At 38.2% G+C, this 139,379-nt stretch overlaps 15 protein-coding genes, 4 non-coding genes and 1 pseudogene across 23 annotated transcripts in view; 10 read left to right on the top strand and 10 right to left on the bottom strand.

Annotated features, from left to right (window-relative positions):
* The first annotated feature begins 2,746 nt into the window (after positions 1–2,746).
* LOC148921484 (pentatricopeptide repeat-containing protein At1g09220, mitochondrial pseudogene) lies at positions 2,747–5,785 on the top strand (annotated as a pseudogene). The gene is made up of 3 exons (XR_016124935.1): positions 2,747–4,384; positions 4,484–4,775; positions 4,882–5,785. The product of XR_016124935.1 is annotated as a pentatricopeptide repeat-containing protein At1g09220, mitochondrial pseudogene (transcript).
* Positions 5,786–18,720: 12,935 nt separating this feature from the next.
* On the bottom strand, positions 18,721–23,840 carry LOC103325340 (ATP-dependent RNA helicase HAS1-like). Its single transcript, XM_089054278.1, has 12 exons — positions 23,373–23,840; positions 23,095–23,280; positions 22,498–22,683; positions 22,141–22,224; positions 21,899–21,940; positions 21,591–21,659; positions 21,121–21,420; positions 20,950–20,988; positions 20,695–20,799; positions 20,531–20,599; positions 20,315–20,440; positions 18,721–20,188 (listed from the first exon to the last, which is right to left on the bottom strand). The coding sequence occupies exons 1-12, from the start codon at positions 23,751–23,753 to the stop codon at positions 20,009–20,011; spliced, it is 1,767 nt and encodes a 588-aa protein (XP_088910404.1). The 5' UTR covers positions 23,754–23,840; the 3' UTR covers positions 18,721–20,008.
* A 2,030-nt stretch (positions 23,841–25,870) lies between these two features.
* Positions 25,871–29,158, bottom strand: LOC148921483 (F-box/kelch-repeat protein At3g23880-like). Its single transcript, XM_089048921.1, has 2 exons — positions 29,136–29,158; positions 25,871–27,077 (listed from the first exon to the last, which is right to left on the bottom strand). The coding sequence occupies exons 1-2, from the start codon at positions 29,156–29,158 to the stop codon at positions 25,871–25,873; spliced, it is 1,230 nt and encodes a 409-aa protein (XP_088905047.1).
* Positions 29,159–32,986: 3,828 nt separating this feature from the next.
* On the bottom strand, positions 32,987–36,486 carry LOC103324880 (DEAD-box ATP-dependent RNA helicase 27-like). The gene is made up of 8 exons (XM_089051332.1): positions 36,260–36,486; positions 36,112–36,180; positions 35,672–35,971; positions 35,025–35,063; positions 34,727–34,831; positions 34,473–34,541; positions 34,263–34,388; positions 32,987–33,393 (listed from the first exon to the last, which is right to left on the bottom strand). Exons 1-8 carry the CDS (start codon positions 36,383–36,385, stop codon positions 33,289–33,291), a joined length of 939 nt encoding a protein of 312 aa, XP_088907458.1. The 5' UTR covers positions 36,386–36,486; the 3' UTR covers positions 32,987–33,288.
* Positions 36,487–63,767: 27,281 nt separating this feature from the next.
* Positions 63,768–63,840, top strand: TRNAK-CUU (transfer RNA lysine (anticodon CUU)). The gene has a single exon. It is a non-coding gene; the product is annotated as a tRNA-Lys (tRNA).
* Positions 63,841–64,764: 924 nt separating this feature from the next.
* On the top strand, positions 64,765–65,485 carry LOC148921482 (uncharacterized). Its single transcript, XM_089041162.1, has 2 exons — positions 64,765–65,079; positions 65,177–65,485. The coding sequence occupies exons 1-2, from the start codon at positions 64,991–64,993 to the stop codon at positions 65,385–65,387; spliced, it is 300 nt and encodes a 99-aa protein (XP_088897288.1). The 5' UTR covers positions 64,765–64,990; the 3' UTR covers positions 65,388–65,485.
* Positions 65,486–68,866: 3,381 nt separating this feature from the next.
* Positions 68,867–71,707, bottom strand: LOC148921480 (elongation factor 1-alpha). Its single transcript, XM_089051107.1, has 3 exons — positions 71,573–71,707; positions 70,131–70,613; positions 68,867–70,025 (listed from the first exon to the last, which is right to left on the bottom strand). Exons 2-3 carry the CDS (start codon positions 70,590–70,592, stop codon positions 69,144–69,146), a joined length of 1,344 nt encoding a protein of 447 aa, XP_088907233.1. The 5' UTR covers positions 70,593–70,613; positions 71,573–71,707; the 3' UTR covers positions 68,867–69,143.
* Positions 70,799–70,882, bottom strand: LOC148921481 (small nucleolar RNA SNORD25). The gene has a single exon (XR_016123399.1). It is a non-coding gene; the product is annotated as a small nucleolar RNA SNORD25 (small nucleolar RNA).
* Positions 71,708–73,052: 1,345 nt separating the features above from the next.
* Positions 73,053–77,855, top strand: LOC103324240 (uncharacterized). Its single transcript, XM_089048908.1, has 5 exons — positions 73,053–73,232; positions 74,813–75,020; positions 75,817–75,904; positions 76,048–77,241; positions 77,717–77,855. Exons 1-5 carry the CDS (start codon positions 73,053–73,055, stop codon positions 77,718–77,720), a joined length of 1,674 nt encoding a protein of 557 aa, XP_088905034.1. The 3' UTR covers positions 77,721–77,855.
* A 58-nt stretch (positions 77,856–77,913) lies between these two features.
* LOC103324250 (biogenesis of lysosome-related organelles complex 1 subunit 1-like) lies at positions 77,914–79,222 on the top strand. Its single transcript, XM_016796728.2, has 3 exons — positions 77,914–78,061; positions 78,180–78,385; positions 78,687–79,222. Exons 1-3 carry the CDS (start codon positions 77,914–77,916, stop codon positions 78,774–78,776), a joined length of 444 nt encoding a protein of 147 aa, XP_016652214.2. The 3' UTR covers positions 78,777–79,222.
* Positions 79,150–84,661, bottom strand: AT-IE (histidine biosynthesis bifunctional protein (HISIE)). 3 transcript variants are annotated; one of them, XM_008226304.3, is made up of 8 exons: positions 84,279–84,648; positions 82,530–82,578; positions 82,337–82,411; positions 82,045–82,229; positions 80,202–80,447; positions 80,016–80,111; positions 79,763–79,914; positions 79,150–79,548 (listed from the first exon to the last, which is right to left on the bottom strand). In XM_008226304.3, the coding sequence occupies exons 4-8, from the start codon at positions 82,213–82,215 to the stop codon at positions 79,344–79,346; spliced, it is 870 nt and encodes a 289-aa protein (XP_008224526.2). In that variant the 5' UTR covers positions 82,216–82,229; positions 82,337–82,411; positions 82,530–82,578; positions 84,279–84,648; the 3' UTR covers positions 79,150–79,343. The 3 variants fall into 3 exon arrangements, with proteins under 3 accessions (XP_008224526.2, XP_008224533.2, XP_088907446.1); XM_008226311.3 differs by lacking the exon at positions 82,337–82,411 and having other exon boundaries at positions 84,279–84,661; XM_089051320.1 differs by lacking the exon at positions 82,337–82,411 and having other exon boundaries at positions 82,045–82,275.
* A 3,597-nt stretch (positions 84,662–88,258) lies between these two features.
* Positions 88,259–91,263, top strand: LOC103324277 (GTP binding Elongation factor Tu family protein). The gene is made up of 3 exons (XM_008226321.3): positions 88,259–88,486; positions 89,502–89,984; positions 90,094–91,263. Exons 2-3 carry the CDS (start codon positions 89,523–89,525, stop codon positions 90,973–90,975), a joined length of 1,344 nt encoding a protein of 447 aa, XP_008224543.1. The 5' UTR covers positions 88,259–88,486; positions 89,502–89,522; the 3' UTR covers positions 90,976–91,263.
* Positions 89,023–89,103, top strand: LOC148921479 (small nucleolar RNA SNORD25). The gene has a single exon (XR_016123400.1). It is a non-coding gene; the product is annotated as a small nucleolar RNA SNORD25 (small nucleolar RNA).
* On the top strand, positions 89,231–89,314 carry LOC148921478 (small nucleolar RNA SNORD25). Its single transcript, XR_016123397.1, has one exon. It is a non-coding gene; the product is annotated as a small nucleolar RNA SNORD25 (small nucleolar RNA).
* Positions 91,264–91,682: 419 nt separating the features above from the next.
* On the bottom strand, positions 91,683–94,738 carry PDIL5-1 (PDI-like 5-1). The gene is made up of 5 exons (XM_008226330.3): positions 94,486–94,738; positions 93,945–94,003; positions 93,683–93,858; positions 92,286–92,391; positions 91,683–92,056 (listed from the first exon to the last, which is right to left on the bottom strand). Exons 1-4 carry the CDS (start codon positions 94,603–94,605, stop codon positions 92,297–92,299), a joined length of 450 nt encoding a protein of 149 aa, XP_008224552.2. The 5' UTR covers positions 94,606–94,738; the 3' UTR covers positions 91,683–92,056; positions 92,286–92,296.
* Positions 94,739–95,670: 932 nt separating this feature from the next.
* Positions 95,671–98,104, bottom strand: LOC103324297 (RmlC-like cupins superfamily protein). The gene is made up of 4 exons (XM_008226342.2): positions 97,506–98,104; positions 97,165–97,346; positions 96,950–97,030; positions 95,671–96,803 (listed from the first exon to the last, which is right to left on the bottom strand). The coding sequence occupies exons 1-4, from the start codon at positions 97,903–97,905 to the stop codon at positions 95,871–95,873; spliced, it is 1,596 nt and encodes a 531-aa protein (XP_008224564.2). The 5' UTR covers positions 97,906–98,104; the 3' UTR covers positions 95,671–95,870.
* A 3,032-nt stretch (positions 98,105–101,136) lies between these two features.
* LOC103324308 (exonuclease V-like protein) lies at positions 101,137–105,056 on the top strand. 2 transcript variants are annotated; one of them, XM_089044193.1, is made up of 7 exons: positions 101,137–101,666; positions 102,261–102,365; positions 102,576–102,697; positions 103,394–103,543; positions 103,630–103,783; positions 104,037–104,113; positions 104,676–105,056. In XM_089044193.1, the coding sequence occupies exons 1-7, from the start codon at positions 101,283–101,285 to the stop codon at positions 104,695–104,697; spliced, it is 1,014 nt and encodes a 337-aa protein (XP_088900319.1). In that variant the 5' UTR covers positions 101,137–101,282; the 3' UTR covers positions 104,698–105,056. The 2 variants fall into 2 exon arrangements, with proteins under 2 accessions (XP_088900319.1, XP_008224574.2); XM_008226352.3 differs by having other exon boundaries at positions 101,146–101,666; positions 104,594–105,056.
* Positions 105,057–105,793: 737 nt separating this feature from the next.
* LOC103324318 (hydroxyacyl-thioester dehydratase type-like protein) lies at positions 105,794–107,804 on the top strand. The gene is made up of 4 exons (XM_008226372.3): positions 105,794–105,934; positions 106,397–106,788; positions 107,231–107,346; positions 107,449–107,804. The coding sequence occupies exons 2-4, from the start codon at positions 106,522–106,524 to the stop codon at positions 107,555–107,557; spliced, it is 492 nt and encodes a 163-aa protein (XP_008224594.2). The 5' UTR covers positions 105,794–105,934; positions 106,397–106,521; the 3' UTR covers positions 107,558–107,804.
* Positions 107,805–108,381: 577 nt separating this feature from the next.
* Positions 108,382–123,848, bottom strand: RNL (RNAligase). The gene is made up of 27 exons (XM_008226384.3): positions 123,509–123,848; positions 122,371–122,853; positions 122,049–122,099; positions 121,712–121,794; positions 121,149–121,248; positions 120,827–120,905; positions 120,214–120,337; positions 120,004–120,110; positions 119,176–119,304; positions 117,363–117,427; positions 117,078–117,245; positions 116,596–116,756; positions 116,446–116,477; positions 115,809–115,978; positions 115,162–115,241; positions 114,186–114,251; positions 113,800–114,089; positions 113,414–113,521; positions 112,543–112,640; positions 111,971–112,031; positions 111,741–111,817; positions 111,575–111,646; positions 111,399–111,475; positions 110,716–110,796; positions 110,209–110,311; positions 109,894–110,052; positions 108,382–109,008 (listed from the first exon to the last, which is right to left on the bottom strand). The coding sequence occupies exons 1-27, from the start codon at positions 123,707–123,709 to the stop codon at positions 108,619–108,621; spliced, it is 3,615 nt and encodes a 1,204-aa protein (XP_008224606.2). The 5' UTR covers positions 123,710–123,848; the 3' UTR covers positions 108,382–108,618.
* Positions 123,849–136,076: 12,228 nt separating this feature from the next.
* LOC103324341 (uncharacterized) overlaps positions 136,077–139,379 on the bottom strand; it is a 4,338-nt gene continuing 1,035 nt past the window's right edge. Inside the window, exons 2-6 of the mRNA XM_008226392.3 lie at positions 138,868–139,065; positions 138,531–138,770; positions 137,739–137,956; positions 137,034–137,288; positions 136,077–136,638 (exon numbers count right to left, since the gene is read on the bottom strand). Of these exons, the coding sequence (XP_008224614.2) occupies positions 136,363–136,638; positions 137,034–137,288; positions 137,739–137,956; positions 138,531–138,770; positions 138,868–139,065 (1,187 nt within the window). The 3' untranslated portion in view covers positions 136,077–136,362. The remainder of the gene's footprint in view (positions 136,639–137,033; positions 137,289–137,738; positions 137,957–138,530; positions 138,771–138,867; positions 139,066–139,379) is intronic.

Here is a 139,379-nt window from a genome sequence, read left to right as displayed (position 1 = left end):
TGTGAACTTGTAGAATGTTGTAGCTGCTTGGCTTTTTTTGTTGTTGCTGACTTTTCATTGCAGATCACTCATCAACTTGTTTCATTTATGATGATGCAGACCCATGAGAAGCTTTCGACCTCGCAGGTTTAAATATCTCATTATACATGCAATAAATAATAGAGCATCCGTGACCACTCTTTGGCCATTCTTCTGGTGCTAGCCTCCCTTAGTGGTTGGCCACAAAAATATGTACGGCAGCAGTGGCGAAGTCAGGATTTACATGTGTGTGGGGGCCTCTTACAAATTATAAAAAATCAAAAATTCGAACTCATAATACATACAAAAAATAGTGTATATATATCACATATATCAAGAATTATATTGCTTATTGGTTGTAATTATAATTGTTCTCAACAAAGGGATAGATAAATACATTCAAAGCAAGAAAAGTTGCAAGAGATAGACAAAGAGTAGCGATTTAACAAATATCTTTAAAGCTTTTTTCCCCATTAAACCCAATAGAAAGAAAAAAATCAAAATTTCCCAAATTAAAAACAACCTTAGGCCCCTTTATGCATTCATATCATACATGAAAAAATATTGACTAAGTATGAAAAATGGTTTTTCGGAATAATCATTTTCTCAAGATAATTTTTGGCGGCTTTTATTCCTTACACATGAAATAAGAAAACTTGATTTTATGGGACTTTAGTATGAAGTATATATTGACTTAATGAGCCATCATTTTTAGCCAAAATCGTATTTTACACTAAAACCGATTTTTCATATTTTGATTTGGTGGGAATTTTATTTTCTAGTATTTTTATTTGAATCCAAATAGGGGACACTTCCTTATTTACATTGTAAACTTAAGTAAATTGAGTAATATAAAAATAAATTAAAGTCAAAATGGAAATAAGGTAATTTGTACACCTGGAGTGCATCACCCCTAAGCTGAGCAAGGGCGCAATTTGAACTCCCTCCTTGTGCCTTAATAAGTCTGCCATAATACATATGGGTACATATCAAAACGTAAAGTCTTTGAAATAATATACATATACAAATACATAACAGTATATTACTTTTAAAATATAAAAAAATTTGAGTGGGGGCTCGAGACCACACTGGTCCCAGTGTGGCTCCACCCCTGCGGCATAAGACATTCCACTACTATAATTTGTACACACAAAACATATACATATTTATCAATGTGTATCTACACTACACCTGGCTGTATCTATCATGATCATGCTGCTACTCCTAATAAGTATAATTCTATATCAACGAGACAGGTTTTAAATATGAAAATCCTTTCAACATTGATAAGAAAAATATAACTAAATTAAGAGTAATGAAATTATGAAATGGAATTATTATAAACTTTCAAACGAGGAATGAGATTGTTGCTATTTCTTTGCACTTGTATCCCTCGTATTTATGTTTGGAAATCAAGAAATTAGTACAAACTGAAACCCCTTTGAATCTAATTCCAGTTTAAACCAATACAACCAGCTAGGCTTCAATTTGATTCACAAATTTGTAGACATCCGCTTTAGAAGTTTTTGAGAAAGAAGCTGACAAAGCTAATAAGAGTACTAGTCGAAAAGGGAAGAAATTTTGAATATAAGCGATAATCAAAGGAGAATAAATTTTAATTAATGTACTAGCCTTTTCGGCTAACGGTCTCTATGCCTGATCTATGAATGCAATATATCGCTGATTTAAAAAAAAAAAATAGAACAAGAAAAAAAAAAATTTCATTTTAGCATTTCCAAAATAGGAGTTTTCATTCTCATCCTCTAGGGACCAAGATTCATTCCGCAAACGAAATGAGGCCCTTAAGACTCCATTTGGTTCACAGAACGAATTTGAGAGAAAATCACTTTCCATGTCATTTTCCATTGGGACATGGAGATTCTTTTCTCATGTTTGGTAATCCTGCGAAAGTAATCAAGAAATATCACTTTATTTCCTTTCACATGTTTGGTTTGTGTAGGAATGTAAAAAAAGTTTGTTTAATTTTTCAATTATACCCATATAAAATCAAATAAAAAAAGAACACATTCAATGCTATATTGTAATTCTAAATTGTTAATGGGGACAATATGGTCATGAAAAATCTGTATTTAATGTTGGCTCATTTTCCCAAACTTTCTTATGAGGAGGAAAACAAAATTCAAGGGAGAGGAGGGCTTCACTTTCTCTCATACTTTCAAATATGCAAGGCAACGATGTCCCATGAATGGACTTACCAAATATGGAAAAACAATTGATTTCCTATCCCCAAGCCTCCATCTTCGTCCCCGCTCTCCATCCTCGCCCTTGTCCTCGAACCCAGAGGCAGATTAACTTAGGGTTAAATATTTATTTATTTATTTAAATATAAACATATATATTTTCGGGTCGGGTTCGGGAATGGAGATGCCAATACCATCCCCTCCCCATACCCATTGGGGATTTTTCAAGTTCGGGATCTTCGTACTTGATATCCGTCTGGCCGAAATCTCCCGTTAGGGTCGGGGACCCAACGAGGACCCTCCCCGTAGGGATTTTTGCCATCCCTATTTCCCATGAACCAAACGGGCCTAAGAGGTTGCAAGCTAAACTCATGGAGTCAGAAATTAGTTTTTTCTGTTTTTTTTTCCAATAGAAATTAGTTGACATCACCAAAACCTATGGGCTTTCCCGCCAAGTTCTCATTCTACCAGAACGGAACCCATCCTTCTGAATCATTGGTCGTGCCTGATGGTGAGGCTGAATTTGAGATCAAGCCCTTTGTTTTTCTTCACCTTCTTCATTGTCTTCAACACCAACCCAGATCAAGCAACCAGGGCACTTGGCCCCTATCTTGCTAATAAACCCAACTAGTCGCTTATCCACCCCAACAAATCCACTCTCACATTCTCACCTCTGGTTCTCCTCCATCACTCCATTTCAACTGCCCATCTTCTCCTCTTCAACACTTTGCTTCGTTGCTATTCCTTTGGCCCCTTCCCTCGTGAAGCTTTCACTTTCTACAAACACCACCAACATTTTTCCCTTTCCTTCGACTCCTTCACCTACTCCTTTCTTCTCCAATTACCTTAAAATCCAACAACCCAGGTACCCAAATCCATGCCCTCACTCACAAACTCGGTTTCCATTTCCATGTCTATGTTCAAACTGCCTTGCTTAATATGTATGTTGCTTGTGGCTCTTTGCTCCTTGCTCTCCACGTGTTCTACGAAATGCCCGATTGGAATTCTGTCACTTGGAATTTCGTGATAATTGGTTTGGCCAAACGGGGTGAGCTTAAATTGGCTCGGTCTCTCTACTGTTGTGTCCTGTACTGCTATTATTGATGCCTACTCCTGAAAGAATCAGCCCCATGAAGCTGTTGCTTTGTTTCGAAGAATGATTGTTGAAGATTGCGTTGAGTCTACTGAGGTTACACTTCTGGCCGTATTTCCAGCTGTTTCGGTTCTAGGGCTCTTAAATTTACCAATCACTTCATGCTTACGGTGTGAAGAGAGGATTTAATGCATCTGACATACGTGTCACCAATTCCCTTTTGGATTCTTATGCAAAATGTGGCTGCATAGAGAGTGCATTGAAATTATATGAGGAGATATCTGTTGAGAGGAAGAATTTGGTGTCATGTACATCTATAATCTCTGGGTTTGCAATGCGTGCGATGGGGAAAGAAGCTGTCGAGTATTTTAATAGTATGGAGCAAGTTGGTCTCAAATCAAATCAAGTGACGCTCTTGAGTATTTTCAATGCTTGTAGTCATGGAGGATTAATTGATGAGGGGCTGAACTTCTTTGGGAAGGTGGTCGACGAGTATGAAATTGCACTAGATATCAAGCACTATGGGTGCTTAATAGATATGCTAGGGAGGGCAGGGAGATTAGAAGAAGCAGAAAATATGGCTTTGGAGATTCCTTCCAATATCGTTAATGTTGTGATCTGGAGGACCCTGTTGGGTGCTTGTAGCTTTCATGGTAATGTGGAAATGGGTGAGAGGGTGACAAAGAAGATACTGGAGATGGAGAGAGGATATGGAGGGGACTACGTGCTTATGTCCAACATCTTTGCTGGGGTTGGAAGGTGCAGCGATGCCTAGAGAATGAGAAGCTTGCTGGATGAGAGGAATGCCTTCAAACTTCCAGGGCATAGTTTGGTCTAACTGGTGTTGAAGATGGGCAACTATGGTTGAGAGAGATTATGAATGTTGCTGGTGATTGCTAGATAATCACAAGTTCGAGAAAACAGGCCAATATCCGAAAAACAAGCTATTAATGTATTTGAGCGTTTGGGAATTTATCCTCAAGTTGAGCGGTGGTGTGATATCCTCAGACAATGGTTTTCTTCGGTTTTGCTTATTCCCTTACTTGGCAAGATTGAAACCAGTTATGTTCAGGTTCGTCTTCACCACTTCCACCTCCTAAGTCATCTTCTTTGTCTTCTTATGTTTAACAGGAGCTACGGTTGGTAAAAGAGCGTTATGTTTCAACTGCAGAACCAAAATCTGATGGCACGATGAATAGTAGTAATGCATGCTTCTGTATACAGACTATAGTGCATTCCACCAATACTAAATATGTATAAAAATCATAAATTTATAGGTAATCCAAGCACCTGCCAAGCTTGGGATGAAAATAACAATTGGAAGTGATTTACTAACTACTAGAACTACTACAGTGTCCTCAATTACAGGACTAAGGAATGCCAGCCAACATTAACTTTTGATGAAGACAGACTTAGGCATCAATTACGAGCTACTCTCGTCCAGGTTATTGATGCTTTGTCCCGTAAGTTGCTCTACTTATGAACATATTTCTTTTAAAACTTTTCTTGAATTATTTTAGCAAAAGGTATTTGCTGATGTTTTAATGCGATGCTTCTCATCAAATGCAGCCAAGCTGCCTCAAGCCAATCCAGAACAAACCCCACAGCAGAATCCATTGGTCCCCATTATTCAGGAGTGTGTGGTTGCCATCACTGAACACCAAGGCTTCATGCATTGATGAAGGGAGAGTTGGTTTCTTGATTTTTCACTTTGTACCTTAAGCGGGCATCTGATGCAGTCTTAGGGTTATGAATAAGGATCGAAAGAAGACCATTTAAGAAATTAGGATTTCACTATTTTGGATCACTCCTAGAGATAGAAAGAAGACCACACTTTCCATGAGTTATCCTTCGCCTCCGTAATCTAATGTAAACTCTGTTTCTTCCTGGGGAGTTTCACAGAGCTTGCTGAAGGACCCTATTTGAAGAATTATGAATACCTTGGAAGTGGAGAAGTATATGATAAAAAGCACAGTTGGACTCTTGAGCTGCCAACTGATGCTCACCTGCTCTTGTATTTGTTCTGTGATTTCCTGGAGCAGTCGAAGTGGATGCTGCATGTGGTGGATCCTGATCCTCTGCCAGAGCTCGTTCGAGCAAAAATCCTCCTATTCTTGGGTTAGGATCTTTTCTTCCTGATATGAGTACTGTTCAAAGCTTGTTTCATGATGCTTTGTGGATGTTGGATTATTCTGCCTCCTTCAGATTGACTTGGATGGGATAATTTAGAAGAAATGTTTTGGATTTTGACAATATGAATAGGATAGCTAACCTCTGAAAACACTAATTTGCAACTTAGATTACTAGTAAAACGTAATATTTTTGAGTTTGGAATAATTGATCAATCCAGTCCTTATAATACTCTCTTGGAAATAAAATAGTTTGGATTCGGCTATGCAAAGTGGCCCAATTGAGTGGCTTGTGAGTTTGGCCTTTGGGTCAATGGTTAATGAAGATAAATAACTTTTGGTCACTGAGCTTTTCATGAAAATTCAAGGGTCACTGAGAATTTTTTTTTAGCCAAATTAGTCACTGTGTTTCCCAAAGTTTACAATTTATAGACATTTCATTATCTCCTTCCCAAGATTTCCCCCAATTTGTTAAACCCTAATAGTACAATATATCATAACTTGTGGAGTTAGAGGAAGAAGACTGAAGGTGCTTCCTTAAAAAAAACAAAAACAAAAACAAAAACAAAAACTATCCTTAACTGAAGATAACAAAATGTCTATAAATTGCAAACATTGGAAAACACGGTTACCAATTTGACTAAATTTTTTACTGAGTGACCAAATTGAATTTTCATGTAAAATCCAGTTACTAAAAAAGTATTTAACTCTATATTTAATTAATCAAAAGATGGGCCTTGGGCTCTGTAATTTAAATTAAATCCGATGCATTAATTAATTAATTGAATTATTTTTAAAATTCAAATATCAGATAATGTTTTTGTTTGATTGGGTTTGTCTTTATTTGATACCTGTTGGAACATATATCAACTAGAGTTGGCATTCGTGTCGTTTTTTCAGTGTTCGTGTCAACCCGCTTTTCTTAACTGGTTGAAACGACAAGATAAGAAAATGGGTTGAAAAAGTCAAACACGAACATGACCTGTTACAATTCGCGAATCACACGACACGACACAATAATCCGTTAAGAATTAAAAAATAAATATATAAAAAAACAGAAATTTTAAACAATTAAAAAATTAACTAGTGCAAAAAAAAAAACAACAACAACAATAACAACAACACAGTCCATAGACGAGTTCAAAGGTGAGATTGGAGATGCCCTGTGAGTGGCCCTCAAAAGTTTGGGCAGCGGAGATAGTGGGAGTGGAGGAGGAAGAGTAATCGGAGAAGGTGAGGGAGGGAGACAGAAGGGGGATGTGGCTGGGATGGCTCATGGTGGTTGGGTGGTGTGGTGGCTGCTTAAGACTCTCAAGTTGAGAGAAGAAGAAAGCTCAAAGGTTGCTGGGTTTTGAAGAGAGAGAGAGAGAGAGAGAGAGAGAGAGAGAGAGAGAGAGAGATGGAGTACTGAGAGAATCGGGGGAATGTGGGAGGAAGAGATAAAAGAGATGAAAGAGGAGAAGGAAAAAAAAATAATTAAAAAAAAGATAAATGTACAAAATGCCCCTGAGCTTAACGGGTATTCGCAAATTGACACGACACGACACGATATCTTAATGGGTAGCTAACGGGTCAACACGATATCAACACGACACGATAACTCAAACCCACATGTTGAATTTTTCGTGCGAATTTGTGTCGTGTTAGCGGGTCGTACAATATTGCCACCTTTAGTATCAGCCACTATATTGGGCTCAATGATTTAAATTAAACCCGATTAGTTAATTAATTATTTAAAATTCAAATATCAAATAATGTTTTTGTCTGATTGGGTTTGTCCTTATTTGATACCTGTTCCAACATGTATCAACCACTTTATTTAAACACAAGCTTTGGGTTTGTACAATATCATCAAATTCGCAGAGAACTTTCATATCATCAAATTCGCAGAAAACTTTCATATCATCATTGTTGAGGCCCAAAAAATCCATGGTTGGGCCCGAATAAATTATCAACCCAAAACGATACTCTACTAAGGAAAAGCGTAAAGCGGAGTACACGAGAACCCACCACATGCGAGTTGTAGTTCACGTGCCATGCTAAATAAATTAGCCATGCTAGGGGTTGAGATAAAATATACCGGCTCTACAAGCCCATGCCAAACTTAAACATCGCAGTCCTTCCCAAGGACGATAAAATTAAAACATGCCAAGCAACATGCCATGCCAAGCACAAAATCGTTATCTCACACCTAACCACGCTACAAGCCTAAGTGGGCCCAAGCCACAAAATTAACCGGGGCTTACTGAGAAGGTTGTGGTATGGAAGGAAACAAGCAATTACGGGGCCTATTGAGGGTTCAAGGAACGTAAGTTTCAAGCCACTTGGGGGCTTTGAAACTCCAGCTCGTTCCTAGAACCCAAGCACATGGGTTAGCATGAGAGAGAAGAGAAAAATTGCCTCATGCTCTAGGAAGACACCAAAAAACCTACCAAAATATTTAGCCCAGCCCACATCAATAGAGTTAAAAACCCTTTCCAGCAATTTGACGAAAATTCACTAGAAATAATAAGCCAGCAGCCCAAAAGTCACGCACAAGCCCAGTTCAGCAGCTTGTACAAAAGCTGTCATCGTGTTCCACCTCTGATAAGACTCCAAACAAGTTAGACAAAGGGTCAAGGCAAGAACCAGCAGAAATTCATGGGTAAAGGGCAAATACCCATCGGACAAAAGGCTCCACCCATCTCTTTCCCCATTACAAGCTCTGTTTTGAAAACGCAGAGAGAAAGCAAAGTGGCGTCTCACCTTTGTAGGGAGGTCCAGCTGCGTCAAACTTGTTGGAACCACAATGGTTTCTTTCCCATACGCCTTGATAAGAGAATTGCACGAAAATAGGGCTAAGTAGGAGCTGCCAAGGAAAAAGGAAGAGGAAGACCATACAAAATTAGAGCTCTTAATGCCTATAAAAGGAGACTTTTGCTATCCAGAAAAATCAACCATCCAGAGCCTGACCAAGCTTTGTCAAGCAACCTGGAATCTACTCAAGCCACCCAAACTTTTCTTTCGTTCATCCTTATTCTCCCTTAGGATAGGAATCGTGCTAATATTTCCTCTGTAAGAAACCAGAGCCTGACCAAGCTTTGTCAAGCAACCTGGAATCTACTCAAGCCACCTAATCCTCTTTCTCTGTTGTTTTCTTCTTTCCCTGAGATAAAATCTTGCTAATTTTTCCTTCGATCTCAGTTTAGGTTTTATCCTCTGCAAGAAACTCATGTTGTCTCTCTCTCTCTCTCTCTCTCTCTCTCAAATTGCTAAACTCGTGAAAGCTTAGCTCCCATGCCACATGCTCCTCAGGCTAAGTCATTAGTGAAATCATCATGCTTATTTGGGTGTTAGTAAAGTGATCCTGAGAGTGTTCTTTTAAAATCTCATCAGATTTTCTAAAAACTCTCTTGGGAGCTTGGTTTCGAACTCAGGCATTTGGGGGATTTTGCTCGTTGTCTTCTTACAAGAGCCAGCCCATTCGTCATTTCTTTGGAACAAAAAACCCCATACAATCATATTCGCAGAGAACATTTATATCATCATTCTTGTATAGCCTAAGAGATAAACACACAAATTTTGTCAGAAATCAAAGTCCTAGTGCTAGGACTTTAATTTAGATAGTTGTATCCTGGTGGAGCAGACGCCTATAGAACTACAAGCATTGAGTAGGGGCAAAATTCTGTTTCAAGGTGATGTAGGGCAGCGACTATAAGCTGCTGTCCAGTGACCCAAGCATACCCAAAATACAGAGAATAGAAGGATTAAGCAATATAATTGAAGTTGGAAAGAAGATAATTAAGTTCTAGGGAAAAATCCCAACATAAACTCTATAGACTAACGTCTGAAATTATATTCATCAACAAAAACTTCCTACAAGAGTCTCTTAATAGCTTATTTATACTAGAATATAGAAAACCTAATTGACATAGGAAATTAAAAACCTATACAGAATATTGAAAGGGGTTTACCTCTTCTACAAAATCATCCTTACGACCGCCTTTTGGTCTGTCTAAAGGTTTGCTTTAGACGTAACCTTTGGAAAATTGGAGACGAAGATGAGGAGGAGACGAAGATGATGAGATTCAGACACGCCTATTTGGGAAGGAAAACTGAGAGGAGAGTGAAATATTTTATCGGGTTGCGAAAACGTAAAATTTTAGGACAGGTGACTCAAAAGTTTATATAGAAACACAATGTTTCATAATACGACGGTTTTGATAAAACGGCCCTAGTATGGATATTAATACGATGTTGTACATGTAGAAACCGACGTGGTTGTTAATAATGTCAAACAAATTTTAGTATTCCAAAACCGCCGTGGTTATTTACAATTTTACACAACAAAAGTGTATTTTCGCGGACGTGGTATATAAAGTTAATACGGCGCTCATTATGAATAAACCGTCGTAGTTATTTACAATTCTACATGATATAAGTGTATTTTTGCGGACGTGGTATATTAAGTTAATACGGCACTGATTATGAATAAACCGCCGTGGTTAGTTGGAACAACCTTGACGCTATATTCTACAATAACGAAGTTTGTGTAAAGACCAAGTGGTGTACTTACTTAATACGTCATGTAGTAGTAAAATTGCGACATTTAGACGATGGTAATTAGATTCCTAGCGACGTTGTAACGCTTTATTACGGCGTAAGAAAACCACCGACGTCTTACAAAATAAAATTATTAGGTGGGCTTTTCTTTTCCTGGATGTAAAGATAAATTGGGGCTTTTTTTTTTTTTTTTTCACTTTTGCTTTTCTATTAGGGTTCCAACTCTAACTCAAGTCACATACTGACAGGATCCACCCCGAAATCCTCGGAACCCAGGACTAATCCTATGGAAATTCCAACATCACACCGATGTCGGGCCCACTTACTAATACTATAGCCTCTTTTTCCAAATTAAGGAAAAAGGGCACAAGACTTTTTGTCAAAATTTCGGCAGAGTCTCCCTTGAAAAGTGGACATTTTCCAAAAATATTTTCAACTTGTTAAAACACAATCATAATCATCCCAACAGCTGCATACACAAGATAATAACATGCAATTTATGTAATAGGCTTCCAGCCTTCAAATACTCTTAAGTCAAATAATACATTAAACAATGCAAATAATGAACTCAAACAAATTTATGAATGGCCATTGTAATTAACATAAAAGAACTTCCCAATTTCCATCATGCGATGTTTAACATTCAAACAAAATCGCAAGTAGTTTAAGGCCTCGGCCCAAATCGTACAATAATCCAACACGGGTTTCATACCTATCTTGACCACAAACAAATTTTAACAACCCACCCTTAGTCAAATTGGAATATGCACAATCATTTAATCACTTCTTGGTTCCAATCGAGCTTCAGGACTACCAACAAAGCCAGAACCAAACTCATTAAAAACAAAAGAAGTAAGACTATATCCAAATGACCAAAATAAAGTTCCAGAAATAAAATTTAGTCCACGGCTGCACCTAGGTAAAACCCTAGGCTACCTATGTACCCCTTTGTAAGGGATCAAGCCACACGTAGTTCTTATATCAACTATCACGATTCAGTTAATATACGATTATTTAAAATAATGCTGACGATTGTATTTAGACTCAAATACATCATCAAATTTGACAAGGCAACCACTGAACACTTTAATAGTTAGTTTCCTTTTATCCGTTCATCTCCGTAACCATACCCTATCCAAGGCGTATGATGCCGAACAACACTTTCCAAACCATGATTTCAACACTCATGCCTGAGCAAAATACTCACGAGGCACAAATTCAAGAATCTCAACCGAAAATGAATCCACAAATATATATATATATAATATGTATGTATATATATATCGCACCTCACACCATCATCATGTACTAGGGAAAGACAATCCAATCCAGGGATTGCTTGAGTAGACCATATGGAGGAATCCTCAACAACCATGTGGCTAGGGACTAGCCGTCCATCTGGGGGACTGGGCTAACCAACATGCACAACAGAATCCTCAATACTCGTGCGCATGTGACAAGTCCTAAGCGCGCAGACTAACTAACTATCCATTTTCATGTATCCAAGTATCCAAGTCTACTGTTTCCAAGTATTAGTATTCAAGGGGAGGTACATATAATAGTACACATCATGTACCGGGGGAAAACAATCCAACGTGTGAATCGGTTGGCTGCAACACACGGAGGACTCCTCAACAACCATGTGGCTAGGGACGAGTCGTCCAACCGGGGAACTAGGCTCACTAGCATGCACAACAGAATCCTCAATACTTGTGCACCTATGACAAGTCCTACGCGTGTAGACTACCCCACTAAGGGTCTACGGAAACACATTTCAAGGGTGCTTGGGTTTCGACATATCCAAACCATATCCACAATTTCCAATTATCCAACAATCCCAGAATCTGTAACCAAGGAAGCCCACACGCCGGAAAATCCAATACCACGTGTGGGTATAGTGACTAGGGAAGGTACATATGATGGTGAAGTTCGCAACCCCTATATAACTATTATACAAATATCTATTCATAGTATAGAAAATAAACTCTCAAGCATATATTCCATAAAGACCTAAAAATAATTCAATTAAAAATCAAAATTAATTTACACATAATTTCTATAAAATACTAAATTCCACCATTAAAATAATAGACTTTCGTAAACAACCCTCTATCACCCAATCCATATACTTTAATAATAATCATAATAATATTGCATAATGATAAACAATACCCCTTAGAGATCCCATATCCACGTTAACCCACATTAAATGAATTTTCAATCAAAGCTTATTTAAGCAAGAAATTTCCATAATAGAAGAACGAGGTACACTTAAACACAAACGTCCACTCATTTCCTAATAATTATAGCCGAGCCCAAGGCTCACTTTCACAACCTACCAATCAAGTATCCTAAGCTAATCCATTCCATAACTTCAATTATCCAACTAATATCCAAGAATTTCATACGATAACATAAACAATCCCAAAATCCCTACATAATCAACATAGCTTAAAAACAGTCAAAACTTGTTAATAAGTTCGTTCTAGTACTTCATGAAGGGTGAAACTACCTCGGAACACCAACGATCAACCAAGGGGTCAAACTGTCCAAACTTGGTCAAACAGCCCGCGGGGCCTGCGACCTCTGATTTTTTTTATTCGAAAGTTCCTACGGGTTCAACAAGGTTTATTATACATGTCCTACAAGTTTGGTATGAATCGAACGGTTGGATCGCTCGTGATCGAACGATTGTTCGGTTATCGATTAACGCAAACTTTAAATTATTGAATCGGAGTATCCGAGACTCCGATTCATGATACCCGAATTCCTACCTGGCCCTAGAAATGCCTAGATTAACATATTTAAAATCGGAGTTGATCCAACTGTCTGAACATATCGAACCCGGATAACGTGTAATATGCGATATCCGATCAACAATCAAACGATAACCAAATTCAAATCCGAGCATACCATCATGCTCGGCACGATATAGGGATCATTTTTGTAACACCCCGACTCCAAATTTATCCCATGTTTTAATTAATTTGAGTGGAATTACGAATTTACCCTTGGGATAGGGGTAATTTGGTTATTTCTTATTAGGAAGGAATTTGAGAATTCCGGTTGTACCGTTGCGTAGAGCACGGTGAGATGAGTCCGTAGACACGAAGTGGGCTCGAATCGGAGTTGTAACGAGAGAGTTACGATCGAATGAAACTCAGTGGGGATTTTTGATAAAAGTCAAAATGCCCTCAAATCTCTTTCTTTCCTCCCCCGCGCAGCACCCTTCCTCCGGTTTTTCTGTCCAGCCGGTGGCTTTGAGAAGCCACAGGCTGCCACCACGATCAACGACCGCCTCGAGACCGTCGGGTTCGAACCGCCACCCAAAGAACCCGTCCCGACCATCACCGACGTTAGATACCACGGAAAAGCTCGAAATAGCGCCGGTTTGACAAAAATTTGCCGACTTCGTTCTCCGCCTTCCGGCAGCCATTTTTGGCGATCGAGGTATGGAAATTCATCCCTTATGCATGATCTAGCTGATGGTTGGGTAGGATTGCATCGATTTTGAGTGTAGGATGTCCGATCTTCGAATTGGATTTCGCGATTTCGGATGAGATTCCGCCACTTTGAGTTTTGGGGTAGGTCCAAGAACAAAAGTGACTCCAAATAGGGTGTTTCACTTAGGTAGGAGTCTGAGCCGTGATTTTGGGTTTTTCCGCGATGGGTTATCGCTTTGGACACCCTGCTACGGGCGTGTGTGGTGGCTCGTGGGCACTATAGCTGAGGGGCATTTTTGTCCCAATGGGATCCTCAGGTTGTCACGAGCGCAGAGGTGTGCTCGGATCCCAATTTGGATACCGTTAGAGTGCCGAACGGATATCGCATATTGTGCGTTATCCGGGTTCACTAGGTTTGGACCGTTGGATGGTCCTGAGTCTATAATATGTTAATTTAGACATCCTTAGGATCATGTAAGATTCGACGGATCGTAAAAAGGATTCCCGGATACTCCGAATATGCCAACCCTAGGGTTAGGATTTTAGTAACCGTTCGATCGTATGATCGTGAGCGAACCAACCGTTTGATCTGGACCAAACTTGTAGGGCGTGTGTCTTAAACCACGTAGCACTCTTAGAAGCTATCGAATTGGAATTTGGAGGTCGTGGGCCCCGCGGGTCCGTTTGACCAAGGTTGGGTAGTTTGACCATTGGTTGACCGCGAGACTTTCATTGTAGTTCTACCTTCCCAGGAGGGTTAGAATGACCGTAGTGATAAGTCTTGATGTTATGTGGGTTATGAGGGATTATCAGATGCTAGATGGTTGTTAAGGTGTTTACAATATTAGCAATTAATGTATATAATTATGTGTGTATACAAAGGTATAAAAGAGTATAGAATGTCAGTTTGAGTGCTACCCGCACTACCCTATGTACCTCCCTGTGTTGTGGACCTATCGTGGCGGGTGCGTCCCGACGTATGAGGGTGATATTGGGATATTGTGATGAGGTCACACGTGTCGTAGGAGTAGCGGCGTGTTTGACAGACCATATGAGGCCGGGTGCGTCCGTCGTATGGGGTGATATGTGATTGTGTTGAGGTCGACGTGTCGTTGGAGTAGCCGGCGTGTTGCGGACCCCATGTATGTGGCGGTGCGTCCCGACGTATGAGGGGAGATATGATTGTGTGCGGGTTGGTGAGAATATAGTCAGCCCAAAGTTGAGGTCGCATGTGTTGTAGGAGTAGCCAGATTGATGCAGAGACCTCATCGTGGCAGTGCGTCAGCACGTATGAGGAGATATGATTGTGTGCGGACTGCGAGAATGTAGCTTGCCCAAAGTTGAGGTCACACATGTCGAGGAGTAGCGGCATGTGGGATGCAGACTCCATCGTGGCTGGGTGCGTCCCGACGTATGAGGGTAGATATGATTGTGTGTGGGGTGGTGAGAATGTAGCCGCCCAAAGTTGAGGTCGCACGTGTTGTAGGAGTAGTCGTGTTGATGCAGACCCCATACGTGGTCGGGTGTCCCGACGTATGAGGGGAGATATGATCGTGTGTGGACGGGTGAGAATGTAGCAAGGCCCATAGCGGACAGTTAGATGGCTGGTGAGAATGTAGCCAGGCCCAAAGCAACCAGTGAGACATGATGATGAGGTCCCACGTATCGTAGGATTATTTTCGAGTGCGGACAGGCCCCATACGCGACTTTGGATGTTCTGGCGTATGGGGAGATTATGTGAGTTTTTAGGAGATAAATTAAGGTTTGTGATTGGTGAGTTGTGATCCCTTAGTATAGGGTGTTAGTGAAAGAACTACGTGTGGCTTGATCCCTCAATAAGGGTACGCAGGCAGCCTGAAGTTATTAGGTGCAACCACGGATTAGATTTAGATAGGTACTTTGTTGAGTTTGGTTCGGACCTTGTCATTGGTCCTGAGATTCAGGCAAGAACGAGAGGTGTGCATATTAGGAGGTTGGAGCCTCGTATGCTAAATTGGTTGGGAAAACTAAATGATATAAATTACTTTTGGCTTGCATAAGTGCATTTGATAAATTGCATGAGATTATATTGTGCGTGCTGCCGGTTGGGTTATAAAATATGTTTTATGCAGGTAGAAATTTTGGGAAATGTTAAATTTACAGGAGACTCTGCCAAAATTTGAGAAAGTCTCATGCCCTTAATCTTCTTTGGTAAAGAGGACATAGTTTTAAGGAGTGAACCGGCGTGGGTGTGATGCGGGTCTCCGCGAGGTTAAATCTCGAGTTTCGGGAAATTCGGGGTGGGTCTGTCAATTTTAGAACCAAGAAGGACACCTAAGCAGTGTCCACACTCCGCCACACACGCCGGGCTCGTGTGTGTCCAAAGCGATTTCGGCAATCAGAAAATCTCCAAACCGCCGGTCAAGACTTATACTTACATGATTAGAACAATGAATGGAGTAACCTTTGTTCTTGGACTATGGGCAAAAAGTGACCGAAAATTACCGAAAACACGAGCCAAAACTGGCTAAAACTTTAAGCGATAAATTTAGTTTCAAAACGTAGAAATTGATCCTAAACAACCCAACCAGCAGCTAGAACACATTAAAAGGATCAAGTTCGAAGAAATTGGTAGCCGGAATCACCAGAAAGAGCTTCGGGAAGTTATGTGTAAAACCGACGACTTGTTTGAATTTTCTGGCAAGATACGGCGGCGGCTGGGGTGGCGAAGGGTCGGGATGGGAAGGCAACGTCGCACTGGTTCTTTTGGTACCAACCTTGTCGAGTTTAGTGGTTGGAGGTGGCGGTGGTGGTGAGAAAATAGCTCGGACGAATAGTGTCGGGGGGGCTGTTTGCACGGGAGGGAGGGAGGGAGAGAGAGAGAGAGAGAAATGAAGGAATTTCAGATTTTTAATAAACCCATTTCGAATTATTTACGGTTTTGCCACTAAGTTTCTTTTAATCGTAACTTCTTCGTTACAACTTCAATTTGAGTCTGCTACATGTCTACGAACTCATCTCGGCACATCTGCATCATAGTACACTTATTTCCCCAAAATCATTTCGAATTATAAAGTGACCAAAATACCCCTACCCCCGAGGGCAAAATTGAAATTTCAAAATTTGTTAAATTAATTAAATTATCGCATCCTTTAAATTTGGGTCGAGATGTTACTCATACGCCCATGGCTCTCTCTACCTCTCTGAAGGTTCGTATTTGGGTGGGAGGCAATAATTTGGATGTTGGTATGTGTGTGTCTCTCTTACCTCTCTGAAGGTTCAAAATATTGATGACACACATCACCAACTTCCAAAATATTGCCTTTCTCATATTGTGGTTCTATTGTGATGAGGAACATAGCTCCCATTGGTAAGATTTCATATCTCTTGGGATCTTATTTGCATTTCTCTGCCGATTTTCTTTAGTAAATAAGCCTAAAATTATATCCCATATGACAGTTTTCTATATAAACCGTTGTATTTTTACTTCATACTTGTCATTTTGTTGATCTACCGTCATAGACTACTAAAATAAAAAAAATAAATCTTAAAAAGCAATACAAATTGCAGACAACGGTAGTCGCAGAACGACAGTTGTATAAAGGAAATAGAGACGATGGTAATTTTGCAATTAACGACGTGGATTCCTATAATATTATACGACGTTCATTGTGAAGTGAACAACCGACTCTATATTCTACAATAATGAAGTGATAAATTACATTTACCATGACCGTTTATTTATACAGACTGTCGTGGTGTACTGATTTAATATGTCTTGAAATCGTAAAAATACGACGTGGACATTTTTACATTTAGACGTCGTTATCTACTCTACTAGTGCCGTGGTTTGCTATTACTCTATACGACAGTAATGTTATAAATACTGTCGTAGTACATGAGGACGTAAGACGTCAAGATATTTATTTTTACCATCATGGTATATGAAATTATACAACGCTGATTCTGAAGAGTTTGTTGTGTTTAACTAGTAGTTAACACAAGATGCAGTTTTGGTAAAATGTCGTCTTTATTTTTTATGTTGGTAACTTCATACCTACTGTCATTGTTTTTGGGATTAAGAGTTTATGTATGGAGAAAACATGTTTAATAAGACGACGTTTTGTAAGTTTGAGGCTTCGTGTTTTAAAAATACCCAAGCGGATCTCGATTTTTGAGGTGTTTAAGTTACTTATCGACTATGATTTTCTATTACCGTCGTCTTTCTAAACACAACAACGGTATTTATTTATTCCGTCGTTGTTTTCTGGTTGTCTTTTTCCATTTTTGTAGTAATGCAACCGCATGTAGGTCCAAGTCCAACAACACTTTACAATTAATTGAGAGAATTTTAATAAAACCTAAGGGCCGTTTGATAATGATTTCAATTTTAGTTTTTAATAATTTTCATTTTTTGTGCTAAAGTGTAGAGAAACAAGAGGGAGAATGAAAGTGAGAATAAGAGTGGAGATGAGATTTAGAGGGAAGATGAAATAGTAGATGGGAGGGAGGAGTAAAAAAAGTGAAAACAAAAACAAAAAACTTATATATATTTGAAGTTGTTTTCACTTTCAAGTTTTTGTTTTTAATTTTGTTACTCCTCCCCCATCCTCCCCTCTCATCCTCTCTTTCAATCTCATACTCACTCTCATTTTCCTCTATACAGTAGCACAAAAAATGAAAATTAAAAACTAAAAACTAAAATTGAAATGGTTATCGAACGGGCCCTAAGGACTTCAAAGAAATTTAAATGCATGAAGAAATATATATAAAAAAATATTCAAACTGAGTGACACAGTAGAGAAGTACGAGTACACGGATCTCAAGCGGTCACCCAAAAGTAATAACGCCGTTATCCACATTGGAATCCACCAGAAAATCTCTAAATTTGATTAATAATAAGAATAAACTGACAAATGGAATGCCATGAGTTGGCCTAAATAAAAAACAAAGAAACCCTAGATTCCAGAATATTCATAAACTTAGCTAACAAGAAAATAATAAAAATCCTAGCTAAAATCATGTTAGGAAAATAATATTCTAATAGATAACTTCTACAAAGGGTGTCCCTCATATAAGTTTATTTGAGGGATTCCTCAACTGAAACTCACAGTATATATATATATATATATATATATATATATATATATATATGGAGGGAGAGAAACATAAATGAAGGGAAAGAGGGAGAGGGGGGCAACAAGTGGTAGAGGAATTGCAAACCTTGGGTACAGTCGTTTTCTTTCTTTTTCTTGAAATTTTGTTCAAAAGAGTAAAATTGAAACCCAATGTCTAGCTGGAAAAAAACATTTAAATTTCCTTTTTAAAAGACATGTTGCAATATCTGGGTGGAAACGTACCATTCTATAACACTAAACCTTGATCAATGGGGCAAAGTGAGCTACTTTAATTTCCGGGAGGCAATATAAGATTTTACCATACTTTAGTAAAGGCTTGTTCAGAGTGATTATGGATATGCCAATAATCACTTCTATGGAGAATTACTTTAAGTGGTTTTAAGTGAATTTAGAGAGAAACACCTCCCATGTGTTTCTCCCCATAATCACTTAAAATTGCTTAAAATGATTATATGGAGAATCACATGGGAGGTGCTTCTGACCTATCTAGAATCGCTAAAAAATGAGCACTAAATAAGCCTTAAAATGAGATGACTTTAGGCAGATATCTGGGTTAACAGAAAGGCCTAGAAACAATGTCACTTTTTTAAGGCCTATTTCCATCAATGACAGGAGCTCCTGGGTTTGATCGGCGAAGGTAAGCTGAATGCGGCAAAATACCAAACAGAGCCACCCACTTCAAACTACACGACCACAGCTCCTACAACGTCGAAATATTGTATCGGTTCCCTTTGGAAAATCTGGTTAATTTAGTACATATTGAAATTTATTGACAAACAATTAATTAAGATTAGATTGGTGGTTGTGTTTCAAATTGGTTCTCAAAGACAATGAGCACGAACCGACGTGGAGTCGCACTGTTCCAACTAAAAAACCCATTTATGTTTTATTTTCGATTTTGGGGAGAGAGAGAGAGAGAGTGGAGAAGAAAATGAGAATATTAAATGTTTAGAAAAAGAAAATAAATTAATATGTTAGATGTAATCTCAGCCTTTCAGCACTGTTCAATCAAATGGTTTAAAAAAAGTTATATATATAAATACGTTGCATTGCACGCAGGCTCCTCTAAGAGCATCCACAATGGGCTCCCTAAACCACCTCTTTAGACAAATTTTAGGGAGAAATTGTAAAAATACAACTCCAACCACACTCCCTATCCACCTCCTAAAATAGGGAATCCTCTAGGAGCTCCTAAATCTAAGGAGAGAGAAAGGACTCCTAGTGGCTTCCTATAATTTAATGCTGTTTTATTTAATGAGTATTTCAAACTTTTATTTAATACTAACTATTTTTTATTTTATTTATTAATAGGGATGGACCAATTAAAAAAGAGTTATAGCATTTATGACTCTCCAAATTAGGGAGTATGGTTGGAGTTGAAATTTTTTAGAGAGCTCCTAAAATAGCTTTCTTATATTCTTAGCCAAATTTTAGCTAAAAAATAGAGAACATCACTGTGGATGCTCTAATGCCTCACAAATTGTCGAATTTCATCTCTACCTTTTTGCATTCCATAAGGATTGCTCTCGCTGAATCCATTTCGACTTCCTCCTATGCGCATCTTCTTCCGGAATTTTGATGCACTGCTGTTTAAGTTCAAATTCACCTTGGGGGGACTACAAAAGCAAAATGAAGCTGCGACCGCCTGTAGGTATAATAAATGCTGATACAGTTAAAAGGGCAAATCTTCATATTTTGACATCCCAACAACAACAGCAGAGATTAAAAGATAAATAATTTCGTTTCCAATATCAAGGAAAAGTTTGGGTACCTGCAGATCGAGACGGTGAACGTTAAAGATGTCCTTCATAGAGTGTGAATTATATGCTAATAGATAAGATTTATATGCTTCTTTTGCCGCTTGGCGCAGATAGTAGTTGCCCTCAACCATCTTCTCCTGCATCAGTCACGGCAATACATAAGTTTCCTCGGAACCAGTTATTGTGTAGTAATAGGTAACAGCTGCAGCCTGAAGAAAGGAAATTACCAATTGAGACTGCACATTTTTCAGCTTATTCTTATTAATCTGTTGCTCTTCAACGGGGACCTTTTCAGCCTGAAAACAGAATAAAATAAAGAATTGAAATGGAGAACAAGCACCGCACATAGAAACCTTCAGAAAAGCGATTAGCGCTTGCTTTAAATACATACCGTCAAATAGCGAATAAACTGCATCTCTTCGGGAATGAGGAAAAGAAATGCCTTTCCTTTTCCACCTTCCCCTCGAGCTGTTCGACCGACCCTATGGATATATTCCTGCAAGCAGATATCCCAAAGCGTTTTAAGAAAGGGAAAAAGAAACGGAACTCAGGAATGGATATATTCACCATGCTACAAAATGGATAAAGAAGAACTTTATGATACAAAACTTAAGTGAAATCTTTTAGTAAAGAAGGAATTAGACACCTTGGGATCATCTGGAGGATCAAACTGCACAATCACGTCCTACAAGAAAAGAAAAAACAAGCATTAGATTTACCACGAGCATTCGCTTATTTTGATGTGACAGAGCGTATTGGCATAACATGATGTTCAAAAAAAGTGTAGGGAAAGTGCAAAAAGAAAGAGGAAGCATACCACAGCAGGAATATCTAGGCCACGAGCAGCAACATCAGTACAGAGTAAGATTCCTTTCTCTGCTTTGCAGAAGTCAAAAAACGTTTTGGTCCTCTTCTGTTGCTTTTGCTTTCCATGGATATCAAAGCAATCCACATTAACGTATCTAAGAAGGTCCGAGTGGAATTTGACTGAGTTACAAGAAGAGAAGAAGACCATCACTTTCTTAGACCGAGTCGCCACCAGAAATGAATATAGGAGAATAAATCTCTCCTCACTGGGCACAATAAAATAGCCTTGTTTCAGCCCTTCATTGGTGACCTGTATATATTGCACACAACGTCAGATTTTAGAGATTAGGGCTAAATCAAAACAAGAAGAAAAAACATATATTTAGTTACGAATACGAAGTAGATTTAATTTCAAAATAGACATGATGAACACAAAATAAATGTAAAAGGAGAAATACGTCAAACCAGCTGAATTCCTACCTTACTTCTCCCACCATCCACATCAATCAAGTGATATTCTTTCAACGACAATCTAACAAGATCTTGAACCTACAGGTTTAATGGGAAAAGTATTTTAAGAGCAAGGCAATCATGGGAACACACAAAGGCCCTTAGACTCAAGGCATCAAAAGTTAATGAACTATTAACTCTGCGTAGCGTATCAATTTATGCTAAAAATATTTAAAAACAATGTAGAAAGCAAGAGATTGACTATAACAATAAGGATATATATATATATATATATATATATATATATATATATATATATAGAAATATGATGCACAAACCTTCGTAGTTTGGGTTGCTGAAAATAAAGCTGTTTGCCTTTTCTGCACATCCATTAGCAACTCAATCAGCCAAAGGACATAACCACGTAAAATCCATTAAAATTAATGTATCTTGGCAGAATGCCGATTATAATCATACACAATTAACAAAACTCCAAGATATGTTGCGAGCTGGATGCATCTACTGTTCGCAGCCTAGAGTCTTCGTAACACAAGGTAGATTATTAAATCAAATACTGTACCTTGGGTAGAAGCTTAATAATCTGTTTCATTTCTTCCTCAAAGTTTGCTTCCATAATCCTGTCAGCTTCATCAATTATGAGGCACTGCAAGTCCAAGAGAACAATTAAGCTAAGGATCATCAAATGATAAATCTCGTCAAACAAAGAATATTCAAAGGATCGTCAACCAAGATAAATTTCGTCTCTAACACAACAATCGAAATTGCAAAAGGACTCCAGTATCTCGGCCAAAGGATTAATAACCACAAAGAATATTCAAATGTCAGAGAAACATTACGTAGAATTTTCTTCCAATAAGAAAATACAAATACTTTTGAAAAACTACAACAATATTGCCGAAGAATAGATGCGAATGACCTTCAAGTTCTTATATATGAATCCCTTGGTATTCTGGAGATGGTCAAGAAGTCGACCAGGGGTTGCAACCAATAGATTTACTCCTTTTACAAGACGTTCTGCTTCACCTCTCCTAGCTGCACCACCGATAACCAACTCAACAGTATGTGAGTGGTACTTCAGAAGGTTCTTTGCCACGGCATAGGTCTGAATTATTTGAAAGGAAAAGTAGTCAGGGTAGAAAGAAGGGGATCAAATGTTCAGAATACAACAACATAACAAGTAATAAAGCATAAATTTTTACACAAATATTTCCATTTTTGGCTTCATTCTTTCGTAGTCTTGTCAGCTTCATCAATTATTTAGAGAATTTCTTTCATTCTTTTTCGAGAATTTGTATATATATTATTGAGAATTTGTCATATTTTAAGCCCAGTAATAATGGGATCATTATTCGATGAGAAGTAGGCTTTAATGTTCAATGAAAAAAGTAAAGTGCTCGCGAGTACTTTAGAAGGCAAAAATTAAATCCAATTTGTTTAGGCATCAAAACGATGCGTTCTTGACTTGGAGCGAGATCAATATGAGAAGGATGACGAGAATATGTCAGTGTTTCACCTGAATTGCAAGTTCCCGTGTTGGACAAATAACAACAACACCCGTTCCATTACGAGGAGTAAACTTTATGTGATATAGCAACTCCACAGCTGGTATAAGAAAAGCAAGAGTCTTCCCGGATCCTGTCCTAGCAGCTCCCAGGACATCTTTTCCAATCAATAGTGATGGGATTGCTCTTGCTTGAATCTGCAGGTGTAAATCTTTTCCGATCAATACTATAAAAGGCCAAAGCCTTATTAATCAACTTATAACCAATCAAGTTCAGCCAGAAAATTTACCTCAGTCATATACTGAAAGTTTAGTTCCTGAATGGCCTTGAAAGTGTTGGCAGACAAATTCAATGAATCAAAAGAGTCTGTGCTCATAATCCCAGTTCCTCCACCTCTCTTGACATTCTTCTTCCTCTTATTCTCCTCCTCCACCCCCTCTGCTTCTTCTTCTTTGTTTTCCTCGTTGACCTCTTCCTTTCCCTTCAATATTTTCGTCTTCTTCTCCTTATTGTTATCATCACCTTCTCCTTTCTCTTCTTCTTCGTTTTGTTGGGCCTGATAAGGGTTTCGAGGCTCTGATTCTTCCGATGGTTTCTTCCCTCTCTTTCTCTTGCGCTTCTTGTTCTTCGTCTCGTCCTCCGTAGATGTGTGACGTATTGGGTCTGTCATGGCGACTAGTTCTCAGAAGAGCTCTCTCGCAGAAACTGTGAGAATGAGGTTTTAGGGTTTGGAGTTTTATGGTACCGGCATGGTACAAGACGTCATCTTACCCTTTTTTTTAAAAATCTAAATATATAATGTCAAGTGGGCCGTGGCCCACATATCAGATATTAAACTGATAAGGAATTTGGGTGGAGAAACTGCAGAGAAAGAAAGAAGGAAGAACGAAAATAGAAAAGAAGAATAAAGATTGCAGGAGTTAATTTCACGTTGTTATTCAATTAGGGCTTCTCCTTTTTTTTTTCTTTTTTTTTTCTTTTAAATTATTACGTTTGACAAAAAGAAAATAATAATTTAAGGATATTTTAGGAATAACAGTGGGTGGGAAGATAAGGTGGGTGAGGAAATATGATAGGGTAGTGGAAATAGTAGCGCTCTTTTCGGGTTGCTTGATTAAGTTTCACAATTTTCTGCTTTTTGCTTTATATATATAGATCTATTAGGATATTATTTTCCTAAAATGATTTTAGCTAGGATTTTTATTATTTTCTTGTTAGCTAAGTTTATAAATATTTTGGAAACTAGAGTTTCTTTGTTTTTTATTTAGGCCAACTCATGGCATTGCATTTGTCAGTTTATTATATTATTAATCAAATTTAGAGATTTTCTTTATTTTCTGGTGGACTCCAAATCACTTGTGGATTTCGGCATTATTACTTTAGGGTGACCGCTTGAGATCCCTGTGTAGCCGTACTTTAGTTTTGCTTTTTCTAGTCCCCCCCAAGGTGAATTTCAACTTAAAACAGCAGTGCATCAAAGTTCCGGAAGAAGATGCACAAACTAGGAGGAAGTCGAAATGGATTTAGCAAGAGCAAACCTTATGGAATGCAAAAAGGTAGAGATGAAATTCGACAATTTGTGAGGCATTAGAGGAGCCTGCGTGCAGCATGTGTATATACTGCTTATTTTTTTTCTTCCAGTGCAATAGTTTCTTGTTTGTTCATTTACTGCTGAAGTTTTGTAGCTGAAGCACGAAACTGAGACTGTAAAACCAATTTAAAGCAATTTTTATTGATGGCTAAGGCTTAAATGCATGTCTCCTCCCTAGTTACTGCAGAAATTAAAGTTTTTATTTTTTTGGTAGCTTTATTTGAATCCAACTGTTTTATAAGTATACCCAACCTGTATGAAGGACACTCCTTCCTGCAAACTCTCCAAAAGAGAGAGCCAAGTGTTGTCCTAAAATTAACGTTAAGTCGACTGTCGAACAGTTTCTCTTCCAGCGCGAAATAAGAAAGAACAAATCCATTTCTCTTAAATCGGATTATCACCTAGATTGCAGCAACCAACGTGCCATGATTTGAGCATCACTCCTCCCTCGTGGCCGCTGTGTAACTATGCCACGAGTTAAACATACAAAATTTGGACGTTTTTTATAATAACTTTGAATAGAAAAACTAACGAGAACCATAACTTTCACAGAAAGAAAAATTCAACATTTGCTCAATGGACAAATTTGTTTTTTGTCAAATACAATAGCAAAAAATAAAATAAAAAATCTTTAGGGCAGGGGACATAACCGAACCCAATTTCATCTCTATCTCTTTGCCTTTGCTCCAACTGAATCCATTTCGACTTCCTTCTACTTTGCGCTTCTTCTTCCTGAACTTTGATGTAAACACCAGCAGTTCATCTGAGTGTCTGGACTGATTGATTAAGTTGTTGATAGTCCTAGTAAGAATTATAAAAAGAAATTTCCTACGGTGGAAAACCACAACGTTAGCTAGTTTGCAGATGAAAGGCATTCGAAAAAGACATTCAATGCATGAGAACTATTTGACAATTCTATTACAGCAGCAAGACAGACCGTGTTTAATGTATTCCATAACAGGAATACACAAACTCACGACAGTAGCACCAATAGTTCCTAAGTCCACCATTTAAAATCATATAAAGTGGATATTATACAAGTCACAATTCTACAAGCACCCCACAGCAGTTCGACATGCAATGCTCTTTGCAGTTTTTTAATGAATATAAAGAAATACCCACGGAAACTTAATAAACAAACGGGCACTTAATGAGCGTAAAAATATCGTAAGAAATTGACAAGTAATGTCCTTGCCTCAGTGCAATAACATTACCTGTTCTTTCTCTTTGTTAGAAACTTTGTCCAGTAGGAGGAGACTCTCTGTGTAAGAGTCAACAACGCAATAGTCATATCCCGTAATTTCAGTACTTATATATTCTCTGCTCGCAGGGTCCAGTGAACCTAACTCGTTCGGGCTTCTGCCATCAACATGATTCCTTTCTCCACAGAGGGACAACAATACTTCCCCACTCTTCCTAAATCCTAATGCCCTGGGCAAACGTCTCTCTGGACCTTGTGGACCGAGACGAATCAATCTGGTCCAAGACTCATATATGCCATAGTCTTTCATCACCCATATATCAAGAAAATAGTTTTCATAGTTTGCACACCTGTGATCCATCACGAACAGGGCAATTGATTTTCTGTCTCCTGAAACAGACAATTGCAATCCCAATGAAGTATGCCATTGGAAACTCTCTGGCATTGGCATCTCACGAAATAACTCACTGCCCAAGTCAAATGCCAATATAAAATAGCAAAGATCATCAACTGTCTTCCGAGGGATGGCAGGCCAGTGAAGAGCACCATTAACAAAAGCCTGAAATGCGGCTCCATCTATTTCACATTCAGGAGTAACAGGACGAGGACTGGTCCATGAGCCATTGGCTAGTGAATAAACCTCAGCTATGGTAGGACTCCCAACTTGATCCACAATGAGTCTCACAACCTTGTAGTCATTGGTTGTAGCATCAAAACCAAACCCAATAGTAGCATCATATCCGCCATTCTTCCTAAAGGTAACACCAGGGGTGGGAAGGGTCACTGACTTTCTAATGCATGGGTTCCATATGATGAAGGTGCTACCATAACGGAAGATATCATCTGCAAGGCATACCAGCCCATCACAAACGCCAACCACACGCAGAAAAGAATTGTGGAGTTTTTTCTTGTGGGAAATTGGAAATTCTATCGGGCAGTAGAGGCCTAAATCTTCGGCATCATAACGCACAGAGTAAACCTCTTCTGTCAGTTCTTTTACTAGTGTTTTGTGGAGGACAGTCTTGCATTCCTCACCAGAAACAGTGTGGAGTAGAAGGAGGTCATCAGAGTTGAGTGCTCGGATGAGGTGGTTACGGATGAGGTCTTGGCTTTTGATTATTGGTATCCATGTCTTGCACACGGAGGTGCATCTGATCAAAGATTTAACAGGCAGCCTACTTAGTATATCTCGCAGGACGTCCCTATCTAAAGAGAGTAATCGAGCTACTGCAGGGAAAGCATTCCTTGTCTTGGCCACTTGATCTAGTTTCTCCATCTTGATAGGGTTCTCCTATAAAAGAAGGGGCTTGTGAGAAAAAAAGGGACACAAGGAGAAAACAAAAAATAAAAAGGAGCAGACACGCACGAATAGAGAAGAAGGAACCAACCGCCAGACACAGAAACAGAAAGAAACCAAACAAAAAATAAAAAAAGAGAAGCCCAAAGCAAGGTAAGAGAATAGTTGCCTTTGAATGCACTCTTTATTCTGGTTAGAGTTTTGCTGTCTCAAAATCTTACAAGTTACAGAGGACGAGAGCCAAATAAGAGGGGCTATTTATACTGGATACAATTCCCATGGAGTGAAGGAAAGAAAAAGGGGAATGTTGTGTAACCGACTTGGACAAGGGACTTGATACAACTTACCCAAAATCTGCATCTCTCTCCTACACGTTCAAGGAACTCCAATTCGATTCAACCAAAAAAAAAAAAAAAAACAAGAACAAAAAAAAAAGGGGAACTCCAATTCGATAGAAACATGGGCCCCAGTTGCCCTTGACTTGTTTGGAGTCGGCACTAGTTAACTCAATCCATCCCCATCAACTAAAATATTATTAAAGAAAAGTAAGAGTCAACTCAATTCGTCTAAATTAAGTAACCAATCTAATTTGTTGAATTATGTGCTGATTAACTTGGCTTATTGGTTTTCTGCACCGAAGGAGGAGCGCGCAAAAGTATTTTATTATAGCCTTATTTTTGCTCCTGATTCGTGGGGGGTCGTGGAAGAATTGGGTTCTAATTTCTTGAAAAGGTTCTACTAGAACAATAATAAAATGGCGAGATGATATGAAGGAAGTTTCGCTTAATGGCATAAGGGTTATTGTAAACCTGGTCATCTGTACTTTGTTTTTTAACAACCTTAATGATTTTAAGATGCTTTTTTGTTCCATTAATTGTAAGTGGCATTTACTTGAGTCCTAAAACCATCAGAAAGGGTTTATTTAGTGTTTTCTAGTTAGTTTTATGTTCATTATCATTGCTGTTAAAAGCTTGAGACTGATCATATTCGTCATGACACAAATGATAGAAAAGGATCTTATGGGGAAAGGTTAAATCATTAGGGTATTTCTATTTTAAAAATAATAATTGGTTCTATTGTTACAAAAGTTTAATTTACAGGAAGGAGTGTCCTTCATGCACGTTGGGTATACTTAAAAAGACAGCTGGATTCAAATAAAGCTACCCAAAAAAAAAAAATATATATATATATATATATATATCAAATTTAGCAGAGATAGTCTTAGCCAAGTTGGCTAGAGCAGATGTAAACATGGACTTAACCAAGTTGCCAAATTTACAAGTTTTCAATCTATATAAATCATCTTTCGCTCTTTCCCTTTTACGTAAAAGGATTTAAGTTTACTTTGAGTTTTTAAATGTTTCATTGTTTTCGGTTTCTCCCGGGGGATAATTTTAATGATTTGTTACCACTTGTTCTTGGAGAACCTTTTCAACAGGGAATGCGAACACTTCTCCTTCGGTGATCAGTCACCACCAGTGTAGAAGAGCAAGAACCATATAGTTCTTTAATAGTCCGCCAGCCTCTTTTTTCGCTGCATGCCCAGTTATCAATCAACATTCTCAAAGCTGCTTCGAACTTAGTGAAAATTACGTACTTTGAAAATTAATTTGTGATTTTTGCATTCATGTATATTCATTCTAATTCTGATTTCATAATCTCTTTTTTTTTTTTTTTTTTTATTGGAGAACTCCAGCTCTTTTACAAGTGAAGGGGTCTGATATAGGACAAAATTACGAAGGAAAATAAAGAAAATAAGTTGGTTTGAAATTTGCAAGAGAGCCCGCAAGAAGGAAGAATCGCAGTCAGATATCAATTATGAAGTTAAAAGTAGGAAAAAGTCACATACTACAGGAAAAACTACATATTAAAAAGTCACACTACATGAAAAGCTACAGTAATCTTCTCAAAAACACCAGAACTTCAAGCATCTCAAACACTTCACTTCAGAAATCTCCTCAACTCGGTCATTTCAGGCATTTCCATGCAAAGACATTGCTGCACTACAATTCTGCAACATATAAGGGAGCAAATGAAAACAAAAGAAACCGCTATGTTAGTTAATGAATACTATTCGAAAATTCTACTACAGAAGCAAGAAGACCGCGTTTAATATATTCTATAACATGAATACACAAACTCACTACCGTAGCAGCAATAGTTCCTAACTCCACTATTTAAAGTCATACCAACAAGTCACGGTTCTACAAGCACTATGCAATGCTTTTGGCAGCCTCTTAAGGCTCGATTGGGAGTAATTCTAGCCTGTCAAGAATCACTCTTAAACGAGCCCTTAATAAATATAAGGGCTTGTCCAATATAGATCCCTACATTTTCTATTTCCTAGACATATACCCATCACTCTATAAATCTATGTGTAAAACCCAATTTCAAATTTAAATGACCAGTAGGATATAAGAGGTCTTAGTATTTCTATGTTTTTACATCATTGCCACTAAACTTCATATTTTATTTATAATTTATTTCAAGCATTTCATTAACTGCCATAATTGTAATTAATATACTCCCTATTAATAGCATATCAATCACCCATTTCTTTTAGTTGTCATTCCCTCTCACATCTCGCCCCCTAAAATTGCAAACAAAAACAAAAAAACTGTAAATTACATATCCAATAATGTACCTATGAAAAATATAATATAAATATATACATATAAAATATAGGTATATTACCAAAAAAAAAAAAAACAAAGTCAGTTACTTTGTAATTGTATATTTTTCATAATTATAAATAGGTACACAATAATTTATATAAAATATAGGTACATTATTTACCCACAGGTAAATTATTTTACAATATACCTGTAAATATGTATAGGTACATTATTTGGAATAGATAATTATGTACACTTTTCATACTAGGTAAATTATGTTTTTCATAAAACAAACAAGGAATAGGTACATTATTTTTTCAACATAATTAGTATGTACAGTTTTATTCATAAACAATTGTAAAGTGGATTATTAGTCATGTATAATTCATAAAAAGAAAATAACATAAACATTTTATTAAACAAACCGATTACCTAAATTTGAATTTATTGTTAAATTTTTTAAAAAATGTTTCAAAATTAATTCATACATCCATTACAACCATTTGGAGATCTTTCCAAATTCAACATATGTCATTATATACAATCCAATTAAAAACTGTTTCCATATTGATTCATACATTAATAACAAAATGCAATAATGGCTTAGTTGGGGGTATTTTTGGAATCTAAAAAGTACAATAAATCAGATTTTATGCTTAATTAGGTAACTTGCTGAGTTGGATCCTAGTCATGGGTTTTTACTTATACAAATTGGGTATTATTTATAGGAACAAAAAGTGAAGGGTTTTAGATACGGCAAATTGAATTTGAAGGGTGTAAGCCAAATTTACTATAAATATAAAGAAGTACACGTGGAAACTTAATAGCCAAACAAGCTCTTAATGAACGTTAAATTCTCGCAAGCAATTAACAGCCCAGACAAAATGCTCCCGTAAAAGAATATCAATGTGTGGATCCGGAAATCATCATACACTACCTACACTAGGCACCATTAAGTCATATGGAGCGTAAAAAGTTGAGATAAATACATACCTAATAAACGGAGCAACCCACATTTTAGAATGTCAGAAACGACGTTTGCAATTCGACCGTACTCAACATCAGTAACATCCTCAGGCACCAAAAAGATTTTTGGTGGTTGTTCCAGTCCATACCCGTCCGGATACATGTGCAGGTCGTGGAATGACCGCACAATGATTTTATGAGCAGTGAGATACTTGTGCGATTCAACCTCGGCCAACCACTCGTCAATTTCGGTTTTCCAACCACGACGATTGCACACGAATTGACACCTTTGGTGCATCAGTTCGAAATCATCCTTGTTCTTGGCCACTTGAGCCATTTGATAGTGGCCAAGAACGTTAGCAAGCATCCTTCCCCACCGTGTGACACAGTACGTACGACGCCGGTTACGGATGAGGATTCTCGACCCACACTGGTTACGGATGACGATTCTCAACTTGCCCTTGCCACGGTAAGTCCACATAAATCCTCTCCATTGAGCAGCAGATTTTATCCACTCCCTAATTCTCTTGTCAATGGTGCATGGGATCAGTACTTCAACTTTCACGTTGCTATGAGGTGGAGTCCGGATGAGGAATACATGTCTGACGGTTGTTGCTGTGTAACGGAGGATACCAGCATTCTCGAAACTCTTTACTTGCTTCTTCATCCTCTCCTTGACAAAGAAAAAAGAAAGGCGGGAACTTTTTAGTTTCTTTCTTTTAAAAGGAATTGCAAGGGCACGCCAGAAAAAAAGAAAGAAAAAAAATAGACTGATCACCTTTTGTCTGTTTTACAAGTTACAGAGCACGAGAGACAAATAAGAGGGGCTATTTATACTGGATGTGACGATCCCCATGGAGTGAAAAAAAAGAGAAAAAGAAGAAAGGAATATTGTGTAACCGACTAGGACAAGGGACTTGATACAACTTACCCAAAATCTGCATCTCTCTCCTATACGTTCAAGGAACTCCAAAATTCAATAGAAACATGGCCCCAGTTGACCAAGCCCTTGACTTGTTTGGAGTTAGCACTAGTTAAAACTAACTCAGTCCACCCCCATAAAATAAATACAAATTTAGTTATATACCCAATCTTAGACATAATCTTATAAAGAAATACTATACCATTTAAAAACTATAAACACACTCAAAAAAACTCAAAAATTGACAGCTGTATATTTTTTAATTTAATTAATAAGATGAAATACATTTATTGCCCTTTTAACATAAAATTGGAATTCTAGTCTTTCATCTTCATCTTCATCTTCAACCCCAATTTTTCAGTTTTTGTTCTCCATTTCTTGTTCTGAAATCATATTTCTCTTTGGATTTTTTGGATTGTGCGGATGTCTATATCTCCTCTCCGCTCCATTGATGGCTTTGACACTTTTTCAAGGGACGAAGCCTCAGCTCACCAAATCGGATTACCTCGATCTCAATCTCGATCTTGATCTCTCCAAGTTCGTTCTCCTATACTGTCTTCTTCATCTTTTTGATTTTGCTTGTAGATTTGTGGACGAAGGTATTGAGATTATGGTGGAATTTAACAGTGATATCAAAGGAACCTCGATCTCCATCTCCATCTCGACAAGTCGTCTCGAAGGAAAAGACAGCCGAGGACCTCGCCGGTTGTTCCAGAGTACTGCACAACGACAGCGACTCGTCATCTTCAGTTGTGGAGGAAGATGGGGATTTCGCCGCATCGTCGTTGTTGTCGTTGTTTGGTTTGGACTTGGAATTTTTGATCTTTTGCTTCAATTATGTGTTTCTCTTCTGATTTTAGTTTATTTGAGGAATGTATTTTAAGCTTTGATAATCGATCTCATTTTTGTTACTATTTAAGTTATGGATCTCATTTGTATTTAACATTGTACTTTTATGAAAGAGTATTAACAAGATAGTTCTATGACACAATATTAACAATGTACTTCTATGACATAGTAGTATTAAAATAATAATTCTATGACATAGTATTTGCCTGGAAGTAGGAGCTCCTACTTTCATGCCAATCACAATTTGACATGTGTACATAGAGATTTTTCTTTTTATGTTTTTAATGCATTGTTTTTGCACATGTGTCAAATTGTGATTTGCAAGAAGTAGGAATGTTTCCTTACCGGAAAGGAGGGAAGCAGTGCCCAAATATTTATATATAAAAAAATAAAATTAAAAAACAAGAGTCAACTCAATTCGACTGCCTCTTTTGGTTCTTCCTTTAGTAGGATATAGTTTTATTCACATTGGCAAATTGGTGGCCCTTTCTCCAATATAAAAAGAAGAGAACATAAAATGAGAATTAGAATGAATACACATGAATCTAAAAATCACAAATTAATTTTCAAATCACTAAATTTGAAGCAGTTTTGAGAAAGTTGATTGATAACTGGCATGCATGATATGCATTTAAGCCTTAGCCATCAATAAAAATTGCTTTGGTTTTACAATCTCAATCTCTTGATTCAGCTACAAGAATTCAGCGGTTAGTGTTCTCTCCAACTTATTGCATTCCATAAGGATTGCTCTCGCTGAATCCGTTTCAACTTCCTCCCATGCGCATCTTCTTCCGGAACTTTGATGCACTGCTGCTTAAGTTCAAATTCACCTTGTGGGGACTACAAAAGCAAAATGAAGCTGCGACCGCCTGTAGGTCCAAGTCCAACAACATTTTGCAATTAATTGAGAGAAATTTAATAAAACCCAAGGACTTGAGAGAAATTAAATGCGGGAAGAAATATATAAATTATCAAACTGAGAGATGCTATACACTGAAACACAAGTATCAAGTATTTTTCTAAGTCATTGCATCCGGTGATCCTAAAACACATTCCGTGATGATGTTCTCCCTTTTCTTTTTCGCACCAATTAGAAGAGAAAATGTTGTTATGTTTCTCATATAATTCCTACATCGCTTCTCATAGATGAAGATACAATTCAGAAACACATTCAGTCATCATGCCACATTCCGGGATCGGTTCCGCCGTAGCACGATATTGTCTGTTTTGGGCCCCCCTCTCTGCCCTCATAGTTTTGTTTTTGGGAACTCACGAGCAACTTCCCAATGGGTCACTTATCCTGAGATTGCTCTAGCCCCAACTCGCTTAATTTTGGAGTTTTCATGACTCCGAAGCCAGTGAACTCTCAAAAAGCCTCGTGTTAGATAGAGGCAGGTATATATATATATATATATAAGGCAACCCTCTTCGTTGATCGATGTGGGATGTTACACATAAGGCTTACGCCTTCATTAAAATGCCAAACATTTAGATATCAGGATCGGCCACAATCCAAATTATTACAAATATCTTTTGCTATGTTCCCTACCAAAATATATCATATTTTTCTAGACAAGTCAGAGAATCGTCATCTCACAGTGAAACTAGGAAGGAAACTACATAACCATGATTTTGGCATACATAACGATGCTACACTTAAATTTTCATATTTTTACCACAACAGCAAAGATTAAAATATAAATAATATCCTTTGCAATATCAAGGAAAAGTTGGGTACCCGTAAATCGAGACTGTGAACGTTAAAGATGTCCTTCATAGAGTGTGAATTATATGCTAATAGATAAGATTTATATGCCTCTCTTGCTGATTGGTGCAGATAGTAGTTGCCCTCAACCATCTTCTCCTGCATCAGCACGGCAATACATAAGGTTCTTGGAACCAGTTAGTGTAGTCATAGGCAACAATTGAACAACAAACAGGAAATTACCAGTTTAGACTGCACATTTTTCAGCCTATTCTTCCTAATTTGTTGTTCTGCAACGGGGATTTTTTTTGCCTGAAAACAGAATATAATAAAGAATTGAAATGGAGAACATGCACCGCACGTAGCAACCTAAACAAAAGCGATTGACACTTGCTTTAAATACAGACACCCTTCTAGAAAGCCTAACACTTGTTGTGTGTGTGCGCATGTGGGGTTTGGTTGTTTCTGTTTTTTTCTTCTTCTTGACTATATCCTACCGTCAAATAGTGAATAAATTGCATCTCTTCGGGAATGAGGAAAATAAATGCCTTTCCTTTTCCACCTTCCCCTCGAGCTGTTCGACCGACCCTGTGGATATATTCCTGCAAGCAGATATGCCATTGTTGTGAAAGCGTTTAAGAATGGGAAAAAGAAACGGAACTCAGGAATGGATATATTCATCATTGGCTGGAAAACCCAACGCCCATGAGACACTGTATTCAAAATGGTTAAAGAAGAATTAAGTTGATACGAAAATTAATTGAAATATGTTAGTAAAGAAGGAAAATTAGACACCTTGGGATCATCTGGAGGATCAAACTGCACAATCACGTCCTACAAGCAAAGAAAAAACAAGCATTAGATTTACCACGAGAGTTTGCTTATTGTGATACTGCTAATGTGGCAAAGAAACGTATTGGCATAACATGATGTTCAAACAGGATAAACTAACGTCAGGATAGTTATTAATGGATAAAATAAAATTGAAAAAACCCTTTCGTTTTCAATTCAATGATACTATGCCTTCAAAATAACAGATTTCTTACAAAAGGGTAGTAAAACATACAAATTGGATTTTTTTTTTTTAACAGACTTCGAACAAAAAAAACTTATGAGAACCATAAATTTCATAAGTGCAGGGAAATATACAAAATCGGATAAATAAATGTCAGCAATCCAATTCTCTATACTCTTGCCATAGACTTGGCGGTAGTGAATATGTTTGTTTCTTCTGAGGGGAGTAGGGGCAAGATGCCCAGAAATGGGATGTTAGCTCAAGAATGCTGCCAATTTTTTGTTATTAAACAACTGTTGTCATTGTCGTCGAACGCATTGGGATACTTATTGCTCTCGATAAAATATTGAATTATAGACAAAATATTGAGAACAATAAATTTCAAAATTGTAGGCAAATTGCAAAAGGAAAAGGCAAATATATATACCACAGCAGGAATATCCAACCCACGAGCAGCAACATCAGTACAAAGTAAGATTCCTTTCTCTGCTGTGCAGAAGTCAAGGAAAGTAGTTGTCCTCTGCTGCTGCTTTTGCTCTCCATGGATATCAAAGCAATGCACATTAACACATCTAAGAAGGTCAGAGTGGAATTTGACTGACTTACAAGAAGAGTAGAAGACCACCACTTTCTTCGACTGATTCTTCATCAGAAAAGAATACAGGAGAATGAATCTCTTTTCACTAGGCACAATACAATAGCCATGTTGCAGCCCTGCATTGATGGCCTATAGTGCACACAATCTTGTCAGATTCTAAAGATGACGGCAAAATCATATGTATTTAGATACGAATACAGAGTAAATGATAGATATGAACATAAAACAAATGTAAAAGGAGGAACACATAAAACCAGCTGGACTCCTACCTTAGTTCTCCCATCATCCACATCAATAAAGATAGTTTCTTTCAATGACACGCTAGCAAGATCTATAACCTGCAGGTTTAACGGGAAAAGAATTATCAGGACAAGGCACGAAACTGACTATTATGAGATATGGTTTTAAAGAACAAACCTCCTTAGGGTTTTGAAGCTCAGATTCTTTTGCACCAGTCGATTCCGATGGTGTCTTCCCTCTCTTTCTCTTGCGTTTCTTCTTCGTCTCGTCCTCGAAAGATGCGTAAGGGATTGCGTCTGTCATAGCAACTGGTTCTAAAGAATTGGCACTTTAGGGTTTCTGGAACGAGACGAGCACTCACACACAAATTGTGAGTATGCGATTCTTTAGGGTTTTTGGAACGAGACGAGCACTCACATACAAACTGTGAGAATGCGAAGGTAGGGTTTGGTTGTTAAATAACGCGAAGGTGGTGTTTTTTTTTTTCGGTCGTTAAACTTCGGCAAAAATATACTTTTGGCCACTGTTGTTTGTTAATATTAACACTTTTATGCTCAGAATTTTTTGAAATACTACTTTGCAACTTTTCTCAATTCGCCCTCTGAGTTTTAAAATGACCACATACCCCCTGAACTTTTGTTTCGTGAACTATGTTACCCATTTTGTTAACATGGTGTTCGGCAAAGGTTGAGTTAGGGCTGCATGAAGGAGCCTCCAACCCATCAGGCTAAATTTAAAATATACTAAATTTTAGCCTAATTCCTCTCCTCAATCCAAGAAAAGTAAGGGGCTAAAATTTGGGAAAACCCAAAGTTGGGTGGAATACCAGTCCAGCTATTGCCTGGATTGGAATTTTTGTGTGGAGCCCACTTAGCCATGATGTAGCTCATGTGCAAGGAGGAAACAATGGGGCCTGGGTTGCTGGTGTTGCAGCACTTTTTTATATATAATTTCAACAGTAACCAAAATCAACGATCCATATTGTTCACCCGTTTTATGTTTGTTCCTGTGATGGTATGGTAAAGTTTCTCATTGCTTTGAAAACCATTGATTGGTCAACAAGTCAACTTTGTTTTAGTGTGCGAGTATGCCACTACTAGCAATGATAAATTATAGCAGACTTCTTAAAAATAGATAAATTGCACCCTAAGTTACAGATTTCTAAACAAGCAATTGTGAATTTGGGTGAGGAATATCTCCCAAGTAAGTTCTTTTCTTGCCTTAGACTAGTCAGGACTTCATAATTTTTCACAGTACAAAATTGGTACTTCTTGCCAGAATAAATGATAAGAAAGTGAACTGTTTTTAGGCGGAACTATCTTTTACAAACTCAAAAAGGAAAAAATCAACTCTAGAAAGACAAAAAGAAATTTGGACTTCCATTTTGCTGGATAGATGTTTCTAATTTGGGCTTGGACTATCAACAACTTCAACTGTTAAGTTTTGTAAATCGATACCAACGTTCGAGTTTAGCAAAGATTTAATCTATTTCAAGCCCTGGAAGGCTTTTGAAGCAAAATTGAGACCTCTTCGTTTGGAAGGGGCGAAGTGGTCGGGCTTGATGATTATTGAGTGAAATCGCAATGCGATACCTTTTCGCTTGCTTAGGGCTCTTCATAAATTTGTTGAGGTTTTCATATTTGTAAAAACCCGAACTCTGCTTGACTTGACTTATGCTGAACCAAATTTGTAACGAGAGAAATCTCGTTTTGAATGACTTGTTTCTCTAAGTCTAAACTGAAGTTGGAGATTTTTGATTTGTAGCTGGCTTCTTTCTTGTGGCTCAATGAGCTTTTGGTTGCTTCAGTGTTTTGAAGGCTTTTGAGATCAAGTGATCATTTTGAGTTTTTGTTTTTGATTTATTTTTTGGCTGTCCTTTGATCTGTTCACATCCTCTCATATTTACAGGAAATGCTGGATTTGGTTTTCTAATTTTTAAATAATGGGCGGCAGATTTTCTAAAAACAAGATTTTTCATTTTTTAAATGTCAAAGAAAATGGGAGTCTATCTGTTCTGGCAAAGATGAACCATCAATAATCAGTTTTCATGGAGGTATTTTCCTTGCTTTTTCTAAAAGAAAAACCAACTCTTCTTTGTTCCCTGTTGTTTTTTGTAGAGAGAAAGAACACAATCTGCCATGATGGTGGTTTGCTTTTCCGGATGAACAACTCCTGCACCCTACTTATCTTTTTAGAAAATATAGCCGCTTATCCCTTGAAATGGCACTGCTCTGGAGCAGAGTTTTTCTGAATATAGAAAAGGGATTTTGATCTTTTTTGACTGAAAAGACTAGAGATATTTGCTTATTGAGATCTGTCTTCATTAATTCCCTATCAACTCTCCTGTGATAGTTGAAATTATTGACTTTTCAAAGTCAGGTAGTAAAATAGAAAAAATCTACTGGCTTTATGCTCTGGGCTTGAGATCAAATGGTGAGAATTTAGAAGTTGGGCCCCATCCAAATCTTCTTTAGAATTTTTATCGATCTGCTTGGTGGTCAATTTGTCTTTACTTGGTGTTTTTATGATTCTGCCACTTTGCAAAAGACATGGGTCTCTGATGTGGTTGGGCTAGTCAGGGTCAAAGCCCAATCTTCTGTTCTTTCTGTTTTGTGGGCCTTTCTTTGTGTAGATGGGCTGGCACGCGTGGATCTTGTTTTAGGCTCAAACACATATTAAATCCAAGCTATTTTAATTGTTAAAAAAAAAAGAAAAAAAAAGATTCAACGGTTGAGATTTAAATCCAACGGTTAAAATAATATTTTAAATTAATATAAATCATATCTAACCCCAAAACTCACTCCAAACTCTATAAATACCCACCTATTTCTCAAATAAATTTATATTTATGGAATTTCAATTTTTTAAGGTCAAATTGTTCAAAAAATTAAATGAATTTGTTTAAAAATATTAAATGAATAAAAGTTATCCATAAAAAAATAAAAAAATTAAAAGACTTAAACTATTCTTAAATAATTTAATAAAGTTGCGGACTTAAAATTTGAGTATGAAGGGATAGCGGAAAAAACGGTTTGAGTTTGGGCAAAACCCAAATAGTTACTTTTTAGAGGGTGGAAATTTGGATTTAAGACCAAATGAGTTGGAGAAGTCCTTAGTGTGGAGAAATTATAAAGTGAGCCCAAACATCCATTGCTCTTACCCATTGTCCCCCTTGCTTGGCCCTTCCTCTAAGGGGTTGTTGTGTAACAAGTGCATAATGTCCACTGGAACGTTCATGTATTTTATCATCAACTTGATGAATTAATTTCAAGATATTAGGCTTTCCTATTATAACAGGTTATTCAAAAAGATCTCCCGTTCTTCCATCAAATATTCTGCCTTTTCCCGAATACGCAGGTTCAAATACCCACGGATTAGTTGTTTGCTTACTGGCTTCATATAATTCAGAAAACACTAGTTTTCTCGAAGCCTCTTGTTCATATCTCTCATCAAAAGGTGTTATTCGATAATGCTTATCTAGCAGACCCCCCATTAACCCGAGCGAGAATTCATATATATGTCCTACACATTCATTCGTGAGGGCACTCCTAATAGGTTGAAGACCATGTCAACAAGTCTTCCATCTTGCAAATAAGGCATATCGCATGTGATACTGGAAGCAGAGCAGAAATCATGGGTTCTCTCCCACCTTCTTCATACGACTTCATCAACCCACATTCTCCTCCTAATCCCAAAACAACAACAGCAACCCAATCTTTTTACTCCTCTGCCTGCTGCATTGATGAATTTATTTATTTATGTTTTAATTTTATAATATTTTTAAAGAATTTTTTATTATTTTTTTTCACAGCATCAAAATGGGTGTCATACTTGTCACGTCATTAATTTAATAGAAAATCTAATGATGAAGTTGACCGTGTGATACCAAGGTCTGACGTGGATAAGTTTACTGAGTTTTTGAATTTGAATTCATCTTGTTTAAATGACAGTTCTTTATCCTCTGGTTCTTTTGAATGAGGAGCTTTGTGTTGTATAGAACTCTATCGCCTACCATTATACAATCATTATAAATACATAGTTGTAGCCATATTGGTTTTGCAAGCTTTCACGCCATTTCAAAGTCTTATATGGTATCCAAAGCCTTTAGTCTAACGACACATTAATTTTTGTTTTTTTCTTTTCTCAGGGCTACTAACAACTCAGGTGTTGCTTCTACCAACACCAATTATGCAAACCCACCACCACCTCCAACCAATAATTATGCCACACCCACCCATGCTGCTCGACCCGCAGTTTCCACTATTGTTACCATCAAACTCGACAGAACCAACTATCCACCTTGGTTAGCTCAAATATTTCACATTCTTCGTAGTTGTGACCTTTTTTGCCATGTTGATGGCTCGGTGCCAAGTCCACCCAAGCATCTCCCAGCAATACGTACTTCTCTACTGAAACCTGCGTATCCTAATTGGGTGCAACAAGATCAGACCATTCTCAATTAGATCAACAACTCATTGAGCCTGGCAGTATTGGCTACTGTCGCTCTTTCCCCCACTTCTCGCCAAACTTGGCAATCGTTGGAGCGTCTTTATGCGTCACCTTACATAATCGGATTTTACACTTGCGAAATGGGTTGTTGCGTACTATTAAGGGAGATATGTCCATTTTTTATTTTTTGGACAAAATGAATTCGATTTCTAATAATTTGGCTCTTGCAGGAAGTCCCCTCATATATGATGATCTGGTCTCCATCATCACGAATAATGTCGGGGCTGCATTTGAAGTCACAGCCCGTGCCGCACAAGCCCATGATACTCGTTCCCCGACTGGAGAAGGTCATTTTTGGAGGATAAACTGTGCGCTTTTCAGGTCGGAAGAACGGGTTTAAAAAATATATATATATTAGCTTGATTTTTCTGGATAATCTGGAATGCGCCGTGGCATACCCGATAGCCCTAAGAAATGCATTGGAAAGAAGGTCAGATTAACCCCGGAAAAAAGTGATCCAAAAATGTATTTGCCCTAAAGTTTCAGGGTATATCCGACCAAAGATTTTACCCACCCAATAGTCCATTCAGGTATGAAGCCTTGGAGGCTCTTTTACTGAGTGTTGAACGATGTATGGGGGAGCAGTCACAGCATGTTCCTAATATGAACATGGGCGTCACTGCCTTTGCTGCTTCATGCAGCCATGGCAATCGAGGGCATTCTCCTGGTCGCGGTTTTTCATCCAACAGAAATTTTTCTGCTACTCCTGGGTGTGGTCAATTCTGGTCCAATTTCCCCAATCAACGATCCTTCAATACTCCATGGGAGTCTTCTTAGTCCATATCCATTTGCTAGATTTGCAACAATACTGGCCATCAAGCTTCGGATTGCTTTAACAAAATGAATACTGCATATGACGGCTGAATTCCAGCAAACCATCTCTCCGAAATAGCCACCCTGCCTAACATTATAAATCGATTCGGCTCAAATACTTGGCTCGTTGACACACCAATGCCTATATCACACCAAAAATTGGTAATCTCAATAATGCTCAAGAATATGTTGGTAATGAATAGGTTAGCGGTATAGGTACTGGCTCTGATTTACGAATAACTCATACTAGAAATGCTAAAATTGTCATGGCATCCACAAATTTTTCTCTTAAAGATGTCTTGCGATGTCGTAATGCTTCATCTAATTTGTTATCTGTTCATTCACTATTGATAACCATTGCTATTTTCTAATTTATCCTACCCTTTTTTTTTCTCGTCAAGGACCTTAAAACCCAGAGGACACTTTTCCAAGGGAGATGTGAGAATGTCCTATATCCATTGCAGTTTCGACCCCCTTCATCAATCCAGGCATTGGCTGCTTCCACAGGTTCTAGATCTAGAGTTTCTGCACAAACTTAGCACTCACGCTTAGGACATCCTATGTCTACCACAATACAATATTTAATTGTGAATAAGATTGTACCCGTTTGTGGTTATTCTAAATTTTCCTTTTGTCATTCTTGTCCGTTAGCTAAAAGTTCTAAATTTCCATTTAGTTTTTCATCATCTCAGTCACATTTTCCTTTACAACTTGTACACTATGATGTATGGTGTCCTCTAGTTAATTCAATCAATGGTTTTCGATATTATTTGTTGTTTGTTGATGATTTCTCACGCTATTCTTGGATCTTTCCTATGAAAAATAAATTTGATGTCCATCAAATTTTCATTCAATCTAAAACTTAGGTTGAAAATCTTTTATCCCATAAAATAAAAATATTGCAATGTGATGAAGGTGTAGAATACACCAAAAAGACATTTTCTCAATGTTTGTTATCTCAAGGTATTCATCAAAGATTCTCTTGTCCAAAACATCCAAAACAACATGGCTTGGTCGAACAAAAACACTGTCACATAGTTGAAACAGGTTTGGCTCTTATGACTCAGTCTCACGTGCCACAAAAATATTGGGTAGAATCTTTTCAAACCGCTATGTATATGATAAATAGGTTACCTATTAGAGTTCTTCAACAAAAGAATCCATATCAAGTTTTGTTCAATCGCAATCCAAATTATGAATTTCTTCGGGTTTTTGGGTGCACTTGCTTTCCTCTTCTTCATCCGTATAACCAAAACAAACTTCAACCACGGTCTCGTTCATGTGTATTCATGGGTTATTCTCTTAATCATCTTGGTTATCAATGTCTAAATTTAACAACAGGTAAAGTGTTTTTGTCCCACCATGTGTTGTTTGATGAAGGTACCTTCCCATTTGCACGTTTTGAACTTACATCTCTCAGGCAAGGTGTCCTCTCTGACTCATGTACAGATTTTAGTCTTTCCTTTAATTTTCCTATTACTAAACTTGGTCTTGTTTACCCTAAGCCCATTGCAGCACATAATGATCTTGTTCCAAGCCCAAGCCTACAAATAACACACCTTACACAATCACAGTCGTCATCTTCATCTTTTTTAAGCCAAGACAGTTGTCGTGACACTTCAACATCTTGTGCTCCAGTCCGAGATTTAGTTGTGGTGTGTGCATCTTCTTCATCTGCCGTACCGTTGAAAGCTTCCACTTCTTCTATTCCACCGCTCATCACCGACATACATGATGATACTACCACTACTTCGACTGAAGCTGCTCTGTCTACCCTACATGCTCGGCATTGGATGGTGAATCGATCTCAAACAGGGAGTTTAAAATTCTCTTCGAGGTATGCTTTGCATCTCCAGGTTGATCCTAAAGATGTTGAGCCTTCATGTTTTAGCAAAGCTATCAAACACACAGAAAGGAGGACTGTCATGGCCACAGATTTCAGTGCTTTGTAAAGGTGTGAGGCATGTACTTTGGTTCCTTTTCAACATCACATGAATGTTCTTCCCAACAAGTGGTTGTTTAAAATTAAAAGACACTCCGATGGATCCATTGAGCGTTATAAAGCGCGTTTGGTGGCTAATGGTATCCATCAACATGAGTGGCTCGATTATTCAAAGACATTCAGTCATGTGGTTAAGCATACCACAATTTGTATGGTTCTTGGGGAAACCTATATCTACACCATGTATTTCTGGTCGGCAACTAAGTCTTCACTGTAGTGAGCCTATTTTGGATCCTTCTAAATATCGCCAAGTTGTGGGTGCCTTACAATACCCCATTATTACTTCGCCTGACTTATCCTATGTTGTGAACCAAGTCTGCTAGTTCATGCGCTCATCTACAACAGTGCACTGGCATGCAGTGAAACACATTATGTGTTATTTGAAGGCCATATATGATCATGGGCTTCGGTATCAACCTGGCAAGCTTGAATTAAATGCTTATTCTGATGTTGACTACAGGGGATCATGATACAAGATATTCTACTGGTGGTTTTTGTGTCTATTTTAGTTCTAACTTAATTTCCTGGAGCTCAAAGAAGCAGAAGATTGTTTCATATTCTAGTATAGAGGTCAAGTACAGGCAATTAGCTTATACTGCTACTGAGTTATCTTGGTTACGCTCCTTATTCCGAGATCTATGTATTTTCTTATCTTCGCCTACCATATGGTGTGATAATGTTTCCTCTATTGCTCTTGCTTCCAATCCGGTTTTTCATTCTCAGACTAAGCATGTAGAAGTCGACTACCACTATATTGGGGAGAAAGTGGTTCGTGGTGAGTTGAATGTTAATTATATTTGCTCCCAAGATCAGGTCGCTAATTTGTTCACTATGTTAGAATTCTTAGTTTGTATATGTATTTTCCGATTAGGAAGAGATGTATTTTCTGGAGATTTCAGCTAGAGAGAATGACGAAAAAATGAGGAAGGCACTGTTCTATTGAATTCTTACAATCTGCACGCTTACATAGTGTGGTGACGTAGAGAGAAATGTGATTCTCTTCTAACAGAATTACAACTGTCACCCTATTAGGTGCTTACACGTGTCATACCAAATCTAAGCTAGAGAATCCACCTAGACTATGATCTAATGGTTCTCATTACATCATTTAAAATAAACAGAACATAAAATAGAAAATTACTTCGCTCTAAGAAATCAAACAAACAAATCAGTGAATCGAGAAATCGAGGCTCGAGAAATCAGGCAGATTATATTTCAACACTCCTTCTAATCCTTTAGCTGATTTCACTCCAAGCAAGCTTCTCAACCTCACAAACCGATCCTTAGGCGAGCCTTAGTCAAAATGTACGCTATCGATCTTCTGTCTTGCAGTACACCAGTTCAATTTCTTTTGCTTGAATGACTTCCCTTATAAAATGAAATTTCCTGCTGATGTGCCTTGTCTTTTGGTGATGAACTGGATTCCTTGCCATTGCAATTGCAGAGGTGTTGTCACATAGAATTGGAGTCCCTTCTACCTGTTCTTCACCAAAATCTTCAAGCACAAATCGAGCCACTTAGCTTGTGAAGTTGCTTTCGCTCACATACTCACTTCGGCTGTAGATAAAGCAACTGTGTTTTGCTTGATGGAAGCCCAAGAGAACATGCCTGAGCCTAGTGTGAAGGCATATCCTGAGGTGCTCCTCATATCATCCTCACTCCCAGCCCAGTCACTGTCACAATACCCAATTAGAGTAGCTGTTTTCCCCTTTGCAAACTCAATTCCAAAATCTAATGTGCCTTGTATGTATCTCAGCACCCTTTTAGCAGTTCCCATGTGTTTCTTTGAGGGATTGTGCATAAACCTAGCAAGCAAGCTAGATGCAAACATGACATCTGGTCTTGTGGCAGTCAGATAAAGCAGACTCCCTACAATCTGTCAATTCATTTTCATCTGCGCTTCACTTCCATCTTCTCTACACAATTTCTCATTCACCACTAATGGAATTGCCACTGACTTGCAGTATCTCATTCCAAACTTCTCAAGAATTTTCATGGCATATTTCTTTTGATGAATGAAAATATGCTTATCAGTTTGTTCCACTCCCATGCCAAGAAAATGGTGCAACATACCCAAGTCTGTCATCTCATAATGTTGCATCATATCTTGTTTAAACTCTTCAAGCATTTTAGGACAGCTTCCAGTATATATAATGTCATCTACATAGAGTGAGACAATGATAATACTTGAGGTGTCACTTGTTTTGATATAGAGAGTAGCTTCACTTAAGCTCTTCTTAAAACCTGCAGTGTTGAAATAGGCATCTATTTCATCATACCAGGCCCTTGGGGCTTGTTTCAGTCCATATAGAGCCTTGTTCAACCTGTACACCTTGGTTTCCTTGCTCTCTTGTACATATCCTTGAGGTTGTTCAACATAAACTTCCTCCTTTAGAATGCCATTGAGAAAGGCAGACTTCACATCCAGTTGAAATAGGTTCCATTCCTTTTGTGCTGCAAGAGCAATCAAAGTCCTAATGGTGTCTAGCCTTGCCACAGGGGCAAAAGTCTCATTGTAATCAATACCGGGCTTTTGTGAGTAGCCTTTAGCCACTAAACGAGCCTTGTTTTTCTGCACAGTACCATCTAGGTTCAGTTTAGTCTTGTAGACCCACTTAACACCAATCACGGGTTTAGCAAATGGTCTCTCGACAAGTTTCCAAGTGTCATTTTTTTCTATCATTTCCAATTCAGCTTCCATTGCCTTTCTCCATGACTCATCTTGAGCTGCATCTTTATAATTTTCAGGTTCCACAATACACACATTACACTTAGCCATGATTTCACTTACACTTCTCCATTTCTTTGGTGTGTGATCAAAGAAATGAGAACTTTCACCTATGCCTTCATCTTGCAGAGTGGTATCTTCAACTATTTGAGTTTGTGTATCCAAGCTTTGACTTGGTTCAGCTCGTAATGTGACTTCTTCATTCATTTGCAGTGATGTATCCAAGCTTTGACTTGGTTCACAGCTTTGATTCTCGAGTAGGCAAAGGGACTACCATCTCTTCTTCATTTGTATTTTCCCACTTCCATAAGCCATTTTCATCAAATTGCACATCTCTGGACAGAATTATCTTCCTAGTACTTGGATCAAACAGCCTATATCCCTTTTCACAGAGACCATAGCCTACAAAAATACACTTGTGACTGTTTTCTTCAAACTTATGCCTCAATGCTGAAGGAATAAGCACATGACAAGGTGATCCAAATATTTTTAAATGGGCAATTCCTGGTTTTCTGCTAGTATAAGCTTCAAGTGGTGTTATCTTGTTAAGAGCCTTGGTAGGACATCTATTTAGCAAATAGACTGCTGTATTTACAGCTTCTGCCCAAAACTCATAGGGAACACCTTTCTCATGCAACATGGACTTGGCCATTTCCACTACTGTCCTGTTCTTCCTCTCGGCCACTCCATTTTGCTGTGGAGAATATGCCATAGTTAGCTGCCTTTGAATACCAGATTCCTCACAAAACTTGTTGAATTCTCCAGATAGAAACTCTCCACCCCTGTCACTTCTCAAGCCTTTTATCTTATACCCACTTTGCAGCTCAGTCATAGCTTTGAATTTTCTAAAACATTCCAATGCACTTGACTTATTTCTGATGAAGTACACCCATGACATTCTAGTAAAATCATCTGTAAACAGTAGAAAGTACCTGTTTCAGATAATGATTCTGTTTTCATTGGTCCACAGATGTCTGTGTGAACCAATTCCAAAGGGTTTGAAGCTCTCCAAGTGGATTCCAAAGGGAAAGAATCCCTATGCTTGTTTTCCAAGCATACAACCATCACATACAACTGACTTCTGCTCCAAGTGAGGTAAGCCATGAACCATCCCTTGATTCTCAAGCAATTTTATACTTCTTTCATTTAAATGCCCTAGCCTTTTATGCCATGTCTGCAAGCAATGGGTGACACTTGCTTTTAGAACCAACTCACTCGCAGGCATCATTGTCAATGGAAAGCATCTGTTATTTGTCATCTGCACCTTCACAATCAGATTTTCTAGTGACTGATTGTCATAAACACTCACCTCATTTCCTCCAAACACAAGGTGATAGCCATGTTCCATCATTTGCCCAACACTAAGCAGATTTTCTTCAAGGCCAGGTACAAGCATTACTTCATGAATGTGCTTCTTGCCTAACTTAGTTTTTATCACCAAACTCCCTTTTCCAGCAACTGGGACCACTTCTCCAGTTCCCATCTTCACCTTAGAGCTCAAATTCCTTTGAATATTGACCAAAAGTCCCTCATCTCCTGTCATGTGGTTACTACAACCACTGTCAATATACCAAGAGTGATTTACCTTCACATCAGTTGCAGCATTACACACATAAAACAAAGTGCCACAATCTTCCTCCTGATTTGCATAATTCACTCTCTGCACATTCTTGTGTCCATAGCAATCTCTGATCATATGTCCAGGCTTCCCACAACCATGGCATTTAGGTTTTCCTTCATACCAACATTTTCCATAATGAAATCTGTCACAATGTTTGCAGGCCATTTTGTTTCCATCGTTGGATTTCCAATTTTTCTGAGATATTTGATCTGCAGAAGCAATTCCATTTTCAAGGTTTTTTCTACCAACATTCAGACTAGGGTCAAGGTTTTTTTACGAACATTCAGACTAGTGAAGGCCTTTTCTGTAGAATTCTCAGTGTGTCTATCCAATCTGAGCTCAAAGCTCTTCGGTGAAGCAACAACCTCTTGCACCTCAAGTGTTTCAAGGTCCTTAGAGTGTTCAATTACAGAGCAGATAGAATCATAAGATTTAGGTAAACTAAACAATAGTTTCTGGACAATTCTCTCTCTAGATAGTTCCTCACCATAACTCTTCATATGATTTACTATATCAAACAACCTAACCAGATATACAGATAAAGATTCACTATCCTTCATGCGGGTATATTCAAATTCCCTACGTAGCCCTTGCAATTTGACATTTCGTACTTGTTTATCTCCTCTGAATTCCAGCTTCAGAATATCCCACGCTCCCTTCGAAGTTTCCTCATTCACAATCCTTGGAAATAGCTGATCCGAAACAGCGCTTTGGATCAGTCCAAGTGCACGAGCATCCTTCATCATCACCATCATAGACTTCTCGGTGTCTACAACCTCCTCTTTCTCCTTCTTGGATCTAGGTCACTTAACCCATTCTCAACCAGATCCCATAAACCATGAGATTTCAGAATAGTTTTCATTCGATACTCCAGAACTCTTAATTTTCTCCATTGAAAATTGGAGTTCGCAGCTCAGAGGTACTCGATCCTGCCATATTAGATATTGGATTTGAGAAATCGCGATCTTCATATGAGCTCAAGTTTAGCTCAAACAAAACCCAATTTCTCCGATTCAATCACAGATTCACGCCCAGCTCAAGCAATCGAACTAGGCTCTGATACCATGTTAGAATTCTTAGTTTGTATATGTATTTTTCGATTAGGAAGAGATGTATTTTCTGGAGATTTCAGCTAGAGAGAATGACGAAAAAATGAGGAAGGCACTCGTTCTATTGAATTCTTACAATCTCACATAGTGTGGACGAGAGAGAAATGTGATTCTCTTCTAACAGAATTACAACTGTCACCCTATTAGGTGCTTACACGTGTCATACCAAATCTAAGCTAGAGAATCCACCTAGACTATGATCTAATGGTTCTCATTACATCATTTAAAATAGACAGAACATAAAATATAAAATTACTTCGCTCTAAGAAATCAGTGAATGTAACAAATCAAAGTAATGTAACAAATCAGTGAGCAGATTATATTTCAACACACTAAAGGTTTATTCCTCTCGGTTCAAGACATTTGTTTTCAAGCTTCGTGTTCTCTTAGGACCACTCGGCAGGGGGCTCTTAAGAGCATTTCCCAAGGGGCCTTGGGGAGGTGGCCGAGGCAAGCACAAAATGGTGTTTCAAAGAACAAAATCTGCAGTAGCAAGGTGTGGGCCCCAAGAACTGGCTAGCCCTTGGGAGGTTCGGCCCGAGGAGGAAAACTCGTTTGGCTTACGTCGGCGCTCACGGACGTCCACGCGACGTCGGCGTTCTATGTTAAATTTTTTAACGCGGCGTGTTAAAAAATTAGACGCACCCTGATTACCTCCCAACGGGTCTATTCCACGTGGCGCTCCAAGCAAATTGTCCGATCCACTTTATTCCAAATCCAACGGCAGCTATTTTTCGAGAATAAAAAAATGAAAAAAATCGAAACTCCCACCCAACGGCTCTCTTCCACGTGGCGATGATCCAGGCGCTCCAATTCATTTCTTCCAAAGAATCCAACAGCAGCCAATATTCTCCCCAAAAAACATGAAAAAAATCGAAATTTTTTAAAAAATACTGATTTTTTTTTCCTATAAATACCAACCAATACTCTTCACTTTTAATACTAACTCTTCATACGTGGAGGGTGAAAATCTTATCTGAAATTTGAAATTCACATGAAATTTGAAATTTATCTGGAATTTGAATTTCGAAATGTATCTGAAATTTGACATTTTGAATTTATCTGAAATTTGAATTTTGAAATGTATCTGAAATTTGAAACTGAAAATCTTATCTGATATGAATAGTATTGACATGTAGGATGACAGACCTTGAATTCCTCAACCCGAGGCGGATCTCGTCTTGGTGCCGACATCACACCGATGCCGCCCACTTACTAAAAATCCAAGACATCCTACCAAAATTTTGGCAGAGTCTCCTCTGTAAAATGCTCAAACCCAACAATGTTCAACCTGCATAATTTACAACATAGATATATTCCAACAGCCAGCATGCTTTTAACATACAACAATCCAACATAAAATGGCCTCCGGCCTCAAGTAGTAACCTAATATGGGCGATAACAGAGTATCTACAGAATTTGTTTACAACAAACAGTTGAGTAGAAAGAATTTACAGACCTAACAAGCGGCGAAAAGTTTGGAGCTCATGACTGCTCGAACGCTTCCAAAGCAACTCACACGGGGCGCAAAGAAATACGTGAGTGGACAAAAATAAAGTTTCACTTTAAATCAACATAGTAACCCCACCATGTAAAAATAATGCTCTAGCATGCAGTTTCACAATTCAGAAACCAAAACTCAAACACAAAATCCCAAAATCCAAAACGTCTCCACAACTCAAATCCACCACTCATTTCCCAATGATATACAACTCTCATCAACCCATAAATACTCATATATATAAATATATATATATATATATATAGCTAGGACTTTAATATAATATATACTTCTCTCCATACTAATGTACCGGGGAAACAATCCAACCGGGATTGTTATGGTATGCGGGATTTCAACACTAACCCGCGTCCTGGATGAGTAGTCCAACCGGGTGACGGAACTTCATAGCTCACACGCCGCACCGCCAACGACACGTGTAGGTCACAAATCTCATATCAAGTCCTACGCGCGAGCAGATATCATCACCCCACCGCACCGCCAACGACACGTATGGAAAGTGTCTCACACCGCACCGCCAAGCGACATGTGTGAGACCCGCATCTCATGGCCTTCCCACCCCACCGGCACTGCCAACGACGTGTGTGGGAAGCCTAGTGACTAGGGAATGGTACTCACCTACCATACTCATACATCTCACAACCATCCCTCAAACTCACATCTTTCCACAATCTCACCACAACAACCTCTCATACTCTATACATAAACAATATAGATAGCCATCCCAAAATTCATATCAACATATTCATCATACTCAAATATATATATGTCTATACTCAAAATATATAGCCAAGATGTATAAGAATATTCAAATCCATCAATCAAATGCTTATTAACTCAAAATCACCATTTAAAATATATGCACAAAACTTTCATCAATAAAACCATGCATATGCTTAAAACAAAGTCCACTCACAAATAATCCCAAGCTGCCCGGCCCCGAGAGGGTCCCGCCTGCTGCGAGTGGTCAACCGAAGTACCTATTTCGAGATACAATTCCTTGATTAATATAACGTACTTCCAAAATAGAAATTCACAAAAGGAAATACTCAAATCCCCAAGTTCTAGGTGCGTGTACGCGTCCAAGGAATATCCTAAGGTCCGTCACAGGTTTGGAAATCGCTTCCCGATCGCACGGTGATCGCGATTTCCTAAACTTCAAATTATTGAATCGGAACATCCGGGGCTCCGATTCATAATCCGCGAATTCCTATAGATTTCTAAGAGTACCTAGATCAACATATTTCAGTTTGGAAACGATCCAACGGTTAGAACTTATTGAACCCGGATAACGCACAATATGCGAAATCCGTTCGATAGTCAAACGACATCCAAATCGAGATCCGCAAAATCCTACGCACTCGTGACATCCTAAGGATCTCATCAAGATGAAAAACAACTTCACCAGCCTTGCCCACGCGCCGCCACACACGTCGGCAGCGCGCGGGTGTGTAGGGAAATTTCCGGCGACGGAAAATCTCAAAATTACGAACCACCCTTCCAATCCTAGATACTACTCGAAGAATGGAGCAACTTTTTCAACTACGGCAACGTCCAATTCGGACGGCAAGTGGCCGGAATTTCAGATTGAAAATCGGCCAAAACCTAGATTCCAAATTCACTTCCAAACTTCAAAATCGATCCAAACCTACCCCAAAATCAGCTAGAGCACGTAAAAAGGAGAAGAAACCTCACCTGGTTCACCGGGATTGGACGGCGGAGACGACGGCGCAACGCCGTGAAAAACCGACTTGAACCAATCGATATCGTGGCGGATTTCGAGTTTTCCGGTCGGGATAACCGTGGGTTGTGATTGGGGCTTCGAGGTGAGTCGAACGGACCTGCGCTCTTGTTTAACCGAGATTCAAGAGAGAGGAAGAGAGAATCGGGAGAGAAGAGAGAGAGAGAGAGAGAGAGTGTGTGTGTACGCGTGAGAGAGAGAGAGAGAGAGAGAGAGAGAGAGAGAGAGAGGGTGAGGTAAAAACGAAAAATCTGATTTTTACTAAACCCTTCAGAATATTTACGGTTTTGCCACCGAACAAGTTTTGATCGCCAAAACTTCGTTAAATCTCGATTCAAGCCTCATCGCATGTCTACGGTTTCGTCTCAGTACCACCTACGCAACCACACCACTCAAGGTCCCAAAATCTTCCCGGATACGAAATTGACCAAAATTACCCTTAACCCAAGAGTAAATTAATATTTTCTCTTAATTAAATTAAAATAGGAAATAATTGGAGTCGGGGTGTTACATAGGAACCGAAAAATCTTATCCGAAAATATTATCTAAATTAATTGTTTAAGTAAACAAAGTTGTGAAAAAAACAAAAACATGAATAGTATTTGTCATGGCAAGCCTAAACTCACAAACACACTTTGCGGGCTAGGCTGCCACTATTCACGTGAATAGTAGCTACCTTAGGGCTCTGCCCTTGCCATATCAATGGGCTAACTGGTAGAAATGCTCTAAAGCAAGGTCCTGTAGTGGATAAGTCTACTGAGTTTTTGAATTTAAATTCATCTTGTTTGAATAACAGTTCTTTATCCTTTGTTTCTTTTGATGAGGAGCTTTGTGTTGTATAGGACTTTATCGCTTAATAGTTGATATCCTGGTTTATAAAAACAGTTTTATGAACAATCATTATAAATACATAGCTACAACCATATTAGTTTTGCAAGCTTTCACGCCATTTCAAAGTCTTATAGACGGAATGTGTAATTTGGTCAAATATAAAAACGTGGGTATCAATTTGATGGAATTAAAACCTCATAGCCCATTTTGATACAACACCTAAATCTCGATGGACTAAAATGTCGTTAATAAATAAAATAAAAAAAACTTTCAATTATTGTACAAGCCAAACATTAGAATGAGAATAAAGTCTACTACATGGTTTTTATTTTCAAGCATTTCCAAACACCGGAATTAAAATCTTTTATTCCCGTTCTCTACAAATATGGACTCATTTCTAAGCAAATCCCATGAGCCAAACGGAACGCTAAGGAGGTTGCAAACTAAACTCACCGTTACCTTTCGCTCAGAAATTTGTTGGCATAATTGCCATCTGGGCTTCTAGGCTTAGAAACATACTTGCTGGACCTGACCTAACATACAAATTAGGCTTGCTTTAAACCCAAAAGCATGAAGCAAAAGCAAATCTTGTTGCCTTGTAATAAGACAACAAGAAATGAGAGCCCATATCCTTCACCATCTGGGATGCTTTCACAGTAAATGCCAAGACCCAAGATTGCATCTCTCCCTCCCATGGTCCTCTAACCTGTGTGTCAGATTTTCTCTCTACAATTAGATAGATCAGCCGCTTTTGCTTTAATTACTTTTTCAGAGCTACACCAACTCATTTCACAAAATAAATCCCGAAAAACCAACACTAGAAATAGATACATACATTATAGATACAATCTAAAATTCCCTCAATTATTTTTTCTCCACAGCCATCAAAAACCAGAGAAAAGAAAACAAAAATACAGTCTATGTTAGAAAGCAACTCCACTCATTTGTCATGGCAAAGGGCAAAGGGGATAAAGCAGTTACTATTCACATGAATAGAAGCTGCCCTTACAAAAACAATGTGTGTTTCCACCCATTGTCATAGTAAATGGCAAATACTATTCATTTTTCGTTTTTTTTAACCTAAACAATTAATTTGGATAAGATTTTTGGGTTCGTACGTGTCAATATTTATTATAAAATTTATATCTCATAATCAGATAAAATTTTTAGATAAGATTTTTGGTTTTAAAATTCAGATAAATTTCAAATTTCAAAAATTAGATAAATTTCAAATTTCAGATAAGATTTTCACCCTCTAAAATCGTGCCACGTGTCATCCCTATCTGCCAAAATTTTTCTATAAAACCATAGGCTCAACACATACCTCTCATAGCAGATCTTTTATATTTTTCATTTCTCAGATTTTAGAATTCATACTCCATTCTCAATATCAGACATGAGGAGATGCTTGGAGAGGCAAGAGCGAGAAACTAATGAAAGAAGGCGTAGACGAGCTGAAGGCAAAAGGGTGCAGAGATAACAAGATCAACAAGTTGCCATAGCAGTGGCTTTGCTTGATGAAGAAAACCAAAGCCGCCGCCGTGGTTCACAAGTTAGCCATAGCCCGAATGTGGACAAACATAGGCATTCTCAAGGTAAGAATTTTTCGGAAGATTATTTTATCCCAACTTCTTTGTACTCTGATGTTGATTTCCGAAGGCGATATAAAATGCAACCATATTTGTTCAATAAAGTCATGCATGATATTTGCAATTATGATGCATACTTTGTTACAAAGTGTGATGTTGCTGGGATTTGGGACTTCTTCCGGAGCAAAAGCTTACAATTGTTATACGAATGTTGACGTATGATTTATCTCTGATCGTGGATGAGATTACCTGGATAGGGAAATCCACTACTTTTGAGAGCTTGGTAAGATTTTGTGATGCAGTCGAAACTCTATACATTAGGGACTACTTGCGCAGACTTACACCTAGGGACCTCCAACGGCTTCTACAAAAAGCCGAAGCTCCAGGATTTCCAGGAATGATTGGTAGCATCGATTGCATACACTAGCAGTGCAAGAATTTCCCAATTGTCGACAAGGAGATTATGGAAATAGAAAGCAAAAAAGTATCATCCTTGAAGCCATTGCTAGATTTGATACATGGGTTTGACATGCCTTCTTTAGAGTTGTCGGATCTCAAAACGACTTGAACTTGCTGGGTCAATCCCCGGTGTTCAACGTTGTTTTGAGAGGTGAAGCCCCGAATATCACCTATGAAATCAACAATATCATCTACCATAATGGGTATTATCTAGCAGACGGCATCTACCTGAGGTGAACTACATTTGTGAAATCAATTCTGCATCCCCGATCGGATAAGCAAAAATTATTTGTTGTCTATCAAGAAGGTTACAGAAAATATGTGGAGAGGTGTTTTGGTATCTTCCAAGCCCGGTGGGCTATTATTAGGGGTGTGGTGCGACTGTTTGATGAGGAGGTGCTGAGGAGCATAATGATGATTTGCCTCATCCTCCATAACATGATTGTGGAGGATGAGTATAATTACGATGTTGCAGATGTGTACGAACCAGATCCTATGAACACGCCCTTGACAATAATTTATGAAAGGCCCATGGGGCCACATGGAGAAACATTGGAGCATGAATCGTTGGTTAGGGATGGTCGTGTCATGACCCATATGATTGATCGATATACGAAGATGCAATCGTCCTATATTCATGAACGACGTCAAGTTGACTTGATGGAGCATTTATGGGCGGTGAAACACAATGACGGTGAATGAAGTGAAGTGAAGAAGTTTTATTTTTAATTATGCTTAGGTTATGTTTTATTTTTATTTATGCTTTGGTTGTGGTTTTTTTTTAAATTTATGCTTTGGTTGTGTTTTTTTTTTTTTATAATTATATTTTGTTTGATGTATGTAATGTTTTGAATAAAAAGATATTTTATTGAATGCTTTCTTTATTCACTCAAAGAAAACCAATACAAGTAATTAAATAAAATACATGAATTACAACTATTTTTTAAAACAAAACATTAAAATACAAGAAACAAAAGGCAAGCTAACTAACTTAATGGTTTTGATCATTTAACCAATCCATGTTGCTAAGTCCATCGTCACGGAAAAGTCTTCTTCTCATAACATCCCTTCGTTCTATCTTCCAAAATTGTTTTGGTTCAAGGGCTCTATGGCCGTGGTTTCCCGATCCTTCTTGTCAATGTTTTCCTTGCGTACATACTCCCTTTCTTTTGCATATTCTACTTGAATTGCCCTCTCGTCTTCTTGGGTTTTAATGTCTATTTCAATTCTCATGGCACTGTGCCTTGCAATTTCCTCCAAATTTTTTGATGTATTATTGCTAGAATTACTCTCTCTTTCGCCTTCGCCGTCTTTCAGCCAATAGGCCGCTACTCATTTTCAATGGGTGAGTTTTGACTCATCGGGGAATCCATAGGCAAATCCAATGCCAGTGAATCATGGATAGGCGTCTCGTTCAACACAACGGTCAGACCCGTTAGAATAATTCGAAATCTCGAACAATTCTTCACCACCTCCCAACATTGGTCACGATTGAAAGTTTTTTTGCCTTACCCAATAGCACCAAACCACATTTGTGCTTGCATAATCTTTTTTTTTTAAAAACGGAAATGCAAGAAACATTAAAAAAATTGGAAATATAAGAAATTTTAGCAAAACATTGGAAATGCAAGAAATATTAACAAAATATTGAAAATGCAAGAAATATTAAAAAAATTGGAAATGCAAGAAATATTAACAAAAAATTGTTTATGCAAGAAATATTAACAAAATATTTTATTGCAACACCAAATATTGTTTGGGCTTGGGCTCCCCCCTTGCCCTGGCTTGGGCTCCTCGATGGAATGGCTCTTAAATCTCCATGGCACCTTTGGCCTTCCTCTATGTGTTTCAGGGATAACCCATCATCATCTCACCTTCTCTAAGAGCATCTCCACCCACAAGGGCTAAGTTTAAGGCAAGGGCAAGCAAGAGCTGCCACTATTCACGTGAATAATATCAGCCTTTACATTTGTGGTTCCACCTATGAGGGCAAAGTCTAGGGCAAGTCTAAGGTAATTACTATTTATTGTACTGTTACCTTCTTTTCGGCCGGGGCGGCCGAAGGAAGGAACTTTTGGTCCTTCTTCTTTTTTGAGTGCGGGGCGTGCCATCACCAAGCCCCGAATTTGGGCTTGAATGGAATGTGAGTAGATGGATGTGTTGCGTCCGAGATCTAACTTTAATCAAACGATTGTTCGGCCGAGCAAGGAACCTCCTCACGGCCTAGGCTCTTTCACTACCTCAGAGTCAAGGCTTTATGTGAGCAACCAAATGATGTGGAGTGGGTGGAGATGAAGATTGAAGGTGAAATGCAATGAAACGAATAACACGTGCATAAAGTAAAAGGTGCTTGAATTTAAATATAATTGAAAGACAAGTGCGGAAAGTAAAGTGCGTAAAATAAAGAATTTAAAAACGAGTGCGTAATGTAAATTGCGTAAATTAAATAATTGAAATGCGAGTGTGTAAAGTAAAGGGCGGAAAGTAAACTAGATTGCGAAGAACAGTAAAGAAACATGAATTGAAGTTACTGTAATTAAAATAGAATTGAAAAACAAGAACAAGAATGTAAAGGCATAATTGAAATCTACGGAAACTAGAACGGGAAAAATAAGAACTAGGCTATGGTTACATTATGCTACTCCTAGGATAGAAATTGAAGAGAATGTAAAATGACAAGTTGTGTGTTGTGTCGGGGGTTTGATGTCTTCATGGAGCAAGGTTTATATAGGGCACTCGTCAGCCTATGGGCTAGCCATTAAATGGCCAAATGTCAACTCTTCTTTAAAATCTTTCCTTTCAAAGCCCTCCTAAATCCGTGAGATTGCGTTGATATTCTGACAGGCTTGATTCTTCCTTGTTTTGGAACACTCGGAGTTACTATAAAAACTCCCTTGATTTCTTTCCTTGTGAGGCCCTCCGTCACGTGCACATTATCCTCCGAAAATTTGGGCGTGAAAAGATGGCTTAAAGTTGGGCATCTGATTCCTCTTATATTGCCATCCATATATTAGATTTCATATCATTCCATATTAATATATAATATATATATTAATATATACATATAATGTAAGACAAAAACCTTCAGCCCCAGTTTGCAAAACAATCAACTTCGGCCGCCACATTCATCTATATTATATATATAAATATATATATATATATATATATTAAGACCAAGTGGACTACAGGACCCATTCTACCCAATTTTCCGAAGAGACAAACTAGCCACACGAACCCTCCAATCTAAAAACACTCGGCCGCCAACCTTCCTTTTGAAAATAAACCCAGCTATATTTTCGGCCGCTCTCCAGCCCTTCTAGTTCCATCCGGCCGCAATCTTGAGAGGCCCGGACAGCTACGGCCTCCAAGCTTCAAAACCAAGTTAGGTTTTGAACTCCTAGCCAGCTGCACCTATTTTTCTTCTCCGGTCGCACCAAATCGTGCCCAGCTGCCTATTCACCACACCCGCCGCATATTCATCACACCCGCCGCAATCTTCCACCTGCCCGGCTGCAAACTTCCACTGCCCGGCTACGAACTTCCAGCCGGCTACGAACTTCCAATTCTACCCGGCTCACGAACTTCCACTCGCCGTGCCCCACGAACAACCCATATGCACTAGTCCACCGCAATTCTTCTCGTACAATCCAATATCCCGTGCCCGGATTAGGTGGGTTTCCACCACCCCCAAACACCCGGTTAAACTTCAACCAGGCTCAAACATGTACTTTATTTCCTATTTTTTTATACTTTAAACCATTAATTTTGATAATTTTTTGTAATTAAATTTTCAGATAAGATTTTCATCCTCTAAAATTGTGTCACGTGTCCCATGTCAAATACGATTTTAAGATATTTATAAATAAAAAAAATTATAATCTCATATTTCAGATAAAATTTTCACCCTCTAAAATTGTGTCACGTGTCCAATGTCAGATAAGATTTTCAGATATTTTTAAAAAATTATAATCTCATATTTCAGATAAGATTTTTACCCTCTAAAATTGTGCCACGTATCCCATGTCAGATAAGATTTTCATATATTTTAAAAAAATTATAATCTCATATTTTAGATAAGATTTTCATCCTCTAAAATTGTGCCACGTGTCATCTCTATCTTCTAAATCCCTCTATAAAACTACACCATCAACTCATACCTCTCACACTATCTCTTATCTATTCCTTCATTTCTCAGATTTTACAAAACACATTCTACTCTCAATGTCAAACTTGTCGAGGGTGTTGGAGAGGCAACAGAAACAAATGGAAGAAATCCGGCGTAGACGTGCTCAAGAAGATCGGGACGCCGATGAAGAAGAGGAACAAATGCTTGCAGCGTGTGTGTATGATGGATCAATCAAGGCAACACCGTCGTCGTCGTGCCCCGAATGTGGACAGACTTAGAAAGTCTCGGGGTAAGAATCTCAAGGAGGATTATTTTATCCCAAATTCGTTATATCCTGCTTCTAAGTTTCGAGAGAGATATAGAATGCAGCCACATTTGTTCCAAAAAATTATGCATGATATTTGTAATTACGACACATACTTCATTCAAAAGCATGATGCTGTTGGAGCTTTGGGTCTTATCCCAAGCAAAACTTCTGCTTTGCGGATGCTTGCTTATGAGGCATCTGCAGAGCAGGTGGATGAGATTGCAAGGATGGAAAAATCTACAATCCTAGAGTGCTTAGTGAGATTCTGTGATGCAGTGGAAAATTTGTATACGAGGAGTACCTTCGCAAACCCACGCCAAGAGACACTGCAACGGCTTCTACAAAAAGCGAGGCTCGAGGTTTCCAGGGAATGATTGGAAGCATCGATTGCATGCGGCGAGAAATGCAAAAGAAAAAAAAAGATTATGCAAGAAAAAGAAATAGAATATGCAATTAAAAAAAAAGTTACATTAAATTGATTAAAATGGCAATTATAAATAATTTACCTCATCGGATAGATTTTGACCGCTTCAAATGTTATCCCTTGCTTTTGTCAAAGCATTTCTCCATTTCCCTAACTCCTTATTCAAAAGTTTCCATCTACTAGATAAGGCCATTTCGGTCCGAATGGAACCCAATCTTTGACAAAATTCTCCATGAATTTTGCTCCATATATGATGGAACTTCATATCATTGCCTGTGATAGGGTCATGACTAACGTTCACCCAAGATTGACACAACGCAACATCTTAATGAGTTGACCACGAGCCTCCAACTTCGACAGAAGATGCCATTTGTTTTTTTTATACAAATGGAAAGTAGTAGAAAAATGTGAGTGGAGAGTAAACAATATTGGAAGGAGAAGAGTTTGTATGGAGAATTGGTGTGGAAAGTGAAAAATGTGAGTGAAGAGTAAAAAATATTGGAAGGAGAAGAGTTTGTATTGAGAATTGGTGTGGAAAGTGAATAATGTGAGTGGAGAGTAAAAAATATTGGATTGGAGAAGAAATTGTATGAAGATTTGGTGTGTAAAGTAAAAAAAAATGGTTAGGTATTTATAGGAAAAAAATACATAATTTTTTGGTATTTTCTAAAAAAAAATTCAAAATTTTCAAAAAATTTGAATTTTTTGCAATTTTAAGCCAAAAAATTAGGACCATCAGTTTCTAGAAAAAGATCGGAGAGTCCACTGTCGAGACACATGGCAAATGCCCGTTGGATTACATCGGATGTGGACGTCACGTGAAGTCAAATTTTTACCACTGGTTGGTGTGTAATTCAGCACCAACGGTAAAAATTTGACTTACCTTGTTGGCGTGACGCCGTGCATGACATCACAAAACTCGCTTTGGACCTCTGGAAGTTGCCCTTAGGCTCGCCCGGCTGGTGGGACCCACTCTTGCCCGCCTCTTCTCCCGCCCTTGTTGGATGTCGTTTGGGTCTCGGGGCCTTTGCCCGGGTCTTATGTAGCGGTGGAGCCGCTCTAAGGAGTATATTCCGGTGGGACCCGGCTCTTGCAGGGCCTCTTCTCACCCTTGGATGTCGTTTGGGTTGTCTCGGGGCCTTTGCGGGTCTTGTGTAGCGGTGGGAGCTGCTCTAAGGAGTATATTTTCATATCTTTCTCTCTCTCTCTCTCCCTCTCTCTCTCTCTCTCTCTCTATGCATTTTTTGTTTTTATTCTTTTTCCTTTTTGTTGGTGGTTTTGTTTTAGGATGGTGGATCATGATCGCAGAAGGGAGGCCATGAAAAGACAGAGATCACAAGCCAGAGTAGAGCTGCATACAAATCAAGAACTGGGTTTTGAGAGAAGCGGAAGCGTGGGACATGAGATCAGGGAAGGTGGGGTTGATGAAGATCTGTGTTGCGGTTATTTGGCTTATACTGCAAAAGTGCATAGCTTAATTAAGCTTAGCTTAGCTTATTAATTAATCAAGGCTTAAGTGCTAGGCCCTAGAACATTAGTCAATTCTCACTAAACCCCCTTAAAGTTAAAGTGACCCACTTTCCTCTTGACCGATGTTTTGTGTCTCACTTTGTCCCTCATCGTCAAGTCTGTTAAAATTGGCACCAATGAGACCCACTATTTTGCTAATCTAAATGCCATGTGTGAAGAAAAAAAAAATCCAAGTGTGAGCTCCAAATCATCAAATCCCACCTCATGAATCTTCTCTCCAATCCATGGCTTTACCTCTGGGATCTCACTGTCAGGCAAGTTTTGGTGAGCAACAACAGGCTTCACAAGATTGAAAGTGGAAGAGGCTGGCATTGTTGACAGAGAATGAGCAAATCTCTGGAAGTAAACCCATTGCCCAGAATCAACAGCGAAAGTACAGACTCGTCACATTCAGGAATGGTAGTTGGAAAATGGATTTGGTGACGGGTCGGGCCAGCTAGAGTAGAGATAGCATAAAACGCAGTGGCGGATCTGTGTGAAGGGCAGGGTGGGTGCCCGCCCATCCAAATATTTTTTTATTATTTAAAAACCTATACATGTTATATGGGCAGCCCAAGTTTAAAAGCTTAAAAGCTTACCCCATATACACACACGCCCATCCAACTTCAAAGTGGTCCCAACTTTTGTCTCTTTTCCTTTGGTACACCAACTTTTCTCCCTTTTCTCTCTTCTATTCTACAGACCCGCCGAGGACAACAACAGCATCCTTTTATCCCTCTTTATTTTCTGCATCTTTCTATTATACTGGCTGGGCAGTGGGCAACTTACTGGCTTGTCCTCTCCTTTCTATAACAAGTAGTAATTTCTAATTCTCTCATTTTCTATATATCTTTAATTATAGTTTTAATTTAAAACTTAATATTTTAGGGTTTTATTTATGTATAGATGTATTTGAGGGTAAGATTTATTACGTCCCCCTAACTAGGTGTATCTTTTTCTGATTATTAATGAAATTCACTCGTACCGTAGAGTTTAGTATGTAAATTCCGCCCAATTAGCTTTTCATTTCTGGATCCGCCACTGATAAAACGGGTATTCGAAAGAGGCCATGGATTGTTTAGCAATGGAGTCCCAGTTTGGAATTGGGTTGGGGTTTCTGGAGGTTGGGGATGAGAGCAGTGGGGTTACAGGGGCACTATTGGAAATTCGCAGAGGGAGAGACAAAGGAATTGCAGAGCGCAAATAGTGAATGGGATTGGATGAATTATGCTGGGATCGAAACGGCTCGGGTTTGGATAGGAAGACGACAAAGGACTGGCTTGGTAGGATGAGATTAGACTAGGATTTAGAGAAGAGTAAGGGCTAATCATGGTTGATGTGCTTGGTGTATCAATTTGGGTTGGCTTCAATCCCTGTACAACAACACCACCATCACATCATTAGAATTCATAAATAAATAAATTTTTAGGTGGATTTTTCCTTTGGATTTGAGCTATGACAATTATGGGAAAATAATTAAAAATTAAAAAAAATTGAAGAATTAGGACAATTAAAGTGAATTAAAGAAGAGAAGGGAAGTGGGACCTTGCGATAGGTAGTGCCGTCGTCTTCGATGGTCCAGCCAGCCTGGAGACAGAGAGCTTTTAACACCTTCTTGTTGTCACAGTGCTTGGGCAAATTGAAGTTGCCCTAAGCTCGGAGCCCTGCGAATATCTTCGCAGCTATGGCTCTCCTCCTCCTCTCTCTCCTTCCACGACTGCTTCCTCAGCGCTACCGTCGCCGCAGACGTGGCTCCATCCGACGTCATTCTCTGATCAATTATCTTCCCTCTCTTTTTTCTCTCCGTATCAAGCGCTGTGCAATTAAGTTTTTTATAGTATTATTAATTTTTTTAATAATTAAATTAAGTTTTTTAAAAGACATTTTAAATTTTTTTAAATTTTTTTTTCACACATGGCATTTAGTTTAATAAAATAACGGGTTCCATTGGTGTCACATCAGCATTTTTAACAGAATTAACGGTGATGGGAAGTGAGACACAAAACATCGTTGGTCAATGGGCCAAAGTAGATCACTTTAACTTTAAAGGAGTTTAGTAGAAATTGACCAATGTTTCAGGGGGTATTGTAGCAATTAAGCCATTAATCAAATATTTGTGTTTTTGGATCTAGCTAGACGTCAAATGTTTGCATTTCACTGCGAAACCATTATCATAGGACAGGCATAAAATCTATTAGCTCTTTTTCCAGGATAATTCCAACGTCTATTCTCAGAAACAAAAGCAAATTGCTGCATTATCCTATTATTTCTTCCATTTCAATTTTCAGGCTAACGACTGAATCATTTAGCCTTTTTTTTTTCATATTATAAAATATTTTCCTTCTACGATATGCCAATAGCCTTCTAATAACCATAAGTGTCCACAATATAACAAGCTGCCCGTCTAGCTCAGTTGGTAGAGCGCAAGGCTCTTAACCTTGTGGTCGTGGGTTCGAGCCCCACGGTGGGCGCTAGTGATTCCCTTTTTAACTTTTTGGTGGGCACATGCCTAAAAGTTCAGATAATATTTATACAAATTTCTCTTTTTTTAAAGTAAATTTTCTCGCAGAAAGACAATTCACCATTAACGAACACAGCCACAGGGACAGACTACAAGGCATGCAATTAATTCAAAAAGCATCTACAGATCAATAAGGCTGTTCAAAAACACCATGACTGGAAAAGTAAGAAAAAAATAATAATTTAATTTCAACTATTGTACAAGCCAAATATTAAAATGAGAATAAAGTCTATTTCATGGTTGCTATTTTCAAGCATTTCCAAACACGGGAATTAAAATCATTTATTCTAATTCTCTAGGAACGGGGACTCAATTAAGAAAATTATTCCGTGAACCAAATGAATTTTTAAGAGCATTTACAATCATGTTATCTATTTTTTAGTTAAAATTTAGCTAAAAATATATATAAACTATTTTAGGAGCTCTATATAAAAATTTAACTCCAATCAAACTCTCTAGTTTAGGAAGTCATAAATGCTATAACTCTTTTTTAATTGCTCTATCTCTCTCTTTCTAGATTTAGGAGCTCCTAGAAGTCTTCATATTTTATAAGGTGGATATCAGCATGGTTGAAGTTATATTTTTCTCATTCCTCCCTACAATTTATCTAAGAATGTGATTTAAGGAGCCCATTGTGGATACTCTAACAAAGTTGCAAACTAAACTCAGCGTTACTTTTCAGTCATAAATTTGTTGGCATCATCACCTTCTGGGCTTTTAGGCTTAGAAACACACTGGACTTGACTTAACATACAAATTGGGCTTGGTTTAGACCCAAATGCATGAAGCAAATCTTTTTGCCTTGTAATCATTCAGACAGCAAGAAATGAGAGCCCATGTCCTTTCCCTTACCATGTGGCAAGCTTTCACAGTATGCATCTTTCCCATGGTCCTATGACCTAGTGTGTCAGATTTTCTCTCTACAATTAGATAGATCAACCCCTTTTGCTTTAATTACCTTTTCAGGGCTTACACCAACTCATTTCCCAAAATAAATCCCCAAAAACCAACACCAGAAATAGATACATACTTACAATCTAAAATTCCCTCAATTATTTTTTCTCCACAGCCATCAAAAACCAGAGAAAAGAAAACAAAAAATGCAGTCCATGTTAAACCTCCATGGCACCTTTGGCCTTCCTCTGTGTGTTTCAGGGATAACCCATCATCATCTCACCTTCTATAAGGAGTATATTTTCATCTCTCTCTCTCTCTCTCTCTCTCTCTCTTGAATATGTGTTTTTGGTTTTTATTCTTTTTCCCTTTTGTGGGTGGTTTTGTTTTAGGATGGCAGATCATGATCGCAGAAGGGAGGCCATGAAAAGGCAGAGATCACAAGCTAGAGCAGAGCTGCATGCAAATCAAGAACTGGGTTTTGAGAGAAGCAGTGGAAGCGTGGGAGAAGAGATCAGGGAAGGCGGGGTTGATGAAGATCTAGCTAGTGTGCTACATGATCTGTGTTGCAGTTATTTGGCTTGTACTGCAAAAGCTGCATAGCTTAATTAGCTTCTCTTAGCTTATTAATTAATCAAATATTTATGTTTTTGGACCTACTTCTGCTTAATGTTTAATATTCTCTGTGGGGTTTGTTTTAATTTTTATGTTCATATCTTTTGAGTTTATCTTCGATCTGGTTTCCTCCTTGGCCGGTTTGGCTTTTTTTTGCCTTTTTGTAGTTTTGTGATCTTGCTTTGATGTCATTGTTCTTGTTTTGGACTGTTTCTCTGCACAAATTGTTCGTGTTCAAATTCTTGTTCACAGACAAATGAAAGTTTCTAGGCAATTCATCCTAAAAAGAAAAAGAAAAAGAAAAAGAATCTCTTGAGTAAGAAAAGGAAACAGAATCTTTTGGGAAGAAAAAGAAGCAGAAGACAGATCATTGAAATTACCTCACTAGTGCAGAAATTTGTAAAACAAGAAAACCAGCGAGTGGCATTATTATATGAATAATATATAAGCCACGTATTCTCTTCGTTGCTGTCCTCTCCTCTCACAGGCCATGGGCTTTTCAACCTTTTATTAGCCACGCATTCTTTCCTTCCTCTTCACCTTCAACGTCCACTTCAATTTTACTCAGCCACAACCCTAGAACTCATACATGTATAAACCTTTGGTTCAAGTTCAACAACCCTACATGCTTTTAAAAGGAAGAAAGGAAAATAAAGAAAATTTTCTGTTCCATTGATAAGTTTGTTAAATTGAAATTGGTAGGCGATTCAATGTAGTGGTTGGAAGTTCATCCATTGGTCCAATGTGGTTCCTACAATTTTGAAAAGGAAAGTGTGGAAAAGGCTGGAGCTGTGTTTCAATACTCTTTGATATTGTGTTCCATTGTCAGATATGTGCAGCACTCAAACAAGTGAGTTACCATAGAAGGTGGGCACCACCCATGACTGCAGCATTAGTCTCTCAGTTTTCGAAGAGACGTAAGAAAATAGGAATGGTAGATGGGAATAGCGTCACTCTTTATTTAAAGGGTAAAACTGTAAAGGATTTGTAACTCAAGTGGTTAAGAGTATTTATTCATGTACGAGGTCTTAAGTTTTGTTTATCCTTCCCCAATATCCCTTGTATCCAAAAAAAAAATAATAATAAATACAGGTGGCCGCGTTACTAAAATAAATGAAAGGGTTGGTCCGAACAAGCAAAATAAGGTGTATAGTGTAGTTAAATTTGGAGAAAGATGAAGTGATAATGTTGTGGTTTTCTTTCCTAGGGGGTTGGGTTGAAACAAACATGTGGAAGACATGAGCAAAACACCACATTAAAAGCAGTGGGTATAAATGGGACGTATGATGAAACAACTGACACTGTTGATAAATAAATACAAACACCCATCTTTATCAATTTGCACACTTTTTTGGTCACGCCATCGTTGACATATCTCTATCTTTTACCGTCGAATTAAGGCACCACTGATATGTACTCTTGTCCTGTCTTCGATGTCATGGACTGTAAACCAATTTTTACCATGGGGCAGCAATGAACGTGTCTCCGGCTAAAATTTGAATGGAGATTGTGATGGCTGAGATTCACTGTTTATATCAAGAAAAGAAGAATACAAGATTCACTGTAAGAGCCAAGTTGTTGCTGGCCCTTCGAGTAGGCTGAGAATTCTGCAGTCGCTCGCTGGCCCCTAAATTTTTACATTTGAATATGATATCAGCTTCTTATCGAGTAGTTCTTCAGAGTGATCGTCATATTACGTAATGTTACTAAAGAGTCAAAATATAAATAAAAAGATTCACAATCACACAAAAACACAAGTTATGAATATGTCAATGGTTTCCCCAATGTGGGGTTTTGTCCACAGAATTTGTATATATAGAGTGTTTTTACTAATAATCAATGAGTTTAGCATTTGACGCATATACAGAAGTCATAAGAAGAAGAAGAAAACCTTAATTTCTAAATGGGAAAGTGTTCCTTTTTATTGGGGGAAGAGAGAAAGAGAGGGAGAGAGAGAGAGAGAGAGAGAGAGAGGGGCATTGCCTCTACGCTGTTTCTTCAATATGGGACGAAAGAGTCCTTTTGTGGACCTCGCATGCGAAAGTTCCCTCCTTGTATCCATCTGAGATTCACATTTGTGATTCATCTAGTATTACAGAATATTTCATACTTGCCTCAAAATTTGAATATAAGATTTTTGAAATGCACACAAATAGTAAATACTATGTCGTACTCCACGGCAGCAACCAGAAAGAAGACAGGTCCTCATCACAAAATCATAGAAGAAAAACCCATAAGAAGAATAAGCTCTCCAATATTTCTCATTCATATAGTATTTCTTTGACAATATTCCCTAGAAAATAGTGGCCAACGGAAGATCAATATGTATGAGTTAAGTCTCCCACTGTGTCTATATGCGCTATAGAGTTGGAGCCAGTTTGGCGTTGTTGTCTGTAAAAATAATCACTATCAGATTTGCTGTGAGAGAAATCAGCTGTGAAATAAAGTTGTTTGGTATTTGGTAAACATTTTGTTAGAAGTGCAGTTGGTAAAAAAAAACATGGGGTTATTTTTGGAATTTTGAAAGTTTCATTAAACCTAGCGCCTCTTCAAAATTGATTCCTGCATAATCAAAAAATGAAAGCAGCTCATCACCTGCTTTCCCTAATTGCTTTCTCTCACAGCAATTATTCAAAATAAGTGATTTTATTATCTTTTACTAACAAGTTGGACTTTCAAAATTTTCAAAATAATCACTTATAGCCCCAAATAAACAATGTCAAACAAGCACTTGGTATTGTAGATAATCCTCTTTGGTAGGCTTTGTTGCCTTAAGATAACAGAAGGGAAAATAAGAGAGCAATGTATACGCACGCGTGATTAATCGTGGAGATGTGGGGACAAAATTACTTCCAAAATGCGATGCGAGGAATAGGGTTTGAGTGGATCCCTATAAGCTATGTATATTAGGTTTTCTACTTTCAAAGTTTCAATTATCAGCATTGTCCCCCGTGCTTTCCTATCCTTTATTTAAATGTCGGTTCTGGATCAGATTACTAATAGTAAAAATGAGTATTTATGCTCTTCATTTAAGTCTTACTCAAAAACACATATGGTTTGCTTAAGAATAGCTTTTTTAATGTATTCCGATTTTCTTCCGTTTACTAACACATGAATATTAAAATTACTTCAATTTTCCGTTTACTAACACATGAATATTGAAATTAATCGGAATCCAAATTTACCATGCTTTTACTAACCAGACTCCACAAGTCTAATCCTTTTTGTCAGGCAACACAGCACAAGTCCAATCCCACGACAAAACTAAACCAGTGTGAATAAACAAAGAACAAGAAGCCTCCGAAGGCCGAAAAGACAAGTAACCCATATCCACTATACACTCTAGTAAGATATCGCAGGATACGGTTAGATTTGGCATCAACAAACATGCTGCATCAAAATTCATACACCACAACAGGACAAAGCACATGAGAGGAAATGTGAAATACCAAAGGGATATAGAATCATTACGACAATAAAACATAGTTTTTTAAATTAAAATCCAGAGTAGCAGAACCAACCACAAAAATATTTAAAAGAAGGACAAGGACTCCGTATGCTATAACGTCGCCACCGCCTGTCAAGCACCCAATTCTGGGACTGAATGCCTAACAATGATGACCAAAAACTATATAAACAGTATGACCAACAAACCATAGTAATAGTGACAATAGGTAAGTTTTTACTACTATTATTATATTTATATAAGATTTCCCCTGCGGAAATCTGATGAGCCAGTCCGGTTCACTTCTTCTTAGCAGCGGCCTTAGTGATCTTGGCACCAGTTGGATCCTTCTTCTCAACACTCTTGATGACACCAACGGCAACAGTCTGTCGCATGTCCCTCACAGCAAATCGTCCAAGTGGGGGGTACTCAGAGAAGGTCTCAACAACCATGGGCTTGGTGGGAACCATCTTCACAAATCCAGCATCACCATTCTTCAAGAACTTGGGCTCCTTCTCCAGTTCCTTACCAGATCGTCTGTCAATCTTTGTCAACATCTCAGCAAATTTAACAGCAATGTGGGAGGTGTGACAGTCGAGAACAGGAGCATATCCTTGTCCAATCTGGCCAGGGTGGTTCATGATGATGACCTGAGCTGTAAAGTTTGCTGCTTCCTTTGCAGGATCATCCTTGGAGTTGGAAGCAACATAACCACGCTTGAGATCCTTAACAGCAACATTCTTCACGTTGAATCCAACATTGTCACCTGGAAGGGCCTCTACGAGAGATTCATGGTGCATCTCCACAGACTTAACTTCAGTAGTCAGCCCAGTGGGGGCAAAAGTAACAACCATACCAGGCTTCAGGGTACCAGTCTCAACTCGTCCAACAGGGACGGTACCAATACCACCAATCTTGTACACATCCTGAAGTGGAAGTCGAAGGGGCTTGTCTGATGGTCTCTTGGGCTCACTGATCAAGTCAAGGGCCTCAAGAAGGGTGGGACCCTTGTACCAGTCAAGGTTGGTGGACCTCTCAATCATGTTGTCACCCTCGAACCCAGAAATGGGGACAAAGGGGATCTTTTCTGGGTTGTACCCGACCTTCTTGAGATAGGATGAGACTTCCTTCACAATTTCATCGTACCTTGCCTTTGAGTACTTGGGAGTGGTGGCATCCATCTGTAAACAACAGTTGATGTCATGTGACAAGTTAGAACTGCTTCTGAATAACTACAACAATGGCTGATATCGAATACCAATTGAAATATAAAACATAAGGCTCACCTTGTTACAGCAGCAAATCATCTGCCTCACACCAAGAGTAAAAGCAAGTAAAGCATGCTCTCGGGTCTGACCATCCTTGGAAATACCGGCTTCAAAACCACCAGTGGTGGAGTCAATAATGAGGATGGCACAGTCAGCCTGGGAGGTGCCAGTAATCATGTTCTTGATAAAGTCACGATGTCCAGGAGCATCAATAACAGTGCAGTAGTACTTGGTGGTCTCAAACTTCCACAAGGCAATATCAATTGTAATACCACGTTCACGCTCAGCCTTGAGCTTGTCCAGCACCCAGGCATACTTGAATGACCTCTTGTTCATCTCAGCAGCTTCCTTCTCAAACCTCTCGATAACACGCTTGTCGATACCACCAAGCTTGTAGATCAAGTGACCAGTGGTAGTCGACTTACCAGAGTCGACATGGCCAATGACCACAATGTTGATGTGGAACTTCTCTTTACCCATTACAGGATTTCCGAAAGATAACTGAAATCACAAACGGATTACCAAAACTCAATCAGCATAGCTTGAATAGACTACAAGATCATCACAACATGGATATTCGTCAACAAACAATAAACACACTGCAGAGCCATGGGCATAACATAAGAATGAAAAAAACAACTAACTTCAAAGACTAATGAAAAATACAGGGAGATGCATTACTATGAAAGAACTCAGTCCCTTAGATGTTCTTAAAGATTTGCAATCATGTCTGCAAATCATTACAGGTCTGTAGGATCATCACTGTTTCCAACAAATAACAACTCACAACAATAATCTCAAAAAGAAATCTCTCATTTTTGTAATCTCAACAAAATACGTAATGGGAAAATATAGTTGCTCCTGAAATTCCCCAAATCAACAAGATTAAAAAAATTTAAGGGATATTTTCAAAAAGCAACACCTATTACTATGGTTTCAAGGGAACGAGTCACATGGAACTGATCAAATCCATAAACCAGAAAATGAAGCATAATAGCAAAAGGGATTAATATTTTACAAAAATATAGGGACAGAGTATATAATAATACCAAACCATCATTCAGATACATGATTGTACTTCATCAAAATATAACCAAATATCAAAACAAAATATTATCTTTTTTCCGAATCCTAATTAAAGAGGCATGAGAACGGATTGAACAGAACCATAATCCAAAAACAAAATCAGATGGAAAAAAAAATTCCCAAACATGATCAGAAAAACGAAACACCTAAAACCCACATGAAGTTTATACGAAAATCCTGATCTAATCACAAACACCAACAAAACCCAGTTCACAAATTCATCAGTTCAACAAACAACAAACAAAAGGAGAATTTTTCAAAAGCTTTCGAGACATGAACATCTAAAAAGAATTAGAGCTAAATCGGAGAAATAGAATCGCAACTGAATTTGTTAAATAAAAAATAAACGCTGTAACAAAGACAAAGATTTCAACCTGAAGAAACGGAGGAGAAGAAGTGGAAAAAAGATTCAGAGGTCTCTCTAGCCGACTTTGGTGTGATGAGCGAGACAGAGCAGAGGATGAGAAAAGTGAGAGGAGCTTGTGAATTTTTAAATAGAAGCCAATGGGCTTCACTGTGGTTAGGTTTTCATTCTCCGCCCTTGGATCTTGGGGGATTTGATCTAACGGCTGTAGTGTTTACTTGCTGCTTAGGCAGCTGATGTCGTCATCCATGCACGTGTGACGTGTCATAATGCGCTGCGCTGGCATATTATACTTTCGGGTAATTCCATTTCGCTCTTTTTACTGCTAACGACATTCATTGAATATTATAATTTTTTAACTAACTCTTAACGGGAATCAAATATACAATCCGCCAAAAAATGACACTCGCAAATTTATTAAATGCTATAAAGAATAACATCCATCAAATATTGTAATTTATCACTCGTTTCACTTTTCTTTATTTTCTGCCCAAAAATATCACTTGCAACAATTATAGAAATCTGTTAAAGGTCACGTAGAGAGCTTGTAGCTCAAGCGTTTAAAAAATTACTTCTTTTTCTCTTGACATCATTAAACAAATATATATATATATATATAAGTAGTACCAATTTATCGGGTAAAAAAGCAACAACACTCTTTGCATTTTTGCACTGCGGTGATATCTCACTCTCATTACTCTTTTGCATACTTTTGTGTTGCCCATTTGTATTCCTTCTTTTATTTTTTGTTATTTGATTCTCATTAATTTTTTGGAGTAATTATTTGATTCTCATTCTAATTACCCAATAAAACACAAGATTATTATAAAAGGAATAAGTACAAATGAATAAAATGGCAGTGTGAAACCGACACGTTACACCGACATATATCCAAATAATTTCTAGACCATACTACATTTTTCCCACAATGCCATTTTAGAGTATTTTTAACATGGGAAATGTTCAAATTTTATTTTAATTCCTACAAACCAGTTTATATATGCTATTAAGCGAAAATGGCATGTACTCGGCATTTGTACTAGAACATGAAACAATCTTCTGCTTCTTTGTAGCTCGAGGAAATTAAATTAGAACCAAAATAGACACAAAACCCACCAGTAGAATATCTTGCATGTACTCGGCACTGTTGTAGGTGAGTGCATGAATTGGCAGACTTGGTTCACAACATAAGACAAGTCCGACCGAGTAATAATGAAGTATTTGTAAGGCAAATTATCAGAAATTGAAATTGACATATCTCCCTTAATAATACGCAACAACTCATTTCGCAAGTGTAAAATCCGACTATGTGAGGCGGACACATAACGACACTCCAACGATTACTAAGTCGGGCGAGAAGTGGGGGAAAGATTGACAATAGCCAATGCTGCCAGACTCAATGAGTTGTTGATCCAACTGAGAATGGTCTGATCTTGTTGCTCCCCATTAAGATAAACAGGATTCAATAAAGAAGTATTTGTTGCTGGGAGATGCTTGGGTGGACATGGCACCGAGCCATCAACATAGCCAAAAAGGTCACGACTGCGAAGAATGGGAGATATTTGAGTTCTGTTGAGCTTGATGGTAACAATAGGGGAAATTGCGGGTGGAGTAGCATGGGTGGTGTGGCAGAATTGTTGGTTGGAGGTGATGGTGGGTTTGCATTATTGGTGTAGACAGGAGCAGCACTTGAGTTGTTGATAGCCATGAGAACGTAAAAAAAATTATACAAATTTATAAATAAACCCAATTCTAGACATGTATTTATAAAAAAAACCCAAACACTATTTAAATATAGAAACACACTCAAAATCAACCACAAAGTCAACTTTTTGGGTGTGTTTATAAATGGGTTTTGAGTGTGTGTAATGATGAGTTTTGGGTGTGTTTATAAAGTATTTTGGGTGTTGGGTTTTTTTATAATTTCAACCTCCATTTAAGGTGTTTTAGTGAAACTCCCAAAAAATTAATGCGTGAAAGCTTGCAAAACCAATATGGCTGCAGTTATGTATTTATAATGATTGTATAGATAAGTACAAGTTTGAAAAGCATAAAGTTGTTCCTACAAACCAGGATGTCAGCTATTAAGCGATATAGTCCTATGCAACACAAAGCTCCTCATTCAAAAGAACCAGAGGATAAATAATTGTCATTCAAATAAGATGAATTCAAATTCAAAAACTACTATCAAATTCAAAAACTTAGTAGACTTATCCACGTCAGACCTTGGTTTAATATTTACTCCATAAACATTTCACTTGAATAATGGCCCATTTCAACCAGGAATGGGTGACAAATAACCTTTTGTGACTAGCATGTCCTAACTTTATTTTTTTAATACAAACAATATTATATTTTAATCTAATCTAAATTATGGATAATGGGATTCGAACTCGGGTGTAAAGTGAGAAGCACATCCACTCTATCCAACTTGACTAAGCTCATTTATGTGCATGTGTTAACTCTTCTTTGCACATGGTTAACAATTTTTAATAGAAGTTTACCGATGTCAACAATGAAAAAGTCTAATTGCCACTCATTCATGATTTAAGAGTGACATTTTTCCAAATTAAAGTTGAGTGCTTAAATTGATTTGCATATTTAAGTTAAGAGATATTATTTTTAAGAAGAAAAAAAAAATTAAGAGAGTTTATTCGTAATTTATCTTATAAATTGCAAATTTAACAAAAATATTAATCATAAAGCCCCGTTTGGTTCATGGGAAAGGAGGCTTTGGGAATGAGAATTCAATTGCTTTCTCATGTTTGGTAAGTCAGGCATAGGAAATGGTTGTCTGGCACATGAGAAAGTAGGAGGGAAAGTGAAGCCCTCCTCTTATCTTAGGTTTTGTTTTTCCTCATAATGGGAAAGTTTGTGAAAATGAGTCAATATTTAATGCATAATTTTCATGACTATTTTGTCCATATGAATAATTTAGAATTACAACGTATCATTAAATGCATTCTTTTTTTATTTGATTTAATATGGGTATAATTGAAAATTATACAAATTTTGTTTTTCATTCCTACTCAAAATAAACATGGGAAAGGAAACAAAGTGAAATCTCCGATACTTTCCGACATTACCAAAGCGTGAGAAAGGAATATTTCATTCCCATTATTTAAAAAATGACATAGGAAAATGATTTCCCCTCAAATCCATTTCGTAAACCAAACGGGCCTAAGATTAATAAATATTTCCATAATTCAAGTTTGGTCGATGTACATTTTACTTTTCAACATAACTCCAGTACATAAAAATTCTTCTTTCTGCATTACACAAGAGGGAGCTTTTGCTAATTTTCAAATTTAGAAAGAAAAAAAACACACACACACACACAAAACCTCGTGGCATCACGTGTCTACTTCCTCGTCTCTCCAGCTCGAGCTCCCTATCGCTCTTCTTCACGAACGCTCAGGTCGAACAGCCCCCCCTTTCATTTTTCTGCTATAGCTCAGGTTCGTATCTCTCTATTATGGCTTTTGTTAATAAAAAGCACGCTATGTTCTCTATGTTTGATTCAGCTCTCAGCTTTCTCTATGTCTGGTTCTTTGTTTGAAAGCCCAACCTTTTGTTTGTTATTTGTCCGACTGAAATGAATTGATTTTAACACAATTTGCTCTGGGTTTCGCCAATGGGTTTAGGTGTTCCTGTCACTTCTCAGACGATGTTGGAGAAATTTGTTTTCTGGGTTTAGTTTTGAGATTTTGGATTCTGGGTCGGCCTGATTTTGTTCTCATGTTTACTTGGAGGCCATCTTTTATTAGTATCAGTAAAATCAAAACGTGTACTTTGATGTATGTGATTTTTGGCTGACTGAATACAATCGCGTATGTGATTATAGAAAGAAAAAAAAATGGTGCTTTGAATTTTATTTATGTTTCTTCTTTGTTTCAAAATTTAGGTGCTTTTGTTTTCATGCTTCGTTTTCTGGTCTTGATTGAATTAGTTTCATATGAGTCGTTCCCTTGAACCAATAGGAATAGGTGTTGCTCTTTGGAAATCCCTCTGAAATTTTATTTTTCATATTTGATTGGGAAGAAATTGCAGGAGCAACTGTATATTTTTGTTGTTGTTTACTTATTTATTTATTTATGGTTGAGCTTCTGTCTATGCTTTGTATTTATCTATCTGCTGATGAAACAGCCATGGTTTGATGAACTGAGAAAGTATTCCTTTTGTTGTGTATAAGTTTAATTATAATAAAACTAATTGTCTGATTGAGCTTTGACAATTTGTATGTTGTGATTTCAGTTTTCTTGGTGAAAGTCCATAATGGATTAGGAGGCCCAACCAAATTAACAAGTTCAGCAGTAAAAAACTTGGTGCTTCCCATCTTTCGGTAATCATTCAGTGAAATGATTTCTGTTTGTAGATATGGCTTTAGAATAGTTACATGAACAGAAACTTCAGTAGGCTCTGTTATGAACATTCGTTTCTTCAATACTTGTCTAACCCGCAAAGGATGGCTGTTCTTTCATATAGTTCGAATCCAATTTATAGCACTTTGAGGCCTATACAGTATTTGAGTCAAACCCAAATTGACCCAGTTCCCAAAATTGCTTCAAATGGATTTCTTGGTATATATGAGCGGTTTTTGTTGTATAACTTTTACTCAACCAAGCCCCCTTCGCGATCTTTTAGAAGGAGAGAAAGTAGAAGAGTCAAATCCAGTAAATCAACTCTTGATGAAGTCCAATTTCAAAGGGCCATATCCCAGTTGTTGCCTAGATTTACACCTGAAGAACTTTGCAATGTTATAACTCAGCAAGACGATCCTATTGTGTGTTTAGAGTTGTTCAATTGGGCATCGCAACAGCCACGGTTCAAACATGATGTTTCTACTTATCACATTACGGTCAAGAAAGTTGGGGTAGCTAAAATGTATGAAGAAATGGATGATGTTGTCAATCAAGTGCTTGCTATTTCCTACATTGGTTCTGAGGCACTTTACAATTCCATTATCTATTTTTTCACGGAAGCTCGGAAGTTGACTAGAGCTGTCAATATATTTAAACACATGCAGAATAGCAGAAACTTGAATTGTAGGCCTTCAATTAGGACGTATAATATTCTTTTTACGGCCTTTTTGAGTAGGGGATCTAATTCTTACATAAATCACATGTATATGGAGACCATTAGGTGCCTGTTTAGGCAAATGGTGGATGATGGGATTGAACCTGATATTTACTCTTTGAATTCTATGATTAAGGGGTATGTACTTTCCCTTCATGTCAATGATGCACTTAGAATATTCCATCAGATGGGTGTGGTCTATAATTGCTTGCCCAACTCATTTTCGTATGATTATCTCATCCATGGGTTATGTTCCCAAGGCCGAACAAACAATGCTAAGCAGCTGTGCAATGAAATGAAGAGTAAAGGGTTTATCCCAAGTAGTAAATCATACAACTCGCTTGTGAACGCTTTGGCTCTTAATGGAGAGGTTGAGGAGGCAGTGAAGTATTTGTGGGAGATGATTGAGAAGCAAAGATCAGCTGAATTCATTACTTATAGGACAGTGCTTGATGAAATCTGCAGACAAGGAAGGGTGGGAGAGGCAATGAGGTTGTTGAAGGAGTTCCAGGAGAAAGACCTTCTGAATGGGCATACTTACAGGAAGCTTCTATATGTGCTTGAAGATGACTATGGAGATTCGAGTGCCCACTCTCAATTCAGGTAGTGTCATTGATCATCTGTGAGCACATCTTTCCAATTACTTTGATGTTATCTTCCACAAATCTACCAGACTGCCAGTATTGTTAGTGCGGGATTGTGCCTATATGTAGTTGGCAGCTGGTGTATGGCAAAATTTTCTGATTAGGTTGTTGATAAGTGGATCTGGTAATTTGGATATGAAGAAGCAATAGTATAAATTTTGAATTCTTTTATATACCTGTCATATCAGTCACTTGTAGCCTAATTGGCTGTAAGATTTATACAATCTTTGTAACAAGTGTTTGGACGAAGCTTTTTATATACCTGTCATATCAGTCACTTGTAATAAGTTTTATCTATTGGAACAGGTTGAGTCTCCACCTGTTTGATTGGGAAGTATGTTATCTTGGAGTGATAGTTATTAGTTTGCAGCTTACTCAATTTGCTTAATTGGATGTGAATAAACTCTGATCCAGTGTTTCCTTCATTGTTGCAGATAACTGAGTTCTAAAAGTTGCTCTTCTTTTACTGTTGAAGTTAAGCCATTGCATCACTACATAGAGTTTGACAATCACGAAAAATGTTGCCATTTGGTTGAAAATCAGTTTAGGCAATAATAACATTTTAGCTCACCTCAAACAGTGCTGTTAAGAAATCAGCACAACCCTCTCTACGAGAGCTTGCTGCCAAAATATGTATTCACCGACATCTCTTCCACTGGCACATGCTCTTGTGGCATCCTCCTCCTCGTCCAGGGTAAATCCAAGTGATCTGGAAGACTCTTTACTCCAATTGGTCCAAGAGCACCACCATGCCTCCCTCAGAATCCACAAACTCACTGGTTAGTCCCCCCAACACTTGATCTTGGGTTTCTTCCTTTATATTGCAAAAGTTCTTAACTATTGTAATGAATTATTTACTAATTAATTAATTAAGCGTAATGTAGGTGATTATGGCAGAGAAGGCACAGAATGAAGCCACTAAAAAGGCAGTGTGTGTGGCAGAGCTTCTGGTGGAAGCAGTGAACGGTGGGGTAAAAGAGCTGTTTATAAAGGAGAAACAAACTGAGCTTGAAATACGGGCATCGACTGCCACCATTTCCTCCTTTATCCAACAGACTGATCAGTGGCTCTCACTCACTCGTTCTATTAACACTGCCATTAAGGTTTGTTTAACTTTAAAAAAATTAAAAAAGAATAATTAGCTTTTAAGAAATGTGGACTGGAGTCCCAACAGAATCCAGCTTGTGCATAACTTTCCAAAATATCCACATGTAATTTTCATGCATAGCATGTGTTGTTTGATTTTTTTTTTTTCTCTTTTTAGCCTATAGCTGTGCCAAAATTTCTTGTCATAGCTGAGTCAAACTAATCCTTTGTCATGCATTTTGGTCTTTTTATTCTGATGTTTACAAGAGTGGGATGTGCTTATAGTTTGACTCTTTTGTGGGTTTGTTTGTGTCATAGGAAATCGGAGACTTTGAGAACTGGATGAAGATAATGGAATTTGATTCTAAAAGCATCAATGCAGCTATCCACAATATTCACCAAGCATAATCTCACAGGTCACAGCAACTTGTTTCAACAGTCACCGTTCTATTTTTTGTTTCTCAGTGTAGTACCTTAATCATGGAGTGACTTAGTACTGCACTTCATAGGCCACCTTCTGTCCTGCCCGTTTTAATGCCCAAATTTGTTTTGCGGACACTCTGCACTTTGCCTTCACCAATCTCTCTACAACCAAGGGAAAAGGAAAAGGAAAAGGAGGGTTTAGCAACGAGGAAGGCACTACTTGTGTTTGAGTTTTTATCACTGTGCACTTTTCCTCTAACTTGCTAATTTGTTGGACGTTGTCTTGTGGAGTCTCCACCTTTACCTATTGTTTTGAGTGAGTTTCCCTACAAACATGAGAAGGATTTTTTGCCATGTGTTTTTAACTGCTGTATCTCATTAACAAGTTACTTGGAATACCATATCGAAAAATCAACTAGGAATTCAATGTAGTTTGATCTTGTCAAAAATTATTGTCTCTGCGTTGAATGGTAGTGCATATAATCCCCCAAAAAAATAATGAAAGAAAATTGATCAGAGCGTATCATTAAACTTGACAGACTTTGGCGCAATCTAGGCTTGCGAGTTGCGACTTCTCTTCTCCTCAATACCTGACTGAGAAAATCTACATCGAAGAATGTCTAGAACCTCTTCCATTTTCACATCTTTACGGGCTAGCAGAACCATGGCATGATAAAGCACATCTGCCATCTCTGAGGCAGCTCGTGGCTTATCTTCATTGTCCTCTAGTGTCCGGCATAGCTCATCTGCCTCTTCCCTGGAGCAACAAAGAAAACCACGAACAAAGGTGTACTGGTGAAAATTAGGATAGTTCATTTAGTAACATAGTTCTCTGGTAAGGATAAAATGCATATGAGTTCTCTAGTTCCTTTTGGTACCTTTGATTTCTTGAGAAGTTATCACACAAGGTAAGAGAAACTTATATCATTACAACTCAAATCTGACACAATTTGACAATTTGAACATCATACCTTATTTTTGAACACAACAACTTCTCATCAAGTAGTAGTCGTCGGGTCCATGAGGGCTTTCCACTCTGTGGGACTTCTAATTCTCCTTTTCGCTGGGCAATTGTAGACTCCAATGAGTACAAAGTGGTCAATGCTAATTTATCTTCTTTGTCCTGCCACAAATTATCTGAATCACTTACAATACACTGTAATTTGACTCATGAATGAATGATAAAAATATGTAAGCTCTTTTAGTTCATTAAATGCTGAAAACCTGTTGATTTTCTAACAAATCAAACACTGGGGTGTAATAGCAAGTCTCTGATCCTGTGTGGCAAGTAGGTCCATCAGGCTTCCCGAGGTAAATTATCTGAGAAATAAGTCTGAGTTAAAGTAATTAAATCAAGCACATAAACATAGATTAAAAAATATATTCCAATTAAACTAGCAAGCAACATACAGAGTCTCGATCACAATCAAGGAAGATGTCATGGACATTAATGAAATTATTGGAGGTCTCTCCCTTTGTCCACAACATTGAACGTGACCGACTGTAGAATGTTGCTTTCCGTGAGGAAACGGTTGTAGCCACTGCTTCCCTGTTCGCAAAGCCTTGCATCAAGATGGCTCCCGTGTCAACATTTTGAGCTATGGCTACCGCCAAACCTCTGTTATCCCATTTTACACTATCTAACACTGTTTCAACCTGAAATAATACTAACAGATATTACAGTCTCATCCATTAGCATATCCAAAATACTATCTTGATACTGCAGAAAAAGGAAAAACATGATGTACAGAATAAATTAAGACAAAACCTATAATATCTGTCACCAATATGAGATATGGCACTACAATAGCCATGCGCATAACTAATTTTACATGGAGCAGTTATGGCTGATAATCAGAAGACAAAACCTATGGGTTCAACAGAACTAAACAGCTGAATCAAACAAAGGTGGCAAGATAAAGTATATGCTAATATGGAAAAGATAAACCATACAAGTCTTATTGAAAGGTTCATTCAAGAGCAAGAATACAAAATATAATACAAGTGAAATTTAAAAACTTGGCATCTGTGGCAAATCACACAGATGAAGTGGCATCTGGTTTTCGTCTAGTTGTTATACCTGTGTTTTAGCTTTCTTTTGTGGTCATTTTGACCACTGCTGTATTTTCTTGCGTTATATGCAATAAAATTTGTTTCTTTAAAAAAAAGAGTTCTTAGAAAATGATAAATTAAAAAATGTTTAAACAGTAGCCAGATGAACATGATGAAGTTATTAAAAAGACAAGTATAAAAAATCAAGGATTACAAAGTTGAGACTGTTTGATTATCAGATAATCAATATGAAGAGAGAAAATAAATCCTTTTGGAATTATTGATAACACAACACTGGAATGATGAACACCGTTAAGACAAAAAACATTAGAGCAGCAGGAACACCGTTCTCAAGTTTTGTCCTATCTTTTGCCAATAGGTTTTATGGTCCTCCTATGTCCTATTTAATATATGGTAGACACTTACCAGCACTCTCCTAAGAATGCTTCGAAATTGTATGGAAATTTGAGTCTTTTTGAATGCACAGTCAGAGAAAGAAGTTTGTAAAACTAAGTTTTGATTTCTGACAATTGGCTGTTACCCACACACATATGTGACAAAATCTGGCTGAAGAAAAGGAAATTTGAGTCTTTTTGAATGCACTCTCAGAGAAAGAAGTTTGTAAAAGTAAGTTTTGATTTCTGACAATTGGCTGTTACCTACACACATATGTGACAATATCTGGCTGAAAAAAAGGAAAACTATAAGTATTTGTGAATAATATGAACAGTAAAGAAAGGGGGTCAGTATGTAGAGTTCACATGTGGCCAAATATAGCTACACTTATACGTAAACTATTGGGGAACATTGGGTACTTTTCTAGAAGATGAATCATGCTAAAGAAAAGGTATTGAAATGAACCAGTGTAACAAAATTTTATTTTATTTGAGAAACAGCTAAAGAACGGGTGTTATATGTAGTCAGTATTGATTCTATAAATGCTGATGGGTTTATCAAGATAAGATAAAAACAAAGAAGAATCCTTCTGTATCACTTATTAGAAATATTTCTATGTAATACTTTTTTTTGGAAGTGATGAGCGTACAGTCCAGATGGTATCGAACAACAATGGACAGCTTCAAGATATGCTAACAAGTAAAAACCATCCAGCATTATCATTCTCTATTTTCTCTGTTTAAGACCTGTAAGTCCGTACCACAACACAACAGTCCGGGTATGATCTGACTGCATAAATAGGTACCTTTGATTGAAGATGAAGGTCCCTGTCCAAGTTGTTGGTGGAGGCATAAACAAGGGAACTGCTCTTTCTCGTGAAATTGTCTCTACCATGATAATAATTGTTAGAAACAGAAGGACGGCAGGGGAAAGAAACTCTCACAGATTGCAGACAGTGTAAATGTGAAATCGCCATTCATGTCAAGCTTCCTGTGACAACATATACAGGATGAAGCCATTTCTCACCAAAAAGGAACTAAAAAGGGAAAGAAACAAAAAACACAACGCATTCATGAAAAAAGTCCACAATGATATACCTAGGAATCAAAGAAATATGTGTGAGGTACTCAAGATTAAAATATTCAGAGGAAATGAGACAAAGGAAATGATATCTGCAATAATAAGATAGATAAATCGTGAGAGTAATGACAGTACTATGGGCGTCTCTCTATGTGTGTGTGTGTGTGTGTGTGTGTGTGTGTGTGTGAGAGAGAGAGAGAGAGAGAGTACCATAGCGGATAAATTCTTCCGGCACCCTTTTTCTGATTCTTATGATGTCCTGAATAAAAAGAAAGGTTTATGATAATGCTCTGTAGATAATAAAAATAAAAAAAAGCAGGTTCACCCAATGATCAGACTTGAAAAAGCAGTCCCACCCAAAAAAAGAAAATGAAAAAAGACTTGCAAAGGTAAGAACTAATAAAACAGATAATCACATATTGGCCTAACCTAGCATTGGATATCTCGTCACATAACTAACATATGAAGTGAATATAATTCTACAACAGATTCATGCTGATGAGGCAAATATAGAACATCATTTCCCTAGAGAGCTTTTTTTATTTTTATTTTTGCAGTGATTTCGTATTGTAATCACCCACTGGCAATGGATGTCACCGTAATCTGGTTCAAGTAACCTCCTTTGAAGAGGGCTTGATTAAACCAGTTCAATCCTGTCTGAAATTTTGAACTTGCATTAGCAACGACCCCGGCAGCAACATTAGGGGGAAGACCAACTTTATCAAGCACAATGACAAACTCTTCCTAAGCTATTGCTATAACCACATAACTGTCACCGCATTCATGCAGTTCAACTAATCAAGGACTACATGGGCGTTTTGTTGTGAAAACTACGCTGCTGTAATGTGAATGATTGCTGCAAAACTAGAACTTGAAAGTGTCCAACAAGTTTGGAATCACACTAAACACATTTTGAAGATGCCCTTCTACTTTCTTTCTTTTTGAATACATGCTTAAATTAATAAAACAGGGAAGACCACTGCACAACAACAAAGGCCTAAACAAATCCGTAAAGAGTAAAGACAAAGACCAGGCCAGACAAGGCAAGCAAAATGATCAAACAAGATACTTAAATATACATAACAGTATTTCAAATTCAGAAAGATCACAAGGCTACAAGCCGAATTTCTTTTAGGCTCAACAAATATGTTTTCTTTACAACATCTGCATAAAAGTTCTAATTTTGTTAAATTCCTTGGCTCATATTCAAAGAAAGGAAAACAAAATTTGAATTTTTCCTGTGTCATGAAATCATAAGTTGCAAATAGGTAACTTTAATTTCATAATCAAAATTCATACAATAAATACAAGTTCAGTTAAGTTGATCTGCAATGATAGCAGAAGAAAAATAACAAAAGAAAAGTATATGTGAATCCAACTCTACAGATACAACCAAATGTCAGCATAGCTTAAACAGGAACCTTGAATTCAACTAGACTAGAAAATAAACCCAATTACCAACCACATAATATCAAAGTCATCCATTTCAAATCGAAAGCTATTCGGATTGTTATCACCATTGAGAGTTTTCAAATTCTAAAGGAATCGCACTTGGGTTTCATTACTGTGTAACCAAATCAATTATCCTTTTCACATTACAAAGCCAATCCAGTTCACATAGTAGATAACAAAAATCCACAAACCAGATAATGAAGCCCAGTAACATATAACACAAGCATTGGAAAAGAAACACCATAAACAAATGTCAAGAAGCACAAATCATATCAGATCCTCATGTAGCAGATACAAGATTGTATTCGACCAGCATACTCATCAACAGAACACCTAAAACCCACATGCAATTTCTACAAGAACATCAGTTCTAAAACCCATTTTTGAACAAAACCCAGTTCGTCAATTAACTTAAATCAAACAAATAACAAAACCAAACTCTAAAGCCACAAACATTCAAACGGGTACAAAGGCTCAAAGCAATAACGGGAGGATAGAGATTCAAACCTCAAGGAACTCGAAGTGAAGAATATATGGGGGGATCTCTCTCGCCGCCGACTTGAGTCTGAAGAGTGAGAGGGAGGAGAGGATGAAGAGAATGAGAGGCTTGGGGATTTAAAGAGGAGCAATTGCTACATCTGTTTGGTTAGGGTTTCTTTATGCACCGTTGGATCTAGGTAGATTTGATCTAATGGGCAAGAAAAAAATAGAGGGAGAGCAGAGGGGTGGAGAGGGGGCAGAGGAAAAAACAGAGGTAGAAGGAGAGGACAGGGAGAAGAAAGGGAGAGCAGAGGGGGAAAGAGGGGGCTGCTGTGGTGGAGAGTAAGGGCAAAGGGGAAGAGAGACGAAGTAGAGGAAGGGCGATGAAAAGTTGATTAAAAAAAATGGAATTCTCATTAAAACAAAATTATTTATTTATTCTTTTCATGTCACAATGTGATTGGATATGCGGGCTCTATTTATCTTCCATGTCACACTTAATGAATTTCTAACCACATGGACTATTTATGATAAAAAGTCATAACGTTAAGGACTATTAATATCACAAAAAAACCTCAAAGACCATTCATGACAATTTTATAAATGTCAAGAACCATTTGTGATAAAAAGCCAATAAAATTTAAGCAAATGACCCTATAGTGTAGTGGTTTGAAGCAATTACTCATCCATAAAAGGTTTTGGATTCGAGTCCTATTATTCGTTTAGTGTGTGAATTCACCAGTCTCAAAAAGGAAGGCTAAAAAAAATAAACTAAAAAATTAAATTTTTAAAAAACATTACTAGGCCTTAAAACTGTGGTGTGTATTGTGTCCCCTTAGATTGAAACACCGTCGCACCCTTTAAAGTTGAGGTGCTACTTTCCTGCTGTGATTGGCAGAAAAAAGCCTGTAATTGTTAACTTTTTTGTTATTTATAATCTTTTTTATTTTAAGGAAATGATAATTAATTTTAAGGGTCCTTTTAGAATATGTGGAGTGTGTTGCAAGTAAAGGCATAATATTTTGAAGTGTGGGCCTATGTGCGGAGAACAACCAAAAGCTTGAAGATCAACTTTTTAGTGTGAAGAGTCAGACAATCATCTTATTTAAAATTTAGATATGATCACAAGTTATAGTTTTATGATTTACATAAGTAAATTAGTACTAGTATATCTTTGTAGCTTTGTTTTGGGTTATTTGAAAACGACTTGATGGGGTTGAGTGGTGGGTGTATTTTCCTTCTTGATCAAATTAGCTTTCGGCCTAGTACTTTAATTTTTAATTTTTTAATTAAGTTTCGCGATTGAAAAAAATCAAACTATAAAAATCTTATATAGAGATAAGACACATCTCACTTATAATAGGATACATGCTAAATAAAAACATGCCCCATTTTCGGCAAAAGGGACTATATATCACTAGGCATGTTGTATGAGAGCTCACAAATCGACCAAAACATTTTATCCTCTTATCATGAGTTAACCTAAGCCATAAAGCTGGACCTAAATGCCAATTTTATAGTCTTTATAGGCCTACGTCGACTTTCACGACAAAGGAACCATCATCCATAAATAATAGTGAATTCCATAATATGAAGTTATGAACTCTCACCCAAAAAAAAAAATCATAAAATAATAGTGAAATTCACCGTCTTTTGTAATGAGTATTCGACTTCAATTTTTTTTATTTTATTTTTTTTCACTTTTCATCAATGGTTACATTAGGTGATCTTTGCTAGCTAATTTTTTTGTCTTTTGTTTTTGTTTTTTCATGTGCTGCTTTGGATTCTTGCCCTATAAGCTTTCCAAAAATGATAATTCGAGCAAAATACAATGATCAAAATATCCAACCTATTTTTATTGGCATGGACATGATAAGTTAAGAGTATTTTATTTTTGTTTACCATAGATAAAATTTCATTCATCATAAAATGAAGGGAATTGAGGTTTCACTCCTGTAGGGGGCTTTTTCTTGGCACTAAAGCGGTCTGCCATAAAAGATGATTGATGAAATTTTCCCTTTATCGAGTTCGAAAATCAAGCCCCAAAACGCTCGAAAGGCGTAGAGCCTTAGAAAGCGTTCTGGTTACCTTCACCAATGAAAATAATGGCTGCTTATAGATGATTTCTTGATGCTTACAGATAAATTTTCTAGCTTGGCATGAGAGGCTTGTGGCATGGAAGCAAAATCAGCATGAGTTTAGCACCAAAGAGAAAAATATGGCTTCCTAGGGAGAAATGGGAGTGTTTAGGTGAGGAAGAAGAGGTTTGCAGGCTGATTTGACTAAGAGGATAGAAAGAAAGAACAATGTTCTTTCGGCAACTTGACAAATCTTCTGACAGATGTGAAAGTGGTCTACCAGAAGAGGAAAATGGAGAAGAATGGTAAATAGTGCACGAAATTGCTGGATTTTTGCAAGTAAGAGAGAAAGCTTGCTCTCTGAATATGAGTTGGTTTTGTTGGGTAGAAGATGCCTCATTTTATAGCTTGCTGGAAACGATCATTTCCCAAGAAACCCTAATGGTTTCTTCCCAACTTGGCCAAGCTTTTTCTTCCTTTCTCATATCCTCCCTTGACTTTTCTATCTTGGTGAAATTTCCTCTATCTATTTGCACAAAATCAGGAAATTTTGGGAGCTCAAGGCCCCTTTTCCCACAGCTGTTTTAGTGGGAGACTTCCATTTTCAACCATCTTTTTTCCTTCTTTTCTTCCTTCTTCCAAAGCTAGGTCTGATGAGGAAAAGAAATGGGTATGTACACTGGTTTGAAGGGTGTTTTGCTCAAGTATCCCTTGGTTTTTGGATGTTTTTTGCTTGAAACTTGCTTTCTTCCAAATGCTGGAGCCTCCCAGCAGCTCTTCAGATTTTCCTTTGCGGCTTCTGTTTTTTCCAATAATGAGCTGAGGCTTTGGCTTCTTCTCTTTTCTAATTATATGGGCCTTCTAAGATAATGGGTTGGTTTGTCAAAATAAATGGGTTAACCTCAACAAGTGTTGGACTATTTTTGTTGAGGTGTTGGGCTAATTTGATTAAGCTAATGGGCTATTTCCTTTTTTGTGCTCACTTATATGTTTGGGCCTAAGAAATAGGCAGAGGCTCCCAAGCAACCTGAGACTTCCATTTCTCGCCCCATCAATGGGACTCATGTTGATTTATTACCATTCATACCACAACCCACTCAAGCAAGCCTGGGTATATGAGTGGCTTAGGGCCCACTTAAGCTTATGGCGTGATTAGGTGCGAAATAATAATTCCTTACTTGGCGTGGCGTGTCGCTTGGCGTGGCATGTGTGCAAATGCATATGATGAACTTTCATGTGCCTAAATCGGGTTTCTTCTCGGTAAGGTATCGCATTGGGCCGATAATTTATTTGGGTCAAAGCATGAATTTTTTGGGCCTCAACAACTCCAAAATCAATCAGTAATGGGAGGAGTAGCGCAAAATGTGGGACAAAATACTGCACGTGTAACCGTTGGATCTAACACGCCAAGCGTTGCTATGATACCATAAAGAAATTAAGATTCCACTATAAAACCACTTTTCAATGTGAAACAAACACTCTCAATATAAAATTTGAAAGTTGAATGGCTATTAAATATTTTATTTAAAAATTCCTCAGCAGTACTTTTTTTTTTTTTTTTTCCCAAAATCGTTGAAAAGTTTTATTAATAGCGAATAATGAGATTTACATCTGCAGCAAATTTTTTAAAAAGCCATTCAGTTTCAAACATATTTCCAAACATGATTATGTCATGTCTATAAACGAAACGAGCTACAATGTGGGCTGCCCGGTTGCAGCACCGGGTGCAAACACAAAAGACACCCGACCCGAGTGAGATGAGGCATCAGCTCAGCAGTATTCTCTTCTTCATGATATTCTTTACCCCACAATTAAAAAGCAAAAAGAAATAAATAAATAAATAAAGAGAATTAAATGAAAGGGTAGGATGGTCATTCACCGGAAGAAGAATATGCTTGTTCAAAAGTGGCGACACCATGTCTAAGGATTAGGGCATCAGCAGCGCCGCAGTGGCAAGTGAGCACTGCAACCGTTAGATCAAATCTACCAAGATCCAACGGTGCATAAAGAAACCCTAACCAAACAGATGTAGCAATTGCTCCTCTTTAAATCCCCAAGCCTCTCATTCTCTTCATCCTCTCCTCCCTCTCACTCTTCAGACTCAAGTCGGCGGCGAGAGAGATCCCCCCATATATTCTTCACTTTGAGTTTCTTGAGGTTTGAATCTCTATCCTCCCGTTATTGCTTTGAGCCTTTGTACCCGTTTGAATGTTTGTGGCTTTAGAGTTTGGTTTTGTTATTTGTTTGATTTAAGTTAATTGATGAACTGGGTGTTGTTCAAAAATGGGTTTTAGATCTGATGTTCTTGTAGAAATTGCATGTGGGTTTTAGGTGTTCTGTTGTGATAATCTGTTCTGTTGATGAGTATTATTGTTTGCTGGTCGAATACAATCTTGTATCTGCTACAGGAAGATCTGATCTGAGTAGTGCTTCTTGACATTTGTTTATGGTGTTTCTTTTCCAATGTTTGTGTTATATGTTACTAGGCTTCATTATCTGGTTTGTGGATTTTATCAGTTCCATGTGACTCGTTCCCTTGAAGCAAAATTAATAGGTGTTGCTTTCCATAAATTTTTACCTCAAAATTTACGTCTTGTTTCTTTGGGAAACAGTGGAGCAACTAAATTTTCAAATGGTGTAAATTTTGTTCTTTGTTTTTATTTTGTAAATTTTACAATGGTATAAATTTATTGGTAACTGTGATGAACCTTCAGACCTGTAATGATATGCGGACATGAGCGCAGATCTAAGAACATCTAAGGGACTGAGTTTAATTTTTCTCTTGTTAATTTGAGAACTTTTTTCATTATGCATGCTTTGATATTACAATTTACAATGAAGAGTATTTTTTTGTTGCAATTATTTTATGGTGATATACAGTTTGTAGTTTATTTATTTACTAGTAACGGTGATGATCCTACAGACCTGTAATGATTTGCGGGTATGATCGCAAATCTTTAAGAACATCTAAGGGACTGAGTTCTGCAGTAGTAGCGCGTATCTATTTTATTTTTTGCAAATCTTTACCATCAATATTCTGTATTTGAATTCTTAGTTGTTGCTTATGTTCAGTCTGTTTGTTGTTTGGTGAAAAGTTCATGTTACTATGATCTTGTATTCTATTCAGGCTAATTGCCTGTTGAGTTTTGACACTTTTTGTTTGCAATTTCAGATATCTTGCTGAAATTCCATCATGGGTAAAGAGAAGTTTCACATCAACATTGTGGTCATTGGCCATGTCGACTCCGGGAAATCAACCACCACTGGTCACTTGATCTACAAGCTTGGTGGTATTGACAAGCGTGTTATTGAGAGGTTTGAGAAGGAGGCTGCTGAGATGAACAAGAGGTCATTCAAGTATGCCTGGGTGTTGGACAAGCTCAAGGCTGAGCGGGAACGTGGTATTACTATTGATATTGCCTTGTGGAAGTTTGAGACCACCAAGTACTACTGCACAGTTATTGATGCTCCTGGACATCGTGACTTTATCAAGAACATGATTACTGGAACCTCCCAGGCTGATTGTGCTGTCCTCATTATTGATTCCACCACTGGTGGTTTTGAAGCTGGTATTTCCAAGGATGGTCAGACCCGTGAGCATGCTTTGCTTGCTTTTACTCTTGGTGTCAAGCAGATGATTTGCTGCTGTAACAAGGTAAAGCTTTTATTTTATATGTCATTGGTATTGTATGTCAGGCATTGTGGTTTTTGTTATTTATTAGCAGCGCTAACACAGGACTCATTATTTAAACTGTTATGTACAGATGGATGCCACCACTCCCAAGTACTCAAAGGCAAGGTACGATGAAATTGTGAAGGAAGTCTCATCCTATCTTAAGAAGGTTGGGTACAACCCAGATAAAATTGCCTTTGTCCCCATTTCTGGATTTGAGGGTGATAACATGATTGAGAGGTCCACTAACCTTGACTGGTACAAGGGTCCCACCCTTCTTGAGGCCCTTGACTTGATCAATGAGCCCAAGAGGCCCTCAGACAAGCCCCTCCGACTCCCACTTCAGGATGTGTACAAGATTGGTGGCATTGGTACTGTACCTGTTGGACGTGTTGAGACTGGTGTTGTGAAGCCTGGTATGGTTGTTACTTTTGGTCCCACTGGACTGACAACTGAAGTTAAGTCTGTTGAGATGCACCATGAAGCTCTCCAGGAGGCTTTTCCAGGTGACAATGTTGGATTCAACGTCAAGAATGTTGCTGTCAAGGATCTCAAACGTGGTTTTGTTGCTTCCAACTCCAAAGATGATCCTGCAAAGGAGGCTGCCAACTTTACCTCTCAGGTCATCATCATGAACCACCCTGGCCAGATTGGAAATGGATATGCTCCAGTTCTTGACTGCCACACCTCCCACATTGCTGTCAAGTTTTCTGAGATCTTGACAAAGATTGATAGGCGATCTGGTAAGGAGATTGAGAAGGAGCCCAAGTTCTTGAAGAATGGAGATGCTGGTATGGTGAAGATGATTCCAACCAAGCCCATGGTTGTTGAGACTTTCTCCGAGTACCCGCCACTTGGTCGTTTTGCCGTGAGGGACATGCGACAGACAGTTGCTGTTGGTGTCATCAAGAGTGTTGAGAAGAAGGATCCAACCGGTGCCAAGGTCACCAAGGCTGCAGCAAAGAAGAAGTGAGATGTGTTTTACCGTGCCCTTGAGCTAGGCTAGTTTTGTCCAATGCTGTTTCTTTTCAATTTGTTTGGTGTTATTATGGAAGTTTTGTGGACAGTTTTGAATGTTTACATCGTAGTACTCTACCAACCCCTTGTAAGGGTTGTGGAGGAGCTGAGCAGTTGGATCATCCTCCGGTTGCTCTGCTAGCTGTGTTGTAGGCTCCTCGTGTTTTCGTTTTATACATTGAGATGAGTTGTGTAGTTGAACAACTTCGTATTAATGTTTGCAGCTTCTGTTTTTGTGTTTTAACTTCGATTTTTCCTCAGATTTTTGATCTTATGAGATTAGTTATGCTCTATTGTTTACTCATCTAAACATCGAGTATTATATTGATTAGCAGGTTTCTTTGTTTGAATTAAAGAAGTCGCCTTGCATACCCTCTGTTCAAACTTGTGTTTTGATCTGTGGCAAAAGGCTTTTAAAATTTGACTAAATACACTGCTTACAACATAGGGAATCTAAAATGCACGTTCTTTGTACGATCTCAAAATGTATGAAATTGTGTTGGATTTAATTAATTTAGTTGGAAGTAAATTCTGTCGTCACGAAATAATTGTTTTGAGCAACATTTACACAGGATGCCGTCTTCTCACGCTAAGTTGGATGAAACCTAACATGCTTTACCAGTCTCATGGTCTCATAATGGCAACTAAAAAGAATTTTATAGATACCAATGAAAATAAACCTTCAATATAAATATGTTTGGCATATTTAAACATCTTGTAAATCCAAACATAAATTAATTGTGATAACCTTAATTCCACAATAACATAAATCTGCTCAATACTTTGGATTAACCTAATGAACATCCAAAGAAAATCTCCTGTGAAAATGACTTGAGTATTTAAATTCGTTTACGAATACAAGCTGCTATTGCCCATATATCAGTTGTTGTTGGTATTCGCCTCACTGGAGTAGTCATCCCAAGTACAAAATTGTAATGCCAGAACCCAACTACTGAAGATGCGCAGCTGTCCATAAAAGCATATACCGGCAGTCCGTCACAATGTGCACTAGTGCTGGTTCAATGCGCAAGTCACATCTGCAGAGGTAATGACATTCAATTGTTACATACAAATTGATCACAAGGATCCCCAGATCCACATTCTCCAAGTCATTCTTTAAACAAAGGAGATATCTCCATTCTTTTTCTTTAATAAGTAAATAAAGGAAATTTCTCAAGATTTCATAATCAACCCTCAGAACGGAGTCAGAACCTCTTATGCGGTACAATGAAAAAAAAGCTCTACAAAGAGATATTTAGTTTCTACCTGACAATAAATCACAATTCTTTATCACTGTCAAGCTGTGACTTTGTAGCTGCCTTTTCAGCTTCTTCTAAGACAAAAGTCTTAAGTGATTCAACATCCCTCGGCCCTGACCATTTGCACAAGAAACAATAACTAAGTCAGATACTACACCGGAGAAAGTCTAATAAGTTTTTGAAACAATTAGTCTTGACTGCCTGCAGGCTGCACTTGACTCAAGTCTACAAATAATGCACAAGGCAGATGAAACAGTTATTTGGATTGTAACAGAACAAACCCACTTCAAATCTTAAGGGATGGCTTGAATGGCTAAGCCAAATACACACATGTACACAGACACAGAAACATGCAATAGTGGCCTGAATGATCAATTTTAAAAAGACCTAAAAAATCATTTCCCTCATCCACAGATTTTTCAATTACCTATATTTGATTGTGGGACCTGAGTAGTTGACTGTAACCTGAGGTATCAACACTGATTGTAACAGACAACTATGAAAATAATTTCCCTCGTCAAAGATTTTGCCATTACATATATTTCTTATGGAACCCAAGTAATTGGCTATAACCTGGGGTATCATACATCACACAGAAATTATAGTCATTGTGTTTTTTAACCACGGCTACCAATCTAACAGTTAACAGAACTGATCTCACCATAAAAATACTAAATAAGGCGGCCATTATTACACATGTACATACTAACCAAGCCAAGGATCTTTCACCACAACAAATATCATCATTATCACTGCCATACCAAAGCAGCCGAACTCTCACAGGTACACACTAAACACAGCACCCCTTAAACATTCTAGAAATTTCCATCTCACATTCCCTCCTCCATCCAAAAAAAAGGAAAAATAAAATATAGAACCATGCACACATCTCTTTCATCATTGCGGCATACAAAGGTAAATTAATTGCAATAAAGATTACTTTTCCAAGATGATACTGTATTGCCTCTTTCAATATCTGACGCTACCAAATGTTAGGTCTTCTTATTTGTGTTGTGATGAATTTTCAATGTTGTTTATTAAACTTAGGACACTGCAACTGTCCAGACTCTAATAATATAAGTTGCCAAGTTGCTGAAAATGGCATGATACTACAGAATAGCTGATCCGGTGGTCAACTAAGATGCCCAAAATAAATTATAACGCTTTCCCAAATGAATCTGTATCAAAATAAAATGATTGAAATCTATTTACTATTTGGCCAAGCCCTCTTCAACAGGAATTTCATAGAAATTTAAAAGGCACATGTGACCAAATTATAAAGTGATAGTATAACAATAAGGCTAAGTTTTGAGATTCAGATCAAATATAAGGCATTATGGGGGGACATAGATGACAATGGATTAAAACACAACTGATCTATCAGAAATAAAATTGGAATCCTACCCTGATATTTTGCAACTTCTTCTCCATCATAGAATAGCTTAAACGTAGGATATGAATGAATGTCAACTTTTGAACATACTGGTTTACTTGTGCTGCAATCAACTTCCCCAATCTCTATTTCATCTTCGCCTTCAATTACCTTCCCAAGGTCCTCCCACAATGACCCTAAATTCTTACTGAAAACAAATGTTGTTATTACTAGTAAGAATATCAATCTTAAAAATCTCATAACCATAGACTTAGCACAGCTGGGAAAACTTACCAATGTTTACACCATGGTACACAAAATTTCACAAACCATGCAGTATCTTTCTCCTTCACCTAAGAAAACACATATGGACATAACCAATCAGCAAGGCCAAAAATCATAATTAGCTAGCTTGAGATATCTTTCCAAATTACTTCCTACTAACTCAACCTTTTGTTCACCCCCTGGAATCCTACATTTCTTATAAAACCCAACTCATAACATTTTTCATTACGAGTTTGATTTCGGTGTACAAATTAAAACAAAATTCACTCAAAGAGCAAAATCAACGTAGGCATTAGGATTAATAAGACCACCAGGGATTGGTGAGCTGGGTTAGGGTTAGGAACCCCAGCTATATGTGTTTGTGTGTAGGAAATGAAAAATATGATCTGCATCAAGTTCCTACCCAATCTGCCAGAAATTGGGCACAGAACTGAAACACATCTGGAGCAATAAAAGCACAGCAATAACTCATAAGCTTATTTCATACATTGGATCTGGGATTTTGAATGTAAAAAAATGAAAAATTTGAAAAGGGTTTTGGAGTTGTTACCTTGTCGGAGAAGGTGTCAGCGGTTAGGGTTATAACCTCGGCTCTGGTATGAATTGTTAGACTTAGAAGAAGAAAGAGAAGAGCTGACATGAAAATTAGAGAAGCAGAGTGGGTTTTCATCGCTGCTGCGAAAATTACAAATTTCCGGGAAATTAGATTGAAGGGTAAGAACGAAGCCACTCGAATACCTAGAGACGGTTGCAAGTTCTCAAAGCGAGAAAAAACAAGGCAAAAAGGCCAGACAATAACGATGAGGGAGGTGATGATAAAAAGTTAAGTGATTACCATATTAACCTTAATTTTTTAAAATATAATATATAGTCTAAATTAGACTAAATTAATCTTATTTAAAGGAGGGAGATTTGAATTTGGGAATAAAGGAACAAACTCATTGACTGGCAAATTAGCATAACCAACATGTGCACTGGGCAGTCGATTCTCGATGTGAGTCTTAATTTAACCAGACCATTGCACGAATTGTGGGGCCGATTCATGTGACCGATGCTTGCATTTTTTCCTTTGTCGTGCACACACCAACTTCAGAGTTGTTCGTGGGTAGGGTGGGCATAAAATCGAACCAAGTCGAACCAAACCGAAAAAGGAGGAATTTTGATCAAAGAAAGGGTATCTAAATATACACTTATCTTTTTTTTTTGGGTTGAAAAAAAGGTAGTAAGATCAATTTAAGATAAAAAAAAAAATAAAAAATAGCATACTAACCAACGTCCTTTAAGCTGAATTTGCTTCCATCCCTTTTGAACATCTCATTCAAGTCTCTTTGTTAAGGCTTTCTTTACATTTGAGAAAGTAACGCACCATTGAAATTGCAAATACTAGATGCAGCAGAAGCTTACTTTGTTCCCTTTTAACAAAGCCATCAGTTAAGCCATCGAAGTGCCTCAACTCTGGCATTTTCTTGTTCTAAACAGATTCTATCCAAGAAACCAAATTTAATGGAGTGTGTAAAGAGGAGAAGTTATTATGCGGGATAGGCTTCAGATGTCTGCACCAATGGTTTGAAAGGTTCATATATCATTGCTTTTGATGTTAGTTTTTTTTAGATTGAAAGTGATTTGCTTACTTCTTGTTGGACTTCATCCTTGGTTAGGGGTTCAAAAGACTGCCATAGCTAAATATGTATGTCAATAGAAATGGAAATTCATAGATTCATCACAAAGCACTGAGTGGAAACATAAAGTCGTAGATTTCTTATTCACAAGCAACTCATTCACAAACCCAGGAACAGATACAGAACCAGAAATTCAACTACAACAAAAAAACAACAAAAAGCCCTAAACACATAAACAAAAGCTCCTAAAATAGCTCTGATAAAAAATATAAAAAAACCAACGCCACCAAACTCTTGTTCACCTCCACCAAGACTCTTAAATAACCATGTCAGTTCCAAAACTCTTGATCACTTCTGGCACCCTCTCAAATGTTCCCCTGTCATCCCCCTTTGGTTGCTTCCTCTCATCTCCCTCCCTTGGCTGCTGCCTGTCCTCCTTGTATGGAGGTGCTGCTTGTGCTGAAGGCAAGATCACCGCCTCGCGCTGAGCATTGATAAACTTTCTCAACCGATCCTCACTCACACCGAAAGCAGCTGCAAGCTCAGGTCCTCTTATTGTCTGAAGAACAGAGCTAGCACCAGCCAAAAATTGAGGCCTGTTCTTCCTTGCCGAGGTTGTGAATCCAAAGAACTCAAGAGGCCCGGTTCTTGATGCAATTTGACAGAATGGGAAGTACCTCGGCACCCAAAACACATCACCGTCTTGTACATTGGTGTTCATTGCCGATGTCCCATTTGGGAACACAATCTGTATTGTCCCAGAGCCTCTCAACACAATGCCGTACTCTGTTGCTGTCGGGTTCACATGCGGCGCCATCATAGCCCCTGCGGTGAGGTTGACAAGGTAGACACCTACGCCGGAGTCTTTCAATGGCGCATAATCCGATTCGTCAAGCTCCATGCTCCATCCGTAGTTGTTTCGGAAGTCGGGTTTTCGATCGTAGAGGTTGTAAGAGTCTGGTGCTTTTCCTTTTCCCTTGTCATAGTCCTCTGCCCTCTTCTTGTTGTCATCTGAACCGGCTCCAAACACCGAGTTCAAGAGCTTCCTCCATGACCATGTTTGTGTTTGATCTTGATGATGATCAGGTTCTTGTTGGAAGTCAACCATTTTCTTCATTTCTTGGAGCCTGTCTTTCTCTTTCAGCTGGAGGAATTTTGACCAGAGGTTTGGTGAATGAGAATCACTCAAATACACAATTGGACCCTTCTGCTGACTTGTTAACACCTCCATTAGTTCTGATGATGAGACCTGCAAATATTGTGTCGTTAGTTTTTGTAGGGAGTCTGATTCTAAGAGGACCCACATTTCTGATCATATTTAAACCATATGATGATGTTTAATTATAAATCACTTAATTAACACTTAATTAAGTACAATTAAGTTTGGATGCTTACATTGAAGGCATTTGTGAGTATGTCATGGTCAAACCCAGCAAGTACAGATTGTGGGTTGATTCCTCCACCAATGAAGAAAGACTGCATTATTTACCCCCAAAAAAAAAAAAAAATTCAAAATCAAAATAGGGTTATAGAGATTGAGAATTTTAAGTGCTATAAACCTCATTAATTCAGAAAATTTTATGATGATTAAGAAATGAAATTTATTTTGCCTGCACAGAACCAAGCCCCAAGCTCTCAGATGTGTCAAGGCTGCAGATGATATGAAGCCTCTGTCCTTCCCCTGTATTCACCAAGTAAAATGGAGAACCAGCTGGAATTCTATAAACATCCCCAGACTTCAATCTCCTCTCCCCCAGTTCATCTCTGTAAATCAAACCCACCTTTGCTTCCCCTGCAACAAATTATAATTATTCAGCTCATAATCTCATGCAGAATCTGCCACTTTGCATACTTGCATGCATTGAATTCAATTCAGTTTTAATCCAAGAAGTAAAACCAAATTAAGAAGAAACCAACAGAGCAAAGCAAAATCAAGCAAATAAAATATTACCTCTGCGGACAAAGAGGAAGAGGTTTGAGTCAAGATACTGAGGGATGAAGAGGGACTTGGGCTCCATTGTAATAAACCCAATATGCATTGGCTTATCAACAACTCTCCCTCCCACCCTCATCACAACACTCATCTCCCCTGCTTCAGTTTTCACCACTTGCCTTGAGTGTGGCAGCAAATACCAATCTTCTTTTTCTGATTCTGGTTTCTCATACTCTGGCCTCCTCGTGTCACCACTTTCTGGCCCTTCTCTCCAGTCTTTCTTCTCTTGCCTCCCTTCTCTCTCTTCCTTCTCTCTCCTCAAATCTTCATCTGGGTCTCCAGTGTACCCCACAGCCACTGAAACTCCATACCACATCACAAGCAGAAGAACCCCAAAGCCCAGAACTCTGTTTCCCATTTTTTCTTTTTCTTTGCTTTTGCTCTCTGATGATCTGATCAGTTGTTTTTGCTAGCTAGTTTCCACTGTATGAAGCTTCTCAGTGAAGTGGTGGGGGAGTTTATGAAGAGGAGAGGGAGAGAGTTGAGGGGGACACGTGTCCTTCATGCAGAGTTTGGGGGGTTTGCTGGCGGGTTTTGGTTTAGACACAGTTGGGATTTGAAGAGAAATATTCGAACACTTTGTAAGACAGGGACAGAGTCATCGGCATGAATATCTCAAACCAAACCAAACCAAACCAAACCAAACCTACCCTTCTACACGTTCTCTTCAGAAATAATCAGATTTTTGTTTGTTTGTTTTCATTCTACTTTTAAACTCGCAGTAATTTTCTGGTTATTAGTATGAAATTTGTATTGTCATTTTCTAGACTTTAACATATGTGAAAAATTAGTATGTGAAGAATTGTTACTGGACGTTTTGGCACAACTCATTCAATCACATACTTCCGAGGCATGACTTGATTAATATGAGAAACTGGATAAATCATGACATAATCATGCATTCATTATAGGATACCTAATTGGCGTTATTTTCACTCAAAGTATTTTTATCTTAATCTCATTTTTAATAGGATTAGATTTTATCTATTGATATTACTTTTCTAGTTAGACTCTATTTTGATTTAAGTTTTATCTTTTCCCGTTATGACTTGCACGTTGCTCATCTCCTACTTGATTGGTCTAATTAGTTTGTTTTAGGAGAAATTGTTTCTCCCACAAAGATTGGTTGTTTGGCATCGTCATTTAGAGTCCATGCTAGATCAAAATTGATATTCATGATTGATGATATTTGTAGTCTCATGTTTGGCGTCCTTACAGGAAGTTGATATTCATAATGGCATAGTAGTGTGTATTTTGTTTTGACGTGATTGACTTGAGTCCATATGGGATTAAGTTTGAGAATCACAATTGAATAGAATTGTTGGACTATTGGGTTTCTCTCTTACTAGAGAGAACCTGCTTTGAATAAAACGTGGGTCTTTATTTTCACATACAGGGCTTTCGACATATTTGGTTTTGCATAGATTGAATTTTTAAGAGAAAGCTCCTGTGCATATTTTGCATATAAGTCATCAAGTGTTCCTTGTTTACTTAGTGATTTATCATACACTTTCATCATTCATATTGCACTCATATGCATGTCGGTGACTCATACGGTTGAGAGCACCAAGAACGTGGTGGCGGTTTTCCTCCGGCGAGCTTGAAGCAATCGTGACCAGTATTGTGTTCAACATAAGGAGTGTCGAAGATCATCCCGTGACAGAAGTTGAGTTACAAAGAAGTCGGTAAACATTATCTAGAACGTGTCTAGGATAAGTGTGTGAGTATTTCTTGTAATCATCGTTCAGTGGATTTGTGTTAGACTTGAGTCCCGTGGATTTTCCCTAGAGGTGGGGTTTTACCACATAAAATAATTCTTTGCGTGTTTCTTTATTTTATGTCCAACACGTTTCAAGATTGATAAGTCATATCAATCCGTTACCAAAGTTTATTTTTATTTATTTGATTATAATATTAAATTGGCATATTCACCCTCCTCTAGGCATTTTTAGTCATCCTACAGGTATTTTCACTGGAGTTTACTATGTCTAAAGACCACATGTCTGAACAGTGCTCTTTCCATTAGCCCTTGTTTTTTTATGTCACAAGCTGTTACATGAACAAGATTCTTTAACTTTGTAGGAGAAATGTATATCATCGACGACAGATCATGCAGCCTTGAGCCTTATGTTATTGATCTATCAATGTAATAAATGCTAAAGAAACTTCAAACACTTGTTTTCTGATTTGTTGCTAGAAGCTAAATGATGATTTTTTAGGCATTAAGAGCAACTCCACCCATTTGCCTTTGGGAAGGGAGTAACTATTTACGTGAATAGTATGCAAATAGTATTTTCGTTTCCACCCATTGCCATGGCAAAGGGCAATTACTATTCTTTTTTTTTTTCACAATTTTTTTTACCTCAATAATTAATTTAGATAATATTTTCGGATAAGATTTTCGGGTTCCTACGTGTCAATACTATTCATATCTCATAATTGGATAAAATTTTCAATTTCAAATTTCAGATAATTTTTTTTAAAAAATTGGCTGGTATTTATAGAAAAAAATTCATTAATTTTGGGGTTTTTTTTAAAAAAATTCTGATTTGTTGCTAGAAGCTAAATGATGATTTTTGGGCTCACCGCTGGAAACAAATTCCCCAAGTGGCCTCCAATGGTGAGGAACAAAGTTTCGTGAGCCTGGCATATCATTATTTTTACTTCAATTTTACAGTTTTGGAGGGATGACCACCACTTTTGTTTTCTTCTATTGTTTTTTCTTCTTTTAAGGAACAAGTAAGCTTATCAAAATGAAAATGCCATATTATAACATGTAAATGAGTTATACTAAGTAGTTATATATTTTTTCTGATGAAATGGAGGGATCAACCCATAAAAATAAATAAATAAATAACTAAACAATAAAAATAGTCCCAATACTTCAGCTTCAACACAAAAAAACAGTCCCCATACTTCAGCTTTTAGGATTTGACATTTTCCAAGATTAGCCACAAAACCACTAGTCCAATCTGGTATGTCCTCACGAATTACTCCTCTAGCTCCAATGGTATCAGAATCACGCTTACATGAATACATTGAGCTTCTAATAGCCCAAGGGGGAAGGCTCCCAAGCAAGACGGATTTGACTAAGTAGTCATATTTCAGTACTATACATTTATTAAATATTATATTAGAGCTTCTTCAAGGGAAGAGGTAAAAGAAGAAGAGGAAGAGGGTTTGAAGAAGGCACTGATCTTTGATTGCATTTCATGAATGTGTCGAATTTGATATGGGGTTCGATATATGATTGCATGACGCTTCAATCCCAACTGTCTCTATCTCTCTCCCCCCTTTTCTCTCTCTTTTCTTTCTCTTCAATTTGGCGAGCCTCCATTTCTCTCTCCTCCTGTTAGATGCATGGAGCTAAAGTTGGTTCTCCAAAATAGAGAGCCAAGTAGAGAGTCTGCTGGAAAGATGATTTTCCTTCTTTTTAGTCAAAAGTAGTTAGAAATAAGAGAATAAAGAGTCTGTTGAAGATACTCTTAAAGATGCTTTTGCATGACATTACGCCACACACATATTTATGTATCTCTCGTTGTCACATGATGATTTCTCTCAACAAGCAACTTTGGGAAATATTACATACAGCGGTTAGCACGTTAATATGGTCTTAATATCTTGTCGCGTAGAGCACAGAGAACTCCATTCGGACAATTGAAAAAAAATCAACCACGATAACTTGCCATATAAGCGCGGCGCTCCTAACGGTCATTTTCCACAGACTCGCCCAAAATGACCGAGTCACCCTCCGAGTCACTCTCTGACTCGCCCTTCAACCGCAACATCGACGACAAGAAGAACGATATCGTGCCCGAAATCCCAATTGAGATTGTGAGCGAGGAAGAGATGGCTCTGCTCGAAGCTGCTTTGGTCTCCGCCCGCGCTTCCTTCTCTGCAATCCCTGCAATTCGCTGCTCAACATTTTCGTTCCGCAGCAACGTCAGGTCTATTAAGTCGATTACTGCTTTATCCAAGAGGAGGTTATCGGGTTGCTCCGAACCCGATATTGAGGATTCGGGTGGTTTGAAGAGTGCCCAGAAGAAGACTCGGATGGCTGACTCGTTTTTGCACCGGTTTAGGAAGAAGGGCTTGTCTGTAACTGATATTACTGCCACGGTATAGAATTTCTTGGCTTCCAGACTCTTTTTTCGAAGTTTTTGCAAAATGGGTTTGGATTTGTGTTTGTAAATTTTGAGGCTTTATTGCTGTCTGATTGTGGATCATATGGGATTTTAGGAAATGCGTTTGGATGGTTACGCTGAATGTTTGAGAAAATTGATTTTTGAATTATTTATTGCAATGACAAAGATTAATGTGCAATAGAATGATTTAAATTTGTTAGTTTTCTTAGTGCCACATCAATGTGTATGTTGGAAATCTAATAGCAAAATTTGATCAGAAGGACATCTTATTATTCCCAATTTGAAATCTTGTATTGGTTGGGTAAATGTGTGAGCCGGACTCCCATTGAGCATCTGTATCTCCCTGGTGTGAGTGTGTGAATGCTTTAATTTTCCATGTATTGTGGTGTTTTCCATATATAGTATAGCCAATACAGCATAATTTAGCAGTAACTGTGGATAAACAACCTCAATAATTTGTACACTGTTATTATTTTGCGAGAGGTTGTGACTACTTTTTTTTGTCATCCAACTTAAGGATTTCAAAAGATATTTGACTTAGATCTATTCTATTTCATGTTAACAACAGGAATGGTGTGAAAAACAAATGGAGTTTGTTTTACTTGTTGGCAAGCGAAAAGTCAGCAAGGCTATGAAAAAAGGCAGTGCTCGCCATGCAAAACTTGAGGAAGAGGTACTCATTAGAGACCGACTTTTCTACTTTTGTAGTATTTCTAGTTTTGTACTGCATGAATGGTACCTGTTTAAATTTTTTTGCCGAAGTACAAAGCACTCTTCCATACCTTTCTGTTGTTGTAGGGAAATTTATTTGGCTTTTGGAAGTTCTTATTCTTACCTCCATGTTTTCTATGCACTCTTACGATCTGATTATATTTTTGTACAGGTTGTAAAAAAAGTTAAAGTTCGTATCAAATCAATAGAAGATAGATGGGCTCTGAAGCTTCTTAATTTTATAACTGGAGTAAATCAATTATTATCTGAAGGATTGACGCGTGAGCTGCCACTGTAAGTTAAACCATCTCGTCTCTGATTCCATCTTTGATTCCTGATACACTATTTAGGTGGCTTTTAACGTCCAGATTGACAATGGGTTATTATAAAAGTTTTACCCATGTGAGGTCAGAGGTTTATCTTTCTAATTATAAATTTATCTTTGTTGTGAACTTGTGAAAATTAATTAGATAAAGGTGGTTTCTTTAGCATGTGTGTTAATTTGATATTATTGGCTCATCATATCAGGATGGCCCATTCTTGTGGTAGGGGATATAGTAGTTCTCTCATATATAAGGAATGACACAGATCAAACTTGCAGCTCTGATCCTTGCTTAGCAGTTTTCTTATGGGTTAAAGGTTAATATGAGCCCTGGATTGTAAAGATTGTAGTGCCTTTAAGTTAGTGTACATCTTGTCATGTAGTATGATGGAAATGATCCATAATATACACATGATGGTTAGAGAAAAGATTTAGAAAAATTGTATTGCCTTACCTATAGTAAGTTGAGACTTACTCCTTTGAAATATGCTTCATGCTTCTCTCAAATTGATACCATTTATATATTGGTATGTTGGAGTGGCAGGTATGTTCTTGTACTTTAGACTTTCAGTTAAATCTCTCTCTCTCTCTCTCTCTAAGAAATTGGAGAGTTGATCTTTCTAACCTCCTTTCTGTCAGTGATTAGCTATACTTTCTTATCATATCAGAATAGGTTTTGTAGAAGGGATATGGATGGTGGGAGTGATTGATGAGATTCGAATGCCTGTAACAGAAACCATCAGAAACCCATTATTAGTTGACACAAAGACTCGTGTGAAAGATACACTTCCTGCTGAACCACAACGAAGAAATGGAAGGTATGCTCTTTTGTTGGTTTATGTTTCATTGCCATTGATGAGAAATGCTCCAAAAATGAAGTCACTCTGAACATTTGTTTTGGCAGGCTTCAATTAATGTGCTACAAGTATATGTGGGACGATTTAGTTGCTGATAAATTCCCATCCAAAAAGTTTTTTGATTTCTTTTCCTTAAATCCTCATCATATCTTATCTGATGAAATCAGAGAGATGACTGCTAACTCAGGGTTCCCTGCAGAGGTGAAGATTCTCTCCACTTGAATTATTAGATACATACTTCTTAAACCGATCACTTAATAAAAGATGCTTCTTCGGCAAAGAGCAGCATCTTTTTAGTAAGGGTCTTCACTTGTTATTGATGGTTTGTCCAGTAACCAAATGACATGGATCAGTTCATAAAAATAAAATGGTATCTAACATAAGGTTTTCAGATAATTACCACTTCAAACGCATGTTTCTATAGCTTTTGTAAAAATTTCTCTTGGTTGTGCAGACCCTTGATGATGTACTGAGATACTATAGAAACACGTGTAGCATGCTCCCCCCTGCTCATGACCAGCTGTTATTGAGGTGAGAAACTAAAATTTATGCCATGGGTTTCCATGTTTGTTTTCATGTTTAGTTTCTTATAAATATTATTATTGAAGTCCCAATGCCTGTGGATGAATATGTTTACCACAAAAGATTCATGCAGTGCATACTAGTTGAGCACACATTAGAAATGAAAGGTAGCCAGTCCATTTTGGTTATCCTAATAATCTGGTCTCTAGCTTTGTCCATCTTAAGTTGTTGTAATCCAGTGGACACTGGTTTTTATTTAATTTTAATTTTAAATAGTGGTTTGTAAGAGGTTACATCCAAATCTTATCTCACACCCTGTTATGTACTTTATGTTTAACTTAGCATCAATGTTTCAAAAAGTAAGGAACAAGCTGAACTTGAATAATAGACATTAGTTGTGATGCATAAGTTTACGATTGTTTGTTCATGTGGACATACTTGGTGACAATATCGTTTGGAAAGACACTGATACGACTGTTTTTGAGTCAGATATGAGTTACAGAAAGATCATTCATTACTTGGTGAAGATGAGTTTGCATATGACTCTGATTGGGTTAAGAATCAAATTCAGGGTTGTCTTGAGTTCTGGCTAGGAGAGCGAGAAGCCAGTTACACTCCTGAGGAAGAGCGATGGAAATGCGGGTTCTGTCAATATTCTTCTGTCTGCCCTGCTAAAAATGGTAACCATAATGATCCACCAAGTTAGAGAAAACCACTGGCATTGGCGGTGTTTCAATCAGCATCCGCAATAAGGGTACAAAGAAGCACAAGTTTTTAGAGTTGCTTCTTTTGTAATTGCTGTGTTGTATTTGTCCTTAGGATGATCCATGAATGTAATCATTCAAGTTGTATTGTGACCGTTATTTGATTCAATTGTTGTAAATTATTTTATGGACGGAGTTGTCAAATTCAATTGTTTGATTAGTAAAGTTTATGAATGTCTCTGTCAAAATTATGTGCAATACATTTTAGAGTTTCTGCAAAGACGTGCATATAATTACTTAAAACTAGTAGAGAGAGCTCCAAGTCAACACATCTTCATACATGATTCAGGAACCCTTCAAGTGAAAACTCTAATTTGTCAGCAGTTCTTTGAATTATCATCAACAGCCAGAAAATGTAGAAATGATTTAAAGGTTCAACAAAACTTTCTTCTTTTCTTTTTCTCTTGGTATATGAAGTTTGGTGCTAATAATGAAAAGGAAAAGAAAATGAAAAATAGAGCAGAGTCATAAGACTCCGACGTCCTAACTCATAAACTAGAGTAACTTTTTTTAGCGTGATACTCACAGCTCCACATTGTATTATATCTATTCATGTTGTAACACATAAATTTATTTATTAATATACTATATATACTAAGGTTTTTTAGGTTCATGGAAAAAGTTGTATTAACATCATAATTTTTGTCCATTTTTGCTTCTTTTAAAATTTCCAAAATGTCCCTTAATACTATACATTAGATTCATCCATCCATGTTTTAACACATCAATTAGTAATGCCAATGGGGTCATACCATAGTGAAAAATATGTTTGGCCTAAAACTAGTGGTATCAGATTCGAAATCCCAAGACACCAGTGTGTGAGTAAATCCCCATCCCCTTCCTACTTTGACCTAAAAAACATAACACATCAATTATTAACACCACGTAATTGTATGTATGATTAATGGACTTTAAAACTGGTGGGGATAAGTCAAAGTAGCAAATAGCCCGCCGAAACTACAAAACCATTTGCTTGTTTGCGCGCTCTCTCCCTCTCTCCTTCGTTGTGCTCCAAAAACCCAAGACCCGAAGAGATGCAAAGTACTAGTATGCTGAACAAGATCAGGTAAGCTTCAGCGATGAATGTGTGACTTTTGATATCCATGCATTTGTGTGCTTGTGTGTGAAATTCTAGCTTTTCCTATTTAATACTTTGGTTTGGCTTTATCAATATACCAAAGCATTATCTGCCATGAACCTTCTGTGCTATGTTTTACACCTTCAAGTGAATCATATCTGTATCTATTTGGGTTCTGGCTGGTGGGTCCTTGCAAACATTTGGATCACTGCTCTGCTCACTACACTAGGCTTATTTATGTTTTGTCTAAATTGATGCCTATTGGATGCTCGCCAACTGTTTGCAATAATTCCTCGTACAAGTGACTTATGAATAATGCTAACAAAAAAAAAAAAAAAAAATGATGGTTTCCACTTCACCAAGCAGTTTATGAGAAAACAAAATTTTGTCACACCAATTGTTGGTATAGTGTAATTTGATAGTCATATATGATTTATCTTAAAGTCACAGGTGTAAGTAGATATGTCAAAACTTGGATTTTTTATGGAGAGGAAAACAACATTGTGGTAAAAGAAATCAACAGAATTTGTTTGGCTGATAATCTGAGGGACAACGTTAGAGGACCCTTTACAACTATGCTCACCCGGAATTTACTCTCAGTCAATGTACCTTGTTTGAGAGGTTTTTCATCAGCGGCGGCTAGTTTTCTTAGAACTGGGGATACATTGAAGCTATCTAGAATATTCACAAGTGAAGATGTCTTAGAGTACTCTAAAGTGAGTCATGACTCTAATCCTCTGCATTTCGATTCTGAGTCCGCTCGAAATGCCGGATTTGAAGATCGACTTGTTCATGGGATGCTTGTTGCTGCCCTGTTTCCCAAGATCATATCTTCTCACTTTGTAAGTCTGATGCTTCATGTTTTTACTTTTGGCTTGTTTATTGGTTATTCAGAATGTTACAGTAATTTTTATTATCTCATTAATGGGAGAAGGGAAAGAAAACAAATTAATTAAATCTAGCTTACTTTTCATAATCACAAAGAAAGAAACAAAAAATTTGAGGAAGCATTATAATAAGAACCAAATTGGATGAATATGAATTTCTGTTGTAGAAGTATATGAGGTTGGAATTGAGTCAGAAATATATATGATCCGAGAGCCACATACAGTTACTTGATAATGAAAAAAATTTAGCTATCACATTGTTGAAAAACATCCTATCCTGGACTCTTTAGTGCGAAACCTTTCCGACATTTATGTTCAGATTTCTTTTTTTGGTTTTTTGGTCGCAACCGTTGAGATCCGAATGTCTAATTTCTTGACGTTGTTATGGTATTTTCAGCCTGGGGCTATATATGTTTCCCAAAGCTTGCATTTCAGGTTGCCCGTCTATATTGGCGAAGAGATTGTTGGCGAGGTAGAAGCAACTAATATAAGAGAACAGAAGAACAGATACCTGTAAGCTAGATTATTATTTGACAAAGCAATTGTTATGCGGTGCATGACTCAAATTATATAGAGACTAACTTATCTGGGTGTTTGCTTGCATGTGTGGTTCAGAGTGAAATTCAAGACAGCATGCTTCAAGAATGGTGCTATCGTCATCGACGGTGAGGCAATGGCCATCTTACCTGCACCAGCTGTGGAACAAGCGAATACTTCGACATGACAGAGCCGGTTCGGGTTGAGCTACTGCCGCATTGATTGAAAGTTCAAAAGCAATTGAGTGTGGCTGAAATTCTACGTATGGTTTAGTCGAACTGCACCATCCCTTTATTTAATAAAAATTTATCTCAAGGAAATTGCATTGTAAACTCTAGATGGATAACGTCTACTTTTTTTCTCTTCTTTTTTTGGGCGGATGATTTCAAGATTTCTTCAATCAGCTCCATTCAGCTAATGGGTTCCCAACATTACATCCATGGAAGTCGCTTGTAAAAGCTGAATTAATGTACAATTACATGTAAATATGTCTGAGGAAATACTAGCACCAGTCGTGTGTCACTAATTTCTGGCCCTTGATGTATCAATGGCCAAAAATTAGAATCCCATTATGCATGGATGGATGGCAAAAAAATCACCCGTGTGCGAGCAACTGAATATAGAGATGTCCCTCATATCTCCAGTCTACACGAACCCACTGCTGAGGGGGCTTCCCTGCCAGTCGTGCCGTTACTGATCGAACCCATAAAACTTTCACAAATTCTTGATTCAATCACCAATTAGCAGTCCATACTTTCCCCAACTTCGAAGTGTTTATTCTAAATCATTCAGTTTGAACTTAAATTTTGCTAAGACTATAATATACTTATTTTGGTTAACCAAACAGAAATAAACTTGTTTTGCACGAATAAGCAATAATGGCTAGTGTGTAGGGGTGAACACTGGGTACCACCCGCGATCACCATCACCATCACCATCACCATCACCACCACTATCATGGGTACAGAATTCCCATCCTCTGAGAGAGAGAGAGAGAGAGAGAGAGAGACCTTTATTCTTTTTTTTTTTTTTTAAATTTCAAAACTTCAATTGCCTATATACACAAAACTTCTCAATAGAATCAACTCGTCAAAATTTCCTTCTCCTCCTGACATACAAAATTTTCTCCTTCATTTGAGCAGTGAAGCTATCTCTTCATAGAACACTGGCATCATCAAAGGAATTTGTACGAGGTCAATCTGGCCTGGCCTCGTCTGGTCCATCACGTGTCTAAAATGAATACAAACCTCAGAAAAATTCCAGCGTGCCATCAATGGTGGCAGGTGGGTCAATTGCAATACAGGTAGCCTTTCCCTCTGAATGCAACTGGGGTAACTTGTTGGCCTCCTTTGCTGCAACCCCTTCTGCAGTCCATAAGGTAACATGTGGCCACTCATTTTTCGATACTACTCTTTCTCCTTCAACAGAGCCAAGGCTGGCTTCAAGTGCAGCTATTTTATCCGAGAAGAACAGCTTAGTTAGATCCACAGGGACCGTTTTGTGGAGGAAGGTGCCATAACTAGCCACGGCAGTAACACCGTGACTTCTCTTATGTGCAAGAGTAACATGAGCCTTGTTAAGATTCTCCAAATGCTTTTCTTTAAGGAAAGCTCCAGCTTCACCATTTTTCGCAGCCAACTGCATGAACAGAATACATGCATGAAGAAAACAATTCAAGAATGAAATACACATGATTCAGTAGTATAAATTTCAGAATCCAAAAAAAAGAAAACAATGCTCTTCTGGAGTGAGAAGGATTTGCGCTCCAAATCCGACTTGATCAGAGATAAGCAATGCACATAATCTGATGTTACCCTTCATTTTAATTAACCAGAAGTATAGTGCAGATGCAGATGAATATTTGTCTATCATTTCATTCTTGGCCAAAATTAAGGCACCACCAATTCTTTTTTTGTATACAAGCAGCAGGAAATCAGGCATACATGCACTTGAGTGAAAAGAACCGGCCCACAAACACGAGGCTGCACCAGCCTCAGTGGCAGACTAAAACCAGACTATGATAGCCATCCATTATAAATCTTAATAAGCACTGTATTAACTAGATATTAGAAAATCGATATTCTCTCAGGGCTAAAGCAGAGCTGCAGAATCAAAGGTTCCTCTTGGCCTGGGCGAGTACAAAAAATTTCCACAATGTCACCCAAGCCCAAATTGCAATAAACACAGCAAAACATGCCTAGCGCAGAAATCTGTTAGCCGCAGAATCAAAGATATGCTTCTCAAGGACTTTTAACAGTGACTAGGAACAAAACTTCGTAGTTAATTGGCTAATTTAAAAATCATACAGGAGGAAATTAGTAGTTGTTTGTCCAAAAAAGGATTTTATTTCATCAGAAGTCAGATGAAACAAAATAAGCAACTTAGATTCTAGTACATATTATAAAGAAGAGATGAGAAGGCAAATATTCACTTATATTATCTGGTGGATTTTAGTTAAGTTCTACGTGATATTGCCAGTAAAGGGACTTGGAAGAATAGATGAGAAATCAAACATTGACTTACATTATCAAGCAGATCACTGATTTCCGTAACAGGCAAGCTAACAGCAGCAAAAACAATGGCCCCAAACTTCTTCTTCCCAGTATCTGGAGTTTTGTACTCACCTTGTGCAATTTTTCTCAGCTGTTCTGATACGTCCTTAACAGCAGACTCAAAGGGAACCTGAGGACATTAAGATTGTACAGAGAGTTCATTTAATTATCTGAAAAATTTATGGTTCACCAAGCAAATTCCAGTGACTGTCACTGTAATAGAACAGGACAATGAGGAATCAATAGCTCAGAAGGTAAAAAGGGAAAAAAAAAAATTGATGCTGACCTGAACAGAATTAAGATACTCTGCATTGCCAAATAAAATATCCCGCAACTGTTTCTCCCATTGAGCCCACTCCTTTGCATAGGTTCCCTTTGTCGACTCCAATCTGAGTACAGGTTTACAAGCAAGCAGGTAAGGTAACCACACAAAAGCAGCAGCAACAGTGGTTAATCAATGACTAGCCAAATTATAAGAGCTATGCTACTGTTGAAAAGGGTTTAAAATGGTACTGTTTAAGAAGACAGCTAAAAGCTCTGTTTTGTTGAAATGTCAATTAAGTGGGAAAGTAAGATGAAAACAAAAGAGAATCTCCGTTGTGCTAAAATCTAATTTCATTGGTAAGTCCCAGCAAAAAGATTAACATTCTATTCTTTACAATTAAAAGGGGAAAGAGGAATTTCATTATAGAGGATCTATTACAATCATGAAATTTCAAAGCCAACAAGGAATTGAAAGAACAAGCCTTGGTTCACACCAACATGATCTAAACCATGCATACAGCTGTATTACCTTCCATGTTTGGCAGTGTGAAGCTTGTATAGATTTATTCCCTCCTCCAGAATAGACTTCACAGGATCGGGCAATGGATTCCTGGGTACGCAAAATAAAACCTCCATAACATCAGCGTAATTGCATTGCAAGAGGACACATATAAGATTTATATTTTACACAAACAAACCCCATAACAATAGTGTAACTGCATGGCAAGTGAGGACAGATATAAGCCTTAAATACAAACTAAAATATACCACATCGTATGCTTTGTGGAATCAATCCTACAAACCAATTGCATTATCTTTTCTTTTATCCATAACAGTTTTGAAACAGTCGCATTAAGCAGGGAGAGCACAATCTTTTAATTCAAAATTTTAGTAAATAAAAGTTAAAGTGATATATATATATATATATATATATATTAAAGATTTTTCATTATTAATTACTCAACCGAACTGAGAATTCCCCTTAATTTTTAACACGACCACTATCCACCTACCCATGAATTAAGGAACGAAAAGAGTGCTCCTAGCAAAAACCCCACCTTAACTGGAGAATGATTTGATGAATCATGAACAGTTTTCCCCTGATATTTATCATTACGAAATAATACGAGGTGCATTTTCAAAATAGAAATGAACCAACATGAGAGGTACCAAGCCTTTTGTTTTTCTTTGAAAAAGAAAAAGAAAAACTACCTATCAGATTTCAGCAATGGCATCTTGACAAGTGAGCCAAAACGCTCTACTAATTCGCCGTCAAACTCCCGGCGACTCTGAAAATTTAGACAATAAAAATTCATAAAAAGGAAACAAATTTAGGTGCATCAATATAGCATGATATAGAAAATTTAAATACACAAATCATGTCATGCCTTGCCCTCATAAAGGTGATAGAACATTAGCAGCACATAGCCAGCATTTGGAGATTCCTTGTCAAGGTTTCCCTTCAGAAATAACAAGTATTAGGAACATGGTAATAAGTGGAGGTGTGTGATGATATTTTTGAACAAAAGGAAAATGTACAAATAAAATACATACCGGATGATTAGCACGTTGAAGCACCCGAAACATGAAAACCGCTAATGCATCAAGCGAAAACGGATTTGAATCAGTTCCTGCACATTTAAAGACCACAATGTAAAAGCATACAATGCCCTGAACATCATTTCCTACACAAATAAAGGAACATTCTATTCATTATTTGACAACAGTAGTGATCCTAAAGTGAACTGGAACCCAACAAATAACAGCCTCAGGAGCAACAGAACCTTCAGAATCAGGAACAACTGGAACTGCAGAGGCCCTAGTGCTGTGGCACATGTCTTCTATCTGGAAAAGAAAAAAAAAACAGACGAGGAAAATAATGGTGTAAATCTGACATGCACAAAACAGTAAAGTTTGGTTTGAGAAACTTATAAATAGAAAACATAAAAATTCCTGACATTTTGTTTTAATTTACCCAAAAAAAATTGTTCAAATGTAGAGAATTTTCCTAATGCGTCCTCTCAATTGAGTTCTTGGCCTTAAATTCACAAGGACACTTTGCCAGGAAACTGTAGCCATCAATCTTGTTGGTCAAGATGTTCTTTCAGTTCCTTTAGGGTACCATTTTAGTTTCTGGATCACTGAACCATTTAGGGTTTTAAAAGCAATCCACTTTTACCAATTAGTCCTTTAGAAAGTAACTAGCATTGGGAAATAAAGTCTTTGGTTAGGACCTTTGGCAACAAAGCAGCCTCCACATGGGCTAGATGGAACACAATTTCTGGATAGTCACGAATGGATTGTAGAACAATCCTTGAAGTGAATCATGGCAAAGTGAATGCCAATAGAAGATTACCTGTCTCCATACTTCTTCATTTGGTGCATTCTTGTCGGCAAGCATTATTGAATATGGTTTTCTCCTGCGCTCATCAGCAACCTTCTGCCAATATCTTCCTGCTTATAAACAATAAACAAATAACCTTACTGTTAACTAGTCAAATAATCTTTTAGCATACTAATTCACAAATCATTCTGACAATAAGATACCAACGGATTTATTCTGAAAAGGAAGAATTATCTAAATAAAGGCAAGGATAATATACTGAGAAAATGGGTGGGCAATCCAGAGATCTTTCCAAGTACTCTGCAAGGTTTTCCATCCCCAATGTGGGACAATACTCTCAACACATGTAATAAAAATATGGATCATGCAATTGAGAAGAAAGCCTCAAATTCTAAGATATTTTGAAATTTTCACGAAGCCCAATCATAATCTATATGTCAATAATTTGCATAAATCCATATGTTTTGCTATTACAATGTACAACTCTTAGAAGAAGTTTCGAATTATAGCAGTAATTGGAAGCGAACTTTCAGGCTAGAACTGTGGTTATATATCACTGACATTATTGCCAGACTTTCATTCTAGCAATCTTCCAAAAAATTTCAACTAGTAGTATGAATGATTCATACATAGAGACAGACAAACACACTAATCAACACCATGATCAAGGATAACTTAGACATGAAGCCATGATGACCTGATCAGATTCATACATACAAACATACCAACGCTGGTCAGCATGATGATGAAGGATATCTATGATATGAATGCATTATGACATGATGAAGAAACTGCTAGAATCCCCCAACTTCAAAAATGCTAATTTCAAGTGCTTAGCAAGCAGTATTATTAACCTACAACATTTATTCGAGAATACAATTACCTTTGATAAGGTCACCCATCAGGCTTTGAATTGGCCGATCGTCTCCCATTCCTCCTGGGGCATTTAGTAGTTCCTTGCATAGTGCTGACTTAGCAGAACCAGGTAGTCCTGAAAATGCCAATCCAAGAAAGGAATATCAAGACATGCGTAGACCAAATACCCCATCAAAAGATATTCAAATTCATAAGGGCACACTGCGAAAGAAACATACTGAAATGGTGGGTGCAACGTAAAACCATGGGAGACAATGGCTTCCCAAGAAATGAAAAAAGTTCCATGATGTATAAGTAGAGAAATATCTATTCAATGTTGTGTATTGCATTCATGAGAACTTCTCAATGTTGTAATTAAAAACCACAACTCAGTCGATTTGGCAACATTTTTACCAGGAAAGAAGACAATCAGACCCTCAGCCTTTGGAATGGTGTCCCTGGCTGAGGCACGGGGGCTTGATGGTGCAACCTCACGGTCCCTCTCAAGATCACCTTCTTCCTCTCTTCCTCCCTCAACAATGGCCAAGAAATCTTCAGTCCTTACTAAGTTTCCAGCAGATCCTATGAGAGCCTGATTTTGTGGACTGCGTTTTGCATACTGTTCAAGAAAAGGCTCAGCCTCACTGAGGTACACTGATGACGACAGCTGTTTGTTTCCACATTTCCTTCGTATATACACAGCCCTGAACATGAAGCAACAAAATTCTAGCAACTGAGCAGAACAAATCACAAAGTCATAAGCATCAAGAAAAGAACAGAGTAATGTTATAAAAAATAACCATTCATCAAGCATCTTGCTGAGTTCCCTCTGCTTTGCTGCTGAAGTTCCCCATACTTTCATTTGCCTATAATGACAGTGGCAATGGAAAAATAGTTCATAAAACAAGATTCCGTCGAACTAGCAAGGAAATATTGCAGTTTTTAGCAATAAGGTAAGCACTACGGGGTCTCTTTCATTGCAATAAATAACCACTATACTAGTTTACAACATCAGTTTTCTCATATACCCATAGATTTAAAAAAATGTAGCTCCAATTATGTAACATCTTTTTGCGACCAAACAAGATCTTACGTAACATCTTTTTCGACCAAAAAAAGGATCTTACGTAACATTTTAAAACCATGCTGTGAACCATCATGTTCATGAATTGGCAGGTGCTAGATTTTGTCATTCAATAACTTTGAAGACTTAATATAAATAAACAATGGTGACTAGTGGCTAAGTTTATAGAGAAATTACAACAGTATAAGTCCTATCAGGAAGGAAAAAAGTGGGTTCGGAGTGGAACATGAAGATTTTAGTCCATAGGTCTAGAAAGAGGGGTTTTTTTTGGGTCATGCTGTCTGCAATAAATTACCAAAAATATTATGTTCTGATGAAAGACCACATAGGAAAAAGGCAGATCTGTATTGCTTCTGGACAAGAAGCTCCAAGGAGCTGTTTCTAATCAATAAATTTTTTGGTCAAAATATCAGAACTGACGACGGGTTTTTGGAGTTAACTCATCCTCACAGGGTCATGAGCATTTGTCCTGGCCATCGAAAAATGTGAATCTGGCAGGTTAGTTTCCACTTTCTGGGATATTCAATTTGATTAAGTCGTAGTATATAAGTTCCAAAGACTAACTTGCATTTGTCCCCTATACATGTCCAGTTGATCATTTTCCAAAGACATGACAGTATACAGTACCCCAATCCCCAGATGCCTCATTTCAAGTTTCGGACACAACATGTAAGATAAGCTCAGAAACTCACCTCAAGTAATAGGCTTTATAAGCAGCTGGACCTTCTTTAAAAAGAATTGACAAACCATTACGAATCAAAAAGGTTCGCAGCTGCAGTGAAAGATAAGCACAATCAACGTTTAATTCTTTGAACCCTCATAAGAAGATTCCAACATTGAATGGTACATACTGGGCCAACTTTCTAATTTTATACTTTATATCCACCCATGTTTACATTTTTAATCCCACTTTGAAGACAAAACGGGTAATAGCCTAACATTTAACATATTAAAATATAGCTGGTCTACTAGTATTTTCCTTCAATTTAATAGTCACTTCCTATAAAGAAACTATTTGCCCTTCACTCATTCATTCACCATACTGAATTTCCATAAGAATTCATTATTGTCTGTAGTATATTGTAGCTGCAATATATTCTACTTTAACCTTGCTAATACAGAAGATATAATCTTTAACTTGCTACTATTATAATGCACCACTTTCATAGCCATTTTCAAACAATAGAAAGGTACATTTATCAGCCATATATGTTTCACAAGTATTCTTCTAAGCAAGAATAATATTTGACATGTAAAAGAGAACAACCAACATACTAATTTTGCTTCCTTAATAGATTTTTATGAGTAAATACCTTCCTTTTATGATATGAATGCATACCTTATATGTAAGAAATTTCAATTTTATCATTAAGTTTGCATCTTCATCAGCCAATCCATATTTTCCGGGCATATCACTGCTAACATCTTCCACAATGCTACTTTTGTCTTTTGCTATCTCAGCAGCTCTCTCCTTGCTTGCCTTGAATAAATTAATGTCAACAAAAAAACCTACATAAATATGAAGTGCATCAGTTACTAAAATAAACAACTCAATGAAGTAAAAACAATATAAGGCAAACATATTCTTCAGGTTTGAAGATGTTAAGGCATGACATAAGTGTGCATTATTCATTAGAGAGACACATGCATTGTAGACAGGCTCATAGAATGTTATACGGGCTTATAGTTCCAGTGGTAAAATACTTAAAACCAAACATGCGATGAGAGTTTGATTCTCGCCCTCCCCCTCAAACCAGGCCTGATGCCTCATTTGTACCAAATTGAAGGTTAATAAAATGATTGAAAGGCTAACGAAAATGAGATTCATCATCCCCATGCCCAACGGGCATACTTTACATGACCATTATTGAGGATATAACCAAAAATGTGCATTTCCCAGAACAGAAATAACAAGTAACTGGTTATAAGCATGATGTTTTAAATTTCATTCAGCAAAGGTTTTTTTTTTTTTTTACCTCGATATAAAGGCCACAATCCTGGCTTTGACCTGAAATACACCAAACCTTTTACTTTAATGAATTCACTACATGTAAAACAAAATAAGAATAAAAAACTCAAAATAAGATAATAGAGATTAGAGAGTGAATTTGAAGTTTGAACAATACCTCATCTCTTTCTGGTAACGTCGAAATGCGGAATCACTATGGACATGGACGACCATTTTATAGAAAAGGTTGTCACTTGATATGGAATCAATTTTGTGGTAGTTATAGTAACATTTAAAGGCAGCAGGATAACGTTTCTCTTTCATCAAACGAACCATTTCCTGATTCAACAAATAAAATATTAGTCCGAACCAAATCTAACACTTTGAATAAAAAAAGGCCCAAAAACATGACAGAACCATTGAACTTCCACATGCAATTCATAATTTGAATGAGTCAAGGAGAAAATTATTTGCAAAAGAACGATACGCAGTGAGAACGTCTACACAGTGGAAACATGAATGAAGCCAATATGTATTAAACCATTACAAAAACATGTAGACCAATCGATGCATGCATTTAAGATGGATTGGATTTCAGAAGTTATATTTCATGGAAGGTAAAGTATTACGAATATAGTTTGAAATGAAAACTAGACTGACCTGCAATTTGGTGGTAGAAAAATCAGCAGCATGAGATTGTAAAAGTTTTGATAGCACCAATTTATTATCTGCATTTCTGGAATGGGCATCACCAGCTCCAGTTCCAAGCCAGTCTGAATGGTCAGGGCAAAAAGAGGAGCCAACACCCTCAAGAATCGCTTTTATTTGCTGCATGAGGATTTTCAGAAAGATTTAAAAAAAAAAAAAAAGTCTTGGATCTGCCTTCCACTTTTGTTGATAAAGTCCGAGCACAAGAAATCTCATATTCGAAGAATTAACCATTACCTGCTTTTCACTCGACCTATTTGCAGCACAAAGCTCCCTTACGCTAGGTCCCAAATCAAGACCAACTGAAACATAAATCAAACACGGTAAGATTTTAAATTGTAAAAAGAAAGATTCAAAATTGACTAGCATTCTCATATATCAATAAAATTATCTTCAAGAGGAGGGTAATGGGAAGAACTTCAGCTTTAAATGGATTTTCAAGTCCAGGCACGCATGAATATATGTCATCAGTTCAAAACTAAATTTTTTTTTTGCAGTATCAAATGAAAAGGAAATATTTGTTCATGACTCTACTATATTAGTGAAAACAGTTTAACATGCAAGCACAATTACACAGCCAGAGAAAAAGGAAAGGATCTCAACTATTTTATTTTAAGAGATCCATCAGTGGATATCTTGATCAATTTCTTTCTCGTAGTTCCAATATATCCATTCTTTCTCAACTTTTCTCATATCAGTTTTCTTTTATAAGTCCCAAAAATACTTTCAATGTCACACAAGCAGATCAAAATTTTGAAATATGTTATCTTAGATGTTTATAACCAACAGTAAATTGTTGCCCGTGTTTATGACTCTCTTTATTCCTCATGCTTCTAATAAGGCAATTTTTGAATAAATACAAGGAACTGTTGCTGTGTTTTTTTTTTGTTTTTATTTATTTTACTTATTCAGTTCAAGAGATAAATCCAAGAAGGGACTAAGCAGAACTTCATATCAAATAGTTTGATTTATGCTTACATTATCACTACAACATTCTAAAACACAACTTAGATATGCTTACCCAAAACAATCTCAACCACAATTTTTAAAGCAGTAGATAATGAAGAATGCATCAATGGGTGAGATAAACATTAGGTCTTCTCTCCCCTGAATCAAACCCGAAGTGTTGACTCTACCATGATAGGTGGAACCTATAAATTGCAAATTTAGTTTTGGAACCGATGGTTTAGTCCAAATCTAATGAACAGATACCCATACGTAATTTTAAGCAGTATCAATAAGCCACAAGGGAGTTTCTAAGAGGGTGCCTTCTTGAAGAAAAGAGCGGACCACATCAGGAGACAATCCTACAATGTGCTCCAATGATAAGGACTGTTTACTTTTTATTTACTTATTCAAGGATATCCTTGCAAAAATATCAGCCAAATTGAAAACAACTTTGACATTTAATTGTGATGAAATAAATAGATGAACATAATGTTATAAACACTGAAATAATTATGGTGATAATCCAACAGTTAAAAGACTTGGATTTGGCTGATATTGGTGGGGGGAGACATTTTATGGAGTTGCAGTGTGTGCTGTAATTTGAAGAATATAGTGGGAAAGGATGGAGGTATTGTGGGATAAATTCCGGTTTTGGACATCACTGCGGGCCTTATTTTCTTCAGAGTTTTGGGCCATACCTTTTTTCATTTTCTATTTTTGCAGATTGAGGGCTGTTCTTCTCTCAATTTCAGTGTTGAGTATATGAGTATAACACATCAATACTGTATGGTTGTTAGGAATTAGCGACTGTTTATACCTTTTTGTTACTGTACATGGGCAGCACGACCGCTGTGAATGTACCTTTTAATGTGGTTCAATAAAACTTTGGTTATATAGTCAACCTATCATTTTACCTTCTGATAGCAGACGAAATTTCATTTAGGCACAAGAAATGGAAAGGGAGACAAGAGTTAAATAAATTTCAAGAGTGAACATTGTGGCTGAATCAAAATAAGACCAGACCCAAAAGACCAAAAAAAAAATTCCATGTTGATGTGATCTATAATCCAAAAAAAAAAGACGAAAGAATGAAACATCTTACCTCCATCCATTGGTGGAGGAGGGAAATCGTTCAGGACTTTCTCCATGTGTTTTGAGCTCTCCTGGCTTACAATACGAGCAACAATACCCTCTAAGATTTCACCCTGTTCCTTTACATGATCTTTTGAACCTGCATACAGAATTACAATTGAGTTGGAAACCTCACAAATACCTCTTGAAACCAGTGTCCAACTAAGGCTAACACGAAAATATAAACACCAAAGAAAATGGCAGATATGATTAATTGAACACCTTTGTGATGCACAACCATCCATTGAGTAAACCATGAAAAAATGTGCCACGTTCTTTATTGAGTTTATTTTAATTTTAGCAACAGTATCTATGTTCCCAATAATTTTTTTAAAAGCCTCTTTGCCAAATGACCTGCAATAAGCTTTAAAGGCTAAGAATACATGGATATATGTGTTTCAAAGGTGTAAGTGTAGGATTCCGAAGGGCCAAACGTAGATGGTCTTTCAAGAGGCTGATCGATCAACAGTCCTTTTACCATGTATTGGTACAAATTTCAGACTCGGCTTTTCTTAGGTCATTTGAATTCAATAAACTCCCATGAGTTACAATTTTCTATCCCTTCCCTCCATGTTCCATATCATTTGTGGCGTAGTTATTGGATTGATCATGTCCAAAAAATAAGTACTGTGATGTATTATAATATAGACACAATGTTTTTGGTTCTATCACTTCGTGTCTTTATTCTTCCCCTTTATCCTACAAAGGTTGTTTAACAGGCAACATTTCTGAAAGTTAAGCTGATAAGCATCACTAGTAGCGAATGTCAAAATTAAAGCAAATGCACTGAAGAGTTTACCAGGTATAGATATATCTGCAATTTCATTAAGAGCTATGCATACAGGTGTTGCAGTTCCTTCTTCGCAGAGAGCATCAAAGGCAGCAAAAAATGATGTCACTGCTTTCCTTTAGTTACAAACAAAGGAAAAGATTAAACAGGACCCAATCAATTTTGATATTATGATCATATCATTCATGTATAATGAAAATGGAAATAGTTGGTCGTCACCTTGTTGAGAACAGCCATACATGATTTGTCGGTAGACGCCATTTTCTACAGAAAGCAATTATCTCAGGGGTTGCGTAGAACTTTGGCTTCCCATTGCCCAAATCTGTGACTGCTGTCACTACAACTGTTTAATAAATAAAAAAACACATAAGCGGAAGTTCTTTCTAAGAATGTTGCATTGCAAGAACTAAGGGGAAAAATATATATATATATATATATATGCAACAAGAGATGCTTTATGGAAATAAAAGACAAAAAGATACAGTAGTGGGCTGCAAAAGGGAAATTGCAATAACCCATTATAAAAATAAATAATAAAAAAACCAGCATCTAAGTGTCAAACACCAAATATAAGTAAAGTTGTCTACAAAGAAAAAAAGTGATAACAATGACAATGATGAAGATGATGATAAAGGACAATTTATACTGAGTGAAAATCTCAAATAAAATTCAGAAAAATTATCTCCTCTAGCCCCAAAATAAAGGTACATCTGTAAACCAGTTCAAATTATACAATGCAGTGGCAGAGCCAGGTGAGGGCAACTCTATGCTGACTTTACAGAGTACTTTAACAAAATCCACAGGAAAATGAATTAATTAAATGACTCAATACCGAAATCTTCCTTAGGGCGCTGTCCGTGGTCTCCTAGAACAGCAGTTACGAGTTCCATTGATATGCACACACGGTTCCTCTGAAAGAGTGACCAACAAAAAAGTTAGATTCCAGAAGGCAGGGGAAGGGAGCAAGAAGAGTTATTTAAGCATAATAATTGGTGACTAAGTTATTAAATAAACAGAATTTGAGAATAAAATTTGTTTAGGAACTATCAAAAGCAGCCTTAGATTTGACTAAACAAAGCACATAGAGGAAGAATTTGATAGCTTTTAATGGAGTTCAGTTTTCTTTATGATCAGGTTTCTCATGTGAATAGCACCTCAAGAAAATCATTGAACTCTGCTTGCATTTTTGCTGCTTCACGTCCCCATGCCTCCTGAAACATCCGTCCAAGAACAAATACACCTACAGCAGTATATCTGTAGTAGAAATAGAATATTCAGCAAACCATGATGAACCTATATAAATGAGTACAGAGCATGCAAGAAATACAAATATAATGGATACAACCAGCACATTAAATTTCAAGAACATGTTTCCATCAATCAGAAATGTTCTCCCAAAGTGGTTCCAGAACTTGCCCGGTAATCAGATTAATTGAAGTATACCTCCAATTTGAGGACATTAAGCAATAGAACAATTATATTTAAGAAATTCATGTCCCTTTTGCTGTGCACTGCACATATCATTCCCACTTCTTCAAGATATGTTAGAAAATCAGCTACTAATAACAAGCAACAAGGATGGGCTACACAAGTGTACCACTCATAACCCCAAGATGTTTAACATGCAAGGCCATTCATTGATCTTTTCTTTCATTGATTGGATTGAGCAATTAATACAAAATAAAAAGGATGGAAGAAATGGTCGTCTTGTGCGTACATATTCCCAAAGCTGTTTTTGGCATATGCCCCACCCTTATTACCAGCGTACATAAAAAGAGACCCAGAGTGTTTAAGTGAAACCTGCAAAAAGGATCATTATCAATAAATTCTTCAGATTTAAAACAAAAACAAAAAAAACAAAATGGCATCAAAATTAGGATGAATCAACTAGAAAACTGTAAATTTAAGCAAGCATAAGCAACTGGAGGCTCCCCAATACTTCGGAGAGAACAAGAATTATTGTTAACATGAAAGCCAACAGATGAAATTTCCATGCAAAAAGAAAGAAATGCAATTTTTGCAAGTAAAACAAAGAATTCATAAAAACCCCTTACCTCCAAGGTAGCCAAGCCATTAGTTACCATCTCTATCATCCTTGTCCTTATCTGAACAAAGACAGATTAACCAGACAAGCATTCAGGTATGATCCAAGAAAAAATAGATAGTCTAATCATTATGTAAAGGCAAGTAGCAATCGAATCACATCATTCTATAAAAAGATGACCAGATTGCCGTTTGTTTCTCTTGGCTATATGAGATGATCCAATGAACACGACATCATTGTTCGAGATAGCCTTAAGTATGGTTATTCCCATACAAGAGACGCAAATGGGATGGAAAGTTTGAAATTGGAAAAGCATGAAGACAAAAATGTACCTCCTGATCTGACTTCTCATTTTCAAATTTGGGATAGAAAGTAGCGCGCACTTGCACCTGAGCATACGTGGAGTTGTCCACAGTAAAATTTTCCAACAGGTCACCCTTGAACAACTTACTTAAACCAACACTGGTTTTTTTATCTGCTGCTTGTCCAGCTCCATTGCCCAGGATTCCAACTGTACTTTTATCAACAGGTGCTTCAACTTCAATTGTCTTAGCTCCACTGACTGTTGAATATGATTTAGGAATCCAGATTCCTTTCTGACCTTGGACTGGACCCTGATTTACCGACTGGACCTTCCCAAACTGTATGGGTTTAACTGAAGCATTGGTCTGCCCACTGCTTCCACTGAGACTCAATCCGCCAACTCTGTTAGTGGCAACTTCCACAGTAGCTGCTGATGAATCCCCTGTGGAGGTTGGTTGGCTGTCAGTCTTTTGTTTTTCTGTCCACTTTTGTTCTCTAAGCCCGCCCCTTCTCTGGAAAGTAGACCAAACATCTCAATCATACTATTAGCTCTAGGAAAGCTGAACTAAAGTAAACAAAATTACAGTATCCTCTCTCTTAATCACATTGCAGTAAGCCTGTGAAGCTCTTGGCTTCATCAGGAGCAATGTGAATTTAACTTCTAAATTGCAACCAGACCACATTAAGATATGTACACAATCATCCATGTGCACCACACAAAGACATGCATGCATACATATTCATATGTGTAATTTCTATACTCCTAGGCTATACAAGACTACCTCATATTGACATAGGAAAACTAACCTAGTTTTCACTGAAACTAACATCATATTAAGAAGTAACCATACAGTGCCTAAATACCACATGGAATTACAAAGCTAAATTCAGCCATAATTAGCAAATGATCATCATCTACAAAAACAACACCGTTCAAAATTAAAACTAAATTGAAATCACAAATAGAAATTAATCGATTTCCAACCAAACTTCGGGACAATAAATCACTTAGACGACGATCAACAAGCGAAACCATCACCAATCAATTAAAACTACATTGCTCCGCATTATATAAACAAATATAACTCAAACGAGCTTCGAAAACACAGAAAATGATCGCTGGTAGAATAAAAAAACAGCGTAAAATTGGAAAAAAAAAATTGGTACCTGGTTGTAAGGCATGGTCGAATGCGAGGGAGAAATGGAAGAGGAGAAAGAGAGCGAGAGAAAGCGAGGTTTGGCTGTGTATGCGTACGAAGGAGAGGAGGACCTGAGAAAGAGGAAGGTTCCGGAAACGAGGGCTGGAGACGAAGACGAGAAGGCAGGAGGGAGAGCGAGAGCATAGATGATTTTCTGTAACGCCCACATTCAATCGCTACTGTCGACGTGCAACCCTCTACGCTTGTATTTTTATATGAGAGAGAGAGAATGTGGGTGAGTCACCAAGTGGAAGAGACACACGGCGGATTCTGGAGGTTTTTTTTTTTTGGTCAACAGGTTCTGGAGGTTGCTGCACTGGGGTTTTGTGTGTTATAAACCTTGGAAGTAGGAACAAGCGGCGACCGGGTTCAGGGGAGAGAGAGGTGCTCTGGAGTTCTCCTAGTTTTCCTTTTCCCTGTACCTCCTTCCTACTTATCTACTTTCTTGACACTTGTCCCTTCTATGTTAACCATTTTAATAAAATTAAACTAAAAACAAAAACCAATTATAAAAAATAAAATAAAAACAATAACCAATTATAAAAATAAAAAGAATAATGTTACTCTTACCATATTTGTATACCACATCTTGCTGGACAGCCACATCAATTAAAATTAGGGAGTTTCACTAAAACACCCAAAATGGGGGTTGAAATTATAAAAATACAAATTTATAAATAAACCCAATCCTAGACATGTATTTATAAAAAAACTCAAGCACTATTTAAACATAGAAACACACCCAAAATCAACCTCAAAGTCAACTTTTTGGGTGTGTTTATAAATGAGTTTTGAGTGTGTGTAATGATGGGTTTTGGGTGTGTTTATATGTTTAAATAGTGCTTGGGTTTTTTTATAATTTCAACCCTCATTTTGGGTGTTTTAGTGAAACTCCCTTAAAATTATTTAATATTTTCTTTTCTTTTATGATTTTTTCCAATATTTGTATTTCTAATTGCCTTAATTAAAATACACTTCTTTGATTTAATTGACGTGACATATAATATGGACATGCCATATCATATGGTATAGAAATGTGATATAAAAATGTGGTAAAGCATTACTCAAATAAAAATAAAAACAAAAACCAACAGCCACCACTGCCCCACCCAAACTGGTGGTCAGCCAACCCACTCATCCAACTTGGTCAGCCACCTCACCTAGCTGGAGGAGAATGGTTGTCACCGAAGAGGTTCATGCTCGCACATACATTTGAGACATTTGAGTTTACACCCATGAATTCTCGAACTTAGAAATCCAATCAAAGCAAAGCTCAAGCCTTTATCCAGATATTCATGGCTGCCTCGAAGATATCTTCGTGCATAGCAATGGCGGTGGCCAATGCGGCTTTCATGCACGCACCTACGCCGACTCTTACTTATGTTTTAATCCATATTTTCATCTTTTTCTCCTTCCGCTACGCCAATGAACCAAAGCTAAAAGGCTAGTTCCACCACAAGGGGCAAGGGCAGGCAAAGGAGCCCCGCCCAAAAACCCTCCAACATGCAAGATCTAGCTCGGGCAAGGGTGGGACCCACCACCCGAGCAAGCCCACGGTAAGAATCGCTGGGCTATTGGAAGGCTGATGTCGCATTGAAATCAAATTTTTACTATTGGTTCGTGGAATGCACGCGTAAATTTTTGAATTTCTTGAGCTAACGTCAATGCTGACCCACAGCTGCCAGAAACCAACGGCTACAAGCCATGTAGCTTCTTTTGGAGCCTCTGATCTAAAAATTTTATCCAATCCAACGACTGTCCATTTTTAGCTAAAAATTGTGAAAAAATGAAAAAAATTGAATTTTTTTTTTCTACAAATACCTACCAATATTATTTACCTTCCACACCAAATATTCATACAAATTCATCTCCTTTCAATATTTTTCACTTTCCAAGCCGAATTTTCTACTATAAAATTTCATTTGTGTAAAAATACAAATGACCTCCTCCATCGAAGTCCGAAGGTCGTAGACAAATGTTCGAAGCCGTCAAAATCTTGACGACAAGGTAACAAATTTTTTTTTTGCCATTTTATTCAATTTAATGTTTTTTACATATATATATTATATTTCTTGCATTTCCAATTTTATTTTTTTTAATAGATTATTCAAGGCAAAAAAAAAAGAAGAGGAAAACCATTACACATGGCTCCTTAAGTGAATAATGCCTGCAAACAGTTCAGTGGTGTATTCCGTGTCGGAAATAATGGCACTATTACTTCCTCCAAAGGAAAATACTCCCCCACGTCGTGATCCGGTGGAACCGTCTCCGCCAATGATTGAGTTGTCCTTGTACTCGATTATGTTTGACTTTAAGGATCGGGAGTATTTCAATTGTATGATGAATGAGATATGAATTTTATAATAAATATGGACACGTGGCAACCGAAAATCTTATCCTAAAATTTAATTTGAAAATCTTTTACGAAAATTTTATCTGAAATTTGAGATGAGAATTTTATAATAAATAGTGACACGTGGCAACCAAAAATCTTATGAAAATTAATGGTTTAAGTATAAAAAATAGAAAATAAATTAAAGCTAATAGTAATTGCCCTTATCTTTTGGGGTGGAAACAAAAAAGGCCAGGGCTGCCACTATTCACATGAATAGTGACAAACCTTGCCTTGCCCTTGCCATTTGGTAGGGGTGGCAATTTAACACGACTCGATACACGACTCAAACCCACGAGAAATTAGCGGGTTCAACCCAAGACGTTAAAAAAGCAGGTCAATTTCGAGTCAACCCGTTCGACCCGTTTAATAAGCGGGTGGATTTCAGTCAACCCGCTATAATACCTACCTAACCCGTTTATTAAACGGGTCGTGTCACGGGTCGTGTCAACCCGCTAAAAAATGAAGAGAAATGGAGACTTCAGCACACACACAAGGGGTTTCGAACCCTACCACCCTTATTTCTCTCAAACACCTTATCCACCATGCTACAAACAACTTTGTGATTTTATCATATGTCTTTTAATATTTATAATGTTTCTTTTTCTTTTGTGTTTTCCTTTCTTTTCCATCTCTCTTCTCCACTTTTTTTTTTCTTTCTCCTCTCTCTTTTTTTTCTCTCTTTTCCTTTCCTCTTCTCTCCTTTTTCTTCTTCTTTCTTTTCCTTCTCTTTAGTTTTCTCTCATCTCTCTTTTTTCTTTCTTTCTTTCCTTCAATCTTCTCTCTCTCTCTCTCTCTCTATTTTTTTTCTTTCTTTTCCTTCTCTCTTCTCTCCTCTCTTTATCTTTTTTTTTTCTTTCTTTTCCTTATATTTTCTCTACTCTCTCTGTTTTTTTTAATTTAAAATTTTTCAATTGTGAGTTTCAGTAACATGCATATAAATATTTATGAACTCGTTACACGACTAAAACCCGCACGATAAAAGACGACCCGAACCCGACACGACACGTTTATTAAATGGGTTGGGTTCGGGTTGAGCATTCTTGACACGCTTATTATCCCGACACGACACGAACCCGACACGACACGACCCAGCCCTACCATTTGGGGTGGAAGTGCTCTAATGCAAAATTGAAGCCAAGGTGAAGAGCCCGGAGGGTTGGGATGGATCCGAGGCTTTAGAACAGTGAGCACTTCCACAGTTAGCCCTTGCCATGGCAAGGAGCCCTAGGCGGTACTATTCACTTGAATAGTGGCTGCCCTAGCACAAAAAAAAAAATTGTGTTTCCAGCAATGCAAGGCTTGCCATGGCAAATACTATTCATTTTTTTGTTTTTTTCACAACTTTGTTTACTTAAACAATTAATTTGGATAATATTTTCGGATAAGATTTTTGGGTTAAAAGTCAGTATTGGTTGGTATTTATAGAAAAAAAAATTCAGTATTTTTTTCGTATTTTTTAAATTTTTCCGATTTTTTCATTTTTTATTGGGCAAAAATTGTCCGCCGTTGGATTGCCTTTGGAAAAAACTAATCGGAGAGCCAGGAGCTTCCACGTGGCATAGAGGTTGGGGTTGCTTTTGGATTTTTATTCGCGAAAAAATGGCTGCCGTTGGATAATTTTAAAAGCAAATCGGATGGCCTAGCATGCGACATGTGGAATCATGCCGTTGGCGACTCGTAGCGTCAATTTTTAAACCGGCGTGCATTGCACGCGCCTTTAAAAATTTTAACATCGTCGTCGTGACGTCGGTACGTGGCCGTCGTCGTGACGCGTCACCCCAAAACTCGTTTTGTTGCTCAGGGGACCTCCCAAGGGCTAGCCTGAGCAAATTTTTTGTTAGCCCACACCTTGCCCTGGCAGCTTTGTGTTCTGGAAACAACATTTTCCCCCAGCCCTCCCCCACCTGCTTGTAACACCCCTGACCCCAAATTTGTCCCATGTTTAATTTATTTAAGTGGAATTAAGAATTTACCCAGTGTGATAGGGGTATTTTAGTCATTTTATTATCCGGAAGGAATTTGGGAATTCGGTTGTACCGTTGCGTAGAGCACGGTGAGATGAGTCCGTAGACACGTAGTGGGCTCGAATCGGAGTTGTAACGAGAGAGATATGGTCAAATGAAGCTCAGTGGCATAATCGTAAATATTTGGAAAATGGATTTTTGGTTAAAAGAGGAATTGCCCCGTCTGTCTCTCTCTCTCCCGCGTCTCTCCCTCTCCTCTGGTTTTTCGCGACAGCCACCATGGCCGCCACGCTTTGGCCGGCCGTTCGCTCGTCCGGCCACCAAACTCGACGGGGCGGTACCAAAATGATCGGGCTTTCTTCCTCTTCCCATCCCGACCAATTTCAGCCGCTGGAACCGCATCTTGGCCGGAAATTGAAGAAATCCGAGCTGTTTTGGACAGATTTTCCAAGTCTTCGTTCTCTCTCATTTCTCCACCAAATCGGACGAATGAGGTATGGATTCTCGACTATTTTTCATGATCTAGCTGATGGTTGGGTAGGATTTCATAAATTTTGAGGCTAAGTAGCTCGATCTACGATTTGAAATTCGGCCGGTTTTGCGATCGCGATTCCGGCCACTTCCGGTCAGTTTTTGGGGTATGTCCAAGAACAAAAGTGACTCCAAATTAGGTGTATTACCTAGGGTAGGAGTCTTGGCTCACGATTTGGAGGTTTTCCGGCGATGCGATATCGCTTTAGACACCCACGCTGCCGCGCGTGTGGCGCGCGTGGGCACTGTAGCTGAGGGCATTTTTGTCCCACCTGTGATCCTCTCGATGTCACGAGCGCGTAGGTGTGCTCGGATCTCATTTTGGATACCGTTAGAGTTCCGAACGGATATCGCATATCGCGTATTTTCCGGGTTCGCTAGGTTTGGACCGTTGGATGGTCCTGAAATTATAATATATTGATCTGGTATTTCAGGATCATGTAGGATTCGACGGATCGTAAATGGAGTCCCGGATACTCAGAAATGCTAACCCTAGGTTAGGGTTTTAGTAATCGTCCGATCGTGCGATCGTGAGCGATCCGACCGTCCGATCTGGACCAAACTTGCAGGACGTGTTTCCTAGACCTTGTAGAACCTATAGGAACTGTCGGATCATGATTTGGAGGTCGTGGGCCCCGCGGGCCTGTTTGACCAAGTTTGGGTAGTTTGACCTGGGTTGACCCTAGACTTTTGTTGTAGTTCTATCATCCCAGGAGGGTTAGAATGACCTTAGTGACGGGTCTTGAGCGTTGTTGAGTTAAATGGTTTATATACGAATTTAGAATATTATTATATTTTCTATAATTAATTGTGTGGATGTTTAAAAGTAAATAAAGCGATCGAATGTTAGCTTACGATATCGCACTACCCTCGTACCCCATATTGTGGTTGTGTGAGGGTGGTGAGAATGTAGCCGAGCCCAGAGGTCGCACGCGTCTTTGGATTAGCGGCGTGTTGGACCCATACGTGGCGGGTGCGTCGGCGTATGAGGAGATATGGTTGTGTGAGGGGTGAGAATGTAGCGAGCCCGGTGAGGTCGCCGCGCGTCTTTGGATTAGCCGGCGTGTTGCACCCTACACGTGGCCGGGTGCGTCCCGGACGTATGAGGGGAGATATGGTTGTGTGAGGGCTGGTGAGAATGTAGCCAGCCCATGGTGAGGTCGCACGCGTCTTTGGATTAGCCGGCGTGTTGCACCCCACGTGGCCGGGTGCGTCCCGGCGTATGAGGAGATGTGATTATGTGATGGTGGTGAGAATGTAGCTGCCGGGCTGGTGAGAATGTAGCAGCCCGGTGTGAGGTCGCACGCGTCTTTGGATTAGCGGCGTGTTGCGAGACCCCATACGTGGCGGGCGCGTCGGCGTATGAGGAGATATGGTTGTGTGAGGGTGGTGAGAATGTAGCGAGCCCTGGAGGTCGCGCGCGTCTTTGGATTAGCCGGCGTGTTGATGACCCATCGTGGCGGCGCGTCCCGACGTATGAGGAGATATGGTTGTGTGAGGGTGGTGAGAATGTAGCGAGCCCGGTGAGTAGTCGCACGCGTCTTTGGATTAGCCGGCGTGTTGCGGACCCACGTGGCGGGTGCGTCCCGACGTATGAGGAGATATGGTTGTGTGAGGTGGTGAGAATGTAGCCAGCCAGCGGTGGGTCGCACGCGCGTCTTGGATTAGCCGGCGTGTTGGCGGACCTACACGTGGCGGTGCGTCCGCGTATGAGGAGATGTGATTATGTGATGGCTGGTGAGAATGTAGCCAAGCGGTGGTGAGAATGTAGCCCAGAGGTCGCACGCGCGTCTTTGGATTAGCGGCGTGTTGACCCCATACGTGGCCGGGTGCCCCGGACGTATGAGGGGAGATGTGATTATGTGATGGTGGTGAGAATGTAGCCGGCCAAGGGTGAGAATGTAGCCAGCTCGGTGTGAGGTCGCACGCGTCTTTGGATTAGCGTGTTGAGCCCCATACGAGGCCGTCCCGTCGTATGAGGGGTGATACGTGATTGTGTTTGATGGATAAATATTAGAATGTATGTATTTGTATGGCTGTAATGGTTTATTTGATATTAGGAGCCCGGATAGATACTGAAAGAGCTACGTGTGGCTTGATCCCTTAGTAGGGCGCTGGGTTACTAGGTGCACCACAGATTAGACCCCACTTAGGTGGTCTTATTGAGATTGGGTTGGACCTCGTTGTTGGTCCCAAAACTTGGTTGAATTGAGGCTTGTCCTGGGGACTAAGTGAGTGAAGGTGCGCGTGAGTAGATTTTGAAATTGTTATATGCATGGTTAATGCATTAAGTTATTTTAAAAGCAGTGTGGGCTCTGCTAGAAGCATTTGAAGGTAGGAGGCCATTTATATAAATTGCATGAGATTTTATTGTGCATGCGGCATTTGGGTTATAAATGTGTTTTATGCGGTGGAAATTTTGGGAAATGTTCAATTATGGGGAGACTCACAAATTTCGGCAGAAGTCTCGTGCCCTAATCCTCTCTGTAAACGAGGACATAGATTTAAGGAGTGAACCCGGCATGGGGTTGATGCGGGTCTCCGCAGGTTAAATCTCGGGTTGGGAAATTCGGACGGGTCCTGTCGCAGTATCGAGCTTAGGTTCAACTTCTGTGGACCCCGCACCTGTGTGTGCATCCTAAGTTGTGGGATTATGATGGGTTCCGTCACGGGCGCCATCGTTCGACGCGAGGACTGTTGGATATGGATGGATTTAGGATATTGATGAGTACTGAAGGGTGTCACGTTCCTAGAAACGTGTCTATCCAAATTGTCACATCTCAATATCCTAGGTATAAGGAAAATGGAAGTGCTGAAAGTATTGAATCCGCTGAGACGAGACGAAATCGTCAGAGAAAGGTGATCGACAAGTTACAAGGGAGTGAAGGAGTAGTGAGTCCGACCAAGGAGGGTCGTGACATATTAAAGTGAGAAGTAGTAGTGTTGGGTGGAGTATCATCTCACTCGCGTGGGCTTGAATGTCGCAATTGACAGGAGTGGAACCTCATGGTTCTTCTTCCTTGCTCTCTCGCGCGGTGAATTTGAACTCCAAAATTTCTTGGAAGTCCGGCCATTGGGAGTTTGACCGCGACTTGGATTATACATCTACCCCTCGAAAGGGAATCAATAGGGAAAGAGAAAGAAGAAAGGTACAAAGGCCGTTGAGGCAGAAGTAGAGCTAGCGCTTTACCACGCATGAGGTTGTTGAGTTCTTATAGGCAGGAGGGCATGAAGTGATAAACTCGTTTCTAGAGATCCTCCATTGCCTGAACATGTTGCTAATTCTCGATTGTGTGCAGTGAGCACGAAGTCGAAGATATTAAGAGCTCAACCTTTCTTTGAGAAGAGTGAATTCTCGAAGATTGAATAACTGGATTCATGATCTGAAGGACGGCTTTAGTATAATCGAAACCACAAGTGTGGAAAAAGAGTTAGATAGCCGTATTCCTCTTATAGAAGGAGGCTCGTGTGTGATGGGAATACTCCAGTCAAATCCACGGATAAGACCTAGATGGATTGGGTGAACCTACCGTGGTGATGAAGAGAATGCTTTGGGGTCTCACCTCATGTGAGCACGTTTGAGCAGTAAATCTTCCAGTGAATCAGAAAGGGATCAGTAGAGGGAGGAAGATGATGATTACAATTCGGTAAAAATGATCCTTTCTGACATCCCTCTCAAAGAATCGTGTTGGCAATATTGCTTATCGATTCTAAAGAAAGAAGGAAGATATTAACAAGTCAAAGAGTTTGGATTCTCTTCATGGGAGAGATGGAAGAGAATCAAATCACAAATGGAAGCGTTTAGCTTTCAGAGGAAGATTAAGCATTACAGCAAGCTATTAAAGGATGTTCCTAGTGGAAGAAAGAGACTTCTCTTCCTCTGCTTGTTTGGATAGAGCTAATGGCTTGGCTGTCAACCTGGTTGTGGAGGATGAAGCATGGGAACCCGAGTAGTAGATGCGGGCCCAGTACCCACACCTTTTGGAATGACAGGTATGAAATTTCGGGGACGAAATTTTTATAAGGGGGGTAGTATGTAACACCCCGACCCCAAATTTGTCCCATGTTTAATTTATTTAAGTGGAATTAAGAATTTACCCGTGTGATAGGGGTATTTTAGTCATTTTATTATCCGGAAGGAATTTGGGAATTCTGGTTGTACCGTTGCGTAGAGCACGGTGAGATGAGTCCGTAGACACGTAGTGGGCTCGAATCGGAGTTGTAACGAGAGAGATATGGTCAAATGAAGCTCAGTGGCATAATCGTAAATATTTGGAAAATGGATTTTTGGTTAAAAGACGGAATTGCCCCCGTCTGTCTCTCTCTCTCCCCCGCGTCTCTCCCTCTCCTCGGTTTTTCGCGACAGCCACCATGGCCGGCCACGTTTTGGCCGGCCGTTGTCGTCCGCCACCAAACTCGACGGGGCGGTACCAAAATGATCGGGCTTTCTTCCTCTTCCCATCCCGACCAATTTCAGCCACTGGAACCGCCAGTCTGGCCGGAAATTGAAGAAATCCGAGCTGTTTTGGACAGATTTTGACAGATTTTCCAAGTCTTCGTTCTCTCTCATTTCTCCACCAAATCGGACGAATGAGGTATGGATTCTCGACTATTTTTCATGATCTAGCTGATGGTTGGGTAGGATTTCATAAATTTTGAGGCTAAGTAGCTCGATCTACGATTTGAAATTCGGCCGGTTTTGCGATCGCGATTCCGGCCACTTCCGGTCAGTTTTTGGGGTATGTCCAAGAACAAAAGTGACTCCAAATTAGGTGTATTACCTAGGGTAGGAGTCTTGGCTCACGATTTGGAGGTTTTCCGGCGATGCAATATCGCTTTAGACACCCACGCCGGCCTGCGTGTGGCGGCGCGTGGGCACTGTAGCTGAGGGGCATTTTTGTCCCACTGTGATCCTCTCGATGTCACGAGCGCGTAGGTGTGCTCGGATCTCATTTTGGATACCGTTAGAGTTCCGAACGGATATCGCATATCGCGTATTTTCCGGGTTCGCTAGGTTTGGACCGTTGGATGGTCCTGAAATTATAATATATTGATCTGGGTATTTCAGGATCATGTAGGATTCGACGGATCGTAAAATGGAGTCCCGGATACTCCAGAAATGCTAACCCTAGGGTTAGGGTTTTAGTAATCGTCCGATCGTGCGATCGTGAGCGATCCGACCGTCCGATCTGGACCAAACTTGCAGGACGTGTTTCCTAGACCTTGTAGAACCTATAGGAACTGTCGGATCATGATTTGGAGGTCGTGGGCCCCGCGGGCCTGTTTGACCAAGTTTGGGTAGTTTGACCCTGGGTTGACCGGTAGACTTTTGTTGTAGTTCTATCATCCCAGGAGGGTTAGAATGACCTTAGTGACGGGTCTTGAGCGTTGTTGAGTTAAATGGTTTATATACGAATTTAGAATATTATTATATTTTCTATAATTAATTGTGTGGATGTTTAAAAGTAAATAAAGCGATCGAATGTTAGCTTACAGTGCTATACGCACTACCCTCGTACCCCATATTGTGGTTGTGTGAGGGTGGTGAGAATGTAGCTGTGCCCAGAGGTCGCACGCGCGTCTTTGGATTAGCCGGCGTGTTGGACCCCATCGTGGCGGGTGCCCCGGCGTATGAGGAGATATGGTTGTGTGAGGTGGTGAGAATGTAGCAGCCCGGTGAGGTCGCACGCGTCTTTGGATTAGCGGCAGTTGATGCACCCCATACGTGGCGGGTGCGTCCCGACGTATGAGGAGATATGGTTGTGTGGTGGTGAGAATGTAGCGGGCCCGGTGGTGAGGTCGCACGCGTCTTTGGATTAGCCGCGTGTTGGCGGACCCCATACGTGGCGGGTGCGCCCGACGTATGAGGAGATGTGATTATGTGATGGTGGTGAGAATATAGCCAAGCGGTGGTGAGAATGTAGCCAGCCCGGTGTGGTCGCAGCGTCTTTGGATTAGCCGGCGTGTTGCACCCCATACGTGGCGGGCGTCCGACGTATGAGGGAGATATGGTTGTGTGAGGTGGTGAGAATGTAGCGAGCCCGTGAGGTCGCACGCGTCTTTGGATTAGCCGGCGTGTTGTGGACCCCACGTGGCGGCGCGTCCCGCGTATGAGGAGATATGGTTGTGTGAGGTGGTGAGAATGTAGCGAGCCCGGTGGAGTCGCACGCGCGTCTTTGGATTAGCCGGCGTGTTGACTCCCATACGTGGCGGGTGCGTCCCGACGTATGAGGAGATATGGTTGTGTGGTGGTGAGAATGTAGCGGGCCCGGTGGTAGGTCGCACGCGTCTTTGGATTAGCCGCGTGTTGGCGGACCCCATCGTGGCGGGTGCGTCGACGTATGAGGAGATGTGATTATGTGATGGTGGTGAGAATGTAGCCAAGCGGTGGTGAGAATGTAGCCGCACCGGTGTGAGGTCGCACGCGCGTCTTTGGATTAGCCGGCAGTTGTTGCGGACCCCATACGTGGCCGGGTGCGTCCGACGTATGAGGGAGATGTGATTATGTGATGGTGGTGAGAATGTAGCCGGCCAAGGTGGTGAGAATGTAGCAGCCCGGTGAGGTCGCACGCGTCTTTGGATTAGCCGCGTGTTAGCGATGTGCCCATACGAGGCCTGGCGTCCCGTCGTATGAGGGTGATACTGTGATTGTGTTTGATGGATAAATATTAGAATGTATGTATTTGTATGGCTGTAATGGTTTATTTGATATTAGGAGCCCGGATAGATACGAAAGAGCTACGTGTGGCTTGATCCCTTAGTAGGGTACGTGGCGGCCTGAAGTTACTAGGTGCAGCCACAGATTAGACTCCACTTAGGTGGTCTTATTGAGATTGAGTTGGACCTCGTTGTTGGTCCCAAAACTTGGTTGAATTGAGGCTTGTCCTGGGGACTAAGTGAGTGAAGGTGCGCGTGAGTAGATTTTGAAATTGTTATATGCATGGTTAATGCATTAAGTTATTTTAAAAGCAGTGTGGGCAGTTCTGCTAGAAGCATTTGAAGGCCGGAGGCCATTTATGTAAATTGCATGAGATTTTATTGTGCATGCTGGCATTTGGGTTATAAATGTGTTTTATGCAGGTGGAAATTTTGGGGAAATGTTCAATTTAGGGAGACTCACGAAATTTTGCAGAAGTCTCGTGCCCTAATCCTCTCTCGTAACGAGGACATAGATTTAAGAGTGAACCCGCATGGGGTTGATGCCGGGTCTCCGCAGGTTAAATCTCGGGTTCGGGAAATTGGATCCTGCTTTGGAAATGCTCTTAGAGGTTCGGGGTTGGGCGTACTTGGCCAAAATAACTCTACTAATTAATTAATTAATTAGGGTTAAGTTTGCCTAGGTGGCACCTATGTGTTCGTTCTTTGCTGACATGGACAGAATGTTTACCCCATATGGCCAAATAACATAAAAATATGTAATGAATTTAAAAGAAAAAAAAAAAAATACATAAAATTTAAAACGAAATTCAAAACGATCTAGATGTAGAGAAATTCGACTAAATGCACGGTAAATGTAAAGGCTCGCAAACTGTCAAGCCCATTATGACCATACGTGAAGCGCAAAATAACCCAAATATGATTAGTAGGGTCACATAAGAGATGTTATTTCTTTGCGTGAAGTGGCATCAATCACCAAACTCAATCAATAATTGAAAATCAGAATGATTGGATTTCTTTGTATATTTTTGTTCTGGACAACACTTACCCCAAAGGTCATGCTCCACCGGGAAACCCCATAACAGCTCAAAACTTTTTTTGTTTTATTTTGTTTTGAGATAAACAGCTCAAAACTTTAAACAAGAGAACTAACATGATGTTTAACTTTTCTTTTTATTTTTATTTTTTTTCCCTTTCTTTGTTTTTTTCCACACTACAAGTAACGTAGCAACCTATGGTATATACATTGTACCTCTGACGTAAACTTAGAATAAATCATGTCTCGGCCTGTGCCGGAACAGAATCACCAAGTGCTACTTCTTCCTGTTCTTCAGTATTACCTTCAAGAGTACTTTGATCCACTTCTATTGTAATGTCCAGTGGCCCTTGTGGTGTTCCAAAGAGTGTAGTGAATATCTGTCGATGGCATTCATCACAGAAGTAGATATAGGTGAAATGGCCCTCGTATGGGAGCTTATGTACTGCAACTCCTGGTAAAATCCGGTGCACGAAATCAGTCATTGACGGTGGGACCACCTTATCATCCATCCCCTGTCAAACATTGGAGGAAAATGGTCTTAATTAATATCTTATTTCACAGAAAATTGATACCTCAGATAAGCAATAATAAAGGCCTGTGTGTAATTTGACTGAAGCCATTTACTGCTTTGAGATTCGTTGTGGTTACAAGGAAACTATCTCCAGCAATATGTCTAAGAGTATGTTAGCAGAAATCTGTTCTTGACGAACTTAGCGAAAGTTGTGTAACGTTTTAAATTAGAGGGGAAGAAACTCAATCAGAATAATCCCTGTCAAATGGCTGATTTTGGTTTTTCTACAATTCTACTCAACATTTAACCTGGTCTTCTTGCAAAATATTGCAAGTATCTTAGCAGTAAATAATTGATTAGCTGAAACAAACATGTTACAATGGAGATGCTTCTGACCTGCCATATGTGTATAGGGCCAAGGAAGCCAATGTATTCCTCCTGAGCTGCGCTGAGCAGAGACTTAAGCCAATTGAGCACGCCTTTCCCCTGTTGTTTCTTCTGCAATTTCAGGTCTGCAAGGCTGAAACCCCAGTTTGACACTTGCAAAACAGCTTCCTCCACAAACGGTTTCACATTTCCCTGCCTAATTGATTCTTCCAAATCCCTTTGCCAGAACTCTTCATAGATTGGGTCCTCAATTAAAGCTTTGTCCTGGAGAATCTCAGCAACAACAAAAACATTCAATGAGAATTCAAAGGTTAAATAATAGTCTCATTGTGATCATTCAATGATTCCAAAAGTAAAACACAGAGAAACGAGAGCTAAACTATGGAATTAGAATGACATGCGAACCAAGCTTCTAACAAATTATCTATGCATTATATTCCAGATCTACCAGGAGAAGATGTTTTAAAAAAATTTGGATGAACAACTGTAGATGAACTTTGGTACATTTTTAGAATACTGCACTGCGACGTGTGAGAGATCAACCTTGATATTATTTCTTCATTGTTACAAGAGAAGACCTCCAAGATCAGATTACGTGTCCATATACATAGTTACATATAAGAGGAACTTATGAGTTGGTGTAATAATTTAAAATCTAATTGCCAAATTTCCAAATGTTCCAATCTGTAAACAGAATGATGATAATGTCCTCACCCTCCTCCCCAGTGACAATGACAGCCATTTATCAATTTGGCCATGCTTTCCAGATAAGAAGCTTCTGTGATAGAAGTACGAAAGAAATCTAGGAAACCTCCTAGCTAAAAAGTACAAAAAATTTCTGCTTCGCGCCCACTTCTCCCAGGTTCTACGTCTCTCTTCCCTAGTCATGATTGAATCATATGGATTAACCATTGGAGCAAACATGGCAGCACCTGCAAGTTAGACCGCTATGGATCATGAAAAAATGCTTTTGGACAAAATACAGCAGAGATCCTAATTTCCTCCAAAATATTTTATTCATTACACAGTACATGAGAGGCATCAAAATTTTGTTACCAGATAAAATTCTAAATGATCATAAAATCTTGTAGAACACACCTATAAGTTTAATCAACATGAAATATCGGTTTAATCAAAGACTTATCATCCATATAGGAATTGACTTCTTGCTAGATCAGGCTATTAGATGTTAATGTTGGTTACAAAAACCTAGCAACATCTCACCCAGGTAAACGTAGAAATCTTCAAGCTATTACTTCTTGCATGAAAATCATAAATTTCAGGCTACATTGCAAAACTCAAGGTCATTACCATAATAAATAGTACTTGAGATGAGACTACCAGCACAGATATTCCTTCGAAGCGATGACACTCGAAGAATCAAAGTACAGTGTGCCCATATTTTTACCTCTTCTTTGCTAATTTTTTATTTTTTTTGGAAACATTTGCAGTACTTGGAAAAAAGCGTTGTCATAGAAACATTGTATAGAAGAGAGACATTGATACCTGCAAGTCTATCAGGAATGTATCTGAGTGCTGCCCAGGCATGCATGCTTCCGCTCGAGTATCCCACAACCCAAAACTTGTCATTAATACCAACAGCATCAGCTAAGAGCAACATATCTATTGCTGAAGATTCGAGATTTCTGTTGGGATGAGGATCACTCTCTCCAAAACCAGGAAGATCATATGACAATAAGCGAACGCCAAACTCTTCCAATAGAGAAGCCTTAAGTCCAGGTATTCCTAATTTTCAAAAGAATGATACAAACAAAACTAAGAAAGTGCATTGTGCATTAAACAAAAAAGGTAGTGAAGTAGATAAACATCTAAAATATAGGACCTGCAAGCCGGGATGATAGGAAAGAATGTGGAGCAATGATTGAAAATCTAGCTCTGTCTGCTAGAACACCTTGCTCCTTGTATGCTATGTATCTTCCATCTGGAAGCATTATGCGAGCAGCACTGGGAGGATGAATGTATATCTTCTTTATCTCAGGGGTGGGAGTGGAAACAGTACCTTCGCTATTCACATACAATGCTGGAAATTTGTAAACCCATGTCAGCAAGATGCATACTTATTTTAAAGACCCAATTATACTTGGGAAATAAAACACAACAATAAACAAAAAAGATCTCATGAATAATCTGACTAACAGGAGCACGCATTCTACATGTAAGAATGGTGGAAATGAAATTTCAAGTTTCAAATGTTAAAATTAAAATATTTGTACTAAAGTTAATTGGGTATGATAAATTTTGACCACTTTGAGATCAGATATGTTGTATGAAGCTTTTCGCAGAACATTTCCAAGATTTCCAAAATATTATGTTTGGTTGTCGAGAAAGGAATTA

Source organism: Prunus mume, linkage group LG1 (genome assembly GCF_029339155.1).
Source record: "Prunus mume cultivar Tortuosa linkage group LG1, ASM2933915v1, whole genome shotgun sequence".
NCBI classification, from domain to species: domain Eukaryota; kingdom Viridiplantae; phylum Streptophyta; class Magnoliopsida; order Rosales; family Rosaceae; genus Prunus; species Prunus mume.
This window is presented reverse-complemented; position numbering and strand designations above follow the sequence as displayed.

Coding starts and splice junctions, on each gene's coding strand:
- LOC103324308 (XM_008226352.3), top strand. CDS start 101,283: ATGACCGAGTCACCCTCCGAGTCACTCTCTGACTCGCCCTTCAACCGC. Junction 102,366..102,575: donor ATGCAAAACTTGAGGAAGAG/GTACTCATTAGA, acceptor ATTTTTGTACAG/GTTGTAAAAAAAGTTAAAGT. Junction 103,544..103,629: donor CCACAACGAAGAAATGGAAG/GTATGCTCTTTT, acceptor TTGTTTTGGCAG/GCTTCAATTAATGTGCTACA.
- RNL (XM_008226384.3), bottom strand. CDS start 123,709: ATGTGGGCGTTACAGAAAATCATCTATGCTCTCGCTCTCCCTCCTGCC. Junction 116,478..116,595: donor CGTTACCAGAAAGAGATGAG/GTATTGTTCAAA, acceptor GGTGTATTTCAG/GTCAAAGCCAGGATTGTGGC. Junction 110,797..111,398: donor CCATTGCTGAAATCTGATAG/GTAGTTTTTCTT, acceptor TTGCGTACCCAG/GAATCCATTGCCCGATCCTG.
- LOC148921480 (XM_089051107.1), bottom strand. CDS start 70,592: ATGGGTAAAGAGAAGTTCCACATCAACATTGTGGTCATTGGCCATGTC. Junction 70,026..70,130: donor TGATTTGCTGCTGTAACAAG/GTGAGCCTTATG, acceptor TGTTGTTTACAG/ATGGATGCCACCACTCCCAA.
- LOC103324880 (XM_089051332.1), bottom strand. CDS start 36,385: ATGACAGACGCAATCCCTTACGCATCTTTCGAGGACGAGACGAAGAAG. Junction 35,064..35,671: donor GGTTGGATATTCCTGCTGTG/GTATATATATTT, acceptor CTTTGCTTGTAG/GACGTGATTGTGCAGTTTGA. Junction 34,389..34,472: donor AAAATGTGCAGTCTAAACTG/GTAATTTCCTGT, acceptor GTGCTGATGCAG/GAGAAGATGGTTGAGGGCAA.
- LOC103324297 (XM_008226342.2), bottom strand. CDS start 97,905: ATGGGAAACAGAGTTCTGGGCTTTGGGGTTCTTCTGCTTGTGATGTGG. Junction 97,347..97,505: donor CTTCCTCTTTGTCCGCAGAG/GTAATATTTTAT, acceptor AATTTGTTGCAG/GGGAAGCAAAGGTGGGTTTG. Junction 97,031..97,164: donor TGGGGCTTGGTTCTGTGCAG/GCAAAATAAATT, acceptor TAAATAATGCAG/TCTTTCTTCATTGGTGGAGG.
- LOC148921482 (XM_089041162.1), top strand. CDS start 64,991: ATGCAGTCCATGTTAAACCTCCATGGCACCTTTGGCCTTCCTCTGTGT. Junction 65,080..65,176: donor CATCTCACCTTCTATAAGGA/GTATATTTTCAT, acceptor GTTTTGTTTTAG/GATGGCAGATCATGATCGCA.
- LOC103324250 (XM_016796728.2), top strand. CDS start 77,914: ATGTATTCACCGACATCTCTTCCACTGGCACATGCTCTTGTGGCATCC. Junction 78,062..78,179: donor CAGAATCCACAAACTCACTG/GTTAGTCCCCCC, acceptor TGATTATGGCAG/AGAAGGCACAGAATGAAGCC. Junction 78,386..78,686: donor CTATTAACACTGCCATTAAG/GTTTGTTTAACT, acceptor TTTGTGTCATAG/GAAATCGGAGACTTTGAGAA.
- PDIL5-1 (XM_008226330.3), bottom strand. CDS start 94,605: ATGAAAACCCACTCTGCTTCTCTAATTTTCATGTCAGCTCTTCTCTTT. Junction 93,859..93,944: donor GTACCATGGTGTAAACATTG/GTAAGTTTTCCC, acceptor ATTTGTTTTCAG/TAAGAATTTAGGGTCATTGT. Junction 92,392..93,682: donor AGAAGTTGCAAAATATCAGG/GTAGGATTCCAA, acceptor GCAAATGGTCAG/GGCCGAGGGATGTTGAATCA.
- LOC103324240 (XM_089048908.1), top strand. CDS start 73,053: ATGCTTGGGTGGACATGGCACCGAGCCATCAACATAGCCAAAAAGGTC. Junction 73,233..74,812: donor ATGGTGGGTTTGCATTATTG/GTGTAGACAGGA, acceptor ACATAACTCCAG/TACATAAAAATTCTTCTTTC. Junction 75,021..75,816: donor ATTTTTCTGCTATAGCTCAG/GTTCGTATCTCT, acceptor TTGTGATTTCAG/TTTTCTTGGTGAAAGTCCAT.
- LOC148921483 (XM_089048921.1), bottom strand. CDS start 29,158: ATGGAAATGCCTGAAATGACCGA. Junction 27,078..29,135: donor GAAATGCCTGAAATGACCGA/GTTGAGGAGATT, acceptor CTCTTTAGATAG/GGACGTCCTGCGAGATATAC.
- LOC103324277 (XM_008226321.3), top strand. CDS start 89,523: ATGGGTAAAGAGAAGTTTCACATCAACATTGTGGTCATTGGCCATGTC. Junction 89,985..90,093: donor TGATTTGCTGCTGTAACAAG/GTAAAGCTTTTA, acceptor TGTTATGTACAG/ATGGATGCCACCACTCCCAA.
- LOC103324318 (XM_008226372.3), top strand. CDS start 106,522: ATGCTCACCCGGAATTTACTCTCAGTCAATGTACCTTGTTTGAGAGGT. Junction 106,789..107,230: donor AGATCATATCTTCTCACTTT/GTAAGTCTGATG, acceptor TGGTATTTTCAG/CCTGGGGCTATATATGTTTC. Junction 107,347..107,448: donor GAACAGAAGAACAGATACCT/GTAAGCTAGATT, acceptor TGTGTGGTTCAG/AGTGAAATTCAAGACAGCAT.
- LOC103325340 (XM_089054278.1), bottom strand. CDS start 23,753: ATGACAGACCCAATACGTCACACATCTACGGAGGACGAGACGAAGAAC. Junction 20,441..20,530: donor AAAATGTGCAGTCTCAATTG/GTAATTTCCTTT, acceptor TGACTGATGCAG/GAGAAGATGGTTGAGGGCAA. Junction 20,189..20,314: donor TTCACCGTCTCGATCTGCAG/GTACCCAAACTT, acceptor TTATACCTACAG/GCGGTCGCAGCTTCATTTTG.
- AT-IE (XM_008226311.3), bottom strand. CDS start 82,215: ATGGCGATTTCACATTTACACTGTCTGCAATCTGTGAGAGTTTCTTTC. Junction 80,112..80,201: donor TTGATTGTGATCGAGACTCT/GTATGTTGCTTG, acceptor CTTATTTCTCAG/ATAATTTACCTCGGGAAGCC. Junction 79,549..79,762: donor TTGTTGTGTTCAAAAATAAG/GTATGATGTTCA, acceptor TTGTTGCTCCAG/GGAAGAGGCAGATGAGCTAT.